At 36.4% G+C, this 144179-nt stretch overlaps 8 protein-coding genes across 17 annotated transcripts in view; 3 read left to right on the plus strand and 5 right to left on the minus strand.

Moving 5' to 3' along the window:
- Positions 1–33391: 33391 nt before the first annotated feature.
- Positions 33392–49340, minus strand: LOC113502500 (zinc finger protein 2 homolog). Its single transcript, XM_026884097.1, has 7 exons — positions 48983–49340; positions 47449–47575; positions 40895–40969; positions 40190–40240; positions 39075–39128; positions 37793–37885; positions 33392–35524 (listed from the first exon to the last, which is right to left on the minus strand). The coding sequence occupies exons 1-7, from the start codon at positions 49127–49129 to the stop codon at positions 34341–34343; spliced, it is 1731 nt and encodes a 576-aa protein (XP_026739898.1). The 5' UTR covers positions 49130–49340; the 3' UTR covers positions 33392–34340.
- A 5495-nt stretch (positions 49341–54835) lies between these two features.
- Positions 54836–75751, minus strand: LOC113502263 (codanin-1). Its single transcript, XM_026883757.1, has 16 exons — positions 75537–75751; positions 75373–75461; positions 72866–74085; positions 71652–71883; positions 71110–71269; positions 70421–70518; positions 69575–69690; positions 64994–65199; positions 63209–63721; positions 62518–62700; positions 61151–61367; positions 60075–60244; positions 59293–59455; positions 57569–57735; positions 56850–57155; positions 54836–55453 (listed from the first exon to the last, which is right to left on the minus strand). The coding sequence occupies exons 1-16, from the start codon at positions 75621–75623 to the stop codon at positions 55316–55318; spliced, it is 4065 nt and encodes a 1354-aa protein (XP_026739558.1). The 5' UTR covers positions 75624–75751; the 3' UTR covers positions 54836–55315.
- A 74-nt stretch (positions 75752–75825) lies between these two features.
- On the plus strand, positions 75826–96760 carry LOC113502265 (gastrula zinc finger protein XlCGF57.1-like). Of its 4 annotated transcripts, XR_003401341.1 has the most exons (9): positions 75826–76350; positions 77179–77320; positions 78127–78168; positions 78268–78321; positions 79222–79371; positions 80525–81762; positions 84047–84284; positions 91366–91485; positions 92423–92607. XR_003401341.1 is itself a non-coding variant. In XM_026883762.1 (7 exons), exons 1-6 carry the CDS (start codon positions 76213–76215, stop codon positions 81742–81744), a joined length of 1746 nt encoding a protein of 581 aa, XP_026739563.1. In that variant the 5' UTR covers positions 75826–76212; the 3' UTR covers positions 81745–81762; positions 96742–96760. The 4 variants fall into 4 exon arrangements, 3 of the variants coding, with proteins under 3 accessions (XP_026739563.1, XP_026739562.1, XP_026739561.1); XM_026883762.1 differs by lacking the exons at positions 84047–84284; positions 91366–91485; positions 92423–92607 and adding an exon at positions 96742–96760; XM_026883761.1 differs by lacking the exons at positions 91366–91485; positions 92423–92607 and having other exon boundaries at positions 84047–84326.
- Positions 86184–91026, plus strand: LOC113502264. Its single transcript, XM_026883758.1, has one exon. The coding sequence runs from the start codon at positions 86749–86751 to the stop codon at positions 90751–90753; it is 4005 nt and encodes a 1334-aa protein (XP_026739559.1). The 5' UTR covers positions 86184–86748; the 3' UTR covers positions 90754–91026.
- Positions 96761–97445: 685 nt separating the features above from the next.
- On the plus strand, positions 97446–113190 carry LOC113502418 (zinc finger protein OZF-like). Its single transcript, XM_026883983.1, has 4 exons — positions 97446–97774; positions 110796–110925; positions 111274–111352; positions 111713–113190. The coding sequence occupies exons 1-4, from the start codon at positions 97638–97640 to the stop codon at positions 112693–112695; spliced, it is 1329 nt and encodes a 442-aa protein (XP_026739784.1). The 5' UTR covers positions 97446–97637; the 3' UTR covers positions 112696–113190.
- Positions 99207–107076, minus strand: LOC113502419 (tetraspanin-9-like). The gene is made up of 5 exons (XM_026883984.1): positions 106957–107076; positions 102560–102748; positions 101523–101681; positions 100628–100819; positions 99207–99386 (listed from the first exon to the last, which is right to left on the minus strand). Exons 1-5 carry the CDS (start codon positions 107014–107016, stop codon positions 99321–99323), a joined length of 666 nt encoding a protein of 221 aa, XP_026739785.1. The 5' UTR covers positions 107017–107076; the 3' UTR covers positions 99207–99320.
- Positions 113191–123386: 10196 nt separating the features above from the next.
- LOC113502495 (transmembrane protein 183) lies at positions 123387–128615 on the minus strand. 3 transcript variants are annotated; one of them, XM_026884092.1, is made up of 3 exons: positions 128349–128615; positions 124881–125539; positions 123387–124482 (listed from the first exon to the last, which is right to left on the minus strand). In XM_026884092.1, exons 1-3 carry the CDS (start codon positions 128383–128385, stop codon positions 124201–124203), a joined length of 978 nt encoding a protein of 325 aa, XP_026739893.1. In that variant the 5' UTR covers positions 128386–128615; the 3' UTR covers positions 123387–124200. The 3 variants fall into 3 exon arrangements, with proteins under 3 accessions (XP_026739893.1, XP_026739890.1, XP_026739892.1); XM_026884089.1 differs by having other exon boundaries at positions 124881–125554; XM_026884091.1 differs by having other exon boundaries at positions 124881–125548; positions 128349–128614.
- Positions 128616–133574: 4959 nt separating this feature from the next.
- The window catches only part of LOC113502553 (fasciclin-3), a 157554-nt gene continuing 146949 nt past the window's right edge, over positions 133575–144179 (minus strand). The window contains exons 11-14 of one of the 5 annotated variants that reach the window (XM_026884165.1): positions 140008–140044; positions 138712–138762; positions 135287–135422; positions 133575–134873 (exon numbers count right to left, since the gene is read on the minus strand). In XM_026884165.1, coding sequence (XP_026739966.1) covers positions 134727–134873; positions 135287–135422; positions 138712–138762; positions 140008–140044 — 371 coding nt within the window. In that variant the 3' untranslated portion in view covers positions 133575–134726. Of the gene's footprint in view, positions 134874–135286; positions 135426–138711; positions 138763–140007; positions 140045–141043; positions 143995–144179 lie in introns of those variants that run through there. The other 4 variants (XM_026884164.1, XM_026884167.1, XM_026884166.1 and 1 more) reach the window with 4 other exon arrangements.

The raw sequence follows: 144179 nt of genomic DNA on the forward strand, positions 1-144179 counted from the left end.
AGGATTAGGGGGATATCTTTGCCCGAAAGTAGGAGATAGTCGTCTAGTAGCAAAAGCACTTAGGAAGCGGTGAAGGGTGGGCGAAATTGGGAGCTGTTCAATTTAATCTGACCTTCAAAAAGTGCTACTTAGTAGCCTAATTTGAAAAAAAGTCTAAGTCAAATTACTTTTCAACGACATTGACGACCCATTGAAGACCTCCGTGGTCGAGTGGCGTACACACTAGTGTCAATGTGTCGCTAGCTCTGAGGTCCCGGGTTCGATCCCCGGTCGGGTCAATGTGTAAATTCTTATTTCTACATTGTCCCGGGTCTGGGAGTTTGTGGTACCTTAGTTGTATCTGAATTCCATAACACAAGTGCTTTAGCAACTTACTTTGGGTTCAGAACAATGTATGTGATGTTGTCCGCATATTTTGTCAAAAAAATTTCTTCAGATACCTTTGAATTTTTGTATTCATTTTCTATTCGAATACGATGTTACATCTGCGTTAAGTTTACATAAAACGTATGTTTGTTCGTACTTGTCGAGTCAATAATCGACCTTTGACCTAAGCGGAGTCAGTCTGACTAATACACACCTTGTGTTTACATTGTACACTTCTTGCTAACAAGGAACGTGTAATAGGAAAAACCAGAGAATAATAAACAGTAACTTTATTGTAGACCCGAAAGATATCTGCCGGGAATAAATCCGTAATATTATAAAGGCGAAAGTTTGTAAATGTTTGTTACTCTCTCACGCCAAAACCACTGAATGAATTTGGACGAGTTTTGGTACACAGATAGTTTAGAATCTGGATTATTCTCCAAACTCCACTCAATAATAAATTATTACTAGCTGACCCAGCAAACGTTGTATTGGCGAATTTTTTTTTCTAGTTTGTTTTTTTAGTGCCACATTATAAAAAAAAAACAAAGAATTTCGTCCATATTTTTTTTTTTTGTGAGATCAACCCTTATCACTTAGGGGTATGAAAAATAGATGTTGCTCGATTCTCAGACCTATTAAATACGCATATAAAATTTCATAAAAATCGATCGAACAGTTTCGGAGGAGTACGGTAACTAACATCGTGACACGAGCATTTTATATATTAGTTGTTGCGGGGGTGTTACAAATATTCAAGTCGCATGCAAATTGCAAGTTGCAAATAGCAATTTTCAGGACAAGTATTCGTGGATCACACAAATGCTTGTTCCACGCGGATATCGTGGCATATATCATTGCCAGTCGGCTATCCGTGAAGTCAAAGTTGTTAATGAATAACAGCACAGTTATTAATGAAATATAGCCTGGTGACAGACAGACGTATACCTCAACAATAGGGTTCTATTTTTAAGGAACTTTAATCATCATTGGCCTAGCCATTTCCCAACTATGTTGGGGTCGGCTTCCAGTCTAACCGGTTTCAGCTAAGTACCAGTGTTTTACAAGGAGCGACTGCCTATCTGACCTCCTCAACCCAGTTACCTGGGCAACACGATACCCCTTAGTTAGACTGGTTGTCAGACTTTCAAGCTTCTGGCTACCTGTAACGACTGTCAAAGATGTAAGAATAACATCCGGGACCCACAATTTAACGTGCCTTCCGAGACACGGAATAACTTTAACAACGCTGGTATAATACTTCTTGTTTATAAGTAAGTTTGTTTGTAGTCGCAGCAAATAACCTTATATTATGTATGTATAGGTGTGCGATACGCTTCAACGAACGCGCTCCAAATAGGACCGAGCGATTGGTCCAATTGTTTTAGGGTACCGTAGGGCAATTTAAGAAACCATACACTCGAATAAAATTTTTTGTCAAATACAAGTCGATCTCGCTAAGGTATCGTATAGATAGGATACCGAAAAACCAGTTTGAGTAGAAATTTATGGCTGTTATAAACTTTTCTCTTTATTTTTTCTGTTAAAGTGGCAACAGAAATACGAAAATTTTGACTATCGAGCTATCATAGTTCATGAGATTCAGCTTGGTGACTGATGGGCAGACAGAGGAAGCTTAAAAGGATTTCTATTTTTACCGTTAGGTACGTAACCCCAAAAATTTACATTCACATTTGCATTTTTAGATGAATACCAAAATATGATAGCTATATTAGTATTTATAAAGAATATAAAACTTCAGATGTATGAAAATGACATTCCTTTTCGACAAGTGACGCGGCTTTGACTTGTCAGTTTAATTTCGTCAACGCTAGCGCTCGGAGTATTGAAAATTGGTTTTAAACGCCCAAGATCCCAATCCTTGTGTCGCGGGGGTTTTACAAACCTTCAAGTCGCATGCACAAAGACACCCAGACTCAGGACAAGCAAATGCTTCAAAAACAAAAATGTATGCAGAACCATTCGTTATAACACTTGGTTGTCATTAAATAATAAATAGTGGTACACGTTACGCGTGGCTATCGAGTGGACCGTTTCAAATTGATGTAACTGGAGAATATCGTCTTGTTAAGGTATTTTTATAGGCAGGCTTATAATAATGTGATATAGCACGCGTTGCGGCCTCGCGGTTCGGATTTGTACACGTAGGTGCAGGTTCGATGTCCAACGCAGTTAAGAAAATGAGATTTTCTTAAAGATATACATATGTACTTTCGTATTATCTATACTAAAATATAAAGCTGAAGAGTTTGTTTGTTTGAACGCGCTAATCTCAGCAACTACTGGTTTAAATTGAAAAAATATTTTTGTGATGAATAGACCATTCATCGAGGAAGGTTTTAGGCTATATACCATCACGCTGCGTCTAATAGGAGAAAAGATACAATGGAAAATGTGGAAAAAACAGGGAAATTTATTTATCTTCTAACCACGCGGACGAAGTCGCGGGCAACAGCTAGTTTTTACATGAAATTGACAAACGGATAAGAAAAACATGAAAAAATCCAAATATTTGAATCTGAATTCGTCCACAGTGAACTAGCGTGGTTATCGAAGCTCAAACATTCCCTATACGGGAAGAGGCCTGTGCTCAACAGAAGGAAATTTATAGGCTGGTATAACTTATTTCTTATCATTATGCACTCGTGTTTGAAGCTGAGATAGCCTAGTGGTACGGGCGCTGGACTGCCAAATGAAAGGTCACAAGTTCGAATCACACGCACCGATTTTTGGAATATTGAGTGCATTTTGGAAATAATTATCATAGCTCCCTTATTTCACTTCCCTTATTTAAAATGTGTGTCCTGCTTGTGCTCTCCGGTCGTGTCCATCGCGCTATGAGAGTGCGGGAACAGAGAGTGCAGCTGTGTTAGCACACGCGCGTCTACTATAATATGGTCTGGAGTAGGCCGGTTGTACTTGCCGTGTGTAAGGGAGTACCGGGAGTACCAAGTTTCGTAGTTTCGTATTTTGCACCTGTTTGAATACTACTAAATTTTGTGGGTTTGTGACATTGTAATCTCAGGATCTACTGAACCGACTTTGAAAATTCCCGTACCAATAGAAAGCTATGTTATTATCAACCAGAAAAATACCGTAAAGTGAAGAGGTTATCGGTCGTATAGTTTCAAATATGTCTCTAATTTACTGTCAAATATTTTTAGCAGTTTTTGCGTTGACTGATCGCTCTGTTGACCTTGGACAGTCTGAATAATTAATCATAACAACTTATAAGTTAAATCCTTTGACCCTGAACATTAATTTTGAAAGACTAATCTTTGAAGATATATTGGAAAAATCTTTATTTAGATTTTGTTATTTTTAATTCAAGGCATTGTGGTATTGCTATGGAACTTGCAAAAAGAAACCCACTAATATTATAAACGCGATAGGTTTTGAGGGATGTATGGACGTTTGTTAATCTTTCACCCCAAACTAATCGACAAATTTTGATAAAATGTAGCCCAGAGACAGATTATAATTTGGAATCATGCATATGGTACTTTAAGTGGACTTAAAAACAGGATAAAATTTTACAACGATAAAAGAAGACCATGCGGGCGGAGCCGCGTGTGATCGTTAGTTCTTATTATAAATAAGTATTACTTTTAGAAGAAAATAGAGTAATGGAAAACATTAGTAGAAACTATATTTTTTCAAGAACAATAACGAAAAATCGACTTCAAACCAAAACTCGGTTGATAAAGGTTAAAATTGTCCTATTTCCTAGGTTTTGTAAGAGCTGCAATATTACACGCGTATGAATCAATAGACATTCGCGTAAATAATTAGTAAATTGTCACACCATTGTGATAATACAATATTATGATGACATGGAGCTGATCTGATGCTGGAGCTGCAAGGTGGCAATAGAAACTCTATAAAACGACAAAAAATTATCAAGTTTGGGCTCATAAGATTTGTCTTCACGACCTTAAGCAAGGTTAAAGGCATGTTTTAAAACAGTTTGTTTTTTAATTCTTGTTTTACATAAATCCTCTTTAATTATTTTCCTTCATTAATGTTAATTATTCGAGGGATGGAAGTAATTTTCCTTTTGTTTTGTTCAGTTATTCATTAATTAACGATCTATTAACCTCAATAAGTATTTGTGGAAGTGTTCGATACAAGTTCACACGTGTTTCGGTAGGTCTCGCGGCTGAACTAATTTCGATGAAATTTTGTAATTATGATAGAGATTTTTTGGTTTTTTTAATTCGGTCCTTTTACCGTATGGCGTGTTCGAGACAGATAGATAGCTAGACAGGTCATCAAACTTATAACACTCCTCATATTTTTTAAACGACTCCCGCACCTAGCAATTTCATCCTTGTGTCGCGAGGGTTTCACAAACATTCAAGTCACATGCACAAAGACACCCAGAATCAGGACAAGCATTCGTGGATCACACAATTGCCTTATTGATCGAACACACGACACGTCGCGCTCAGTGAGTTTGGCGTGGTGACCTCAACCACTCGGCTATCCGCCGTCTTTGCTTGGGGGCTAATAAAATAGTGCCATTTAGAAAGAAAATTTGGAAGCCTTTTTATTGCATTCATTTACAACCTGGTGTCACCGGCCGCTTTTGAAACTTAGCGAGCTGGGCGTAGATCTCGTGCCGTATATAGAGAACTGTACAACGGCAATTAACTCTCTTCGGATTGTCAATAACAGATTTCAGTATTCCGAAACAATGTTACCTCACAATATTTTCCTTTACCGTTTGTTAGTGGTGTCTTAAATTAAGTTGCATTGGTAATTTGATTAACTGAGGATCAAATGAGATCATGCAAAGAACCACAAGGCCGCCGCGACTTTTCACACATTCAAACGTAAATTAATATATCTTTGTTCAGATTCATACATCTTCATCTTAACACAAAACTGCAATTTGCAATCACACAAACCGCCCATCGATTTCGCAACCCCGCCAACAGTTGCTTAACTTACAGATAGCTTATATTACAAATTTAAATTGATTACGTTAACCGTGGGAATCTCTATTGTGGTTATAATTATCAGTAACCATTGTTTTAACTGTTCGTTCACACATTACTAAGATATAGTTAGGAGGCAAGTATTTATAGTTTTTTTTTTGTGAAATAACCATAATTTGGCAATCGGAATATTAATAATTTCCTTGTTAATAGGCGAAACTGGTTTGCATGAAATTTAATTTTAAAACATAACCCTCTTTTTCGGGTATTTTACACCTATTTGTTTATAGTAACTATCGTGAGACTGATTCATTATTAAATGATGTTATTAGTTCGACTTGCGTCAGTTCATGATTAAGAACTCCAGTTGGGTCCGAAACTAGTCTGGCAATCCCGATAAATACGCGTGAGTAAACCGTTGCATCATTTAATAATAAATAGGTGTTTTCGGTTCCACGCGCTAAGCTTAAAACGGGACCGCAATTTTAGTTGTGACCTGGTGGAAAACCTCACGGACTTCTTTCGGAAAGCCACCGGAAATCTTTTCCAATCCCTATCAGAGGGCAAACGTTAACGCTTTCAAAGACAACACACAAATAGCTATCAATATCAATGCCTAAATAGGACGAAGTATTTGTGTGATCTACGAAAGCTTATCCTGAGTCTGGATGTCTTTGTCCATGTGACTTGAATGTTTGTGAAACTTTCGCGAAACAAAGATTAAATTCCTTAATACTGGAGTCTTTTTTAAGAAAAACAAGGAATTTGTACGCGCGTAGTTTTGTGCGTGCAATTGACAGCGACAGTTTATTATAGAAGCTTTAATTAGTGTGACAGTGACACACAAATGAAAGCTGTGTTAGTATACAACGTCACTGTGTATTAACAAGGGTTACCAACAGATGGCGTTGCGCTCAAAAATGAGTTGAATCAACTTGAATGAACAGAACCAAAACTGTGTTAAGTTAAAACACAGTCTCACGTCAAATGATACTTAAAACGTTGGAAAGTTTAAAATGCGATACAAATGTTTACACAAGATGTTAAAGAAAACAATGGTTGAGAATGGAGCAACCGAATTCAATCAAATCGTGTGACGGAGAACAAGGCTGCTTTTCCGTAAAATACTTAAAAGATCCGACGGTTTATAGGGGGTCTGTATAAAGTCTGATATAGTGAGGCTTTTTCATTCATTTTTTTAAACCCCTTCAATAAGGAATTTAATCATTGTGTCGCGGAGTTTTCACAAACATTCAAGTCACATTCACAAAGACACCCAGACTCAGGACAAGCATTCGTGGATCACACAAATATTAGTTCCACGCGGGTATCCAACCAGGCGGGTCGTCGCAAACAGTGCCGTGACGTGGTAACTTAAACCACTCGGCTATCCATGCCGTCGAGGGGGTAAGAGTCATGCATCAGAATAACTTTGAGGAAGTCCTTATTCAAAGTTACGAAGGGTTTTGATAGGTGTCCAACAAGGTTCTTTATTGGGTCCAATCCTATTTTTAATATTTACAAATGATATACATAAGTAGACATAGCTAGGCTTCTTATGATTTGTTAAACCTCAATGTATTACCTGCATTCTAAGCAAATAAATAAATCTATTCTATTCCATAAATTAGCAACAAAAGTTAATGCAGATTTTAAACTTAAAACATTTACCCACGCCAGATCTGTTATTAGTGAAAGTACAAAGGCTTTGCAGCACCATAAACATGGCCGAAATCATTTCAAAATGACATACCTACAAATAAGTGACTTGGAACCTGGAACCTAAGACTTGAAACTGACACATTCACACGATCACAGCTTCGTCAAACTCCAGAATAGAAGTAATATGTTAATTTAATAACAGCAGTCGCCTTGAGCGCGGACAATAAGATTGTTAAGGCACCAGTTATGTGCAGCCATTGTGAGAGCACTATTGTTCAAAATACGAGCTGTCTTGATCACCGTTGTTCAGTAAACGTTTCTGATGTACGCCAATTCTCGTTATGGGGATACTCTTGTCATGAGTGACGTTGACGACCTCCGTGGTTGAGTGTACGCACCGGTTTCAAGGTGCCGCTAGCTCTGAGGTCCCGGCTTTGATCCCCGGTCCGGTCAATTTAAAAATTCACATTTCTACATTGTCCCCGGTCTGGGTGTTTGTGGTACCTTCGTTGTATCTGAATTCCATAACACAAGTGCTTTAGCAACTTACTTTGGGTTCAGAACAATGTATGTGATGTTGTCCGCATTTATTATTTATTATGATAAATGTTTACTTGTGACAGTATATCTAGTATCAAGATTCGCAGCAGCTTGTCAAGCCAAGTTCAAACAGGCATCATTTACCTCTCACGGTCGGTGAATGAAAGATTGACACAAAAACGCGGATGACGTAGCACGCCGGTTCAGGTTTAGTCAGTAAGAGTCTGACACTAGCCATTTCCTCCCTCGAGGGAGTGGGTGTCCATGACGATTCCCCCGCCTTACCAGGTGCAGTTTAATTTAAGATTTTTTCAATAAGTGAAATTGTTTAATGTACTTATGTAATAAAAAGCAAAGAAATTGATTTTATCACTTGTTCACTTCTTTTTCTGCTAAACCTGGTGTCAGAGTGTAACCCGCCCGTAGTCCTCTGACGTGACGCAACACACCCTTGAAACATTCTCAGGTGTGTCGCGCCTCACGATGTTTTACTTCACCGTTTTTAACAAGTGATAATTATTTTGTAATAATCACATGAATTGAAAAAGACATTCATGAGGGGCTTTGAACCTGCGACCTTCGATTTGGCAGTCCAACGATCATACCACTAGGCTATCAATGTCATGATAGGCGTTTATCATGAAACTTACGACACACAGACCAAGGTTGGATCAAGAAAGCCATAGTATTATATTATACTAGCTGTAACCGCGACTTTGTCCGCGTAGAATTTCACTTTTCAATTTAATTGTTTGTAATGGCAAATAATTTATTTATTTTGGATTTTGCAAGATAACTTAATTTTTCTAAAATACAAAAGTCCCAAGTTACTCACTATTACATAAGCTACCTGCCAGTAAAAGTCCCGTCAGAATCGGTTCCGCCCTTTCAGAGAACAAACAGACAGACAGAAAGAAAGCCAAAAAATGAAAAAAAAAGCTTTTTTGTTGTACGGTATCTATATCCATTAAATCAGGCATGCAGTTAAAAACGGTTATTTCATATAGATAATATTACAGACAGACACTCCATTTTTTTTCTATATATAGACTTGTGTAGTATATAGCGTTTAAGCAACCAATTAATGATTTAACAGTTCGAGCGAGCCAATTACTATTTACGCAATAGTTATATGGCTTTTTATGACTACTACTTTGACTATAAGTACTTAACAAGTTGACCTCTTAATTTCGAAACAAGGATTTTAAAACAAATTAAAAGTCACTATCGTATAATTTCTTTCTCTTCCGCCATTTTGTTTTCCCGTCAAAACTTCCGCCATCTTGGGTTAACAGTTTTTATTGACATTATACATTCATATAAAGTTAAAAAAAAGAACTTCCCTTGACATAATAACTGTTACTTCCTTATTAAGAAAAAATAGCTTTTTATTTATAACTAGCTTTTCGCCCGCGGCTTCGCCCGCGTCGAGGTCGGTTATATCGCGTTTCCAAGAGAACTCTACAAAAGTCCGAGATAAAAACTATCGTATGTTCTTTCTCAAGGTCAACTCTATCTCTGTGCCAAAATTTCATTGAAATCAGTTCAGGGGTTTAGACGTAAAAGCGTAACAGACAGACAGAGTTACTTTCGCATTTATAATATTAGTAGGGATTCTTTCGGAAGTTATTTTGTTTATTATAACCTTTTATTGAGTTTCACCTGTCCCTTTGTCTGTAATCAAATCTTGCAAGTTAAAGACCCACTTCCCGGTTTCCGATTGAGATGACATTTTGCATGTTTATGTATATTGTGTGACAATGCAATATTATGATGACATGGAGCTGATCTGATGCTGGAAAACGAAAATTACAGTTCTGACGTGCAGTCTTACTATGTGATACTGTGTTACAGTAACATGTGTTGTGTTGTCTGATAGACAGACGCTCTGTAACATACGGGGCTCAGCTGTCGGTGAGACTGGAAGCCGACACCAACATGCCTTGGGAAAGATCACGCAGAAATTTGTAACAAACGATTCGAAATTAATTTTGAAATGTTTTAATTATTTTTCAATCAACGATGAGTCCATTGAGAAATATAATTTATTCTTTTACTAATCGTTTAATTGTTTCTCGATGACCTTGTGGTAAGAACAGCCAGTAACCATCTGACCTTATCAAAGATGTACAATCAAAAGCACAAGATATTTCGCCTCGGATCATTGAAGTATACACTTATGTAATGCATAGAAAGTATGAACCGATACGTCAAATAATAACAGTAATATGGTATACATATCGAATATTTGCCAAATACTAAACTTCTTATCGTATGGTTGATGTACAACCTGGTGTCGGAGTGTAACCCGCCCGTAGTCCTCTGACGTGACGCAACACACCCTTGAAACATTCTCAGGTGTGCCGGTATCTCCGGGATGTTTTTCTTTAAAGTTCCACTAAGGAATTTAACCCTTATGTCGCGGGAGGTATCACAAACATTCATATCACATGCACAAAAACACCCAGACCCAAAACAAGCATTCATGGATTACACAAATGCTTGCCCTACACGGGAGCGAACCCGCGACACGTCATTCGCTGTGTCGACGTGGAGTCCTCAACCACTCGTCTAACCGGACAGTTTAATAAGTATTTTAAGTTGGACAAACCTACAAACTGTTCTGTAATTCATTGTATCTTAACTTAGACGGTGAACTAGTTTTAAAATCAAAATGTAGATCACAGACAAGTTCAAGTCTAGACACTAAGTGAATACTAAATAGGGGTGTGGTGCAAGTGTTAAATATATTGACAGACTAAAAACTAAATTAAAAACCAGTTTCTATAAAGGTATGTGTCGTAAAGGACAAACATGTTTGATTTCAACAAGCTATTATTTTTAAGTAGCTGTTGCCCGCGGACTCGGCCGCTGCAAATCGAAAATTCTCCCACGGGAACATAAAATCGGTATAAAATCTATCCTATGTGTTTATCCAGGTTATAAACTATCTGTGTACCAAGTTTCGTCTAAATACGTTCAGTGGTTTTTGCTTGAAAGAGGAATAAACATCCAAACTTTCGCGTTTAAAATATTATCAATGGATTTTTTCCAAAAAACCTTTGCTAGCATAAATTTGACCTACTTCAATAATTTTTTTGTCGCGAATTGTTTTCGTAAACATACTGTATATCATGCACCCAGACTTAAAACAAGCATTAGATAGGTACTTAGATCGAGACACTATGAAAACACGCCATCTAGCGAGCGGAGTAAAAGATACAAATGTCATGGCCGTCGGGCGCCATGACAGTTTCTTTCTATATAGTAAAGTATTATAGTATGCTTTGAGTAAAGCTCAGAGCTTTAATCAAAGCAAGTTTAGATATATAATTATATAAGTACTAGCTGTTACCCGCGACTTCGACTGCGTGGTTAGGAAATAAGATATTTTCTCGTAATAAATCGTAGCCTATGTGTTAATCCAGGGTGTCAGCTAACTCCATACCAAATTTCATTCAAATCCATTCAGTAGTTTTTACGTGAAAGAGTAACAAACATCCATACATCCATACTTACAAACTTTCGCCTTTATAATAGTAGTAGGATGTTATTATAATTGCAACAAAATATATAAATATTGGAAGCAAAGTCAATAGTCATAATATAATTAGGTAACTATACTTAATTATAATCGTAGTTCATTAATTTGAAATAACAACAAATCACACATAATAATGAAATTTCAACATTTCTGTTGCCGTCATATATAAACTATTTACATACTAAACTCGATTTCTGTATCCTACTAATATTATGAACGCGAAAGTTTGTCAGAATGTGTGTGCCACTCTTTCATGCAAAAACAACTCAACCAATTCCGATGTCATTTAGCACATATATAGATCACTAGCTTTTCGCCCGCGGCTTCGCCCGCGTCGAGGTCGGTTATATCGCGTTTCCAAGACAACTTGTCAAAAGTCCGGGATAAAAACTATCCTATGTTCTTTCTCAAGGTCAACTCTATCTCTGTACCAAATTTCATTAAAATCAGTTCAGAGCTTTATACGTGAAAGAGTAACAGACAGACGGACAGACAGAGTAACTTTCACATTTATAATATTAAGTACTTAGGGATTAGAAAAACATATGGGCTACTTTTTGTTTCGTTAACAAAACAGCATAATTTATAGCGATAATCGCCATCTACGCAGGCGAATAAATGGACGACAGCTAGTTAAATTAAAAAAGCTGTTTTGGCAACCAGAACATTAAAATCAATAATTATACAAGCACCTACTTATTATAATTCATTACGAATATATAATATAAGCTGATTTTCAAGTCTTACAAAATCGATGCTAAATTAATTTTTGTCCATCTATTTACATAATATCAAAAACTAGCCGTTTCCCGCGGTTTCTTCCGTGATAAACATTATCCCTACTAATATTATAAATGCGAAAGTAACTCTGTCGGTCTGTCTGTTACGCTTTCACGTCTAAACCACTGAACTGATTTTAATGAAATTTGGTACAGAGATAGAGTTGACCTTGAGAAAGAACATAGGATAGTTTTTATCCCGGACTTCTGAAGACTTCTCTTGGAAACGCGATATAACCGACCTCGACGCGGGCGAAAAGCTAGTTGTTATATTTTCTCACCGTTTAACCTTCCCTGGACTGTTAAGAATATTTAAAGACTAAAAAAAAGCCAAATCGAATCAGCCGTTCTTGAGTTTTCATTTGCTGACAATTTTCAACCAGTTAGCGGTCTAGGTACTTGGCTTCCGTGACCAAAATATAAAAACGGAATCCTATTACACCTTACAAAGACTCCGCTATCTGTCCGTCTGACACCATGCTGCATCTTATCAGTGACAGCTAGGCAGTTGATGACACTCTATTGTCACTTTAACGAATAATAAAATCAAAATTAAAGTTTAGTAAAACGTACAATCAAAAATTTTATTTGTGGACAATTACTAATTAAAATAAGACATCAAAAAAATTGACAATTAGAAGAAATTATTAATTAATTTCAACATAATTTAAAGCGACCCTCATCGCGAGTGATACCAGCACTTGGTCGTGTTTTTACGTCGTTTAAAGTTTACCTAGAACCGCCATTTTGTGTTATAGTGAGCCTGCATGAGTGTAAGTAACCGTTAGTCACTTAGACCACGGCTAACAACTTTCTCTCAACATATTTGTTCGGCCCATCACTTTCCGATCAATATTTAGTAGTCGAACCGAGATCCTACTTTCTTTGTAATGTAAATTTAAGATTTTTTCGATTTTTTTTTATAAATCCTGTATAATTTGAGAAAAGGGGCTTTTTTCGAAAAATATACTTTTTAAAGAGAGTCAGCCTCGCATAAGAAGAATTAATTACATATCGTCATCTATGAAAACAGAAATATAGAAAAAAGAAAACTTGAAAATAAATAATTGTTAGTACGTCGGTACCAGGCTATATCTCATAAACCATGGTATCTAAAAAGTTGGTTTACTAATATTTTGAAGCTGGAGAATGACGGAAGGACCTATAGCTGTCGTCTGCTCCTATTAAAATTTAACAACTTTAGCTCAGTATATGTGACTAGCTGTTGCCCGCGACTTCGTCCCCGTGGGTAGAAGATATAAGTTATGATTTATACCTGCCCTGTTATTTTCACATTTTCCATTGTATCTTCGCTCCTATTAGTCGCAGCGTGATGGTTTGTAGCCTAAAGCCTTCCTCGATTAATGGTCTATTCAACACAAAATAATTTTTCAATTTGGACCAGTAGTTTCTGAGATTAGCGCGTTCAAACAAACAAACAAACTCTTCAGCTTTATATATTAGTATAGATATAGATTTCAAGTCAGTTGCATGTTTTGCTTGTTAAAAAAAATACTCTTAAGACCTGTTTCAACAAGCTGCATTCTTATCTATTTAAAAGCAAAGAAGGAAACACGACAATACATTTGCAAAACAAAGAACATTTTAATGAAATAATTATTAAAAAATGACTCAAACTTATTTACTATGCAAGAGACGTTGACGAAACAAGGAAGACCAAAATAATTAACAATATATCAGTGAATCATTTTGAAAATATGTTTTAATTATAAAAGCTTGGCATTAAAAAAATGTGTTTGTTTAGACGTACTTATCTCCGGAAATTCGAACTCGTAGAGTTTGTGTTTTTTAATAATAATATTCCACAACTTTCACACAACGCCATCTAGTCTCAAACTAAGCAGAGCTTGTATTAAGAGTCCTAGACAACTGATAAACATACTTATGTACTTCTAGTCTAGATAAATTACACCCAGACACAGAACAACGATCGTGCTCATCACATAAACATTTGTCCTGGGAGGGAATCGAACCAGAGCGATATAGCAGCCCATGCGTGCACATACAGACAGACAGACAAAAAAGTCCTGATTGCATGTTTGGCATCAATACCGATCATTAATCATCCTCTAATATTAATTTTGAATATAATATTATATTTAATTGACCTCCCTATAATTATATAATAAGTATAGATCTAGAATTCTAGATCTAATTCTAGAACAAAAATATAGGATGATTAACATTTTAACGTTTCCAACACTAAGAAAATAAGAATCGAGGTTAAGCAACACTTGTTGCTGCCATAAATTTACCTATTTTTCTTTTCATTCATTCTTCATTCTATTTGTACAAAACCCAGAGTCACGATTTTAACTTGTCTTTGAAGATTTTTATTTCGACCTTCGCCAAAAATCTAAACGATCCCATCTTTAACCTTCCCAAGGTCAGATTAACCTTATTTAACCATATGAACCTAAGACACTGGAAGCGTCATGCCAAGATATTTTCCTATTTAAATATTTGAAACGTGATTCACAATAGCTCAGCTATGCGTTTTGAATAATGATTAATCTAACTCGCATCATAGGTTAATTGTAACCGCCTCATAAAAAGGAAGAGATTACATACTAGGGTATTTAACAAAATCTAGTAATATTCTGTATAGTAGAGGAGCTCGTTGCTAAGCTACACCCGCAGAAGTAAAACGATCACAGGTTCAGCTATGCTTGACGCGGTTGGTCCGTAGATGGGTGACCATCTTTGTCATAAGGAGTTCCTCCGTGTTTCGGAAGGCACGTTAAATTGTGGGTCCCGGCTGTTATTTTTACATCTTTGACAGTCGTTACAGGTAGTCAGAAGCTTGAAAAGTCTGACAGCCAGTCTAACTAAGGGGTGTCGTGTTGCCCAGGTAACTGGGTTGAGGAGGTCAGATAGGCAGTCGCTCCTTGTAAAACACTGGTACTTAGTTCAAACCGGTTAGACTGGTAGCCGACCCCAACATAGTTTGGAAAAGGCTAGGCCAATGATGATTCTGTATAGTCCGTCAGACAGATTCTCAAAAAGTAATTGAAAACGTATTTTTCATTTTATCACATCGTTAAAAGTAAAGAAGTTTAAAAGCACTTAAGTTTGTTAGTGCTGGCTAAAAACATCACTTGCTAGTAAACATTGTACTGGTAAGTGAAGTCACACGATATTTTAAATCCATTTTACGAGTTATAAGAAAAAACGATGAAACGAAGACTGTTTCTTGTGAGATTACATCCAATAGAAAGGTATGGAAGAAGAAGACGTGCTGCGCCGACCCAAAATAAAATAATCGGGATAAGAGCAGGGGAATGATGATGATGCTGAAGAAAAACACGCATCAAAATTTTTTTGGAAATATGTCTGACGGACTAAACTTTTAATTTTTTGTCAAATACCCTAACGATGCCATCAATTATTTCTCTCCGCCTCTTTCGCGATTATTAAAACAAATATTTTTTTTTAGATCTCGTCGTTTCTTGTATAATTTAGTTCTTGGAATCGTCCTCTAGATGTCGTAAGTATCCATGTATGAGCTGCCGAGGCTACTGGAGGTCGGATTGCGTTACTTTACCTCGGCGACACGGCGACGTGACAGGAATGCCAATCGTGACATACGTGACTTACGTGACGTGAAAGACGTGCAACGGGAAAATACGCGACAACGTGGCTCGTGAAGGTTTTTTGTTTTGTTTTAGAGTATTTATAATTAGATTCAAATCCTGTGCAATCATACTCAAATTTGATGAACAAGCAAAAAAATACTTTTTGATTATTTTTTGCTTTGGAATCAAAGTACACGTTTAGACGTTAAGTATATTATAAAAAAACGACTCCCGCATTAAGAAATTTAATTCTAGTGTCGCAGGGGGATTCAGAAACATTCAAGTCACATGCTCAAAGACCCCCAGCACCAAGACTCAGGACAAGCTTTCGCGGATCACACAAAGTGCTTGTCGGGATGGACCCGTGCTCCGTGGGTTTTGCGTGGTGGACCGCAACTCCTCGACTATCAGACTATTCATCGCCCACTAGCGTTTTCCCAACTACGCTGGGCTAAGCTTCCAGACTAAACAGATGCAACTAAGTACCAGTATTTTGAAAAGCAACTGTCTATCTGACCTCCTCAACCCAGTTACCTGAGCAACACGATACCCTTTGGTTAGACTGGTTGTCAGACTTTCAAGCTTCTGACTACTTGTAAAGACTATCAAAGATGTCTAAATAGCAGATGGGACCCACAATTTACCGTGCCGTCTGAAACTCGAAGGAATTCCTTATGGCACGGACCTAACAGTATCAAGTGTAGTTTAACCCATAATCGATCAATCTTTACAGTTTATCCTGGCTCTTTTGGATTTGATTATTTTAAAACTCATGCATAGAAGTTTTTAAAGAAAATCAAGAAATCAAACAGCCTTGGAGACATTGGTGCGTGAGATTCTAACCTACGACCTTTGACGTGTTAGTAAAATGGCTATCAATGCAATTTCAATGTATGTAAACGACTTTGCTTATATAATAGAAAAAAAAACATAAGTAATGCTTTTATAAGAAACAGTTTTTCCAAGAAACTAAGATGGCATGCAGATAATTGGCCCATTACATCCTATTTACGACGCTATAGGAATAACAATGTTATTTTATACAAAAATCATCACGATTATAAGATAAAGTATGTTAATTGCATATTTGTATTAGATCATAATTGTTCATATAGCCAAGAACATTTTCATCGTCCTTTTCCCAACTATGTTGAAGTCGGCTTCCAGTCTAACCAGATGCAGCTTTTACAAGGAGCGACTGCCTATCTGACCTCCTCTATCCAGTTACCTGGGCAACACGTTACCTCCTTGTCAGACTTTATAGCTTCTGACTACTGTTAACGAGGGTCAAACGTATGTAAATAACAGCCGGGAACCACAATTAAACGTGCCTTACGAAATACTTAAGACCAAGTGTGGCTTAACCTGTGATCGATCATCTTATGTTAAAATATTAATTTCCATTTTTTTTTTTGTTAGCGGTAACAGAAACATAATTTGTAAAGATTGCAACTGTCTTGCTATCACAGTCCATTAAGGGTTAAAAACAACAGAGCGTTAGACATTTACTGACTAAAACACACCCAGTTGCACTTGGGGCCGCGGTGACCCTTTCGAAAAATCCCTCCGTATCCCAAGAAACTTAAAAAAAAATTGGTAAATTACCTTAGTAAAATGGGTTTTGAAGTGGGATGGTAGTGATACCACCCAGTGGTATTCACATTTAACGGCTACGCGTGTAACGTAAGTGTCAGAGACAGCGGTCCACACGCACACTTCATTATATAGTTAATCAGAGCATAACTATTGAAGCGTTTCCACTCGTTAAATACAAGTTTCTTTAGTTAATAGTTTAACCGAAGTATTGATGGCTCGTATACATCCTATTCCTGCTATAAAAATAATACATAAACATTTCAGAAATTTCACACAGCGCCATCTAGTCTTAAACTAAGCAGAGCTTGTATTATGAGTACTAGACAACTGATAAACTTACTTATATATTTCTAAATACATACATATTACAAATAAATTACACCCAGACACAGAACAAATGATCGTGCTCATCACACAAACATTTGTTCTAGGTGGGAATCGAACTCACGACCTCCGGTACAGCAGTCAGAGCCACTAACCACTAGCCCAACAGGCCAGTGTCCAGAACCCTCGGTGTATGTTTGTTTGAACGCACTTATCTCAGGAACTACCTACTGATCTGATTTGATAAATAATATCAGTGTTATATACTATTACGCTTTGATTATTAACAGCAGAGCAGTAATTAAACATGTTGAAAATTGGGAAAAGTTGCGTGCACTCAAAAACTATTATTCGAATATTTTAAAAATCTTCATAACCTGACAGACCAAATCGCACGAAATTACTAGTATGATTTAAAAAAAAATTACAAATAAAACCCGATACAAGATACATATTTCACTTGAAACCAAAAAATGGGATTCTAAAGAAACTAATTCGATCAAAAAAAGTTATGATTAAATATCGATTGGAGACTAATCAACATTTACTTAAAGATGGCCGTCCGCTAGTGATGTAAAAGCCCCAGTTACTAGTGTTGCGACACAGCGACGTAACGTGCACGTAAGCGTCACGTAACTACGTTAAAAACTTGATGCGTGTCCTCCTTAAGTTTCCTGTTTAATTTAATGGTCGTGTATGATATTGTATGACTACATACAATCTCATACAATCATGCAAGTTTTGTCAAGGTTCAGGTGAGGTGAGTATGTTTTTAAATTATTGAGAACAAGTTAAGTATTGGTTATTTTTGCATGTTTTTTGCCGATTGAATGACAAGTCAAATTATGTATTTCATTTGAGTATTTTATGTTTGAAATTTAGTAGCAATTAATACTAATATATAAAGCTGAAGAGTTTGTTTGTTTGAACGCGCTAATCTCAGGAACTACTGGTTCAATTATAGACCATTCACCAAGGAAGGTTTTAAGCTATATAACATCACGCTGCAACTAATAGGAACGAAGATACAATGGAAAATGTGTCAAAAACGGGGAAAAATATTCATCTTCGAGGGCTTTCGTCCAAAAATTACTAACTTCTATCTTTTAACCACGCGGACGAACTCGGGGGCAACAGCTAGTTATTGTTATAATTAAAAATATATATATAATTATATTTACAAATCGCTGTAAATTGCTGTTAGACGGCAATACACGTGATAAAGCTACGGCTTTGTCCATTTATTCGCTTAGTTTGTCTGACGGTCATTTGTAATCTTACATAGCTTAACTATTACTTAAAATGAATTATAAAATAAACACTACTATAATTTTTAGGATTCAATACGCCCGATCTAGGGTAAAACGACGCAGTCTATCCTGACAACAGGCTATGATATATCTCATAAATCGTGATAGTGAAGTGAAGTATCATCGCTGCCGATAAAATGAAAATCGAGGTTAAGAATCCATTAATACGGTCTGAAATTTGCTGGGTGAACAATTTTTTGCAAATTGGTATTTAATTTTAAACTAACCCAGAAATTTTTGTATTAATGTGCAAAATATGTTTCAATATCTATGCACGATTGGAGCCTAGCAATTAGTAGCCCCGACTGCTAGACAGGCGTGTGAATTGCACACCACCACACACAGCCATTTGTTCTGGTGCCACTTGCGTACGTTACTTACCTTTAAAAATTTAGAATCAAACTTGCGTCCTCGTAAATACAAATCCGTATAAGAACAGATTTGAAACTGAAATATAAAATATGGACACTTAAAGTTGGTCAGTCATGTTACGACATTACATAACCATACCGTTTTAATTCAATGTCACACTTAACTTTCATTCGACATGATTCAAAGCCGGTTCAATAAAATATAAGATACTAGCTGTTCCCCGCGGACCCGCCTGCGCCAAATCGAAAACAATCCCACGGGAACATAAAATCGGGATAAAAACTATCCTATGTGTTAATCCTGGTTATAAACTATCTGTGTACCAAGTTTCGTCTAAATCCGTTCAATGGTTTTTGCGTGAAAGAGGGACGTAAAAACCACTGAAATTGCAACGCATTGCCATACACCGACTCAAAAACGCGGATGACGTAGCACGGCGGTTCAGGTTTAGTCAGTAAGAGACTACCCATTTCCTCCCTCGAGGGAGTGGGAGTCCAAGAGGTTTCCACCACCTTAAAAAAAGGAGTTATGACAATTGGATATCCAAGTCAGAGGTCGTAGGTTCGAATCCGGATATCGTTTCAAATTCAGACAGACAGACGCGTTTGTCAGACAACCGAGTCTTAGTAATAGGCTCTTATTTTAGCCTAGGGGTGGAGAAATCTAAAACAATCTTCGTAAACTTCTATAAAGAAAATAATAATCGTTTTTTTTCTATAATAAACTTTATGATGTAATAAAATGACAAGAACTCATATTCCTTAAGACTTGTTTCTTTAAGTGTGTGCTAAAAATAGGCCTTGTTAGGCCAGTCACCCTGTGTGATCGTCCTGCAGGTCTAAATATGGATGCACAGGTAACGATATTGTCAAGCAACGCTACCTGAGGCGATAAAATGGCGCGGAGACCGTCGTGTAACGAAATTGTTGTTTTATTTTATGCTGACTAAATGTATACTTCTTTTTGGAGTATTTATATATTGAGACAGGAGAACGTATAAGTTAGATATAGAATTTTATACCTTAGTATTATTTTTTTACAATGATTTATTTAGTTTCACTTGTCCCTTTGCCTGTAATCAAATCTTGCAAGTTAAAGACCCACTTCCCGGTTTCCGATTGAGATGACATTTTGCATGTTTATGTACATTGTGTGACGATGTAATATTATGATGACATGGAGCTGATCTGATGCTAGAGCTGGAAGGCCACATGAGCTCTCAAATGCCAGGTTGTGTCATTTGAGAGCTCAGTTAGGGTCCTTTGAGTTAGGCTCTTTTTATTTGTCTTGGACTAGTACTTCAATCGCATAATCTAGCTCAAAAGTTGATTTAAAAGATGTTTAACTAATCTTTAGGCTACCTGCTTACTCTAATTAAAATTTGTTTTTAAATAAGTTTGTCGCAAGCTTAATCCTCGCATAGGACAAGCATTTGTGTGATCCACGAATGCTTGTTCCGAGTCTGGGTGTCTTTGTGCATGTGACTTGAAAGCTTATGAAACCTCGGTGAAAAAGCGCGGTAGCCGTCAATAAAAATGTACATATTGGTATGTAGTTCAATGGTAAATGATAGACAATAGAATGAGTAACGTGCTGAAGCCAAGTCAAGGTTAATCCGAGCAAAATGCTGAGAACTCTTAGTAAAAGTTTAAATGATACGATTGCACAATATAGTAAGGACATGTGACTAACGGCTAACCGTTTTTTACAATAAACTTGATTTGAATCGCAAATCTTTGCTGTGGGCATGTTTCTTAAGATCTGAGCAAGATAGCTGGATGCGAACAGCCGAATATAGATCTCGATGGCGTGCAATTGGGGAGGCCTATGTCCAGCAGTGGACGAATATGAGTTGATGATGATGTTTCGTGAACACTGTCCGTGCTTAAAATAATATTTTTAAAGGTTAATAATATTTTTTTATCAACAAAAACATACAATCGACATCAGACCAATGAGCCAAACTGTCTGAAATTATCAAATGGCAGCTAAGTTTTTCTGGTTACTAAAAGTTCGAAATAAAAAAAAGGGTTCTTGCAGTCCGAAGTTCTAAAATGAGATGGGGTATCTATCCCAGGAATCATTGAACCTCGCTATAATAAGGAACAGATGTAAAGTGTAAGAATCGATTATAAGCATCTATGTTCTTTGTACTAAATATCCTTAATATTGAGTGAATGTTGGATTGACATCGATGTCATTCTTGGCATTAGTGACGTTTTTGACAAGCTGTCACTCCAACGATTCATTCATTCGCGGATTCAGTTGTAACGGACATTATTCTTTTACCACGTGTTGAAGTGATCGGACGATTGTGAAACAAAATAAATCCAATAAGTTCAAGATAATCCTACGTTATTTCCTAGAACCTGAACTGACCCTTTTAGTTCAGAAGTGGGATAACCAAAACCCACTAATTATTTCCGCACCAAGCGCATCCTGAACAATCTATCTCGTTGAGGGTGAACTGCACCATGGACAGCGATGATGAAGGTACGCCTCGTAGACGTGACAAATCAACCCGCAAAAGACGCTATCGTCGTAAATCTCATGAAGACTCTCAAGATCGAGGCCTAAGAAAGGAATCGTTGGACAAAGGACGACGGAAGAGACGTCACAGGACCAACTCCATTTCGAGTGGAGAGGACGATGGTGAGCAAGGCAGAGAGAGTGTGGAGCTACATCGGGGACACCGGTCTGCATCGGAGCATCGAAGACATTCGGGAAAGAAGCATCGGCGCCGTTCGCACTCTAGACGTCGTCGTCGTTCGAGATCGAAGCGCCGGAGCCGTAGACCTCGCTGTTCGAGTACATCATCGGAGGAGAATCACGTGAGTCGTTCCAAGTTTAGAGATAGTACTCAATCATTATTAGCGGAATTATTTAAATCGATATCCAATAATCGACCAGAAGGCAATAAGTTCCCTATGTTAGGTAACGTTATACCAGAGTTTGACCCCATGGTTAAAGGCCAGACCATCGGTATGTGGCTTAACAAGGTTGAAGAATGTGCTCGCTTATATAAATGGGGTGAAGATCAAATAATTCATTACGCGTTACCGAAACTGAGTGGGGTGGCCAAAACATGGTATCAAGCTCTGCCGTCGATGTCGTTTTCGTGGTCAGAATGGAGGGTTAAATTAACGGAATCGTTCCCGTCAAGTGATGATTACGCAGAACTTTTAACGGAGATGTTAGCTAAGAGGGCGAAATATAACGATTCGTTAGAACTGTACTACTACCAAAAAATTAACCTATTAAATCGTTGCGAGATAAAAGGCAAACGCGCAGTGGATTGTTTGCTGTACGGCTTGGATGATCGTAGCTTGAGATTGGGCGCTAAGGCAACAAAATGTGATGAACCGGAACAGGTCTTAAAATACTTCCAGTCTATTAAACAACAATCGCGGGAGTCAGATAATAGGTTGAAAAACAATTTTGATAAAAGGACAAATGTAGGTAGTTCAGATAAACAAACATTGAACACTAAATTAAATAGATCGAATGACAGTACTAAAGCTATTACCTGCTATAATTGTAACGAGACAGGGCATTACAGTTTCAATTGTAATAAGAAAATTTTGAAATGTACTATCTGCAATAAATTAGGACACTTAACTACTGATTGTTCGAAACTACCCACTAATAATATTTCAAAATCAGAAACTAACAAGGAAAAATCGGTTATGGCACTGAATGCAATATCTAGCACAAGTAATGATAAATATTTCATTAGTTTGAATGTAAATGACCAACCTTTTCAAGGATATATTGATTTGGGTAGTCAGTGTACATTATTGCGACGTAGCGTAGCGAATATTTTAGGCATACAATGGTCGTCAGAGCAACTACCTACAATGCGCGGAATCGGTAATAATGTTGTCTTACCACTCGGAGTAGCGGTAGTCAAAATCCAAATTCAAGGCATAGAGGAATCGATTAGTTGTTATGTTGTTGAAGATAGTATCATTAAGTATGACGTGTTGATTGGTCATAGTTTTACTGAGATCCCAGGTATAACTATCACGAAAACTAGCGATTCTCTGATTTTCAGCCGCACTTTGCCTACAAAATTGAGACTTTCACTTCTCTTCGACGTTACAATTTCCCCGCGCGATACTTGCGTAATAAGAATTAGTAGTGACATAAATTTTTCGGGTACTGTATATGTTAATGGTTCATTACGGGGTTACCCGGGAGGTGAGTATTACCTAATGCCGGGTGACTATAACCTAATAAATGGAACTGGTGCTCTGCTCATACAAAATATGTCAAATAGCGTATTAAAATTAGAGCAAGGGGTATTAATTACACGTGCTATATGTACAGATATATGCTTAAACATTAATATGTTAGATTTCGATGACCCCAAAATAAGTGATACTGTAAACTATGATAAAAATTTAAGTGATAGTGAAGTTCAGCAGTTGAAAAATACATTACAGAAGTATAACGAGTGTTTCTCGAGTAATTTATCGGATTTGGGCTATACGAATGTTGACAAAATAGATATTGAGTTAATCAATACGAAACCGGTTGTTTATAGACCGTATCGGTTATCATATCCAGAAAGGGAACTAGTGAAATCAATGGTAAGGGAAATGATCGATGCCGACATTATTTGTGAATCGAACTCCGCATATGCTAGCCCCGTCCTCCTTGTTAAAAAGAAGACTGGGGATAAACGCCTTTGCGTTGACTACCGTGCGTTAAATAGTAAAACAAAAAAAGAACATTTTCCCCTTCCATTGATTGATGACCAATTGGATCGCTTAGCTGGAAATTCACTATTCATAAGTCTAGACCTAGCATCTGGGTACTATCAGTTAGCCGTAGGAGAAGGCTCCCAGGATAAAACGGCCTTTGTAACTCCTGATGGCCAATACCAATTCAAAAGAATGCCATTCGGATTGACAAATGCCCCGTCGGTGTTTCAAAGGGCGATGAACAGAATTCTAGCTAAAATTGACTATACGTTAATATTTATGGACGATATTTTAATTCCCGCGCGCACATTCGATGAGGGTCTGCAGAGATTAGATGAAGTGTTAAGAGTTTTCCGCGAGGCAAACCTTACTCTTAAACTAGAAAAATGCTTCTTCTTTTATAAACAGATAGATTTCCTGGGTTTTGAAGTTAGTGGTTCAGGTATAAGGCCAGGTTCGCGTAAAACAACTGCTGTGTCAAATTTTCCGACTCCTAAGAATGTCCATGACGTCAGGCGCTTTATCGGGTTAGCAAGTTTCTTCAGGCGTTTTGTTAAGAACTTTTCTCTGATAGCACGACCTTTGACGGATCTATTAAAAAAAGCAGTTTGTGTGGAAATGGACTGATGAACACTCACAAGCATTCGAAACGTTGAAAAGTAAATTAGTAGAGAGACCTATACTCGCGTTGTATGATGCCAAATTAGAAACGGAGTTACACACAGACGCTTCGAAACATGGAATTGCAGGCATACTTATGCAACGTGGCCTTGATGGACTCATGAGACCAGTGGCATTCTATAGTAGGAAAACCACAGCTGACGAACAAAAATTACACTCATTTGATTTAGAGACACTTGCGGTAGTGGCCTCCTTAAATAGATTTCGTATTTATCTATTAGGTTTGAAGTTTAAAATAGTAACAGATTGTAACGCACTTCGGTACACTATGACAAAAAGGGATTTAGTTCCTAGAATAGGTCGGTGGTGGGTACAATTGCAGGAGTACGACTGCGAAATAGAATACCGCGCAGGTTCAAAAATGTCACATGTTGATGCCCTCAGTCGTGCTCCTGTTGATGAGCCTACCACTTCGGATACCACACACGTTATCGACGTTCTCTCTGTAGACACGTCTGATTGGATTGCGACCGTTCAAAGCGGTGATGATGAGATCAAAAGAATTAAGGAAATATTGTCGGGCAAGGACACTGCATTCATCGTTGACGTTCATAAAAATTACCAGTTAAAAGGTAATTATGTATACAGAGTAGTTGATGATGGATTGCGATGGGTAGTTCCAAAAACCGTAAGATGGCAACTGTTAAAAATGAATCACGATGACATCGGTCACTTCGGTTATGAGAAAACATTGAAACGACTTAAAAATTCATATTGGTTCCCAAAAATGAGACGATTTACCAAAAAGTACGTAAACGCATGCTTGGAATGCGCGTATCATAAAACACCGGGAGGACCTAAAGAAGGAGTGTTGCACCCCATTCCAAAACCTGATATCCCATTCCACACGTTACATGCGGATCATCTGGGCCCGTTTGTTCGTTCGCGGAGGGGCAATATGTATCTCTTAGTAATCGTAGACGCATTTACCAAGTTTATTAGTATTAACCCTGTCCGAGATACAAAAACTGCTACTACTATCAGAGTATTCAAGAGCTATTTTAGTTATTTTGGGGCACCAACTCGATTGATAACGGACAGAGGTACGTCTTTCACGAGTACCAAATTCAAACAATTTGTAGGTGATGCCGGTATTAAACACATCTTGAACGCTGTGGCGACTCCGCGAGCGAACGGACAGGTCGAAAGATTCAATCGAACCATATCGGATGCTCTTAGTACTAAGTGTCACGATAAGAATGATAATATTTGGGATGAGTATGTAAATGATGTACAATTAGGGCTAAATACGACGGTTAACAAAACAACGGGTAAAAGTCCCTCCGAATTACTGTTTGGTTATAAGGTTAAAAGTATGTCTGAGAATATATTAAGTGATGCAATCGATAAAACCGTAGACCGAGTTAGCGGCGATAATCTAACGGATCTGAGGAATGAATCGGTTCGTAAAATTCAGCAAGAACAAGTGATAGCTAAAGATCGTTATGATAAGCATAGGAAATCGGCAACTAAGTACAATGAAGGTGATCTTATTAGGTTAGAAAGGACAACATTTGACAAGGATAGGATAGGAAAGTCTAAGAAACTCATGGCCAAATTTCATGGACCTTATAGGATTGTGAAAACATTACCCAACGATAGATTTCTAGTAGAAGACACCCCTCTTACAAGAAAAGGGAGAAATAAATATGAAAACATCGTCTCTATTGATAAAATACACGCCTGGTTAAATTTTAAGGAATTTGATAGCGAAAACGACAGCGACAAAGTAAATACGGATTGTGAAAGCGATAAATGATATTTAAAAATTGTAAGATAGGTACTTGTACGTGTATGTTATTATGATTTTGATGTTGGATCGCATATGATTTTGTATGTATGCATATCAGCATAGGTCACGAGTATCAATGCACTGAATTGACGACGCAGATCGTGACAGACTACACTGACATGAGTCATGAGCGTCAATGAAAATTGCAAAGATGACGCAGATCTTGGCAGATCAGTCTGTGTGGGTTGCGAGCGTTAGGTTCAGCACAGATGACGCAGATCGCGACAGACTGTACTGGTATGGGTTACGAGCGTCAGTGCTGCTAGCACAGATGACGCAGATCGTGACAGACTGTATCAGTATAGGTTGCGAGCGTCAGCGCTTATGCACAGATAACGCAGATTGCGACAGACTGTACTGGTATGGGTTGCGAGCGTCAGTGCTGCTTGCATAGATGACGCAGATCGTGACAGACTGTACTGGTATAGGTTGCAAGCGTTAGTGCCCCTGCACAGATGATACGACTATAATGTTAAGTCCGTTACGTGATTTGTAATGCGATCGAGAGGTTATGAAGTGTGTAGTATATATTATATACATAAATGTTTGTATCTGATTAAGAATGATTAGCAGATTACAGATAAGACTAGAAGTTATTAGACAACTAAGGTTGTTATGTGTTTTGAAATCTATTTTTGATTTTGTTCCGTTGTAAATAATTATTCACAATTGCTTGAGAATATAATATATCACACATAGGTAATCAACAGTTTAACGATTGCATCCTCTTATACAATCTATAGAATATCTTTATTATTAACTTATATAAAAAAAAAATCACATTTATAAGTGCGTTGTTACTTTGTAACCAAAATTGAATAAAAGAGATTTGAATTTAAAAATGTGATTAAGATGATATGGTGTTTGTAGTATTATGATTATTATTGTATCATTATAAGTTGCCATGTGTGAGGACCCACACTGAAAAGGATGGCCGAGCTGTAAGAATCGATTATAAGCATCTATGTTCTTTGTACTAAATATCCTTAATATTGAGTGAATGTTGGATTGACATCGATGTCATTCTTGGCATTAGTGACGTTTTTGACAAGCTGTCACTCCAACGATTCATTCATTCGCGGATTCAGTTGTAACGGACATTATTCTTTTACCACGTGTTGAAGTGATCGGACGATTGTGAAACAAAATAAATCCAATAAGTTCAAGATAATCCTACGTTATTTCCTAGAACCTGAACTGACCCTTTTAAAAGAATTCAAAATATGTAAACGCAGAACTATAGTTTTTTTTTTACCGAAAATAAAATCTGTGTCTTTAAAATTATCTAAATCTCTCTAATCGTTAAACTTACAAAATTACTCAGACTGTTCTTATCAAACTTTTGACTATTGCTTAAAATTTTGATTAAAATTATCTCTCTTCCCCCCGAAATCAGGATGTCCACCAACCGTTTGGCATTTAAAGTGAGGGTTCGTAAACTGTTACTGGAAAGTCTAGCTGAGTTGTCCCTACAACCTTCATCGTCCTAATTCTTAAATTTCAGTATGTGTATTTAATATATCTTACGTATAAGTATCATTTTCCTTAGTATGTAAATAAGTAAGTCTACATATTGCACATTATGTATGTATAATTAGGATTTTATATTTTTTTTATATTAGGACTAGCTGTTGCCCGCGACTTCGTCCCCGTGGGTAGAAGATATAAGTTATGATTTATACCTGCCCTGTTTTTTTCACATTTTCCATTGTATCTTCGCTCCTATTAGTCGCAGCGTGATGGTTTATAGCCTAAAGCCTTCCTCGATGAATGGTCTATTTAACACAAAATAATTTTTCAATTTGGATTAGTAGTTCCTGAGATTAGCGCGTTCAAACAATCAAACAAACTCTTCAGCTTTATATATTAGTATATAGAGTATATACAATATAGATATAGAAGTATAGATATAGATATAGATGATTTTCATGATTATATTATGACTTTAATTTATAGGCACCCCTACCTCTTGATATCTCTGCATCACCCTATGGTTGACTGGTAGAGAATGCCTCAGGCATTAAGCCCGCCATTGTACAAATATTGTATAAAAAGTGTTAATAAATAAATAAAAATTATGTAAAATGTGATAATTCCTCTTCGACAAGTGACGTGACTTTGACTTGTCAGTTCAATACATTTGAGGGATTCGTCAGCGTTTACGCGAGGAGAAATTGATTGAACTTTAAATGAAATTAAGTATACTTATTGAAAGTTTTACGAAATAATATGACTTTCATAAATATATATTTTTTTTTTTATTTCGAGATGGCATTTCAAATCGTTACAATAATCTAATTGCGCGTTTCCAAAATGCTATTCCTATGGGCAAAAACCGGTAAAAAATACTTTAAAAATAAGTTAAAAACCCAACCTTTTGGTTACTTTATAATTATAGGTACGAAAAGTGCATAAATTACCTACATTTTGAAACCTTGTTGGAAACTGGACTTGAATTGGCTTACGTATCACAATCCGGTTAGTAAGCTGTGTATGTGTCACCTATTACAAAATACATAATTACTTATATAATTATGGTTTTATATTCTATTTTAAGGTTATTTTTAGGGTTCAGTACTCAAAAGGCAAAAGCGGAACTAAAGCACCACTGTCTGTTCGTCTGTTACGAGGCTATATCTCATGAACTGTGAAAGCTAGATAGTTGAATCTTTTACAGATGATTTATTTCCGTTGCCGCCATAACAGCAAATAATTAAAATAAATATCGAGGTTAAGCAACCATTAATACGGTCACCAATTGGATGAGTGAACATTATTTGTTCCAAATTAATTTTGCAGTAGCCTATTTGAATGAAAACTTCCGAGTCCCGAACCTGACTTGAAATAGGCCGGTTTTACATTCATATAAAATAAAAAAAATAACCGTTATTTTGAAATAGTTTGTTGTGTAACCTCCTTTAAAATATAAACGTGTGGGTAAAACAATATTTATTTAAATATTTACGTGGGTATTATTAATAGTAAAATACAATATTTATCAACAGAATAAACCTTGTTTACGGAGACGTTAATACATTTATACAAAAAAACTAACATGTCTGCACGCATCAATAGATTTTTAATAATTATTATACGACGATCAATAGTTTTAATTAATTTATATCACTCTCCTCTTCCCTCCTATTTTTGAAAGACATGGTTTACTACATAATTGATTCTTAAGATAGATTTCAAAATTACTTAATACCTATTTGATTTTCAAGGTATTTACATGGTGAAGTACAGAAAAGCATTGAGTATGTGAATAATTTAACGTTATAACTACCAGTCACCGTCGTAACCACATCTCCTAGTTAAAAAGCATAGTTTCGAAACCATACGCAAACCGGTCGAGCGAACTTAATAATATTGTATTCACATCACACAACGTGTACACGCAAATTCCTACTCACATGAGAGACTTACCTCCTCAATCCAGCGATTTAAACAAACATTTATAATATTACTTTTATTTAAGGGTCACAATTAATAACTATGAATCGCTTTTAACACAATATCACTTGGGAATTTACAATCGGCGTACACAATTATGACAGCTGTCAATTGAACACTTGGTTTTTTTTTTCGAGAGGCAACGACACGCGTGCATTCGGTTCAGCCAAACTGCCGGACTAAACGCTGCCCACTTTCCAATCTTGCGCTGCTATGTGATACAACGTTGTTTTGCGTTTATTTAAATACTTTCTCTGTCTTAAGTGATTGTGTTAAGGTCTGTAATCGCTTGATTCTTTTTTAGTGTCCGTTTTATTATGTTGGTGTGGTTTTAATAACAAATGTTTTATGTTATTTGAAATGGAACTTTGAGATGCAAGTTTTAAGATTGTTTTTAGTTTGTGTTGATATGTAGGTGGTACATCCGCAAAGGTTTTGTACTATTATAAACATGGTCAGTTTAATGTTAAATTATGAGTATTATACAATAACTCCCTTGAGATGAGAGAAATTAACTTTCTTTGTAACTGTTTCATTAGAACAACTGTAATTGTTACTGAATGCGCAAGGTTGTGGGTTCGAATCCAATGCTTGCGTGACCTTTTCAAATTGTACATATATACGTACTCACCTACTTTCTTAATTATTCTAAGACTAGCAAACGGTGAAGGAAAACCTCGCAAGATATGAAATATTGGAAGCAGGAATCGCCCGCAGTCAGTTAGAATGACAATGCTCAATTAATATTTTATTCTGCAATGTAATTATAGTTTTTGTTGGTTGGGTTTTCTATTTTACATGTTATATTTTCTTCCATTTTTTTCTATCTTAGTGTACTTGGTGTAAGTACCGTCTTAACATAAATAAATAAATAATGAATAAATCTTCCCTATTATGGGAAGAAGGACAATATCCAATAGGCTATTCTAATAAAATAATAATTGTTTTTATTTATTTTTATGTAGATTATTTATTTAACAATAAAGGACGAACAAATAATGGTTTGCTCACGCCTATGTATAAGGACTGCCCGACTAGTCGGACCCAACCGGAGTCCTTAATCATGAGCAGACGCGGTCGTTAATCAAAAACGAATCTAGTATTTGTCCCACGTTTTTATACACTCACTTTCTTGTATGTATGTTTGTCGTCCCGGTTGGATTTTTGCAACTCAATTTTGAGACACTTCCCGATAAGCTAGCAAGCTTATATTTTCAGGGTTGCTTCAAAGCCGATGAAAATGCAGTTCACAACTATAAAAATAGCTGGACTGATTTACGTAAGACTGACTAAAATATTGATTGTCTAACAATTTTTAATTTAATTTAATTTAATTTAACACTCATCCCTCGCCGTCCCTTTAAATCCACCATCTCACAACCAATCATATTCTTTGGTGCATAAAACTTAACTCTTGAGGAAACGGATTCAAATAAAATATGATTTTTATATAAAAGGATGGTATAGCTATATGCAGTGTAGAGCCTCAACCTTCCTCGCACAGCTACCTGGCGTAGTATACTTGGAAACAGTCACATATTTTCGTAGCGTAGATTGAATAATACAATACTGCAAGTTTCATCAAAATCTGTTCAGTACTTTTTGAGATAGGGATAGATTATTTGAAGACGGTTGTACGTTTTTTATTCTTAAACAAATATTATAGCTATTGTTAAAACAGGAAAATACATCTTTACGAAACAGCGTGTGGGTCAAATGTGTAGGAAACTGGTTTCATCTCCTTACTCAAGATTGTGTAAACTTACAAATAGGTATTTTAACACAACATTGACTATTATTATCACAGAATATACACGACTCATGTTGTGACTGAGGCACAAGTGGTTCAATCACAGGTTACCCTTCTTAACGAAATAAAATAAAAATCATTTATATTCTGTAAGTAGGATCTATCATCACTTTTAAAAGTCATCTTTTTTTTGAGAACGCTGGAGTCGCTGGGTAGCCATCTTTGTCATAACGAGTTCCTCCGTGTTCGGTAGGCACGTTAAATTGTGGGTCCCGGCGGTTAATAACACATCTCTGACAGTGGTAACGGGTAGAATGAAGCTAGAAAAGGCTGACAATTAGTCAATAAGTCTATTCCGACAAATGCCCAATACAAAAAATTTCGATTGATTGATTGATAACATGAATACTAATGAGCAAACATAATGAATTGAAGTCGAATGACTTCAATAGCGTTAGTTTTTTGGTAACTTTGCCCCCGAGTTTTGGCTATGATAGCCGGGTTATAAAGGTCTCGGGTTCGATTCAATGGCACGCACAAACCTTTGTTATGTGGTGTGAGCTTTAGAAATGTACTTATATATCATAGCTTCTGTGTTTCGGAAGACACGTAACAATGTGTGCCCTGCTAGCGATCTCTCTCCGGTAGTGTCCACCGCGTTATGAGAGAGCGGGAACAGAGAGTGCAGCTGTGATAGCACACGCGTCTACTATAATATGGCCTGCAGATGGTTGGTGCCTTGCAACACTGCCGTGGCCGCCTACCGTGGCCCCGGTTTATCGGGCAAAGGAAGGAACATGGGTGGGTTCTAGTCAGTAGAAGTCTGACACTCCCTTCAGCTCAACCCAAAGCGGACGGAAGGAGTCATTTGATTGTTTACCATCCAAAAAAGATTATAGTATTGTTTTCCTTCTCCGTTTGACAGTAGCTCAGAGTAATTAAGAAACTACATGAAAAGTTGATAAGCTAAATAGATTAGCTTTGGGATCCAACGTACACCCTCTTGTTGAAATCCGGTCCGGCCAAGACCTAAAATACCGTAATAGGTTACCGTGCCTAAAAGGCGTAAAAATATTCAATTTATTTATTGATATTCCCTTTAAACTATAAGCTCGAGAGCACGGAGAAGCTCGTGGCTAAGCTATAACCGCATAAGTGAAACGATCACAGGTTAAGCTATGCTTGACGCGGTTGGTCCGTAGATGGGTGACCATCATTGTCATAACGAGTTCCTCCGTGTTTCGGAAGGCACGTAAAATTGTGGGTCCCGGCTGTTATTGCTACATCTTTGACAGTCGTTACAGGTAGTCAGAAGCTTGAAAAGTCTGACAACCAGTCTAACTAAGGGGTATCGTGCTGCCCAGGTGACTGGGTTGAGGAGGTCAGATAGGCAGTCGCTCCTTGTAAAACACGGTACTCAGCTGAAACCGGTTAGACTGGTAGCCGATCCCAACATAGTTGGGAAAAGGCTAGGCCAATGATGATTCCCTTTAAACTATACTAATATTAAAAGCTGAAGAGATTGTTAGTTTAAAGGTGCTAATCTCAGGAACTGCTGGTCCGATTTGAAAACCAGTCTTAGGAAAGTCGATCTTGGATAAAACTAGTTGTAAATATTATTTTTTGTAATAAGATTTTCAGTTTCATATCTGACTCGCAATGGACAGTATTTAAGACAATTATTTTGTTTTTTTTTTTTTAGTTTCTAAGCTAATACTATGTCCAGTGATGTAGACCAAACCTGGGCTCAGACTAACTACATAAAACTCCTCAAAAAACAATATCTAAGTGAGGATAATTCAGATTTAATGATGCAACGGTTTAATCAGCTCATGATTAAGTTCTCCGGTTGGGTCCGAAACTCGTCGAGCGATCCCGATAAATACGCGTGAGTAAACCGTTACATCATTAATAATAATATAAAGAAAACAACAAGTTTTTTAATAAATTCTTTATTGTCATTTTATAAAATTGAGTATTTTAACTGAAAAACGTACATGTTTTTTGGAAGGTGGAGTAATTCAATATTATTTAAAAAAATAATGGTATGGCGAAATCACTACACAATGGGAGCGAGCGGATGGACGATCTATTAATGCTAACCTTGGCTGGTTTCATGTGGCCCAGGACAGAGAATCGTGGAAGGATCTGGGAGAGGCTTTTGCCCAGCAGTGGGACAGAGTGGGATGGAATAAAAATGGTACGGCACCCTTTGTCCACAAGTAAGACTCGCAATAGGCCAGTTTTCCTAATAGCTAATGATTTGAATAGTTCAGAAAAATTATGAATAGATACATTTTTGTTATATGCGTTTGAAATTCTGTGAGTTGAGGAACGAAAGATGATTGTTTACTGTTTCTTATGTGATTGTTTATTGTTGTTTAATTCTTGTTTATGTGTAAATTTTATAATTTGTATACTTTTGTCCCCTTTTTTAGTGTTTAAGTTTCTGTTGTAATTGTATAATCTGACTGCCAAACGATTTGGTGTAAACTGTTATGTTGTGTATGTTATTTGATAAATAAATGCTTAACAATGAATTAGGTATTTGTGTCTTTGGTTAGACTTCCATACATTTGAGGGATTAAAAAAACTTGATAGCTTGTTAAATAAATCTTGTTATAATTATTGTAAATGGCTAACAGACCTAAATGCATTCTCAGAAAATATGAAAATATGTAATAGTTTTTTTGGGTAACGTCCACAAAAGGTTAAAACAGAACCCTATTTATGAGGCTCCAGTGTCTATCCGTCCGTCAGCAGGCTGTATCTCCAAAACTTTACGGTTTTGGAGATACAGCCTAATATACAAATATTTTTAGATTTTTTATATCTGCTAGCACTCTGAAAACGGCTGGTGTATTCTTCAAAGTTATGGGTGACCCTTTTTGCTTGCAAAAGCTTTTCAACCAGAAGTTTCCGAGCTGTCTTGATTCCTCTCAAGTTTCAAATTATGCACTTTATTCTGATGTTTTTTCAATTTATCTTTCTGTATATACTTTTTCCCGCATATTTCACAATCGAACAACCTTGAGAAATGTTTCTGTAGCTTGTGCCTATTCAAAGTACTATTATCAGGATAAGATTTATCACACAAGTCACAAGAGGACTGCCTGTTGTTATGCGACCGCATATGATTCAGAATATTCATGAACAACTTCCCACAAACCGAACATTTAGTTTTTACATTTGTATCCTTTTTCTCATTATTATGTACCCTTCTTTTATGACGAGAAACTACACTTTTCTCTGAGAAAAATTCATTGCAGATATCACAAGGGTACTTTAGACCCGCATGATTTCTCTTATGGCGATTTAAAGATTTTTGCGAAGACATAACATTATTGCAAACATCGCAAGGGTAATACCTACTGTGGCTCTGTTTTAAATGCATTGTTAAGCTCGCTTGACTTTCAAATGTCAAAGGACATTTCGAGCATTTGAATACATTATCATGTTTCAATCTATGGATTTTCAAAGAGGTACAAGTTGAATATTTTTTGTCGCACTTATCACAAAAGAATCTCTTCGATCCCGTACCGTGCTTAAATTGATGGTCTTTCAAATGCTTTTTCGCTTTGAACGTTTTTCCGCACGTATTACAAACGAACGGCCTCAATTTCAAATGAACAGAGCGAACGTGGCTTCTCAAATTCGATGAATCGTTGAAAGACCACCCGCATAAGTCGCAGAGTTTTTTTTTATTCAAACCGAGATGGAATAAAATATGTTTTCTTAAAACAGTTCTTCCTAAAAAAGTTTTATTGCAATAATCGCAGGTGAAAACCTTTTCCCTCGTGTGTGTATTAATATGATGCTTCAAGGCATGTTTGGTGGGATAAGTTTTATCACAAGTGTTACATTTAAATGACCTATTACCGTGTAGCTTCACATGACACTTGTATGAATTTACATTTTTTAGTATTTTCTTGCATATTTTGCATTCTAGAGTGTCATGGTTCGTGAATAGGTGTTGATGTATTTGTTTTTCTGTGTAATTCCCGCCACAGTCCCTGCACGAGTATTTTAAGCCGTTCTCGGACTCTGTTTCTATGATGCATGACGTGTCGATTTCATATTCTTGTGATTCTGCAATAAAAAAAAATAAGTAAATAAATAAAAAACAAAATAAAGTAAATAAGTAAAACTTTCATACAACGCCATCTAGTCTCAAACTAAGCTGAGCTTGTACTATGAGTACTAGACAAATACATACATATTATTATAGATAAATTACACCCAGACTCAGATCAAATGATCGTGCTCATCACACAAACATTTGTCCTGGGTGGGAATCGAACCCACGACCTCCAGTATAGCAGTCAGGGCCACTAACCGCTAGACCAACAGGCCAGTCAAAACATGTAAATATTAATTTTAAAACTGGATCCATATATGAAAAAAAAGGGGAAATTTTCTCATCCGTGGTATATAACTTATGTATAAGAACCAGGGACCGGCCGGATACTCATTGAAAGGGTTTTTGAAGGGGTTTTTTTAAGCGCTTCAAGAAAAAACCCTATGACATATGTTACACCTTCGAACGGATTACTGTAACCCTGTTCCGAACAGGTTACCCTTTCACTACCCTGTAACACTGTAACAGGGTAACCCACTCCAACCTAAGACAGTGTAATATGCACTCTTTATCATAGACATTAGTTTAAAACTAGTATAACCACGAGCACACGTGACATCTTACCGCCCAGCGGCGCCATTGTTGCATTTACCGAGCAACTTGTAAACATGGAATAAAAATCATTGTGGATATGATCTTACAGTTTAATTTTGCTTGTCGCACATTTCAAACGTTGTGATATATATTTTTCGTGTCTATACTTGTAGACCAGGGTCGATAATTTTTGAAACCAAAAAAAATAATAGTAGGATGAAACCTATTAGAAAAGGAGGGGAATATTATAAAAATGAAAGGAAAAATAATTTACGGGCGATCTGAGGTCGGGAAGGGGGTGGGAGTGACGTTTGAAGAGTAAAAAACGGATTTTCTCGATTTCCGGCAAAACTAAAATTCGTATCGAAAAAAGTCAAATGGCAAAGTTGTAGGAAATAAAAAGATCTAAAACTTTTGTGTTTACATTTTTTTCACATAACCTCAAAATTTATGTGAAAAATCCAAAAAACCAAGATTGTGATTTTTTATTTTTATCTTTTAAAAAATTTATTTTTGTAACGAAATTTGGTGAAAACTTACTTTTTTGTGTCCCAAATACGTTGTAATTTATTTGATTAAAAATATTTATTTTTTCACCTTATTTTGAATTAATATAAAAAAACACTCTAATTTTCAATCGAAAATTCACCCGTCAAATCTTCTCAGAAAATGCAAAACATGAAAAAAAACTTGTATTCGATTTTTTTTTCATTATTATAAATAATTTCATCTCAAAAGTTTGATCTCATTTTGTGTTCAATAGACCAATAATGAGGAAGGTTTAAGGCTAGGTATATAAAATTACGCTGCAACTAATAGGAGCGAAGATTTAATGGAAAATGTGGCAAATACGGGGAAAAATTTTAATCTTCGAGGGCATTCGTTCAAATATTCCTAACTTATATCTTCTAACCACGCGGACGAAGTCGCGGGCAACAGCTAGTTACCTATATGGCTGGTTTTCTTATCATGCTGACATGACGCGACGTTTCGCGCGTAGGTAGTTTGTCCGAGAGTCGCGAGTCACGGCGCGACGCGTCGGCGATAGAAGAAAATCAGTTGTAGTCTTAGTAAAGCAATGAGGGGCCGCTAGGGTGCAAGTATGCAGCTCAAGTTTAGTGGGTAATTCAGGGTAACACGAATAAAAGCCTTTCGTGAAGGTAACCACTTCAAAGGGTTAAGTTATTGAAGGGGTTAACCATTTCGCTGGGTTTCGAGGATGTAACTCGAACAAAAGGTAACACTGCGATATGAGTTACCCCGTGTACGGGTTACCCTGTCAAACGGCTTAACTCTAAAGTGGGGTTGTCCGGTCCCTGAATTAAGAACTAAGAAGAAATGCCAAGCATTTAACTCCAGCACTAACTAATTTTAATTATTTTATTATTCCTTATATCGCAACAGTGTCACAAACATTCAAGTCACATGCACAAAGACACCCAGACTCAGGACAAGTATTCGTGGATTAACAAAAACGCTTATCGTACGCGGGGATCGAACTCACGATAAAATTTGCGCTGTTGGTTTCGTTTGGTTAGCTTAACCACTCGGTTAGCAAAACGACTGGAACGATTTTGATAAAAATTAAATGGACATTCAAAAACGTGAGTTTTTAGATTTTTTAAATCTATTAATTATCACAGTTATAAATGATATATGTATGTATTTTAACAAGTGTAACTTACTATTTTCATTTTTCTTCACTACCGTGTTGTCTTGAGTTTCTTTGATAGTATTTTCCTGGTTTTCTAAATCAGCTGTCTGTTCATCTGTGTCATCTAAAATAAAGATATTTTTATTTAATACTCAGAAAGAGGTGTGAAACGAATAATATTTGGAATAGGGGGTAATTAACAAAAAATATGTTTAGTCCGATAGACTGATTTTCAAAAAATATTGTACACATTATTTTATCTCGTAAATAAAAAAATAACGGGGATACAGTGATTTAAAATCTCGTGTGACGTCACTTACCAGTACGCTTTTTGCTAGCAAGTGATGTCACTAGCCCCCACTACCATACATTTCATCATCTTAAGTGCTTTTTATTATTAATCTATATACTAATATATATAGCTGAAGAGTTTGTTTGTTTGAACGCGCTAATCTCAGGAACTACTGGTTCATATTGAAAAAATATTTTTGTGTTGATTAGACCATTCATCGAGGAAGGCTTTAGGCTATAAACCATCACGCTGCGACTAATAAGAGCGAAGATACAATGGAAAATGTGAAAAAAAACAGGGCAGGTATAAATCATAACTTATATCTTCTAACCACCGGGACGAAGTCGCGGGCAACAGCTAGTGATATGATAAAATGAAAAATACGTATTCTATATTTTTGGGAATACTGTCACATGGACTACATGGATTATTTTACTTAAAAATAATATTAATGACAAAAAACATATAGAAAAAAACTAAAAATCCAGATAGGACTAGAACTTGCGACTCTTAGCTAGACGTGCCAGTTGCTTTATTATACGAAGGCAACTGTACCGACCCATTTTCCCACGTTTTTATACTCTCACTTTTCTTGTCTGTTTGTCGTTCCGGTTGGATTTTGCAACTCAATTTTGAGGCACTTCCCGATAAGCTAACAGGCTGAAATTTTCAGGGTAACTTCAACTCGATGACAATGCAATTCACAACTATAAAAAAGGCTGGACCGATTTTTATAGGATTTTAATGGAGTGAAATTTATAAACATGGGTTTTTAGAAATTGAAATGAAATATGATATGAAATGAAATGAAATTATTTTATTCTGCAAATAGGATATTTTTTGAGAACGACATTTCCTAGCTGACTACCCTAAGAAGAAATGTCGAAACAAACTCAGGGGTCGCAGTCTCTTTTAAATTCCAGACAATTTTCAAATTCGAGTGTATAAACTAATGCAGAGATTTTTTTAATCTATTTTTTATCTCTTTCCTTACGAAACTCTAATTTATAGAATATCTTACCGGAAGCTTCTGGCATATCCACTTCTAAATAATAGTCGACATCCTCTTTTGGTTCTGAAAAAGATGAAAGTAAAGTTTCTTAACATCCCTTTAACGCTTTGACTTTATAATGTTTTCTGAAAGGTGTGGAAACAGAACAGACTGCTTGTGTTATAAAGTACCTATGTATGAAAATCAAAATATATTTGTTTAGCGTAGAATTACTGACAAAATATTAACCTTAATTTTGAGACATTTCACTACATAAACAAAATTCAATTTCAGGCAGTTACCTAGTTATTATTGCATGTTAAAAAATAATTGAAAGGGCAAAACTCTTCTATTTTCTTCCCAATATTTTTTTTTAAGTCTTTCATCATTTTACACGACGATCTCCGTGGTCGAGTGGCGTACGCACCGGTTTCAAGGTGTCGCTAGCTCTGAGGTCCCGGGTTCGATCCCCGGTCGGGTCAAAGTAAAAAATTCACATTTCTACATTGTCTTTGGTCTGAGTATTTGTGGTACCTTCGTTGTATCTGAATTCCATAACACAAGTGCTTTAGCAACTTACTTTGGGTTCACAACAATGTATGTGATGTTGTCCGCATTTTTTTTTCACTACAATAAAACCCCGGACAGAGTTTTTAATTCCTACCTACCTACATGTTGTACTAGTTTTAGTTGGAGGGCTCGCCTGCTACAAATCAAAAATGCCCCGGGACCATAAAATATATCCTGGGACAACTCACACACGGTCATCTGATCCCAAGCTAAGCAGAGCTTGTGTTATGGTAACCAGACAACTGATAAACTTACTTATATATTTCTAAATACATACATATTAAAGATAAATTACACCCAGACACCACAAAAAATGATCATGTTAATCACACAACATTTGTCCTGGGCGGGAATCGAACCTACGACCTCCGGTATAGCAGTCAGGGTCACTAACCACTAGACCAACTGGCCCGTCATGAAACATAAAACATAAAATCGGAATAAAAACTATGCTGTGTTTTACGTGTAGTACTATTTAAAAGGCATTAGTGTGTGCCTGAATTCAAATCTGCAATCTTTGAGGCAAAAGGTAAACCACTGTGCTATCGCAGCTACGATTACATTTCAAATCTTACCTTCTTTAAAATCTAACGTATTCTCATTGTAATTTTCCATTTGTGTGTCATCTGAAATAATGAAACGGTGATAAATAAAATGTGATATCGTGGAGATGATTCATATTTAAATAAAGGAGGTCACCACGCCAAACCCACTGAACGCGACGTGTCGCGGTTTCGATCTCCGCGTAAGACAAGCATTTGTGTGATCTACGAATGCTTGTTCTGAGTCTGGGTGTCTTTGTGCATGTGACTCGAATGTTTGTGAAACCCCCCTGCGACACAAGGATTAAATTCCTTAGCGGGGAGTTATTTTTATAAAAAGAAATAATGGAACAGCCATGTCCCGCGTCCGAAATTATTGGGACAATCCCGGATTAACATAGTATAGACTGTCATCTTAAACTGTCAGAAAATGGGTAATATTTCTGTAGCTATAACTTTCGTCCAGAGAGCGAAGCAGCGGGAAAAAGCTAGTATTGATGATGATGATGATGGCGGTGGTGGTGAAGATTTTGATGATGATGGTGATGATGAGGACGATGATGAAATCCTGTTATCCCTCGTCAGGGACATAGGACTCGCAGATTTTTCCTTTCTTTTCGTTCCTGAGCGGCAAGTTCGATGCCTTTCCAGCCTAGACCAGTTGAGGCAGCCTTCTCAACTGAACGCCTCCAAGTGGTCCTATTAAAAGCTAGTGTTAATTATACTTATTAATCTTACCATTATTATCTGTTTCTTGAATGCTTGGTTCCGATTTTATTTCGACTTTACATTCCTGATTCAGAAACTGTTCATCTGAAAATAAAAGTAATATTTTAATGGAATTATTTATTGCTGTTTATTTAATCCATACTAATATATAAAGCTGAAGAGTTTGTTTGTTTGAACGCGCTTATCTCAAGAACTACTGGTTCAAATTGACAAAATGTGGAAATAATTATTAATCTTCGAGGGCTTCCGTTCAAAAATTCTTAACTTATATCTTTTAACTACGCGGTCGAAGTCGCGGGCAAAAACTAGTTATTATATACTTGTAAATTGCTATAGTAACTATCCCACTACTGGTTAAACACCGATGAATATGATAAATAAATCGTTTTTTTTTCATACAACGCCATCTAGTCTCAAACTAAGCAAAGCTTGTATTATGAGTACTAGACAACTGATGAAAATACTTATGTACTTCTAAATACAAACATATTATAGATAAATTACACGCACACACAGAAAAAATGATCGTGCTCATCACACAAACATCCTGGGTGGGAATCGAACCGACGACCTCTGGTATAGCAGTTAGGGCCAGTAACCACCAGACCAACAGGCCATCTCTCATGGCACTAATATTATCAAATTTATTATTTATTTATATAGGTTTACCAACAGCTTCTGTGTACAGTAATGCTTATGTATATTGATAATTATGTCTAAGACTTACACTGTCCCCAATTACTGGTTAACCAGCATTCACAAAAGAAGTGATAAGTGCAAATTTACAGCTTATCAAGATTTCCTAACCAATTTTTTCTTTGTTTGAGGAGCAACAAAGAAATTTATTTATTATTAACTAGCTAGCGTGTTTCCAAGACAACTCTTAAAAAGTCCGGGATAAAAACTATCCTATGTTCTTTCTCAAGGTCAACTCTATCTCTGTACCAAATTTCATTAAAATCGGTTCAGTGGTTTAGACGTGAAAGCGTAACAGACAGACAGACCGACAGAGTTACTTTCGCATTTATAATGTTATATATATATATATATATATATATGACGGCGCGCGGATTAATTGAGAATACTTTGTTTATTTAGACGATTTTAATTGATTGTGGAAATGTGTATTAAGATAGTCCATAATTATTATTATAATGAGTAAGTGGTAAATTATAAAAGGGAGCGGGTTACCCCGAATAGAGTAGTAGGTGGCGCTAGGTGCGACGACGTTCGTTTTGCTTGTCAAGACAGTTGTCATAAAAATAGCGAGCACGTACTAACCTATTGGCTCCAAATAATATTCCATCTCAACCGTTCTATTGTATTCTACTCCATAATGTTATAAGTTCACATTATACAATCTACAAGATAACATTGACGCTTTTATTTCGAACATCCCGTCGCTCATACGCCCAAGATGGAGGCCAACCTAGACTGTTCGGAAAATGTTCCTGACGCTCCCACATCAGAAGTGGGATTACCAGCGACGCATCGTAAAAGATAAATACAGGTCAGCATGAAAATATATCCTCAGAAAATTATTGCGATTGTTGGAAATATCTTTTTGCAATGCAACTACGAAATACATTTGGTGAAGATAATATAGACCGTTTCCTGGAATAGCATGCCTGAATTGAAGACGTGTTTTGGCAACATTTGATCAATTGAAAAACCCCAGCTGCAAATTTATGGCGATTACTCAATAGAAGTCGATGATTGATATGAGTTATGAGCACCTGAATCGCACGGATGAAGTTCTTGTCAGTGGAGAAGACTGCTATTGCTTTTACATTGGCGCACGCAGCGATGATAGAACCACGATTGTACAGAATTGCATTTACCACAGATATTAAAAGTCGCAGTAGACTGCAACAAGAACTCGTCGCGCTTACTTTTAGAAAACAAAGCCTACTATGTATGAGTATACCATTTCGCCGATAGTGGCAATGAAGTCACGAGTAGAAGACGTTCCAAAGGCCTATAGTTGTGGCAAGCAGGATTACGTATCGAATGAGTGCCGCAACCATATAAAGAAAACAATCAAGTTCCTGTATAAGCTTCTAGAAGACAGAAGTGAGGTTGTTCTGAAATCGGTATCGACGATAAAGCAGTTTGTACGAGAAAAAGCAGGTTGACAGATCAAGCATTTGGAAGAAAGAGGATTGATTTGGTTTGAAATCTAGATTTGAAAATGAAAATTGGCCAACTATATACTACGTTGCTGTCTTACAATGCGTACTAAATTGAAATTCGGCAAGACGTTTAAAGGTTTGATGGTTATTGTACTAAGTTAATAAAGAAAAGCGACGCACGTAAGTGAATTTGTCTTTGCTAAATGGAATGTAGCATCATCACTTCGAGTCAATTGTATGTGGTCAAGTCAGTTGTATGTCTTGTGTTTGAAAAAAAGAAGTGAGTAAGTATAACGATTGTAGCCATTAGGCGAGGTATCGGAAGTTTAAGCAAAATGTCTTGAGTTTGATTTTTGTATGGTGCCAATATTGACAACTAATTATTGCTCTTATTACAGCTAGTCGTCTTATAATGTCGATTCAAAGAGACAGTTATTTGCGGAGGAGGAGCGACCTATGTCGACCGCTATGTCTGTACCTTAAAGTCATCGAGGGAAACTGGTGCAAAGTGCGGAGAGTGATCTGATCGTGTTGCGCTGTGTGAGCTCCAGCGAGTATCGAGTTAATTTGAACTGGGTGCTTATGGTCAAGCTTTCCTTAGGATCACTAACACAACGGTGGGTCGATTACAATTTATTTTTGATAAGGAGCGGCATATTTATCAGTATGAGTTGATGGCAGTTTCGTTAAGAAGTTGGTTATTTAAGATTTTAAAGTTATTGATTTACAAAAGGGGCTATGTATAGGACAAATAAAGTGTCAAATTGAAAGAACCAAGTTTAATGTTATTTTGATCAAGGTTTGAGAAAGTGAGGTTCTCTAGTAGTGGGTGTTGTGTTTGTAACCGGATGGAAGTTACGTGTGGTAGTGACTGGATAGAGGTTACCCGTTGTGATCGTTACCTAAGGAGGTTGCATGATCATGCCCGGAGGGAGGTCATTTTGGTTTGATGCTTATGATTGGATTAAAGTTATAAGTGTGATGATGAACATTTCCCAGGGTTAATCAAAGTTAAGCACTGATATGTTATAATAAGTTTCTTATTGTTTGAATGATAATAGGTGTTATTGCACATGTCATTGGCAGTTATGCGTTCTGAGTATAAGGCTGTTAACACTGTTGTTACCACTAGTAAAGATTTTATCCAAAGTGCCTATATCTTTAGTCCGAAAACTAAGTACCGTTCCAAATAAAGAACGAGGTCGAGAATGGTGATAGTATAGAATTTTAGGTCAATGGTCGGGATCGAAGCAGAGACCGTGTTAACTATGGCAGAGGTGGCGACTGAAGAGACTATGGTGACTCTGGCTGAGATTGGGTCTTGGAGAGGCCATGGAGTCGGGTGGACTCAGTATTCACATGGAATGCGTGCGGACTTTGTATGACTCAGATTCCTGCTTTGAGATTCGTGATTAGTTCCAGTAGTGAGTTGCTGGTGGCAACTGTAAGATTGTAGAGTTACTTGGTAGCTCTGACTTAATGAAAGGTTTCTGGTAAAGAAGATACAGATGTTAAGATAAAGTCAACTATTATAATCATGATAACGAATGACCGAGTGGTGAGTACTGCTGTGTTGTTCTTTGATGCATAATGATCTTTAATAAAGCAGACTTTAGCTGACAAGTTTCCAGGCTAACGTAATACAATGCTGTGCAATACGTAGCGATATTTTGGGTTGAGTCAACGCGGCCGTGGCCGTGCGGACTTAAATGACTTTGTCCTAAAAATTAGGATTTCATATTTTTCATAAGTAAACATAAAGAAATATTCTTGGTTGAAAACAAATGTTGAATTTTGAGCTACGAGGTTTCCGTTGGTCAAATAAGACCCAATCCACGTAAGTGTGGAGCCTGAATTTGGAACTTAACTGAGTGAATTTTTGTTCTTGGTTTCTTGTACTTTTGATAATTTGTCCCTGGGATACTTCATGAGTAGAATGTGCCGATGACGGCGCGGGTAAGTGAGTCCTACTTGTGTGGTTAGAGGAGATCACTACTTAGCAGTTGATTCAATTTATCAGTTGGACTGTGTGGCACCGATTGGACTGTGTGTTGGCCTGTGTGGCAAATAGCCTGTGTGGCAAATGGCCTGTGTGGCAAATAGCCTGTGTGGCAAATAGCCTGTGTGGCAAATAGCCTGTGTGGCAAGCCTGTGTGGCAAGTAGCCTGTGTGGCGAGCCTGTGTGGCAAGTAGCCTGTGTGGCAAGCCTGTGTGGCAAGCCTGTGTGGCAAGTAGCCTGTGTGGCGAGCCTGTGTGGCAAGTAGCCTGTGTGGCAAGCCTGTGTGGCAAGTAGCCTGTGTGGCCAGCCTGTGTGGCCAGCCTGTGTGGCCAGCCTGTGTGGCAACGATTAGCCTGTGTGGCGACGATTAGCCTGTGTGGCGACAACTATCCTGTGTGGCACAAACTAGCCTGGGTGGCGAACCTGGTTGGCATTCAAGGGCCTATGTGGCATTGGTGATCCGGTGTGTTTAATATTTGCTAATCTATAGCTATAGCTGTAGTTGGAGTATAGTTCGGAGATGGATTTTATAATTTTTAAGATAGATTTGTGGAAAATGTGTCTTATGAGAAATGATAAGTGATCAGCAGTCACCCAATTGGTCAGGAAGGCCAAGACGAGAGTGTAGTGTATCATTTTATCTAATGTTTGCAGACAACAACGATGCACATGAGACACACGAGGACGTGTGACGACGCAGGACGGCCGTGACGGCGCGCGGATTAATTGAGAATACTTTGTTTATTTAGACGATTTTAATTGATTGTGGAAATGTGTATTAAGATAGTCCATAATTATTATTATAATGAGTAAGTGGTAAATTATAAAAGGGAGCGGGTTACCCCGAATAGAGTAGTAGGTGGCGCTAGGTGCGACGACGTTCGTTTTGCTTGTCAAGACAGTTGTCATAAAAATAGCGAGCACGTACTAACCTATTGGCTCCAAATAATATTCCATCTCAACCGTCCTATTGTATTCTACTCCATAATGTTATAAGTTCACATTATACAATCTACAAGATAACATTGACGCTTTTATTTCGAACATCCCGTCGCTCATACGCCCAAGATGGAGGCCAACCTAGACTGCTCGGAAAATGTTCCTGACGCTCCCACATATATATATATATATAATATATATAATATATAATATATATATATATATATATATATATATATATATATATATATATATATATATATATATATATATATATATATTAGTAAGGTTTTAATACTTCTCATAAATATGCACAATGGAGGACTTAATGGCAGAGGCATTCTCTATCAGACTCTATCAGATGAAAAATTCACCAAAGCATTTTGAAACAGCAGTATTATTATATTTATTCAGTGCCGGCGTTAGGGGGGGGTCATGATGGGGCGATGACCCAGGGCGACAAATTCAGAGGGGCGCCAAGGTCTGAAGTTGGAGTCTCTTGCCTCTCCTGGCGCAAACCCTCAGAACTGTGCTCTACGCTAGAGGTGGAATACTTCCACCGCCAAACTTAACGCTAAAGGAAAGATGAAATTCTTAATACAATTTTACTTGGGATCAGTAAAAAAACTAACACTTGATATTGCTTCCCTCAAGTGGGCGCCACAATATTTTCGCCCGTGGTGTCAGTGGCCTTTACGCCGGCACTGTATTTATTGTAGTAAAAAAAGTTATTCCGAATTATATTATTATAAGCCTTAGTTATGCCAAGTGTGCTACCTTACCAATGACTGCACATATACCCGAGTGGTTGAGGTTTTCTTCATTAATATTTCATTAATACACGAACTGTACACTAACGATATAATATTATCAGCTCTGATTCAACAAACTTAACTATAAACATTAAAAAATACAAACAAAAAACGTGACTTTTCACCGCGCCCTATTGAGATGCGCAAGCGCATCGTAAATAGTCAATTTAATACACGAACGGTAACGAACATCTACATTTTAAAAATAATCTTTCTCTCGATACAACTGAAATTTATATCGATTATAAGAGACGTCTATTAGCCGTTCCTCCTGTAAATCTCGATCGTATTATCAATAATAATCAAACTACGACAAACCCAATATGCGCATTGTGTCGCGGTTTCGATCCCCGCGTAGGACAAGCATTTGTGTGATCCACGCAAGCTCGTTCTGAGTTAAGGTGTCTTTGTGCACGTGATTTCTATATTTGTGAAACCCCACGCAACACAAGAATTTATTTCCTCAGTGTGGGAGAAGAGGAACCCGGACGGGTCAATGTAAAAATTCAAATTTCTACATTGTCCCCGGTCTGGGTGTTTGTGGTACCTTCGTTGTATCTGAATTCCATAACACAAGTGCTTTAGCAACTTACTTTGGGTTCAGAACAATGTATGTGCTGTTGTCCGCATGTATTATTTATTTAATTCGTTTTATTTTTCTTTAAATGTGACCATACTCACTTTTACAATATTCCATAAATTTCTCTTCGCATAGTGCAACCTGTTTCTTAAAGTTTGTGGCCGCTCGTAGCTTGGTTATGCATTTTTCACATATAGTGTAACTAGCTTCTAGAGGTGGTATATATATCTGAAACATACACAATTAGGTTATTTCAATAATCTTTACTTTATTATTTTCATATCCTAAATATGAACTGCTACAAATCTGAGAATTTGTGAGATTAAAATCTATACTAATATATAAAGCTGAAGAGTTTGTGTGTGTTTTTTGAACGCGCTAATCTCAGGAACTACTGGTCCAAATTGAACAATTATTTTTGCGTTGAATAGATCATTCATCGAGGAAGGCTTTAGGCCTAGAGGTGCGGAATGGAGAAGCGTTTAAATATTTTTATTACATGTGTTTTACAGGATGTCGCACAATCGGTACATGTGCACATGTGATATCGATTTTATGGTATTTGTGTTGGGCCCGGCATCAAGATGGTTTTACACCGCCTGCGGCTCATCTCAGTCATGTCATACTAGACAACAGTCTTCTATAAATGCGAATAATAGTAAAGAAATAGGTTTTGTATAAAAATATTTGTTATTTATTTTTGTAAATCTCCCAAACTTTTCGGCATCATAGCTATCCGTAATTATATCTGTTACTTATTAACTACTATCAAACGTTGATGGCGTCAGTGTTGAGTAGGTAGACCAACTCCCATATATTTTTGCCCATTCTCCTTTGAACTTTCTAGGTCATCTGCCCTAAATGTGCCCTACAGGGTCCGTAGTGTACTATACTTATATTATGTAACACCTGTTGAACATGTGGAGTACAATAAAAATATTGAGTATTGAGTATTATAACTGGTTTAGAATTTCGATTAGTGATATAATGACCATTTTTGAAAAATATTTAAAAAAATCCTTTTACATATGTTTAATTAATTTGGAGTAAATATGTATCTCATGAGTCTCAATATATGAGCCAACATTGATATGTTTATTTGAAGTTCTTGAGTTATGTGATGGTTAAAAGTGGATCTAAATGGTTAATATTTGAAGTTCTTGAGTTATGAGAGGGTTAAAAATGGCTCTAAATGGTTAATGTAATATTCACACACGGTGCTGCTTGCTATCTATCACTTGAACTTGCCTCAACACACTACCACATGTCTAGATCAGACCAAACTTAAATCAAATAGGGATTTTGTGTTATCAGCATAGTTAGAAATTTAACGTATATCCAAATCAGGACAGGATCCAGAAATTCTCTAGTACTCGACTTGATCTCAATTGTATAGTAACCAAACTTGGTTCCATTGTGCATTGATAAGCCTACAGTGTCTAGCACGTCTTAAAATAATATTATGATGGTTGTGGAAGCGGGACAGCGCTATAGACGATGTAGAGCCCCATCTCTCTCCCACACTCGGTACAATATTACTTTAAGATGTATTGATGGCTAGGTCTTAACCATCATTTTGAGCACTACTTACTACTACAAGGATTTATTCAAAATATTTACAAGAAAAATACATACCGTTATACCTAAAGTATCTCTTAACATAGTTTCATATGTTTCCTCGGCATTTCTTTTCTTAACGAGACTTTCGAGACTCTTAAAGCTCCCGTCTGAATGGCAACAACGACACAGCGTATTTAAATTTAATATTCCTAGGTCAGCCATTATTTTATTAATAAAAAAAAAATCAATATTCCGAACAGAGAATATATTTTGACAAATGCGTAATGTGAAATTGTAAATATTGGAGAATTGACAGGAAAACAATTGTGACTAGGGATGTGCGTAGTGAACATATGTGGCAATCGACTATAACGATGACGACTATTAAATCTATTTAACAATGGACATTGATTTAATGTATTGTCAATAGCCGTCACCAAAATAGCGACCTGTGCTTTGTTTTTTTATTTTAAGGGGATAGTGTTTACGTAACTTGGCTTATAATTATAGTATTTAACGGACGACACCATATTAAGACAATAATTATTAGTATTAACTTTTATTTCTTCTTATCCACTTAATATAACAATGGATGGAATTAGCAAAACTCTAACCTTTATTTCCTGCTTTTCTGATGATAACGCAGATTTTCATTGCAGTGTCCATATAATCAAATTATAAAGTGAAGATGAAAATTGAAATTTACAAGATCGACTACTCTGAAATCGATAAAGAACACAGAATCGATTAATTCATCAATTCACATCACTAAATACTACTGACATTAGTCAAAACGGTGTTGCTATTTAACATAGAGCAACAGAATTTATAAAAAAATCAGGGTTTATTTATTCTAGCCCTTATGATTTCGATTGAAAATGGCCATAGCAGAGCGTTGTTACAAATGAGTATTTAGATCAAAGCGATTTTTTTTAAGCCTCTGCAACCGATCAGCATTTTTCTCATCAAACGAAGCTTAAAACACTATTTATTAAGTCAATTAATATTCTATTTTAGTGCGCTTTCATAGGAGTATATTTGAAGACATAAGTCTATCCTTACCAACTTAAACACGCACAACTTTTAAACGACTCAACCGACTTCTACAAAACAAGTCTTGGAACACTCGTACATAATTCACCTTTTAATTTTGATTAGATTGAGCGATTTTAATTAGGTTTGTAATACAAAACAAACCTAATTAAAATCGCAAGGGTCTAAATGCCACAGAGATTGACGGCAAACTTACAACACCTTGTTGCATCGGGGGTACAAAAATAAAACAATAATTCTTAAAATTTCTTTTTAATATAATTCATCTATTCGCAAAAGCGATGTACATACACTTGCTATATGGACTTTGATATATTTATAATTATATTTGTATCAATTAAATTACAGTAAAACATAAAACATTGTTATAACTGGGTTTACAACATTGAGAAAAATAAGTTATGTGAAAGCATTTCTCTAGAAACTAATTTACAAAATGTACTTTAACGCGTTTAATTTATTTTCAGTCGAATTATTTTATTTTAAAATTAAATTAAATTGATACTAAACTATTTAGGGATGCAGAAGATGTTAGTAGTCAATATTCAAATCATCTTTACGCGCGGCGCCATCTGTTGGTAACTCTTGTAACTATACAGTGACGTTGTGTACTAACACAGCTTTCATTTGTGTGTCACTGTCACACACATTAAAGCTTCCATAATAAACAGTCGCTGTCAATCGCACGCACACATAGCGCCGCGAGCACAGATGAATATCTGTACATATTTTTATGGATTTTTTATACAGAGGAAATCTTTAAATGGAGGTTAAATTTAAATCAATTAAATCTATATGACATAAAAATTATATTAAATACATAACGAGAGGGTAAAATACTAAACCCAAGATAACATTGAAAGAAAACTTCGGCAAATATTTGATAACGGTTTACTCTGGCGTATTTATCGGGATCGCCCGACTAGTTTCTGACGCAACCGTAGTCCTTATAGGCTGACGCGGCAGTGAGAGAGTGAGGTCGTAACTATTTGGGCCATTCCGATGGATCATCCTAGCCTTTTCCCAACTATGTTGGGGTCGGCATCCAGTCCAACCGGTTTCAGCTAAGTACCAGTGTTTTACAAGGAGCGACTGCCTATCTGACCTCCTCAACACGGTACCCCTTAGTAAGACTTTCTAGGTTCTGACTACTGGTAACGATTGTCAAAGATGTATGAATAACAGCCGGGTCCCAGAATTTAAAGTGCCTTCCGAAACACGGAGGAACTTGTGACAAAGATGGTCACCTAACTACGGGCCGACCGCGTCAAGCTAAACTGTGATCGATCAATTTATTCAGTTATAGCTTAGCCACTAACTCGATTCCGATAAATACGCGTGAGTAAACCGTTATGTATCGATTATGAATCTCACGAAAGTTATGATAACAATAAAATCGTTGAAAACTTTAAATAACAAGTCTTTTAACGTATCAGATCTTTACTTCACTGTATTTCATTTTTAAGTTTCCTAAACACATATATTTATAGAAAAAAAAACAATCCAAATGCGTGTAGATGTCAACTATACATATACAATTCCCTTGGGGCTGGTGTTGCAAGTCCATATATTTGTAAAACAATAATAACATTGAATTAACTTACAGCTTTTTGAGACGATCTAACGCCCATTTATTCTTCTTATCGTATGGTTGATGTACAACCTGGTGTCAGAGTTTAAACCGCCCGTAGACCTCTGACATAACGCAACACACCATTGTTCTGTAACTACCAACTGATCTGTATAAAGTCGGCATCAAGACCTCAAAATTAAATATGGGATGGTACACATTGCCTTAAGAGAATCCAACTGGTTGGGACAAAATAAATTTGTCCCAGAAATTATGTCAATCGAGAAATTGATAACCGTTTGACATGTTTTTAACCTTGATCTTTATTTAACCATTTCTCTTTATAACGGCAACAGAATTACAATATCTTCCTGTCTTGAGATCAAGCCAGGTGACAACATGAACAGACAGCAGTGCCTCAGCGATAGAGTTACCATAATGCCTTGATACCGACTTTAGCCAGATAAGTAGGTAGCTAGCTGCCAATTATTTATATTGAAAAATAAACAAACATTAATATTTAGATATTCTTTGTTTTTAATGTTTCACAAATCTTTTTTACATCCACACATCTTGTATATCTAATAATATATGTTATAATAAATAAAGGCAATGTGAGTGCGTTGGTGATTCAACATTTATTTTTGGAGCATAGCAACACCTTAAGTAATATTATAGAAGATGTGTAAGAGAGATGCTCTTTGCCATGTATAGCTGTCACGCTCATACAACTAAACAAATCTTATTTATAAATGAGACAAAAAATATGTGGTAATTCAGTGCTAACAAATTGTTTTGTTGCTATTAACAACTAAATATGTTGTGTACAATCATATCAGCCTGGAGTATGAATAAAATCAGAAATTCAATAGTTATAAATGGTAACACTTGAAAAATGTTTGCAGTTTCTAAAATCACCAACGCCCTCTATAATTTTATTTTTTTACAATTATTGTACTTAAGTCTTGGGATTAAAATTGTATATTATTAACAAATAAACAATATTTACATTTAATTTATTATTATTTATATCATCCTAGGTTTAGCAACGGGAGCGACATTTTCCTATATCCGTCGTGTAGTTTTTTTATGCATAATATTGGATACGTTTTTTTTTCTTCTGTACCGCAAACATAAATTGATCAAATTACAATGAATGGAACTTATGCATGACGTCACTTCTCAGTATAAATTTTGGATCATTACGTCACAAGCACACCCCTTATCTTCCAAGCAATTTATCTTTATTATTTTTTATTGTACAGATAAGGCAAAAATACGTGTCTAATATTCATCATCTGACGGAATAAATAGATTTATACATAATACATGTCGTCATTCCTTTTCCATACATTAGCCTACTTTAAAAGGTGGCATTTTGAATTTATATTTATCCACGGTCGATACAAGAAGGGTGTTATTCTTATACCCTATGAATCTGTAGCATAGTATATTTCGACTCCACAATGTATTAAGGAGAGAAGTTATTCAAAACTTCAAGAGTCGACCGCGGTGTATAAATGCTTTTATTATATTTCATTTATTCACATACTCAATTTGTAAAGATACTTAAAAAAAGGTAAACAATCTTGGTGTGCCTTTTATACAAAAACATCCTACTAATATTATAAACGCGAAAGTTTGTATGTCTGGATGTTTGTTACTCTTTCACGCAAAAACTAATGACCGGATTTAGGCAAAACTTGGTACACAAATAATTTACTAGCTGTTGCCCGCGACTTCGTCTCCGTGGGTAGAAGATATAAGTTATGATTTATACCTGCCCCGTTTTTTTCACATTTTCCATTGTATCTTCGCTCCTATTAGACGCAGCGTGATTGTTTATAGCCTAAAGCCTTCCTCGATGAATGGTCTATTCAACACAAAAATATTTTTTTCAATTTGGACCAGTAGTTCCTGAGATTAGCGCGTTTAAACAAACAAACTCTTCAGCTTTATATATTAGTATAGAGTATAGATATAGATTTGTTTTTTTTTTGTTTTTTAAGTCGCGTTTTATTTTCAAACGGTGTTTTATACCCACCAAGATGGTTTACTTTTTAATTACCTTAACGAACTGAATGTAGGTTTGTTTGGACATTATTTCGTATTACCAAAGGCATTTCAATATTGCTTCTAAAAATCTCAACTACAAATATAATTGTATAGAAGAGTTTTAGATCATAAGATATATTCGTTTATTATTACTATGTCGTTGGTATCAAAGTTTAATCGCCAGAGTGCTAACAGACTTGGGACCTTGTCTGTGTCTGTGTCTTCCTCGCGATGTTTCATCATCATCTTAGCCTTTTCCCAACTATGTTGGGGTCGGCTTCCAGTCTAACCGGATTCAGGTAAGTACCTGTGTTTTACAAGGAGCGACTGCCTTTCTGACCTCCTCAACCCAGTTACCTGGGCAACACGATACCCCTTGGTTAAACTGGTTGTCAGACTTTCAAGCTTCTGACTACCTGTAAAGACTGTCAAAGATGTAGGAATAACAGCCGGGACCCACAATTTAACGTGCCTTCCGAAACGCGGAGGAACTCGTTATGACAAAGACGGCCACCCATCTACGGACCAACCGCGTCAAGGGTCGCTTAACCTGTGATCGATTCACTTATGCGGTTATAGCTTAGCCACGAGCTCCTCACGCTTTCTCAATGGATATTTCAAAGCCTGTTCGTGGCTCAAATGACGTTCCAATATGCTATGGTTGATACTATCCACTTGACAATGAGAAGACCTTATAATAGCTAAGTGGGACATTATGCTAAGATTTTAAAACCGCTATTTTTTTCTTGAAAAAGGCATTTATTTTGTATTTTTTCTGATTTTAAATATTAAAATTTACCGCTAAGCGATAATCACCATCATATCTAAGTTTCTATCAACATCTAATTTCCATACTTACATTCCAAATTTAGACACCAAAATTGGTTATCATAAGCCTACATTCCGTCACAGCCATCTATCTAAGTTGAACACACTAATCACCGCTCCATCTAACCTGAATAATTAAACGTTACTTAACTTTTAAGTGCCAGCGAGACGATGAAACTGTTTTAACTCAAACCTGTTTCATTGATTGCGCAGGTTTCTCAAATCATTCCTTGCTTCGTTTAACAATGTTATAATATATTATGCACTAGTTTTATTTCAAATACAAGGACGTTAAAATAGTTTTACTGAACACGTATAGTTTACGACATACATGAGAGCTACTTAAAAATTAAGTCACGTTTGAAATACAGGCATCAAAACTACAAAATACGTAGCTCTAAAACATCAATTCTAACAATATATTGGTGTTATAAACATTTATTACTAATCACCACACACAGGCTAAGTACAAGCTGTATAGACGTCTTCATATTTAAGCAGCGCTCGCCGCGGTTTGCCTTTAGATGGGTGATATCTCAAAAAGCACATTTAACTAACTTTTGCAAGTCGTTAAGTCATCACAATTCCAGTTTCCATTATTAATCACAACATTGGTGAAATTATTGTCCCATCTTCAAATCCAGTCAATTCCGAAATTAGACAGTGTTATGGTATCCATAACTAAGATGGCTTGGTGATTATTTCAAACGCTTGTAATTCATCTCACCACAATATCATCTAACATCTGCGAGTACAAATGAAAGGTTATACTAATCACCAGATAGATAACCCGGTGATTTACGCAAAAGGTTCATAGTCTTCAATATCGCAACATAACATCGAACATCAAAGATCAGATTACCGTAGATTCTTCACTAATCACCACTTAGATACCTCGGTGATTACTCTAGAGGCTCATAATCCATATCGCCGCAGTACTCAGCTAGAAAATCTAGGAACAACGTGAACTTGCCAGTGGAAGACCGCGACCAACGCGCCGATACCGACTTCATGCAAGTCGATAAACTCTCCAGAACATTCTGTGGAAGATAGAGCGATTATTAATACATATAGTTCATAATCAACCTAGACTTTTTACAGCTGTGTAGGGGTCGGCATCCAGTCTAACGGGATTCAGCTAAGTACCAGTGTTTTACAAGGAGCGACTGCCTATCTGACCTCCTCAACCCAGTTACCTGGGCAATGAGAAACTTTATAAGCATATTTAGTAAGTCTGAGAATCAGCTACCATCTAAATTTCAAACCCCTAAGCGTTTGATCACTCTTAACATTTTTTTATTGGTGTGTGATATTTAAGCTACTCCAGAAAATCATAGTTTATAAATTGGGTGTCACGTTGTTTGTCCGCGATGGACTCCTAAACAACTTTACCGATTTCAATTAAAATTTGTACACCGAGTGCAAATTGATCCAACTTAAAATATAGAATAGCAATATGAAATGAAATGAAATGAAATTATTTATACTGCAAATAGGATATTTTTTATCACTTTTACATGTCTTTTTTGAGAACGATGGAGCCGACATTTCCTAGCTGACTACCCTAAGAAGAAATGTCGAAACAAACTCAGGGGTCGCAGTCTCTTTTAAAGTCCAGACAATTTTCAAATTCGAGTGTATAAACTAATGCAGAGTATTTCAATAAATTGATAAATATACCTGACTAAGGTTTATACTTACAAAAAAAATGTATAAAAAAAAATTAAAAAAATTATAACGCAAATGAGTTGCATGTTATTAAATCAAATAATAATAAATATTAACAAAAATAAATTCATGCAAAAGCACAAAAATATTACTATCTAGCTATTTTTTTATCTATTACCTAAGTAAATAAATATCACGCGGATGAAATCGCGGGTAACAGCTAGTATTCTTTATAAAAAAACGACTCCCGCATTTAGTAATTTAATCCTTTTGTCACGGGGGTTTTACAGACATTCAAGTCACAAAGACACCCAGACTCAAGACAAGCATTCGTGGATCACACAACTGCAGTCCTACGCGGGGATCGAACCCATAGATTGCGCTGTGGGTTTAACCTGACAACCTCAACCACTCGGCTATCCATGCACTGTGCATTTATCTTTACTAATATTATAAACAGGAAAGATTTGATTGTTTGTTTGACACGAATAGGCTTCGAAACTACTGGACCAATTCGAAAAAAAATTTCACTCTTGAGAAGCTACATTATTCCCGCTGAACATATGCTATAATTTATTTTGAAAAATATTAGGGTTCCCTAAGAAAATTGCGATAATGTAACCAAAGGTGTTAGAAAACCTATTTCTGCGTACGCTGCTAATACTATTGACACAGAACAAAATGATGTACTACGGGTTTGTTTACCACGCGGACGAAGTCGCGGGCAACTGCTTGTTAATAAACAAAATAACATTTTAAAACACTCACCTGAGACCAATCCTGTCTGTACACAGCTAAGCACTGCTCAGTCAAAGAATCCTCACTTAAATAATCATTAGTCAATAAAAACACTAGCACAGTAGCCATGGCTTGCCACACATCACTATTACCGACACTTAACACCATTATGTTCCTTGGGCACAAGATACGGTTGAAAAAGTCCAAGTTCACATCACTATCTTCTAATTCTATCCTCTCTGGCTTGTCATGTTGCTCCGGTTGTGAGATAACTATGTTGGTTGGAGACGGTTGCGGTTGTGTTGGTTGTTCGTCGTCAGATACTGGGGTTTTGACCTGTAATTGAGGTTAATTGTTATAATACCAGCCTATATATGGGTTTGAAGGTTTGAGCATTAATCACCATGATAGCTCACTGCGGGTGATTTTAGATTTCACGACGTTTTCCTTTACCATTCACCGCTGATGGCTTAAAATAATTAAGAAACTCCGTATAACTTTGCAAAAACCACATTGTTAGCCTGAGTTGGGATCGAACCTGCACCAAATACAAATCTTTGTATAGAACCGCAAAGCCACCACGCCTAGATTAGACTAAATTACATTATAATGAGTAGTTTTTCTTATCATTTAGTTGATGTACAATCTGATATCAAAGTTTAACCCGTCCTTAGACCTCTAACATAGCTTCACACATTCTTAAACCTTGAATTAGACCCTAACCTTATCTTAGACATATTAAACCAAACCTGTTCATCTTCATCAAAGTTCCTGAACTGTGGCGATATCTCCCGGCGTTCGGGCAACACGTCCATGACGTCGGACGTAGCACGACGTCTGTCCGGACAACAGACGCGCCAGATCGCGTCCAGCGATGAGAGGAAAGCATCCGTGACGTCCGATGGGCGACGACTCACTGATGGTATTGAAAATGAAATCAGAATATGTTTAGAAATTAGTGCATTTTTGTGTTGGTGTGTAAATAAATATATATGTAAGTGGGTTTTACATTGTCTGGCATGAGAAATCAAACGTAGTCAGTAAGGTATGCAAGAAAAACACGCTGACAAAGACAGGGTAGCATACGGAGAGACAGATACATCGGTGGACAAACTAACTCACAAACACATCAGCAGATAGACAGACAGACACGTCGACGCTCAGCTGCACAGCACACACAGAAACACAGACACACACACACACACAGACTCACCGAACACGACGCACAGGTCGACGCTCAGCTGCACAGCACACACAGACACACAGACACACACACACACACACACGGACTCACCGAACACGACGCACAGGTCGACGCTCAGCTGCACAGCACACACAGACACACAGACACACACACACACGGACTCACCGAACACGACGCACAGGTCGACGCTCAGCTGCACAGCACACACAGCCACACAGACACACACACGCACACACACAGACTCACCGAACACGACGCACAGGTCGACGCTCAGCTGCACAGCACACATAGACACACAGACACACACACACACACACGGACTCACCGAACACGACGCACAGGTCGACGCTCAGCTGCACAGCACACACAGACACACAGACACACACACACACGGACTCACCGAACACGACGCACAGGTCGACGCTCAGCTGCACAGCACACACAGACACACAGACACACACACACACGGACTCACCGAACACGACGCACAGGTCGACGCTCAGCTGCACAGCACACACAGACACACAGACACACACACACACGGACTCACCGAACACGACGCACAGGTCGACGCTCAGCTGCACAGCACACACAGACACACAGACACACACACACACGGACTCACCGAACACGACGCACAGGTCGACGCTCAGCTGCACAGCACACACAGACACACAGACACACACACACACACACGGACTCACCGAACACGACGCACAGGTCGACGCTCAGCTGCACAGCACACACAGACACACACACACACACACGGACTCACCGAACACGACGCACAGGTCGACGCTCAGCTGCACAGCACACACAGACACACAGACACACACACACACACACGGACTCACCGAACACGACGCACAGGTCGACGCTCAGCTGCACAGCACACACAGACACACAGACACACACACACACACACGGACTCACCGAACACGACGCACAGGTCGACGCTCAGCTGCACAGCACACACAGACACACAGACACACACACACACACACACGGACTCACCGAACACGACGCACAGGTCGACGCTCAGCTGCACAGCACACACAGACACACAGACACACACACACACACACACACACACACACACACACACGGACTCACCGAACACGACGCACAGGTCGACGCTCAGCTGCACAGCACACACAGCCACACAGACACACACACGCACACACACAGACTCACCGAACACGACGCACAGGTCGACGCTCAGCTGCACAGCACACACAGACACACAGACACACACACACACGGACTCACCGAACACGACGCACAGGTCGACGCTCAGCTGCAGTATGGCTCGCTGTGTCGCCCCCCTCCCGAAGACGTTCGAGGGGGAGCAGGCGACGGAACAAGCTGATAGTGTACTGAACAGCTGTTGCGAGTTGTATTCTTCAAATGATAGTAATTGACATAGCTGTTCCTGTAACAAAAAGAAGGATTAATTAGAAAAAAAACTTATAAAAAAATTTTAGGGTACTGTATCTAAAAGGATAAAAACGAAACCCAATTGGTAAGGTTGTACTTTTTGTTCGTCTGTCACCAAGTGGTATCTCATGAACCGTGATAGCTAGACAGATTAAAAAAAATCATGATGTATTTCTGTTACCGTTATAACAAACCTAATAGTATACACGATTAAGAATAAATACAGTTCAAAATTTGACTGGCGTCCATTTTTTTTTCGCATTGCTTTTCTTTTGGATAACCAGTATATCTTTTCAAATTTGGTTTTGCTTTTAGTTTTGTAAGGAACCTTCAATACCGCGAATACAACTCCCACTTAACCTGTTATTACTGATCGACATTTACAACGCCGGCCAACAATTAAAAACTGCCTTCAGACTATCTGCATATAAATCTGACAAGAAAAATCATCTCAACTAATATTATAAATGCAAAAGTAACTCTGTCTGTCTGTTACGCTTTCACGTCTGAACCACTGAACTGATTTTAATGAAATTTGGTACAGAGATAGAGTTGACCTTCAGAAAGAACATAGGATAGTTTTTATCCCGGACTTTTGAAGAGTAACCACAAACCTTTAAATTTATAATACAGGTAGCCGGACTGACATTGACCGAGTAGAATACGTGGTCGGGCGTGGTCATAGCTGTCACATCGACTGTGGTTTTCTGAGTGGTCACCGTCGCCAGCTCGCCGAGAGCCAGGAAAGTCTTCATCTCAGCTTCTATGTCCTTGCATAGCACCGCTGTTGAAAGGAATAAAAGGTAAACGATTGTTTTTACTATTGTCAAATGTCAAATGAGAATTGTTTAAAAGCGAGTCTGATTCACAAAGAGCTGTATAGGATCCATTATCAAATGATGTAACGGTTCACTCACGCGAATTTATCGGGGTAGCCCGACTAGTTTCGGACCCAACCGGAGTCCTTAATCATGAGCAGACGCGGCGGGATCGCGAGTCGAACGATAATACGCGTGAGTAAACCGTTACATCATTTAATAATGAATCATTCTCACGACAGTTACTATCAAAATGTATAGGATCCTATCACTACTAAAAATCTGAATACAATAATTCGATCTATTTTTAATTTGCCATTTAATGTCATATTGCAGGGCGAGTGTCTCCCTTCCCTTTTTTCAATAGTGTCGATCTATGGCTTATATCGGTTAAGTATTATATCCACTTTTTTTCTGCAGAAAAAAATGAATATAATACATTATTTTTTCATTGATAATTGTACATGGCATCAATCGCCAAAGGCATACATCTTATTTCGAGACGCTAGGATGGAAAGTTTTATTTTGGTGCAACTTTCTAGCACACACAACAGCAGGAGCAGATGATTAAAACCAGAAATTAATTGTTTGTATTGTATATTCAAATAACTTCTATACTGCATACGACTGGACTTCTGTTCAGTAGTATTTAATTAGTGATTTTAATCATCTGTGCAGGAAGTTGATGTAGGAAGCTTATTTGGAGAAGTGGAGAGTCTGATTGCACGGTTAGCTGAGTTTTTGTGGCAATCAGTCAAACCGTTTGAGTGCGATGTGTCGCGGGTTCGATCGGTGTGGTGACCTCAGCCACTCGGCTATCCGTGCTGTCAAAAGCCACGGGATCTTTTGATAAGTAGTGTTTAGATCCTGACCGGTAGTGTTCCAGTTGTCGGCCAGCCAGCGCTGCAGCCGGGCGCGGGCGGCGCGCTGCACCAGCGCCACGAGCGGCGGCGGCGCGCCCGCCAGCAGCGCGCGCACCGCCGCCGCGCCGCGCGCGCGCAGCGACGCCTGCCCCGCCGCCAGCCCGCGCGACTGCAGGCACGACAGCTGCGACGAGTACACGGCCTGCACGCCCGCTAGCAGCGACGGCTACGAGATAAGGAGTAGGTGTTGTATTATACCTTTTGTCTTATTTATACGTTACGCAGATAGAAGAAATTTGAATGATGTTACATTAGGGACTACAGTAGAACACCGGGGTCGATTCGGATAGACGAAGATAGAAATAAAGAAAACGGACGAGAGACGAGAGACCGCAGAGCCACCCACGAATTGGAGAGGGGTCAGCTGGGAGAAGTATACGACTTGCACAACGGCTAGGAGAGATGGCTAAGGGGAGAGCAGATAAAATATGCCTTTTGTCTCATTCATACGTAGAAGTTATTTGAATAATGTTAAGAAGTATAGTTTAATTGGGACCAAGATCGATTCGGACATAGGAATAAAGAAAACCAAGCTGTAAAACTATGAATCTTGTAGGGTGTTGGCTCTAGCTTGAGAAAATAACAGTTGAAGTATACTGCTTGCACGCCGGCTAGGAGAGACGGCTAGGGGACGACGGAACTACGCTTACACATGTACTACATGATATTACATTAGGCTGACTTGACACTAGTGTTTGTTTAGCTAAGCATTCGATGACCGTATACACAGTGCAAACGTCACGACAACGCGACGTGTGCGTTGCGTTGTCGTAACTGTCGTTAGATGGAGTTTTGTGGAATATTATTAATACACATCCTGTTCTTCTCACCTAAATCAAGGAGTCATTATAGGACCATCAAGAAATAAATTTGAATAATTACTAGGTCAAGATATAATAGCATAAATATTGGGTCATTACGTCGTCACTATTGGGTCATCGAGAGGTCACACTATAGTATCTTTATTTGGTCATTATGTCGTCAGTACTGGGTCATTGTGGGTCAATCTAGGGTCATCATGTGGTCAAACTCAGATCACACGAGTCACCATAAACTCATCTTAGAATCACTCCAGGGCCACCTAGAATAACTTTAACGTCACTAGGGTCACTATAAGGTCTCTACTGGGTCATCAGGGTGTCAATATTAGTGTCAATATGTGTCACTACTGGGTTATGATGAGGTCACTATTGGGTCATCATGGGGTCAATCTTAGATAAGACGAGTCACCATTAAATCATAATACCTTCACTCAAGGGTCACTAAAACTAACCTAAAACCAACATCATCTTTAGGGTCAGTATAGGGTTACCTACCTGGTCCAGTTGCGACGTGGCCACAAGCTTGGCAGCCAGGCTGCTAGCTCTCTGCCGATGTTCAGTAAGCAGTTGTCCACTCAACTCTCTCACACAGGCTGAGGTCACACGCTCAATAACTAATTCTAGAACTCGGCGTGTCGATGACGGCTGACTCTTAAGTAGTTCTTCTTCTAGACGTGCCTAGAAGTACGAAAATTAAGGTTTAACGGGGAGGCTAGTTTGAGTTGGTGCGTTGCAGTTGGGGGTGTTTTCCCAACTCTCGGGTAACTATGGGCTTGAATAATAAACTTTTAATAAATGTTATTTAATTCTCTTTGAGAAACACTAAAATCTTTGTTTGTAAATGACAATAAATGTTCATGTGCGTTGTGTAACATAATAAAGTTTGTTTGACAACATCTTCTTTTTCGTAGTCGGTTAAATAGTTCAATATAAAGGCACAAAAGGATAGACTGGTTGTCAGACTTTCTAGCTTCTGACTACCTGTAACGACTGCAAAAGATTTATGAATAGCAGCCGGGATCCACAATTTAACGTGCTTTCCGAAACACGGAGGAACTCGTAATGGCAAAGATGGTCACCCATCTATGGACCAACCGCGTCAAGCATAGCTTAACCTGTGATCGATTCACTTATGCGGTTAATGATTTCTTTTCATTTCGAAATAATAAAAAAGCGCTGTTCTTACCTGAATTTCTTTCTCCTTATTCTTAATCCTATCTTCTGGATTCAGAGTTAAGCTGACAGGTGTTATATGTCGATAGCTACCCATCTCTTTCTGTTCCTGCGACACCCGACATGTCGACAACAACACATTCAAATCCCTCAAATGCGGGCACAACTCTATAATCACCGACTCATCGATCAAATCGCAACTATCGATATTCGATTCAACCCCAACACTAGTGCTTAGTCGATTCTCGTAAAACGATTCGTGTGGAAAGTGAGGTAGATCAAAAAGCCAGCCTAGCATTGATTTTAAATATATAGTTGTGTTTTTCTTTAAGTTACTATTTTCTAATTTTAGTCGATTCGAGTATATATCGAATAGGATTTTTAGTAAGTTCTGGTAGTATTTGATTCGTAGTGATGTGTAGTCTAACATCGAGAGATAGTGGACTATCCACGGTATGGTTATCGATAAACGCCCCGATTCAATTGCATTGATTAATATGCTTTTTAAATCCATCGTTGGTTGACTCTGAAAAGAAATAAAAATACTATTAAAAATCCTCGAAATGTTTTAAATATTATACTAAGGGCCGATTTTTCAATCGCCAGATAACTTTTATCTGACTAATATCTTTGACGTTTTGACAGCTTTTGTATAGAAAATATGTCAAACGGCCATATTTATTCCTCAGATAGAAATTAACTGACGATTGAAAAATTGGCCCTAAAATAACTAAATCAACGATAAAGGAAAACATCGTGAGGAAACCTGGATTGTAAATATTGGATTCTGAAATATTTTGGAACGAGCTAGCATGTCAACCTTGCTTATATGGGTAGAGGTCTACGTCCAGCAGTGCAATGGTTATAGGCTGATATAATAGGGATGATGACAATTTTTTTTGCAGTGTCCGTCTAGTAGTTTTTTGTATAATAATGGATACGTATTTTTTAGTTTGTCCCGCAAACATAAATTGACCAAATTACAGTGAATGAAACTTACGCGTGACGTCACGATTGAGTATAAATTTTACTCTATCGTTACGTCACAAGCCCCCTCTCCTAAACTTTAAAGCAGTTAATCTTTGTCAATTCTAGTTTTTCTGAAAAAGGAAAAAATACGTGTCTCATACTTTTCAATTATCTAACTGAGGGACTAATGAGATTTTTTCTTTTTATACCCAGTCATCATCCCTATTATCTATACTAATATATATGGCTGAAGAGTTTGTTTGTTTGTTTGTTGTTGTAAACCATCACGCTGCGACTAATTGGAGCGAAGATACAATGCAAAATGTGAAAAAATAGGGCCGGTATAAATCACTTTTATGCCTGCATGAGATTCGAACCTGCAGTCTTGAGTTTGATAATGCCGATGGCAACATACAATCATCATTTGTCAATATTTCAACTGCTCAACTACCCAACTATTCATTAGTAAAAGCCTGGTAGCAGACGGTGATACAGCAGAATCTTATTTATTTATTTAATTATCACACTAATCTACCATTACAGGTTACTTAACCTAATGCGGTAGCTAGGATTAAACGAAGGTCTAAGTATTTATGTGAACTAGGGTTTCAAAGATTGAATTATTATGCACATAGTTGCAGGTCTAAATTCCAGCAACTGTTTTAATATGTAATTTTCTGATAATTCTGATATGCATAGGCGAAAAGTTAGCCTGATACACATGTCCATAAAATAAATAATAATACTTAGTAAAATGGGACCCTGTTTTATGCTCGAGGTGCGGAACCCCAAAAAATACAGCTATTTTACATCAAAGTCTAATACTTACATAATTCCTCAAAGCCAAATCATTTTCAAGAACCTTTTCCTTCGGCGCTGCGTAGCAATTCTCCTTATGCACTACCTTCGGTCCTTTACTACTTAGTTCTGACACTACTTGGGTGTAAGGTAGAGCGGCTAACAAACCCAGGAATTTCGATAGTAGTGCTAACTTTTTTGATAGAGTTAGATATTGCGATGTCACTTCGGCGTTGACTAGAAAAAAAGGAAATATGTTTATGTTTGTTTATAAATACAGTAAGATACAGAACAATAGTTTTATCCCAGCAGATTGGAAAACGAAAAATTAAATGGTAAGTAATTAAGTAATAAGGACTCCGGTTGGGTCCGAAACTAGTTGGGCAACCCCGGTAAGTATATATCAAGTATAATGTTACATCTTTAAGTCCGATCAGTTGGGTTCAGGTTATTTTAATAATTAATACGTCCGATCAAGTAAGAATTCTTTTATTGTCAACTAAGAACAAAAACTACTGACAACTGCGAAAAAACAACCGCTCTTCAAACATCAGAAAAATAAAACATTTTAAATTCAAACTATGACAAAGGAGGTCAATCTCATTATAAAGTTTATAATCTAACACTCCCACTTAAACTTTATAATGGAATCCAATACCTACATACTAAATTACTTCTACACACTTTATAACAGGATAAAAATATGTTGCACATAACAATATCCTAGAATCAATATCTGAGGCAAAATCAGAATCAGAATAACCCATTAACTCACTTTTACAATTATAAGCAATACAAATATCTATTGTCTTTATTAAATATCTAATTATTCTTTTGACAGCATTGACATGATTCTTATTTGGGTAATTTAAATATCTACTAACTATATTTAATGAATAAGCTAAATCAGGTCTAGACACTATTGACAAAAACATTAGGGCTCCCACTGCTTCCCTATATGGAAAGTTTGTTGCATTTTCGCCGTCGTTTTTCATCAAAATAACATTATTATCAGCAGGGGTACTACATGGAGTGGCTTCAGACATATCAAACTTTTTAATCAAGTGCTTTATATACTGCTTTTGACTTATTACAATTGAATTATTACTCTTAGTTATCTCCATACCAATAAAAGTATTTAAATTCAAAACCTTTATCTTAAAATTATTTTTAAGGTCATTAATTATATGTACTAATATTTCCTTATTTTCTGATAACAACAAGGCGTCATCAACATATAATAATAAAATAACTCTGAAATTATTGAAACATCCAACAAAAACAATTGTCTGAAGGACATACTTTAAAACCATAGTTACTCAAAAATGAAGAAAATTTTCTATTCCAACAACGAGAGGATTGCTTTAAACCATACAAAGATTTAACTAACTTACATATTTTTCCTTGCTCAGCCTGGACACCTTCAGGCACCTCCATGTAGACATCTTCCAGCAATTCACCATAAAGAAATGCCGTTTGAACATCGAACTGCTGTATTTCATAATTCTTTTGTGCTGCAAGAGATAATATAACTCTGATAGAGTCATACCTGGTCGTCGGTGAAAACGTCTCCTTGAAATCAACATCTCTTACTTGAGTAAATCCACGAGCACAAAGACGAGCTTTGTATCTACTAATATTACCTTCTGGATCTCTCTTTACACAAAATACCCATTTTGAAGTTACAGTTCTTTCATTGTTTCTATCGACTAGTTTCCAGGTTTCATTCTCTTCAATTGATTGTAATTCTTCTCTTATAGCTTCTTTCCATTTATTACTATCTTTACATTTCATAGCTTCTTCATATGTTTCAGGAACCTCATACTCACAAAAGTTTGCTTCTTCATATCTTACTCTTCTAGGTCGTAGTGTAATGTTTCTTTCTTCATCACTGGAAATTATTTGAGAAGGTTGATATGTTGGATCATTTTGGCTATTTGTGCTTTCATAACTAATATCTGATAAATTTTCATCCTCCATAGAAGTTTCTGGTAAGACTTTACTTTGTTTCTGTATGGGTAAAGACTGTTGAGGTGTTAAAATATCATTTACCCCATTCTCTTCTATGCCGCTAGTTATGTCAATTGAAGCACAATTTTTATTCAGCACTAGTGGGTTGGTTTCGTTGAAGCGTACATTTCTACTTATTGTTATTCTTCCAGTGTTAATATGGAGCATTCTGTAATTTTCGTCCTCATATCCTACTAGCATTAGTTCAATACTCTTCTTATCTAACTTCTTTCTCTTTTCATCAGGTACATGAACATATCCTTTTGAGCCAAAAACTCTTATGTGCTCAAGATAGGGCTTCTTTCCATTCCATAGCTCATATGGAGATACATCTTTTGTTTGTGAGGATGAACTCCGGTTCAATAAATATACAGAACAGTTTACTGCTTCAGCCCACAATTTTAATGGTAAGTCACGAGCATGTAACATAGATCTTGCACTTTCCATAATTGTACGCATTTCTCGTTCGGCTCTTCCATTCTGCTCTGGAGTGTATGGTGCTGTACGTTCATGAATTATTCCTTCACGATCTAAATAGTCTCTAAAATCATTGTTAATATACTCACGTCCATTGTCTGTGTGCAGTATTTGAGTACCACGACCCAATTTATTCTTCAATATTGCATTATACTTTTTAAAACAATCTAGGGAGTCGCTTTTATGTTTGATCACATATATATGCCTGAAACTGGTAGCACCATCTTTAAATAAAATGAAATATCTTGCACCCGATATGGATTCATGTTCTAAAGGCCCACATACATCACTATAAGTCAATTCTCCAGGTTCACATTGTCCTCTGTGAGACTTATGAAATGGTATGCGACTCTGCTTACCGTATTGACATGCTTCACAAGTAAAGTTGTTATCATCTGTGAAGGTCACCGGAATTGCACCATTCTTACTCATATTTAGCACTTCTTTGACATTTAGATGTCCCAAACGTTCATGCCAGACTTTTAGACTTGATTCTACTACATTACATTTTTCTTGCACAATACTTTTGATATTTATTTCATAAAGATTGTTTTCTTTTAATGTTGCAGTCATAACAACACAGTTGTTCTTCATTATTAAGGCATCTTTGTTTCTTTTGACAATGACATAACCTTTTCTAGTCACCATACCTTCTGAAAATAAATTTCTGCGTAACTCTGGTACATAGAGTACATTTCTAAAATGCTCTTCTCCCATTTTCCATTCACACATCTATTGATTAATATATTTCCATGACCTTGCACTGAGAGTATTTTCTTATTTCCCAATATCACAGTTCTATCATTATTACTCTGATCGTATTCTTGTAACTCACAAAAATAATCATGTCTGTATGACATGTGCGCAGATGCACCACTGTCAAGAATCCATACATCTGTATTAGTTTCAGATTGTAAACATTGTTCTGCACTAAATGCTAACATCTTTTGCTCTTGAGGTTTCCTCTCAGATTTCTTTGGGGCTCGACAGTCTCTTGCGAAATGTCCTCTTTTGTTGCAATTGTAACATATGAAACGATGTCTCTGTTGACCCGACCTTGTACTGTGGTTATTACCGGTACTGTTTTGTTGATTCTGAAATTCATTCTGTTTTGTAAAATTCTTTGTAGCTACTAAGGCAATCTCAGCTTCTTCTTCATTTGTCAGGCTAGCTTCCTCATCTAATAATCTTGCAGTAAGATTGTGAATTGTTTGTGATTTTGGATCTAAGGATAACCAAGCTTGACGTAATGATCTATATTTTGCAGGTAAAGTGCTTAGTATTTTAGTCATAATAGCTGTGTTACTTATTTCTTCACCACTTTCCTTCAGCTGTTTTGCTAAATTCTCCACATTAGCTACGTGTTTAGCAATGCTGTCAGTCGGCGACATCTTGTATTGGTAAAACTTTTCGTGCACCATCATTTTGTTTAGTTCAGACTTTGCTTCATAGATAGATTCCAATTTTAACATTATTTCTCTTGCCGTTTCACAGTTTTCAATAAGCGAGATTTGGCCGAGATCCATTGAGGACGTTATGATGAACATTGCCATCCCGTCATCTCTTTCCCACTGCGTATCAGCGACCTTGGGTTTTTCCTTCTTGATATCTAATCCTTTTGCTTTTAAAGCACAATTAATTTGAAATTTCCATTGTCTGAAATTGTTGCCGCAAAACTTCTCAATTTTCATGGAATTGTTAACCTCCATGATTTATTACGTTATTCGAGCCGGAACTATTATTACTTTCACGAACTAAAACGTGACTGCTCTTTACTTATCGACAAACGCGTATTCTGGGCCCATAACCTATTGGGTTCAGGTTATTTTAATAATTAATACGTCCGATCAAGTAAGAATTCTTTTATTGTCAACTAAGAACAAAAACTACTGACAACTGCGAAAAAACAACCGCTCTTCAAACATCAGAAAAATAAAACATTTTAAATTCAAACTATGACAAAGGAGGTCAATCTCATTATAAAGTTTATAATCTAACAAATATTATAATAATAAAAATAAATTTATTTTTCGTTTTTGCCCAGCAGTGAAACAATTACAGACTTCTCTTACTATACGAAAAAAAATGAAAAAAAAAAATAAGCCCAACAGTGGGCAAAACTCACAGTTCCCTCTGTCATCCGTAGCTATATGCGTGGAGTCGAGCGTCATGATCTCATTCGCTATGGAATCTCGTAAATGTGCTCTAAATGCCTCATTCTCAGCATTTATTATGAACTCTCTGTAATAAATAAAAAACTATATTTTATACCTTTAAATGGGTATTTATAATAATTATTTTAAATAGCTTTTATTATAGGAATAATACTGTAATGGCGAAACAAATATCGACAGCTTCATATATTTTTGGTCTTCTAAATTAATGAAATCATTGACAATTTTATGAATTAGCAAATAAAGTTCTATTCTATGAATTTAATTTAAAGGAAATTTGCACACCATGTGTAGTTCAATGTAATTTGTCGGATATGAAAGCTTCTAAATATCTCAATTTAGGCGTACAATAAATTTTTAATACACAGATGTAAATTTATACACGGTGATTTCTTAGTCGTCTTACAAAAGGAGCCCAGTTCACGTATCCGACGTAAAATACCCCTAGGCACGATTATTATTTTTTTATCATCAACTAAGACATTAAGTACGAAGAAAAATTAAACAAGAGACATCTGAAATATACTCTTAAAAATGATAAAAACGCCGCCGCTCGCGCCCCACACCATTGTTACAAGGCTCGGACCGCGCTCGCAACAGAACTGTGTTTCTAAAAAACTACGAATTGCATCATAATTTTGAAAAAAAATGCATTTTAAATTTATTCAAATCTCATAAATACCGATTTTTTTATTGTGAACGTGTTCTAGTCATTGGATACATGAACTGGGCTGCTTTTGTAAGACGACTAAAAATCACGGTGTATAATATTATATTATAAGTAAACTATAACTAACTTGTAAAAGGTCTCCTGATCGGTGAAGTGCGGCAGTCGATGTGACTCGGGCGCGGTGGGACACGTCAGGCGACGTTGTAACTTACTCAGCTTGGACTCCTGTGACAAATGTAGACGAAACAGTTAAAATTGTATTGTAAGACAGTTGCCCGACTGTGGGGCAACTATTTTATTATACTGTGGGCTAGATGGCAGGTAGACATCCGGAATATGTGATGTGGTGTAACATAATTGACATTAAGTGATTTAATTTGATTTGATAGCTGATTCGGAAAGTGTTGACTTTCATAGTAGTAACTTACACTACTTAAGCGCTAGCTTTCAAAAAGTGAGCATGAGTATTCAGTAACTTAGCAGTCTGGGATAGAGTGCTGTGATTTTCAAGTTGTAAATTACACTACTTGCGTGCTATCAGGCAAAAAGCGAGCCAGCATATTTGTTTTTGCAAGTCAACTCCAGCGGAACTTAATCCTTGTATCACGTGGGTTTCACAAACATTCAAGTCACAAAAACGTCTGAAAAGACACCCATACTGCTTGTTCTAGGCGGGGATCGAACCCGCGACACGTCGCGCCTACCGGGTTTGGTGTGGCGATCTCAACCACTCGGGTATCCATGCAGTCCAGTTTGTAGTAACACAGATGATTAGAATAGTGTGACATTCAAGTAGTGCATTATACGTAACACTACCTGAGCGCTAGCCGGCAGGCAGTGAGCCAGCATGTGTAGTGTGAACAGCGAAGCCAGATGTCTGTGGTTTGAGGGTGAAGTACTGCAGGCCAGTAGAGCCTTCACACGGGCGCGCAGCGAGGATCGAGAGGAACCGGAGGTCTGGCTGTCTTGGTACCATCTGGTGACAAAAAGACATTTTCCCACGTTTTTATACTCTCACTTTCTGTTTGTATGTTTGTCATTCCGGTTGGATTTTTGTAACTCAATTTTGAGGTACTTCCCGATAAGCTAGCAGGCTGAAATTTTCAGGGTAGCTTCAAACCCGGTGACAATGCAATTAACAACAATAATAACGGTTGGACTGATTTTGATAAAATTTGAATGGAGTGAAATTTAAAACCGTGGGGTGTCGGTTTTTTAATCGATTGATTATAATTATTTTTAACCATAGTCTAGTTAAAAAAATTGAATATACGGCAAAAATAAATCTCAAAACAAACTTAAAATTCAAATTCAAACTAACAAGACATTTTGATGAATAATAATATCAAAATACCAACCTCAAAATATCATAAAACATATCCCGTTGCTTTTTAAAATTCTGAAAGCTGAGCATCGAAGGGAAATTATCAGCATTGTCCGTCTCTAGGTTGAAGCAGACCACCCCGTTAGACCTGGTCTCGGTCTGGCGAGACCTGTCTTGGTTGGTCTCGGCCTCGCATCTCAGACCGTAACAGTTTAGCAAGAACTTGGCTAGGTCTGGGTAGAAACTTCTGATCTTTTTGTTTTCACCTGAAAATTTAATGGATGTTGGCAATTTATGTAAGTCTTCGGCCTATTCTTTCTTGGTGTTGTGACTCCTGACCCGACGATGACATGAACGGATATTTAACTATGGCACAAAATGGTTATTTTAATTGTTGAAATGAAACTACTTTTACGGATTTTATCGCTGTTTAATTTTAGATTTTAGTTCCCGACGTTACGACACCTTTGCAGGTATCATCATATTTTAATTCAGGGGCAGAAGAATTATAGGTAGAACGAGCAGCATCTTCTGTCGAGACGAACGTAATAAGTAATTGGGGTTAGATGGTAAGTACTTGGGGTTAGATGGTAAGTACTTGGGGTTAGATTGTAAGTACTTGGTGTTGGATGGTAAGTACTTGGGGTTGGATGGTAAGTTCTTGAGGTTGGATGGTAAGTACTTGGTGTCAGATGGTAAGTACTTGGGGTTGGATGGTAAGTACTTGGTGTTGGATGGTAAGTACCTGGTGTTGGATGGTAAATACTTGGTGTTGGATGGTAAGTACCTGGTGTTGGATGGTAAGTACTTGGGGTTGGATGGTAAGTACTTGGTGTTGGATGGTAAGTACTTGGGGTTTGATGGTAAGTACTTGGTGTTGGATGGTAAGTACCTGGTGTTGGATGGTAAATACTTGGTGTTGGATGGTAAGTACCTGGTGTTGGATGGTAAGTACTTGGGGTTGGATGGTAAGTACTTGGTGTTGGATGGTAAGTACTTGGGGTTGGATGGTAAGTATTTGGTGTTGGATGGTAAGTACCTGGTGTTGGATGGTAAGTACTTGGTGTTGGATAGTAAGTACATGTTTTTAGTTGTACCGACTGGTACTTGACCGGTATTTTTAACAATGTCGGCTTCCACTCTAACCCGATGTAAATATGGACCAATGTTTCGGTAGCAAAAGGTGAACAATACATGTGTAATCATAGGACTCTACTATAGTAGACTAGTATAAAAGAAGATCCTTACCTAAAGTTTTCAAAGCACTTTTATCCAATATAACTTCGAGAATGACCCGTTGATGCCATAACGACTTGACCGCAAAGTATGTGCTGTTATGTATAGTCTTCAACAGGAACCCCATATCAGCCGCTTTCAATTTATTATCGGCTAAAACAAAATCATCTTCAAACTGCTTCGATATCAAAATTGATATAAGAAAATATATCTCTGTATTCAGACTCATAATTAAATTGTTCCTTAATAAAGACTCATATATTTCCACAAGCAAGTCCAGTTTTTCTTTGTATTGTATCTTTGTGACGTCACTTTTGATATAATTTTGAGGTTTGATCGTCTTTTTCTGAGTTATTTTGATCTGTGGAGTAGGTATTGTTTTTTGAGGTAACGAAGTGTTTAATATATTGAACTTTTCCATTAATTTGTGACGTTCTTGCTTTAGAATGTTGCGTTCGGCTTCGAAATTGCTACTTTCTTTGAGTTGCACCCTCTGGTGTTTAAATGCAGAGTTTTCTTCAAGATGTAACGGAGATGTCTGAATCGATTCCATACTGAAACTGTTTAGAGACACACTTTTCTGGGATTTGTCTATATTAGTAGGTTTAATCCTACGTTTCTCAGACCGTAAGGAACTGGCTTTTCTAGCTCCAATTTCAGGAAACATTTCAGAATTCGTCAAATCTAATTCAACTTTACTCTCATCATTATCCGAAGATATCCGTCCCTTCTTCTTTTTGGAACTTTTTTGAGCTACAACCATATAGTCACCTAAACAGCTTTTTTCTTGAGACCTAGAATGTCTGTGACTCAGCCTAGGCGTATCACATCTTTCGTACTGATCTTTGACAAAACTCCTTGGTGTGACCGGACTAGTAAGCGGCAAATTTGGGTATTCTGATGGTTTTATACCATTTTTCATTGGGGTACTAGTCAAGGCAAGTCGATCGACTCCGATGCTTATTCGTGACTCATCTGAGGAGACTGATTGGTTGACACTCTTTTCGTCTGTGAATAGTTTTGTTTTGACTCTCCTGCCTGTTCTTTTACGGTCTTTGCTGGGTGACTCATGGCTTCGCTGGCGGTCTGACTTTACTGTGAGACTGTCCATGGTTCGATCTTCGCTGGTGGGGTCACTGATGGACCGCCTGTGTTTACGCCTAGTACTGAGTAACTTCTCCGGAGTGCTGTGCTGGAGTATTTGTACTGCATTGCTGTTTGTTTGTAGTATGCTGGAAGTAATGTGTAGATTGTTATACATAAAGTTGTTTTAAGGAAAGTGGGCCTGTGAGCTATAGAATTAAAGTGATGTGAATTTTTGTGAGCTATAAAGCACGCAAAAATTCATTTGTGGTGATGATTATTGAGATATCATTAGTGCCTTTACAGAGCTTCGTTTTCCACGAATGTTGGCATATTAGGGGTTGGGTTAGTCATTAGTAAGAAAATATGCAAATACATAACTTTATATTTTAGTAACGCATCTTAGAGGGAGATCAGGAGCGAGAGTACTGATTGATGTTTTGTTCTTCAAAATATTATTGAATGTAAAAAATGCATAAACATTTTTGTCTTTTTTGGGTTCCATACCCAAAGGTAAACCAGAAATCTATCACTAAAGCTCCACTACCAATCTTTCCACATCATGAAGCTATCTCATAAGCATGAAAATATTAATATCAATAAAATAAAATCGAAATTTTGATAAGATTATAAACTTATTGGGTGAGAAATTAATTTGTATGATGTTTAACCTGAGTCAAATAGGATTAACTTCATTTGAAAGTTTAAACAAAAATTTTGGAGACATGCAGCACAACCCTCTCTAGTTGGAATAAGGATTCATTTGAGATATTATACATTTTGGATGTAAATTAGCACAGTTATGATATAATAATATTCCACAACCGTCACACAATGCCATGTAGTCTTGAACTAGGCAAAGCTTGAAATAAGTTTATCAGTTGTCTACTACTGTTATGAGTAACCGACAACGGATAAGCATTCTTACATATTTCTAAATACATAAATAGTATAGATGAATTACACAAACAGAACAATTAATGATCATGCTCATAACACAACAACCTCCGGTATTGCAGTCAGGGCCACAAACCTCTAAAGTCTAAACTAACAGACCAGTCAACGGTTCTTCATAATTCACAAAGCATTTGAAACTGATAATTAGTGACACTCATTGCTGAATTACCTAATGAGATCTAAGAATCTCAGAACTAGCGTGTAATTATAAGTAGGTAATAAGCAATAACCCAGAGAATGATTTATGACAAAAATTTAGGACAAAACATTAAGTCTAAAAATATGGATAATTTCACAAATTTTACAAAATTTTCACTTTACTTTTAATTTCTGACACCTATATCGCAGTTTGCAGTTGAAGTACGAACTGAATTGTAATACTCAAAGCAACAGGTATGCCATTATTCTCATTTTCCATACAAATAAAATTCAAGGGTGTGTTTTATATTCATTGTTTACAATTTTTCAAAGTCACTTACCTATCGGTCTGGTTCCTTAAATAAGACAAAAAACAGGTCACAAATTCATTTCTGTTGCAGCAATTCAATATACAGTCGTCAGGTGTGTCCTAAAAATAAAAATAACTTAAAAAACCTGCAAAAATATGCGAAATATTCCACTTCGTTTTAGGTTAGAGTTTCACCTCCAAAGATTCATTGTTTAGCCACTTTAAAAGCAAAGTGGCGTCTAACTTATCAGTAAGAACATTTTCTATTATTGTGTCTGGCATTTTGGATATTTTTATCGAACTAAAATGATTTTTTAACAGTAAATCGATTTCTGGCAGCTGCGCGCTCAAACTTTGAGGGCGCCATATTTTGTATATTTAATTTGTTGCCATAGAATTAATTAGCAAACGTCAAAACAAGTGTTGTATCATAATCGACTACTGCTTAGAGAAATATTTTAAATTAAACCTATCATGCATAAAAATAGTTTGTTTCATTTAAACGCCATAATTTACCATTTCATTATTTATATAGCCTGAAGGTAGCCTGCAACGACAGGATCTATTCTCAACCACATAAATCAATAGCACATTGTGGCAATCATAACGCATCACTATGATGTCATAAATTTGTTCCTACCATGGTAAACATAAACAGTATCACTCTATATTCACTCTCCTCTCACCCTAATCTCACATAAAATTCTCGTAAGAAAAACTCGAATTCGGAAAAGTCATCGAGTGTGACGCGAGATCGTAAACAATAGTAGCATCCCCTCAGCTATTGTTATTTGTTCCGGTCTTATTGAGACGTTTACAATAAGATTTCTTTCGTAAACTAAATGAAAATGTGTTTTAAATATATTTAAAAATGTCTGTTACTTGGAATACAAGTGGTTTGTGCCGCTGTTGTCACGCTGAGGGGAATTTTAAACCCATAAATACATACGCATCTGACTCAGTCGACCAAGATTGTTTTGTTTCTTTGAAAGACACTTTTGATATAATAGTAAGTATATTTTGGCCTTAATTATATCTTATGACACCTCCAAATTCAACCTTATTTAATTTTATGGTCTAAAGATTGCAAAACTATCGTATATTTAAGAGAAATATTGTTGTTAAAACCTCTTTTTATTTGATGATGTGTTCAGTAATTATGACTCCGATACCTTCCGATGCCTTCATTACCTCGCCTACCTCGAAACCGAACAAGCCATAACACAATTATAGATAGAATAGTTATTACTAATTATCATACCACATGAGTACAATTTATAATTAATAATTTTCATTGTCATCATACTAATCATCACAAGCCTTACCCACTGGCCACTGCTAGGCCTCACTTTGTTTATGCCATTTGCCTCTGCCCCTTGTCCTTAACAATAATAAATATAAGTTAATAAATATCTCTTGTTTCTGGCCTTCATCAGTGTTGGCCAATGACAATAATTAAGTCATTTTTTTTTCTTATACAAATCTTTTAAAGGAGTGTAAAATTTGGGAAAATACAATTAAAGAAATAGATTAAAAATTTTATAGTATTCTAGACTTCGTCCCCGTGGGTATAAGATATAAGTTATGATTTATACCTGCCCTGTTTTTTTCACATTTCCCATTGTAACTTCGCTCCTATTAGTCGCTGCGTGATGGTTTATAGCCTAAAGCCTTCCTTGATGAATGATCTATTGAACACAAAAATAATTTTTCAATTTGGACCAGTAGTTCCTGAGATTAGCGCGTTCAAACAAACAAACTCAGCTTTATATATTAGTATATAGATTAGGTTGTGGAATATTACTAAGTTCTCATTGCATTATAATATCTTTTTCAGCTTAACCCTTTACCAAATGCTTCAGGCTACAGTATATGTGGTTTGTGTGAGCCAAGATTGAGAGATGCAGCCGTCTTCAAAAGACAAGTCCAACAATGTGAGGACAAACTGAAGAAATACCTGTATGACTGCGGGTATAAAGGTTATTATTAATTCCTCAATCTTAAAACTAGTTGTTCAATGTAGTGTATGGTTGTGGAGTTGGGGTGGCTGGACCGTCTGCCTTCTAAAGCCATCCACCAGAATGTGTTAATTTTTAGTCTGCTTGCGGAAAAAGAACTGCGTAACTAAGCTAATTAAACTGATAGAGATTTTTTTTTCTGCTTTTTTTTCAATTATTTTTAACAAAAAAATTGCTATCAAATCTTTGAAATTAAGTTTAACCATCTTTCTTGGTTTTGATTATGCTGGAATTTTGTATGCATATGTATTGTAAATAGGGATGATGACAATTTTTTTTTGTATTTGTCCTGCAAACATAAATTGATCAAATAACATGAATGAAACTTACGCGTGACGTCACGATTGAGTATAAATTTTACTCTATTGTTACGTCCTAAACTTTAAAGCAGTTAAAAGGAAAAAATACGTGTCTCATACTTTTCCATTATCTAACTGAGGGACTAATGAGATTTTTTATTTTTATACCCAGTCATCATCCCTATTGTGTGACAATATTATGATGACATTGAGCTAATCTAATATTGGATCTGAAAGGTGGACAGAGGAGCTCTGCGTTTTCACTTGTTTGATTTATCTTCTTGAATACTTAGACACTCGAATGTTTAGTTAAAAACATAAAATATGTATTTTGATATAAAACTTGTTTTTTTCCATCTTTGTTATCCTGTATGCTAGTTATTTATTTTAATAGGAACTAAAGATATTTGTAGTAAAAAGTATGTATGGCATAAAAAATATTCTGATCAAACTTTATTTAAATTTCAGATATTTTAGAGGGAGATGTGAAGTATGAATTAGATCAGAATGGTAAGTTAATAGATTAATAGTATTTAGTCGTCCTGAAGAAAAATGTATATTATAAGTGGAAATAATAAAATCTTAACAAAAGAAACTATTTGTTTTCAGGAATGAAAGAAGAATCAAATCAAATAGATGAACAATTGGAATTGAAATATGAAGGTAAGATCATGTAAATTCACAGAATTTGCTACAATAAGGGTAACAACCGGGTGTAAAAGGTTAACATATTTTTTTTAGTCCTTCAGATAGATGTTGAAACATATTAGACAAAAGAATTCAAAACATATTTACTATTGCCGTCTGCTGAAGATTTCATTAGAAATAACAAAAACATCATTAAAAACATCATATTTTGCAATGTTGTGTTATCAACTGTTTTTTATGTACATAAATTCTTAAATAAATAAATAATATTTTTTTAGAGGAGCTCGTGGCTAAGCTATAACCGCATAAGTGATTCGATCACAGGTTAAGCTATGCTTGACGCCGTTGGTCTGTAGATGGGTGACCATCTTTGTCATAACGAGATCCTCCGTGTTTCGGAAGGCACGTTAAATTGTAGGTCCCGGCTGTTATTCCTACATCTCTGACAGTCGTTACAGGTAGTCAGAAGCTTGAAAAAGTCTGACAGCCAGTCTTACCAAGGGGTATCGTGTTGCCCAGGTAACTGGGTTAAGGAGTTCAGATAGGCAGTCGCTCCTTGTAAAACACTGGTACTTAGCTGAAACAGGTTGGACTGGTAGCCGACCCCAACATAGTTGGGAAAAGGCTAGGCCAATGAATATTTTGTTAGCCGTTATCTAACACTAGAAACTCAGAAAGTAGAACGATCTATACTCAATCTTTTCCAGCCTGTCTCCATCCCATTACTTGAATCATATTGTTATAAAATCAAAATCAAAAGTCATTTATTCAAATTAGGCTACTAAGTAGCCCTTTTTGAAGGTCAGATTACATTGAACAGCACCCAGTTTCGCCCACCCTTCACCGCTTCCTAAGTGCTTGTGTATATGATTGCTGTAAACATATAATAACTGAAACAAATATCAATGCCTATAGATGGCCGTCTCCAAGACCTGCCAATCTTCATCCCACCTCTAGAAGATGATGACCAGCCACTATCCGTACTCAGAAGCACTAGATCTGAACAGCATCCTGAGGATACAGAACCAGACGCTGACTGGGCAGCAGCTCCTGACTTGACTGATGGTAAGGTGCCTTCGAAGTTACTGCTTTTTAGGGTTGAGTCAATTGAGTCATCATCATCTCAGCCTATAGCTGTCCACTGCTGGGCATAGGCCTCTCCATACGTTCTCATTGCCACGTGCATCCAACGAGACCCAGCGGCTGTCACCAGGTCGTCGGTCCATGTGACAGGTGTCCCACGCTGCGCTTGGGGGTATGTGGTGCACTCCAGAACTTTTCTGCCCCATCGGCCGTCCGATTTTCGCGCTATGTGGCCCGCTCATTGCCAATTCAACGAATCCATCGGCTGTCCATTACCACTTCAGCTTGCTAACTTTGTTACGTTTTAAAAAAAAATAATGTAGTATTTATATCCCTACTAATATTATAAATGCGAAAGTAACTCTGTCTGTCTGTTACGCTTTCACGTCTAAACCTCGGAACTGATTTTATTGAAATTTGGTACAGAGGTAGAGTTAAAATAAATAGTTAGTTAAAATAGTCTCTTCCGTCATCAAGTACTTACCATCCGACATCAAGTACTTACCATCCGACATCAAGTACCACAAATATTAGTTACACACGGTAATTTTTTAGTCGTCTTACAAAAGTAGCCCAGTTCATGTATCCGACATTTTTTTTTTAACATCAACAAAGATAGATAATAGGTACGAAGAAAAATTAAACAAGAGAAATCTGAAATATACTCTTAAAAGTAATAAAAACGCCGCCGTCCGCGCCCCTCACCATTGTTACTAAGCTCGAGAGCTGTGTTTCTAAAGAACTACGAATTGCATCATAATATTAAATAAAATTCGCATTTTAAATTTAATCAAATCTCATAAATACCTATTTTTTTATCATGAACGTGTTCTAGTCATTGGATACATGAACTGGGCTGCTTTTGTAAGACGACTAAAAAATCACGGTGTATAATAATAATATCAGTCTAAATTTCCCACTGCTAGGCACAGGCCTATTCTCGTATTAAAAAGGTTTGAACGTTGATCAGCACCCTGCCATCCTCACAATTTGTCAATAGTTTCTTAGAATAATTAACAAAACATATATCTTTGAAAAAGTCACATTGTGACTTTACCCGCGTTAACATCTAACCTTCTACTCATGCATACAAATCTATCCATCGACTTATAAAAACGAAATTCTTTTGTTCCAGACGAAGACGCAAAACCGAAACACCAGCGCTCAAAAAAGTACGCCTGCGATATATGCCAAAAGAAATTCTCATACAATGGTTCTCTAGAAGTTCACATGAAAGCTCACAGCGGTGAGAAAAGTTTCACTTGTCACTTATGTAGCACAACACATACAAACAACAAGGAACTTACCAAACACATAGCAATAGACCATGTCGTCAACGATAACTACCCTTGCACACTATGCGAGAAAGTTTTCGAAAAACCAAGGCTATTAAAAAAACACATTCAAACTCATTTCGACGAAAAATTCAAATGTAGCGAGTGCAGCAAAGAGTTTCAAAGGAAAAAAGGTTTGAAAGAACACATGAAGATTCATACTGGGGAGAGGAAATACTCTTGTACAGTTTGCAGCAAAGCTTTCGGTCATAATCAGACTTTAAAGTCTCATATGTACACACACACTGGGGAGAAACCATACGTCTGCGATGTTTGTGGTAGGAGATTCCAACAGCGCACGCATTTGAAACGACACATCTTCATAATACATACTGGAATCAAACCCCACGCATGCAACGTATGCAACAAGCAGTTTTCAAGCAAAAGCTATTTGGTCATCCATGAAAGACAGCATACTGGCGAAAAACCTTATTCATGCGAAGTCTGTAAAAAAGATTTTACTGCTTATACGACTTTGAAAGTCCATATGCGAGTGCATACCGGGTTCAAACCTTACACATGCAGTTTTTGTAGCCGGCAATTCGCTCAAATGGCGAGTTTTAAATTGCATCAAAGAACGCATACGGGTGAAAAGCCTTTCTCATGTAAAATATGCAAAAAACCTTTTTCAGACAATGGGTATTTAAAAATTCATATGCGCGTCCATTCTGGAGAAAAACCATTCTCATGCGACGTATGTAAACGCTGTTTTAGAGAAACTGGACAATTAAAACGTCATATGCGAGTCCACACCGGGGTAAAGCCTTACACATGCAAAATATGTAACAAGCAAATAGGCAATTTGTCGAAGCATATGCGGATTCATTCTGAGGAGAGGCCTTATAGCTGTCACGTATGCAACAAGCAGTTTTCTGTTAATGGGAACTTGAAGTTGCATATGCGAATTCACACGGGCGAAAGGCCCTTTGCATGTGAAATATGTAGCAGTCAGTTTACGCAATCGAGTGGTTTAAAAAGGCATAGGTGTACGCATAGCAAGGGCGATGTTTTAAGTGCCTAAGAAGAGGAAAAAAAATCTGTGAGTAATGATCGTTTTTTTTTCAGTAAAACTTGTTTAGGTGCGACTAGGAGGTCTAGGCGGCAATGCAACGGCAATATGGCGTCACATTTTAGTACTATCCGGGTTTAAAATATTTAAATGTGTTTTTTTTGTCAATTGATAGTTTAAACTTATCGAAAAAAAATAAAAGATTGAATTAAAGAATGATAAAAATAATTATTAAATTCTAGCTGTTTCCCGCGGTTTCACCCGCGTAGTATATTTTGTTTTTTTTTTGCTGCAATTGTCTATGATCTTCTCACAGTTTAAACCGTGCCTGGAATGGTACAAATATTTCAAGATCAAAATTATTCAAATCGGTTCAGCCATTCTCGAGTTTTAGCGAGACTAACAGCAATTCATTCGTATATATTAGAAGATTACAATAACAAAGAAGTTTTAATTCAATCGCGTATGGGGTCACGCTCTCTTTGTTTTTCTCTGTAGGATCCCACTGCTGGGCAAAGTCCATCGCCTTCTCTTCCAAATTTCTCTGGCTTCCAATTTCTGGCCACCATCGTCGCACCATCTTCTCCAAGGTCGATGATGATAATTTAAAAATGTATTTTCAGATTAACTTTTGTAAGGACGATTCATAATTAAATGATGCAACGGTTTACTCACTCGTATTTATCGGAATTTCTCATCTTTCGCCACCCCGCCGCGTCAGTTCATGATAAAGGACTCCGGTTGGGTCCGAAACTAGTCGGGCGATACCGATAAATACGCGTGAGTTAACCGTTGCATCATTTCATTGATAAAACCAGTTATTTCTGGGTATTTTTTGTAATTTCGGTCATTGTAGGTCACCAGTGACCGATACGCTAATAATACTAAGCTTTGCTTAAGCTTTTATGAAACAATTTTAGAGAAACAAGTGATAGCGGCAGTAAGTATACAATATTTTTATAACAAATCTAATTTATTTTAATTAAAAAAGACGTATTTATTAAATTATTTATAATTAGTTTTGTAAGTGCAATAAATTTTGAAAACTAAATGCGTATTTTTATTTTTAATAAGTTTAAGAGAACGAGTATTGATCACCACGCTTGTGAGCTGCCCCACGGTGGGGCGCCATTACCGAAGCTGTTAATAACACCAGCCTGTAACTGTCCCACTGCAGTCCTCTCATACAGAGAACGAGCATTGATCACCACACTTCACAGCTATAATGTTGATTATTTAAATTAATACTTAGTAATGTTTCTTCATACTCAAACCTTCATATAATGGCAACATTAGCAACCCAACAAACCAATGTATTTAGGCTGGTATTATTAATTAATATTTCTAAAGGTATTGTCACGTATAATCCACATCTCTTTTATTATAATTAGTTTTTTAAAGTCACATCTTTCAACGATCCTTATTCCCAATCGTATTTATTTCAATTACAGATGTTTTTAATTGAGCGTAAAATTCAAAATGGCCGCCCAATTTATTTGATAAAAGTTGTTTGCTATGTCACAATGCACTGTGTTATTATTCGCTTAGTGATTTTCACTTTACTTTGTACGTTGACGTTCTAATTTATTAAGTTACTTAGTTTTTGAAATAATTGCTAAAAACTTAACTATTGAAAACAATTGCTTAGTTTCGGACCAACGGGAATTCTTCTTTGAGTGAAAAAGTTAACAAACTGTCAATCTATGTCTATCCAAAATGTCAAGTTTATAACCCCACCGCTACATAAATTATAATTCGAACAGCAGATTGCCATAAAAAAATATATATATATAATTCATCTGCCAGATAGTGGCTAGTGTTGGTTCAGTGATTCTGAAACAGGCGCTAAAAGTAGGATTTCTTTGTTCAAAAACACAGATTCCTCCATTATAAGATTACTAGTTTTTCGCCCGCGTCGAGGTCATTCGATAAAGCGGTTTTCGACTGACTGCACTTTCGAATTGGCGTACCACACTAAATATTTTTCGAAATAGCGTGCGTCGCAATAACGTCATTCGAATCTTCATATCACTCCCTTACCAAATATAGGTACCGGCACGGATCTTGAGCGCTGACCTTCTCTGGGTCTCTTTTGCGGTATGAAGTGAGGCGCGGGGCGGATAAAGTGCAGTGATTTGCCCGCAGCGCATCGCCTCATAGCCGTCACTCGTGATTGGTTAAATGCACCATAAGACGACGAGTACGCAGAATTGATTGGCGTTTTATTTTACGATGCGCAAAACGATCACCAGTCTTTCGCCGAGCGCTCAAGATCCGTGCCGGTAACTATACCTATTTCAATTTCACATTCTAGTTAATACGGTATTCCAACAAATATACCCGAGACGTTCATCGAAACCGGCAACCGCTGAACAAAAGAGACGAGAAAAACGATTTATAAAAAACATATTGGTCTTCTTTGACTTCTTAAGAAGGGTTAAAGGAAGGAATGATACGTTTCTAGAAGACATATTTCTCGATAATGGCACGTTTCTAGACGAAGAGATCGTGTTAGAATGGTTTACAGAAAAGAAGTACTTGCCTAATGATACGTAAGTCACATATAGGTACATATACTCAGTGGCGTAGCTGGGGGGGGGGGGGGGGGAATTGAGAAAAGGCAGCAAAGTATCATGTACCATTTCGATGTTTCGCGTGTGAACGAGACAAACAAAGAGGTGTAACTCTACTTCGTGACAAATTGAACGAGCTTTTTTTAGATGCCTACTTTGGGCGCCAAGGTGTGAATCCCGCCCCGGGCGACGGTGACCCTAGCTACGCCACTGCATATACTGCACGGATAGCAGAGTGGTTGAGTTCATCACGCCAAATGGTTGAGACACTTCCCGATAAGCTGAAATTTTCATGGTAGCTTCAAACCCGACGACAATGCAACTTATAACTAAGAAAACGACTGGACCGATTTTGATAAAATTTGAATGGTGTGTGTTCAAGAGCAAAATGTATTATAATAGTAATTAGTTAAACCATAGCGCGATAGATGGCATTGACGTCGAATTAGATCGCGCTATGGTTTCGTTACATGAGTTGACATATACATTTTGAAACATTTTCAATATATGACTCTCTCGCAGACCAAACAGTGTTGTTTTAATTTATCAGTGCAGTTCTTCAGCTCGGTGCTTAACATTAACATTACAGCGGTGCCAGCTTTGGTCCGCATCCCAAGTACTCGCAGTGGATCGCTGCGGCAAAGTACTGGGATTATAGTTCAACGGTTGGCCACAGAGGGCGCCACCGTGATCAAGATCAGCCTCCGAGTTGAAGAAGAAACAGCTTCGTGCAGCAAGGTGGACGGAGCCAGTGATTGCGGGGAGTTCCAGTTCAAAGTGACGCCATAGAGGGCGCCACTAGCATCGACCAGTTCAATCAGTCTACGGGTTTGTGTGATTGAAGTGCAACCGTGAGTACAATTTATCGAGTAAAAAAAAAAAAAAGAAAAAAGTAGCAGTGAAAATTAAGAAGTCAAGCCAATTTGAACTTTATTTCAAAGAACATTTTCACTTTAAAATTTTGTAATTATATATAGATAGTTCAACTTAGTTTTAAGACTGTGTATATAAATAGGACTTAGAATAATTCTAAGACCTACGGGGAACCTATGCCCGATTTCTGAAAGAGTGAATTTGTAGTTCAAACACTTGTAAAATTTTTCGGATTCTTTGAGACTTCATTCGAATTCATTAATTTTAAAACACTTCATAAATTATTAAATATCAAGAACATGGAAGGCAAAATTAATATATTAAAAGACCTCCAAAATGTTATTCAAAAAGCTTTAACTAATGTTAAAAAGTGTCCGAAAGATAGACTTACTTTAGAATATATTCAAGCAAGACTTGAATTACTTGAAAATGATTGGGATTCATTTAAAAATACTAAAACTCAACTTTACGGTCATTATAAATTAGAGGATATAATAGGTCAAAAGGTTGTGGATATTTATGATTCAACCGAAGATACTTACATTACATGTAAATGTTTAATGAAGTCTATTCTTAACAAGCTCAATGTTGTTAGTGAGTCGCAAATTCCAAAGGGCGGTCCTAACAATAATACTGGTAGTTCAAAATCATCCAATTCTTTCGTAAAGTTACCGAAAATTGCAATCCCAACCTTTTCAGGCAAATACAGTGAATGGACAACCTTTCACGATTTGTTTATATCTTTAGTTCACGAAAATTCTTCATTAGACAATGTTCAAAAACTGCACTATCTGAAGAGCCACCTTACAGGTGAAGCTGAACAGTTGGTCAGGCATACACCAATTTCAGCTGCTAATTATAGCGAATGTTGGTCACAATTAGAGAGGCGTTATGCTAATAAGAAGTACCTAACTAATTGTATTCTGAAAAGATTGTTTGGCCAAAAACGTATAAATGTCGAATCAGCTTGTGGTATCTAACAATTCCTTTAACGCGCTAGTTAAAGGAATTGTTAGATACCACAAGCGACTGTTTAAGTGCGCTAACAAATCTTAATATCGATGTGAGTACATGGGACGTTATCATCATCCATATCGTAACGTTCAAATTAGATAATGAGACCAGGAAACAATGGGAGTTAAGCGTTTCTAACATTTCCAGCAACGAATTGCCAACCTTTCAGCAGTTTCAAACGTTTATGGAAAGTCGGTTTCGGGCGCTAGAATGTATCGAGCCCAGGAAAGCTGTCGGATACCAGGTCAGTAACAGTTCACACGCGCATAGCTCTAAAGTGATGATAGCCACAAAGTCATCCTATATTGTACGTTGCGAATACTGCTCGGAACCTCACAAGCTCTGTTTCTGTAAAAAATTTGCTAAACAGTGCATAGTAAGTAGGCGCGAGTTTGTAGCAAAGAATAAAATATGCTTCAATTGTTTAGGCAGCAATCATACAGTGTACGACTGTAAAAAGCAGACCTCCTGTAGAGTTTGAAAAAAGCGCCATCATTCCTTGCTGCACCCTTACGGAGAGCCAGAGAATAAAGGCCAAGATGCAGCAGCAACGCCTATGGTGGATAGCACTAGTTCTTCGACTAGTGATAATCCCATTGTGACGTGCTTGTCTACAGGTAAGGTTCCCAAGCCCAGACAAGTGTTATTAGCTACTGCGTTAATAAAAGCCGAGTCAAAGACTGGTGAATTCCAGACTGTTCGAGCCCTTCTTGATCCAGGCTCACAAGCTTGTTTTATAACAGAAGCTACTGCCCAATTTCTTAGTCTTAAGAAAATTCCAGTTCAAGGACTTGTTTCAGGTTTAGGCAATAATCAATCAATTATTGCGAAGCACATGGTACAGTTTACAATCAAATCAACAGTCCATGTTGATTTTCAACTTAAGATAAATGCCTACGTCTTGAGTAAGATCACATCATACTTACCTGAGCGATGTATTCAACCAAGTTCATTTGATTGGATTGACATCAACGGTCTGTGTTTGGCAGATCCTAAGTTCAACACACCCAATAAAATAGACATATTATTGGGTGCAGATGTTTATGGTTACATCGTCAAGGAAGGCATAATTAAGAGTCCGTCTGGTACTCTTATGGCACAGAACACCACTTTAGGGTGGGTCCTTTCCGGTGTTGTCAGTTCGGATATTGATAGGTCAAGGCATCACATTAAAAATATAACCGTTCATAATGCACAGTTCAACGAAGATCAACTCCTGAAAAAGTTTTGGGAGATAGAAGAGCAAACTAGTACAAAGAAAATCTTAAGTCCAGAAGAGCAAAAATGCGAAGAATTATATAGTAAAACTACTAAGCGAGGTGATACAGGAAGATATATAGTACACTTACCGTTCCGCGATGATAATCCTGAATGTAAGGCCGGAGGTTCTCGTGAAATAGCTGAAATAAGATTCAAATCGTTAGAAAAAAGATTAAATAAGAACACAAATTTAAAACAAAGGTATACAGAAGTAATTAATGAGTATTTACAATTAGGACATTTAAGAGCTGTAAAAAGCGACGATAATAAAATGAATGAAGCGGTTTACTTACCCCATCACGCGGTTATTAGAGAAGATAAGACCACGACGAAGGTACGTGTTGTGTTTAATGCTTCTGAAAAAAATAAAAAGGGAGTATCGCTCAACGACACTCTGATGGTTGGGCCGACACTACAAGCCGACTTGAGGCATACAATTATGCGATGGAGAGAACATGCTATTGGTATTGTGGCGGACATCGTTAAAATGTACCGTCAAATTAGGGTAACTGAGGAGGACGTCGTATATCAAAGAATACTCTGGCGTGATGATCCAAAAAAACCAATAAAGGATTATGAGCTGCTAACGGTGACTTTTGGAACAGCCTCGGCACCGTATCAGGCAGTTCGAACACTACATCAAATCGCATACGATGAAGGAGACAAGTATCCTCTGGCGGCTGCTAAAGTCTTAAATAATTTTTATATGGACGATTTAATGACTGGATGTGATAGTATAGAAGAAGGCGTAGAAATCTGTAAACAAATGATGGAATTACTGGAGAAGGGTGGCTTTACATTGCAGAAGTGGAACAGTAACAATCAAGAATTAGCTGATAAGATTACTTCAATACAGCAAACAGGTCAAATAAAAAATGAGGACAATCATAGGGATAAGGACAAAGAGAACATATTATTAAAGGAAAAAGAAATACAGACCAAGAGCATAGAAATTAAACTAGATAGTACTATAAAAATTCTGGGACTTACCTGGAACCGCTTAAATGATACCTTCCTATACTCGGTGAATCTCCCGCCGCCAACATCTACATCTGTAACAAAAAGATTTATAATATCCGACATAGCTCGCTTGTTCGATCCATTAGGTTGGTTAGCGCCTAGTATAGTCCTAGCAAAGATGTTTATTCAGAAGTTATGGCTGACAGGTGTTGGTTGGGATGAAGTTTTAAGCCCTGAATTAGTAACTGAGTGGAAGACTTACCGCGAAGAGGTGTCATTACTTACCAAAGTGCGGATACCTCGGTGGCTTGGTACAAGTTCGACTGACGATCGGGAGCTGCACGGGTTTAGTGACGCTTCCAAAGCTGCGTATTCAGCCGTAGTTTACTTGAGAATTATCGATTCTACAGGTAAAATTCAAGTTGCGTTGTTGGTTGCAAAAACTCGAGTAGCCCCCATTAAGCAAATAAGCATTCCACGCTTAGAGTTATGTGGTGCAGTACTGCTATCAAAGCTTTTGATAGAAACCGCACAAGTACTCAATATTTCAAAAGAGAAGATAACAGCATGGACCGATTCTACAGTGGTACTATCATGGCTTAACAGCCATCCTAGCAGGTGGAAAACCTTTGTAGCGAATCGGACCTCTGAAATATTGGACACAATGAGTTCATCTCAATGGTTTCACGTCTCAACCAAAGAAAACCCTGCAGACTGCGCTTCTAGGGGAATGCTACCTAATTTATTAGTTAATAATAAATTATGGTTTTCTGGACCTACATTTCTAAAAAATAATATTATTGAGTACGAAAGGCCAAAGGATTTAAATATAGACTTAGAACAAACGATAAAAGTACACACAACTGTCGGTCCAGAACAGATTATATTCAAAAACTATTCATCGCTTAGAAAGTTAGTCAGAGTAGTCGCATATTGTCGAAGATTTTTTAAAAGGAACACTTATAATAATAAATATTTAACAAGTCAGGAAATAGAAGAAGCTTTAGAAAGCTGTATAAAAAATGTACAAAAAGACATATTTACAATAGAATATACACAATTAAAAGATCATGGTTATTTAAAATTAAAATCTAGTAAATTGAAATCACTCTGCCCTTTTCTCGACAAAAATGACGTGATAAGAGTTAGGGGTAGACTTGAAAAGTCCGAGCTGACTGAAGCGATGAAGCATCCCATAGTCTTACCACATTCCAGCTATCTTACTCTCCTGATAATTGCTGATGCGCATGAGAAAACTCTGCACGGTGGACCTCAGGTGATGGCAAACTTTTTAAGGTCAGCCTATTGGATAATAGGTGCTAGAAGTCTGGTACAGCAATATGTACGTAAATGTGTCACATGTGCCAGACAGAAAGCAAACGTTAGAAACCAACTGATGGGTTCCCTCCCATCAGTCCGCTGTACTCCAGCGAGACCATTTTTACATAGCGGAGTAGACTATGCTGGGCCTATCAATATAAGGACGACAAAGGGACGTGGGCACCGTTCCTACAAAGGGTACATATGCTTGTTTGTGTGCATGTCCACTCGCGCTATTCATTTGGAAGTCGTCAGCGATATGAGCACACAAGCATTTTTAGCTGCGTTTCGTCGATTTGTTTCGAGACGAGGTCACTGCGCTAAATTATGGAGCGATAACGGCACCAATTTTGTAGGTGCATCCAGAGAGTTGCAACAGTTGGCATCTATTCAGCCGTCTATCGCAGAACACCTGGAGGCCAACCATACGGAGTGGCATTTTATCCCGCCGCATGCTCCCAATTTCGGTGGTCTTTGGGAAGCGGGGGTAAAAGCTACTAAGTTTCACCTTAAAAGGGTTATTGGCGACGCTACACTCACTTACGAGGAAATGACTACACTCCTCAATCAAGTGGAAGCCTGCTTGAATTCGCGACCGATTAGCGTTCTTAATTTTAGTGATCCTGGTGAGCCCTTGCCTTTAACCCCAGGACATTTCCTTATCGGAGAATCTATAGTGAATGTACCTGACAAAAATTATAATAGTTCAAATGTAAGTTATTTGACTAGGTGGCAATTCGTTCAAAGGATGTTACAGTCATTCTGGAAACGCTGGTCACAAGACTATTTGTCGAACCTTATGAATAGATACAAATGGTCTTCTCAAGTTCCGGAGCCCAATATAGGAGACATCGTATTAATTAAAGAAGACGACTTACCACCAAGTCGCTGGCTATTAGGTCGTGTTGTACAAAAGCACCCAGGTGATGATAATGTCACACGTGTAGTCTCAGTGCGGACTAAATTCTCGACCATCAAAAGACCAACGTCAAAGTTATGTGTTTTACCAGTTACGGTTTAATGTTACATAGTTAGTCCATTTTATTTACAATATTTTTATGTATGTTTAGACCAAAAAGGGATTTTTATTTAGCGTTAGTTGTGTTTAGTTATATTATTAATATTTAAGGTCTACATGTTAAGTTCATGTATTTTAAGTTCAAAATACCATCCCATAAGTTCATCGTCATTGTACTTAAGAAGGACATTCCGTCAATAATGTCCTTGGTGGGCGGTATGTTCAAGAGCAAAATGTATTATAATAGTAATTAGTTAAACCATAGCGCGATAGATGGCATTGACGTCGAATTAGATCGCGCTATGGTTTCGTTACATGAGTTGACATATACATTTTGAAACATTTTCAATATATGACTCTCTCGCAGACCAAACAGTGTTGTTTTAATTTATCAGTGCAGTTCTTCAGCTCGGTGCTTAACAGTGTGACATTTAAAAACGTGGGTATTTAGATTTTTTCTTCTTATAACCCTTTAATGATTTTCTCAACCAACCGATTTGTTTATGTATTTAGCCTATTTTTACGGAACCCTTAGTATCGCAAGTCGGTCTCGTATATAACCAGTTTCTTTTTACAGTTGTTTGCATTTTCATTAACCTTCATTTTATATGTTAGCCGTCGCGATATCACGGATGCACAAGCTATGATTGATGCGTTAACCAAAGGCAAAGAGGATAAACGCGAAGAGACTTTCTACGAACCTTACTGGGAAAGTGGAGAGTGGGTCTTTATGCGGTAAGTCATTTAAACTACTCCCGCGTTAAGGAATTTAATCCTTGTGATGCGAGGGTTTCACAAACATTCAAGTCACATGCACAAAGACACCCAGACTCAGGACAAGCATTCATGGATCACACAAATGCTTGTCCTATGCGGGGATTGGACCCACGACACGTCGGTTCTTTTTTCGGAAAAAAGGCCTCCTCTAAAATCTCTTTCGGGTGAGATTCCTCCACTAGAGTTCAGCTCATGTAGAATTCGACTGTTCCCCCAAGAGCCTATGAAGTTATCGCTGAGATGTGTTTTGTTATTTATTCAATTTCATAAATAATATAAAATTTACCTTCGATGGGGTGACTCACCAACTTCCGCAACGAGAACCACGCCAATGGTTGTAAAGTTTAATAATAATAATATTTATTATATTCAAGCATTTGTGTGATCCATGAACACCAGTACTAAATCTAGGTGTCTTTGTGTATGTGACTTGAATGTTAGCGAACCTCCCGCGATACAAGACATGGGAAGCGGTCTTTTTTTTCAAAATTTGAAATGAGATGACGCTTTACACCGTGTAGTATGCTCATATGCTGTCACCATTCCACCCTATCATCAGCCTAGCCTTTTCCCAATTATGTTGGGGTCGGCTTCCAGTCTAACCGGATGCAGCTAAGTACCAGTGTTTTACAAGGAGCGACTGCGTATTTGTCCTCCTCAACCCAGTTACCCGGGCAACACGATACCCCTTAGTTAGACTGGTTGTCAGACTTTCAAGCTTCTGACTACTCGAACGACTGTCAAAGATGTATGAATAACAATTTAACGTGCCTTCCGAAACTCTAAGGAACTCGTCATGACAAAGATGGTCACCCATCTACGAACTAAACGCATTAACCGATCGACTTATTATACAGTTATAGCTAAGCCTCCGTCAAAAGTAATTGTATTTCAGGACTGGGACGCCGACGACGACTATGGAACAAAAGTATTGGACAGACAGTTGGGGATACTGTAAGTCCTCTTATCTTATGGCTGACTAGCCTAAAAAGCTAAAGTATTTGTAGAGGCTCTACTTAGGTAAGTTGTAAGTATGATACAAAGCTTACAACTTTAAATAATGACATATTGTGGCCGATACGAAAATGTATTCTTACTTAACATAGCTGTTGCCCGGGACTTCGTCCGCGTGGTTAGAAGATATAAGTTAGGAATTTTTGAACGGAAGCCCTCGATGATGAATAATTATCCCTGTTTTTTCCACATTTTCCATTATATCTTCGCTCCTGTTAGTCGCAGCGTGATGGTATATAGCCTAAAACCTTCCTCGGTGAAGGGTCTATACAAAACAAAAAGAATTTTTGAATTTGAACCAGTAGTTCCTGAGATAAGCGTGTTCAAACAAACAAACTCTTCAGCTTTATATATTAGTATGGAAGTATAGATGTACAACCTGGTTGCAGAGTTCAAGCTAGAGTAGCAGAGTAGACCTCCAACGTGGTGCAACAGTAGCAAAATTCTCACCACCCCGATTTGGCTATTAGTCCAGTCAAAATAGACAAAAAATAATAGATTTAAAAATCTAGATACCCACGTTTTTTTAACTCCATTCAAATTATATCAAAATTGGTCCAGCCGTTTTTATACTTGTAAATTGCATTGTCCTCGGATTGGAAGCTACCCTGAAAATTTCAGCCTGCTAGCTGATCGGGAAATGTTTAATCTGAACGATAAACAAATTTAATAAACATACAAGCAAGAAAGTGAGTGTATGAAAACGTGGGGAATAAGACATATAAAAACCTAGCCCAAATTCGCATAGATCTGAAAATTCGCGGAGACGTAAAATAGGTACATGATCATTATGAAAGAAAAGTAAAAAATCCCCTTCGATCTTACTTCTAAAAAAAAAATATTCAAGATCAAACATTAAAAAATAAGCTTTGTTTTAAATTTTTTTTCGAAAACGGTAAGTTTTATCGTAAAAATAAAACACCGAAATTGTAGATTATACAATGCTAAACACGATATTTGTTTTGCAATCGAGTCATCTGGGCCGCTGGGCCCCGATTCTGCTATTTTACAAAGGCGGATTAAATTTGAAATTATTCCAATTTTCTTAAGCATTTTGCCAATATAAAAATTGGATGTTAATTCTATTAACCTTGAGTGTACTGTCCCGTACTGAATTTACAATTATTGTGTAGACAAATGCTTAAGAGAATACGAAAATTGTCATTTTCAGCCTAATTTCATTCATTCATCGGCCGTTGTAAATAGAAGAATTGGGGCCCCGCATTCATACTGCAATTTGCAGTTGGATTGCGGTCCTTTCGTCTAGATTCTAGACCCTAAGTCCCTGGATTAATTATTAGAATTATGGAAACTCTGTTATATTTCAGGGTATCCAATAGAAACCTCGACGGTGTTGGTAAAGAATGCTTATAGGGAATGTGATAGATCATGTTCCGTTTACTTCGAAAAGTAAGGCTATTTATTTTTTCAATCTTATTTTATTTGCGGTGTTTTTTCTGTCCAGAAAATGTCACCCCGATGATTTATACAAATACTAGCTGTTGCCCGCGACTTCATCCACGTGATTAAAAGATATAAGTTATGATTTATATCTGCCCTGTTTTTTCCAATTTTCCATTGTATCTTCGCTCCTATTAGTCGCAGCGTGATGGTATATAGCCTATAACCTTCCTTGATGAATCGGTCTATTTAACACAAAAAGATTTTTTCAATTTGGACCAGTAGTTCCTGAGATTAGCGCGTTCAAACAAACAAACTCTTCAGCTTTATATATTAGTATAGATTTTAAACACTTGCGTATAATTACTAGTCTACCCGCAATCTTATGCCCATTATAATAGTGCGATAAAGCATTCTAGCCTCGTCCGTTAAAGGTATTTTAAAAACTACACCTACTTAAATGATGCAACGGCTTCCTTCCTTCCTTGTCGTTACACTCTTGCCAGAGTGGTCGTGGTCGTCACGTCTGGGGTGGTGGCAAGCTTTACAATCCGCCGCCATTCCTCCCGCACTGCAGTTCGCCTTTTGCATTCATGTAGAGGGCCATTGAGGGCAGTTTTGATTTGGTCTGTCCAACGCATTGGTGACCTGCCTCGCGCTCTTGTGCCTTCGACTTTTCCTTGCACTACAAGTCGCTCAATAGATTCTTCTGGGCGTGTGATGTGTCCAAAGAAAGTGAGAATGCGACTTTGGACGATAGAAGAGAGATGCTGCTTGATACCGAGTTCTTTAAGAATAGAGGAATTCGCAACGGCTTACTCGCGTGTATTCCTCGGGATTTCCTGACTAGCGTCTGCCTTGGCCCCGATTCTGCTATTTACAATGGCGGATGAATGAATGGTAACTGGATTGACTGGCACGCTGGTCTAGTGGTTAGTGGCCCTGTCTGCTATACCCGAGGTCGGGGGTTCGATTCCCACCCAGGAAAAATGTTTGAGTGATGAGCACGATCATTTGTTCTGTAATGGTTGTATTTAGAAATATGTAAGTATGTTTATCAGTTGACAAGCTCTGCTTAGTTTGAGACTAGATGGTGTTGTGTGAAAGTTGTGGAATATTACATTATTATTATTATATCGGCCATTGCAAATAGCAGAATTGGGGCCCCGGTTTACAGGACTTGCAATGATGAGTGGCGAACTTTTCCGAATATTAAATATTATCACACCATCTTTGGACGACGTCGACGGCAATGTATTTTTTCCCTTTCTATTTAAGCTTGGCTGTTTTGTCCATTTTTTATCTAGCCCACTATGTCCCACTGCTGGGGACAGGCCTCCCAGAAATCCTTCCACGATTCTCCGTCCTGCCTGGGCCACATGAAACCAGCCCACGTGGTTGTGTCCATTGATGTACATTATGTAATATATTTTTTATTCTAGCTATGGCAAAGTTTGCGGCCATCGATATAACACAAAAAGCTATACCTACGAGTATCGCGACTACGAGCATATATGTGACTTAGAACAAGAAAACTGTGTTAAAAGTAAAGCTAGTAAGTTATCTGTTTAATTCAAGTATCCTTCTAATCGTATGTCCACAACCGATGAATGAAAGAAAATTGGGTAAAAATGACATTTTTTTCTGCAACATAATTGGAAATTCACGGTGCACTCAAGGTCAATACAATTAACTTCCAATTATTCATCATCATCATTATCATCAGCCTATCGCAGTCCACTGCTGGACATAGGCCTCTCCAAGTGCACTATTATTGTATTGGCAAAATGCTTAAGGGAATAGGAATGATTTCAAATTTAATCCAATTGCCGTTCATTTATCGGCCATTGTAAAATAGCAGAATCGGGGCCCTGGGGGCCGTTTACAATGGCTGATGAATGAATGGCAATTGGAAAGAAGCTATGTGACGAACTCTGTGGTCCCGGGTTCGATATACGGTCGAGCAATGTAAAAATTCACATTTCTACATTGTCTCTGGTCTGAGTGTTTGTGGCACCTTCGTTGTATCTGAATTCCATAACACAAGCGCTTTAGCAACTTACTTTGGGTTCAGAACAATGTATGTGATGTTCAGAACATTTATTTATTTATTCTCTTCCTATTCTGGTGTTGGAGTTAAAACCGTTAACGTCTGATGTGGCGCAACACTCCCTTGAATAATTCTCATCCCTGTGGAACCCATTAAGGCTGATGCCTGCCGTGGTAACGGGATTATCCGAAGCCCCAAAGGGGTTACCGTGGCCCCGGTACACGAAGGGCAAAGGATGGAATATGGATAGGTTTGAGTCTGTAGAAGTCTGACAGTTCCTTCCTCTCAACCCGAAGCGGAAGGAGTCATGATGATTTCGGAATGTTTTTATTGTATGTAAATAATTTTGCGTTTTAATCTTTTATATCTATACATTCGAAGGCTACTGGCTACTATCCGGTCTTCGTAATACAAAATTTGCTTAGTTTGAAACTAGATGGCGTTGTGTGAAAGTTTTAGTTTATTGGACTATCGATAAAATATAAACAAAAATTCTAACGACGTTTTCTTTTACAGGACCGAGTGAGTACTTAATTTTTAAGTTAATTTTAACAAATTTTGCTCCCATATTAGTCAAAAACCTCAGCCTTCATTATGGGCGCTGTTTATCGGAATATGTTTCATGATTTTATACCTTTTTTAATTTGTACTATATGATGTATTTAGACGTAATAAAAAAATGATAACATGGCCATAATTTAATAAATAATGTATGTGTAGACTCTTTAATAAACTGGATATGTTCGCAGTGTGGCAACCTCTCTATCGCGGGACGTGCGTAAAAGATTTGGTAAAAAAGTATTTTCCCTACCCAACTGTAACAGGGGACTTAATGGAACGAAAAAAGAAGTTAGATGAATACATCTACACGACAACTAAGGCTACGACCACAACAGCGGCGGGCCGGTGAGGCGGCGTACCAAGCCGACTACTTTCACGTTTATAAACAACGATTTCTTTATAATATTGTATTTACAACAAATAAAGAAAATTGTCATATGTAATGTTATTTAAAAAAATATATTTAAAAGATTTTTTTAAAGAAAACCACACTTCACTTATGTATTTGTTGCGTAGCATGACAGCTGTCAAAAAGGTCAAATTAACGCGGACACGTAGCAATACCAGACTTTATAAACGCAAAAATAAATGCCAACTATTACCGAAAAGCGTACTGTATCAAAATTATTTGTATAATTACAATTAACATCTTTCTAGTAAACATATATTTTATTCATAAATGTCAAAATGAATATAATTGAAGCTCATGAATAACAGAAAACAAAACTATGCAAACACCTTCTTTAAATAACAAAACCCGCAATTGTACCCTAACATTGTATGTATTATCAATCACTGCTCAACAAAGAATATTCTAATGTAATCTAATCTATATTATTAGTTTTTAATTTCACGTAAAACGTCTTTTAGATGTGATAAACTTTGTAGATATCTCGGCGAAATTTGGCGATTTCAAAATAATCGTCTAAATTATTAACACTAGCAACACTGATGTTTTAATGTCATTAGTATTAAAGATTTGTACCGTACAGGTACATAGAAAATAGGAATTGTTATCGTTTTTCGATAAAAAAATATTTAAGTATTGTTTGTTTTCACAATGTATCATTAAATTGTGTTAAAAATGTCTTCAATGTGCGTTAATATCAAAGTCGAACCAGTGGAATATGAAGAAGACATCGAAAAAGAAGCGACTAATATCGGTGAAAATTGTCCCGAATTTATTGACATAAAATCTGAAAATGTAACTCCAGAAATAAGGTAATTGTTTTATTTCCATTATTTTATAAAATCTCACTTTAATATTTATTATAATTGCTAGCTGCTCGTGAAAACTGTAAATGATACTTTATATTTTTCGCCGGTTTTAAAGATCATTTTACATTGCCTACTTAACCTACCTAATTTCTTTTATTTAAAATAGCCTTAAGACTTTTGGGCTGCAATATCGCCAGTTCAGTCTTTTTTTTTCATTTATTTTAGCTTACTCCATTGCAAGTTTTATCAATATTGATTTAGTGGTTCAGCCATGACAGTATAATATTTACGAATTTATGTCTAAAATTTGAATTAATTGGACGCAATGATGGCAACTATTATTATAATTTATAAATATAAAATTTACTTCCGAAAACATAATTATTGTATGAGACTTTTTGTGACACGTTATTTTTTATGTTAATTTAATTTCTCTCTATGAAAAGTGGTTGCCCAGCTGTGGGACGATGATGGTTGAATTGAATTATTTTTTTAAACAACTCTGGATTTAAGGAGTTCAATCCTTGTGTCACAAGACACCTAGTATATTTATCTGCAGATACATAAATAAATAAATGTTAAGTATATTTAGGTCTTGTGAAGTTGTGTTAATTGTTTAGATAATTCTGCTGGCCTACCATCGCCTCTAGGCAAGTTAAGGCATTAAAATTATTGCAGTTGTGAAAGGGATTTGCCACTCTATAGTACCAAGTTTTGTCTCCTATGGTCTTAAAGTGCTAGCAGTAGATCTCTTGTAGCTTCTTCTTATTGTATGGTTGATGTACAACCTGCTGTCAGAGATTCAACCTCCTGAGTTCTCCGATGTGGCTGTAAATTCTTGAAAAATTATTATAAATGCTGATTTTCCAACAAACTTTTCCGTCACCTGTTTTAGCGAGTTATAATTACTTTTTATTATCCCAACCTGTATTGGTGGTCAATGCTCAAACCTTCCCTATGAAGAGGCCAGTGCAAAAAGGGGCCATATGTAGAATATTATTTAATTATGATGTATTTTATATGATTGTGCACATAAATTGGTTCAATTTAAACCACAACTTTCACACATCACCATTTAGCCTCAAACTATCCTTGTATTACATATAAAGCTTGTATTATGAGTACTAGACAACTGATAAACATACTTATATATTTCTAAATACATACATACTGTAGATAAATTACACCCAGACACAGCAAATGATTGTGTTCATCACAAAATATTTTTTTCTGGGTGAGAATTGAACCCACAACCTCCGGTATATCAGTCAGGGCCACTAACCACTAGACCAACAGGCCAGTCAGTAGCAAGTGTAGGAAGATGTCCAGCTTCTATGACAAGTTGAATTAATTGATTTATTCATTGATACACATAAATTTGAAAATACAGATTCTCTATGGGTGGTGGTCTTCAAAAAAGATATCAAAACCAATATACATAATGATTTTTATATATTTTTTATATAATATACAATTAAATGAGAAGTCTTATTCAAATGTTAAACTAGGTATGTTATATTAATACTGTTTTTATCTTCGTTGTCACTTTCTATGCTGTGTATCGTTTCCTTCTGATTTGACAGCTCAGGAACAAGCCGGCCAACACGCAGACACACTGTAACGAAAAAACGTATTTTATTAGTACTCTTATAAAAATAACTAGCTGTTGCCTGCGACTTCGTCCGCGTGGTTAGAAGATATAAGTTAGGAATTTTTGAACTGAAGCCCTAGAAGATAAATAATTTTCTCTGTTTTTTCCATATTTTCCATTGTATCTTCGCTCCTATTAGTCGCAGCGTGATGTTATATAGCGTATAGCCTTCCTTAATAAATGGTCTATTGAACAGTAAAAGAATTTTTCAATTTGAACCAGTAGTTCCTGAGATTAGCGCGTTCAAACAAACAAACTCTTCAGCTTTATATATTAGTATCTAGATATAGATAAACTGTATTATTTTGTAGTTGTTAGATTTTAGTGTACTTTCTTAATGTCCCTAATTCAGCTCAGACACAGTAAAAGTTATAGGATATAATTAGACTCGAAAGAATTCAGTGGGTTGGATTGTAAAAAATATGCTGAAAAAAATTGGTTGTCGTGAGTCAACATTAAAAGATAGACTATTTGCTGTCCTAGAAGTGTGTCTAGTTATAGTTTTATGGTTATCATACTAAAGCAATTAAACAAAATGTGATTTAGTCTTATTTTTAGATTCGGTTCTCGATTCGGTCCTGAAATACTATTGATGCAAGTTCGAGCAGCGATCCAGTGTTATCAACGTTAGCTTTCGACCGTAGTACCAAATCTTGCCAGGGCACGGATTAGAGCTAGTGTCGGCTTTCAGAGTACCAAATATCTCAATTCAATTGAAATTTAACTCAATTCTGTCAGGCGTAAACCTTCGAATTCTGTAGCACACTACGAACTAGGCTGTGTGTGTTCAGCATTATCCTAGCCCTTTCCCAACTATGTTTCGGTCGGCTTCCAGCCTAACCGGATTCAGCAAAGTACCAGTGTTTTACAAGGAGCGACTGGCCTATCTGACGTCCTCAACCCAGTTACCTGGGCAACACGATACCCCTCAGTTGCCAGACTAGCTTCTGTTTACCTGTCACGACTGACAAAGGTGTAGGATTACTTTCATCAGTACATCATTCCTTTGGCCTTATCCCAATTATTTTTATTTGGGGTCGGCGCAACATTTTTTCCATACCTTTCTTTCTGACGTCATCTCACAAGAAACATTTTTTGCAGCCATATCGTCTCAAACATCCATCGTTTCTTTGGTCGTCCTCTCCCCCTATACCCATCCACATTCATGATTACTCTGTGTGGCTATAAAAGATGTATTAACGAACCTCGATGATGATAACGACGATCAGTACAGCGCCGATGCTCTCTCCAAACGTTTCGAAGTAGCTGGTGAGCTGGTCGATGCAGCCATCGTAGAAGTTAGCTTGGCACACGTTGTCGATGGGTGAGGCGCAGCACGACTGTGGTACCGCGCCTGGAGCGTAGGACCCGGCACCCGTAGTACCGCAGCAACGGAACTGGAATCAGGAATCGGGGGGTTAAACGCTTGATGGCAAGTTTTGGTAAAACAAATGTGAGATCGCCCGGCACAGCAAGCGAAGAAGTAAGATAATAAAACTAAAAGGTTTAAAAAATCTAAAAACCCACGTTTTTAAGTGTCACTCCATTAATTTTTTATCAAAATGGGCCTACCAGGTTTTGTAGTTCTAAATTCCATTGCCATCGAATTTAAAGCTACCCTGAAAATTTCAGTCTGCTAGCTTATCGGGAAGTGCCTCAAAATTTAGTTGCAAAAATCCAACCGGACCGACAAACAGAAAGGAAAGTGAGTGTATAAATAATATAAAACGTGGGAAAATAAAATATCCCCTACGGTACCTGTCATTCCCCACAACCTTTATCAATCGTGACTAAGAACACTTGCACAAAATTTACCTTTAATACAAAAAAAAACCAATTGAATTCACTCAATCCCTTCGGAAGGATATTGTTGAGGAGTTTTATCTTGAAATGTATGGTTGTTGGCTGGTAACATCACTTGCTAGTAAAAGGTTTACTGGTAAGTGACGTCACACCAGATTTTCGTCACAGTATCCTTTTCGTTATATATTTACAAGATAAAATAAAAAAATACGTGTCTACGTGTATTTTTTTGTCATATACCCTATTTTTATGAAATTATATTTGAATTTCAAAATGTGATATCCCTCTTAGACTTACCAGAGTCTCCAGTCCGTGGTAAGCCGGCCTCAGATCCTCATTATTGAACGCAGATATCAGCCATCTTGTGACTGTCGTTGTAGCTGTGTCCAGGAATCCAAATATCAGTACTGTTAAGTAGATCTTAATACCAGCTAAGATCGCCATGAAGAGGGCGTACTGAAATACAAAATACGATTTTTAAGAATACATTATCACAAATCCTTACGAATATTATAAATGTGAAAGTGTGGTTGTTTGTTACTCAATCACGCAAAAACGGCTAAACAGATTTGGATGAAATTTGGCATTAACATGGAAAAGAACATAAGCTATCTTTTATCACGATTTTTGAAATAGTTCCCGAGGGAAAATTTAAATGGTGTGTAAAAGCTATAAGATCACTAAGGGCATGTATTTCCATGGAAATGGGTATCACCGTCACGCAGACGGAGTCGCGGGCAACAACTAGTGTATAATAATATCCCGCAACGTCCACACAATGCCATCTAGTCTCAAAATTAGCAAACTTCTATATGAGTCTAGGCAACTGATAAACATACTTATTTTTAAACAAAATTTACTTAGTCTCGGCTTATAAAAATTTAAAATGCAAAAAGTCATTCAGACTTGAAAGAAGCATTTGTGCTTGGTTAAGTTTTTGTCCTACGAAGGGATTTTTGCTGTATTTTTTTCGCTAACCATTAGAAATTCTCATGGATTTCCTTTGCCCTGGGGAAGGCGCCGGAGTATGGCTCTAACAAGCTAAAACAACTGGAATGATTCTCCGTTTCCAGTGGTCAGGGGCCTATTGGAATCGCTCTCGCAAATTACCGCGAATTCTTGTCATAATCCGACCCACATATCTCTGCTATCAGTGCAGAAATCTTTTCAGGCCTTGGGAATCCGGGAACGATTTTAAGATTTTCTCACGCTTAAGGACTCCGGTTAGGTCCGAAACTAGTCGGGCACTCACGATAAATACGCGTGAGTAAACCGTCACATAATTTAATAATGAATCAGTCTCACGATAGTTACTATAAAAAGAGAAGACTTACAAACAGCAGCATGCATCTTGACTCCCTGATGGCTCCACAGCATGCCAGGGTAGATATCACGAAGATGATGCATCCTAATGTAATTATACTGATGGAGAGAGCGCTCAGCCCAACTGGTATCAGCTGGTAGATGTCTTTCAGGTTGACATGCACGGCTATACCTAGACCTAGGATACCCAGGCCGAGAAGCTGGAAAATGAAAGGGTTTTTGATTAGAAATGGTTTGAAAATGATCTGTGCTTGGGGCAAAATTTGCGAATATACTTGGACAAAACCGGGTAATTGGGAGTCGAATTTATTAACGATGTGTTATGTATCCTATTAATGTTATACACGCAGTGGTTTGTATATATGTATGGAGGTTAGTTCCTCTTTGAATCAAAAACAACTCGACGGATTTAGACGAAATTTGGTAGGCAGATATCTATAGATGATCTAAAAAAGATCGTTGTAGGAGACTTGGTTTCCTTAATGGTTTTTTTTACTTTATTGCAGCATAAATATTTGTAGTCACTTTGATCGTGGTTTGAGAAAGAGGAGAGCTTTAATAATGGGCATAAGTGGCTTGCTGTCCCAACAAAGAATAACTATCACGGTTCTCTAGATTCAACCTGGAGCTAATAGACGGAACGACAGCGTATTCCGTTTTTATGGAGTTTCAATTATTACTTACTAGCGGTCGCCCGCGGCTCCGCTCGCTTGGGTTATCGGTTTTTACGTTTTGAGCATAGTCCTGTATTTTTAAGTTGATTTAAACAAACGCTATGTTACTTCTAAACTCTCCAAAAAAATGTGTGCAAAGTTTCATGACGATGGTTTAGTAGTTTTCGCGGGAAAGAGTACATTCACATTTATAATATTAGTAGGGATTTAGTGCGAAGTTATGAATACCATTGTTTTAGCGTAAGTTGATACCGTAACAAGTTTTATTAAAACTGAAAAAGCGTAACAAGTGTACAGTTACTTTGACATTCAACGTATTTGTACAGACACTTTACCAACAGTTGTTACGGTCATGAATATGGGTGACCAAATTTTGCATTTTCTTTTTATCTTATTCGAACGGACCCTTTAATGTCGCGAGTTTGACTTGCACATGACTAGTTTTTTAAGAATCAAGAATATTTGTTTCTTAATATGTGTTGGTCATATAAATTCTAAAAAAAAATCGATTGTATATTCGTAATTATATTTTTTATAAAGATTATACATTATATGTATTATACATTGAATAATATAGCATTGTAATCATCACTACATAAATTATAAAACAGAAGCTTTTGATGCGGTTTTCTTTAATAGATAAAATGATTCATGAGGAAGGTTTTTAAGTATAATCTATGCATATTTTCGCACAGGAAAATAGTCAATTTTAGCGATTTCAAATGTATTTACTATTTTTTTACGCTTTCATTGCAAACGCTGGCTTAAACGCAAGAGATACTTCAAAAATAATGTTGTGCAATATTGTACACCGTAAAGAGATCTACAAAAAAGTCCGCAAGGGCATATCTCTATCTCTTAAGGTCCGCTCTCAATAACCACTTTTTTTTTAATAATATTATTGAGATTTTGTTAAGATGGTAATCCTTATCAAAATCAAAATAAATACGACGACTATTCAATTTTTCAAATTTCAAACGTTTATTCCAAAGATTTTTCATTACGATGCAGCGACGATGGTATGAATCCTTATCAAAATAAAGAACGTTAAAGAAATTCTGTGGCGTATATTGGCACTGCTCCCGTGCGAAGCCGGGGCGGGTCGCTAGTCTAATATATAAAATTCCCGTGTCACGATGTTATTTACCGTACTCCTCCGAAAGGGTTCGGGCCATTTTTATGAAATTTTGTATACATATTGGGTAGGTCTGAGAATAGAACAACATCTATTTTTCATACCCGTAAGTGATAAGGGTTGCTCCCTTAAAAAAAAATACTTAATTTTTTGGACGAATTTTTTTGTTTCTATTTTTTGTGGTATTAAAAAATAAATACAACTAGAATTAATTTATTAGGTAAAACAACGTTTGCTGGGTCAGCTAGTCAATTCTAAAAATATATCGATTGTATATTGGTAATTATGTTTTCTTAAAAAGATTATACATATCTGTATTAAACATTGAAAGATATAGCATTGTAATCATTTGATAATATAATAATATCTTTTTGATTCTAAAGTATATAATGCCTAATTACTGACTATATGTAAATGTAACATATTTATAAACAATTAATATGTTTATTATACATAAACAATTATTATATTTTCTAAGTCAAGATACAAATTGCCTATGTTACCTCTTATATCTCTAAAAATATGTGTACAAAGTTTCATGATGATCGGTTGAGTAGTTTTCGCGTGAAAGTGTAACATACGAACAAACTTTCACATTTATATATGAAGTAGGGATTTTAGTAAGTCAGTCACGCTTGCTTGCCTAAACCGCTGAACCGATTTCGATGAAATTTAGCACGGAATACGGATGTTATAACGGTAAACGTAACTGTTTGTTACGCTTTCTCCGCCAACCGCTGGGCCGGTTTTGATGTAATTTTAAACGGAGTTTCTTGAACTCTGCTGCGGGATGTAGACTACCTAGTCATATTAACAACTTTTATTAACAACATAAATAAGGATATTCTCGTTGTATCAGCATAATTTTATGTAATTCCGTGGTAATACCCGTGGGTAGAAGTTATAAATTATGATTTATACCTGCACTGTTTTTTCACATTTTCGATTGTACCTATCTTCGCTCCTATTAGTCGCAGCGTGATGGTTTAGCCTAAAGCATTCCTCGATGAATGGTCTATTCAACACAAAAGAATTTTTCAATTTGGACCAGTAGTTCCTGAGATTAGCGCGTTCAAACAAACAAACAAACTCTTCAGCTTTATATATTAGTATAGAAGTATAGGATATAGATATCACTTTAGAACCTATTACAGGATCAACCGATTTTTTATCCTTTTTTAATTAACTTCATGTCATGCTGTTATTAAAATTTGATCTCATAAAACGTTCATCAAGTTTGGCTTAGTTGTTTTTTAAGTCGTAAGGTTTTTGTTGTTAATACGATTAATTTATTGTAATTTCCTATCTGCTATTTCACAAGTTAGATATTAAATTTTAGAATCAAAAATCGCAAATCCATATTTGTCTGTCCATTCCCACTCCCATCCCAGTCATATCATATAAATGGCTGAACCGATTATGACGTAACTATATGGTTTTATAATGACATACGCATTGTCATGTTATAATATACCCCAATTAGTTAGATATATTAAATTCGATGAACGGTCATTTCAATTCTTTTATATTTTAAAAATCTTAATGATGTAAAATCTATTTATCTATCTACATATAAAATTAAACTCGCTAAAAAAACTCGAAAACGCCTAAACCGATTTAGTTTATTTTAGTCTTAAAATATTCGTGGAAGTCCATAGAAGGTCCAAACGGTGTAAAAAATTGGATTATTGTCATCGACCGTTAGGCGGTAAGTACTTTGGTCGCCGGAACAGCTAGTGAAGCTAATTTAAAAAGCGGGAAATTTTCTTTCATTTAAAGAAATCCGAACTAGTCCACTGTAAATTTAAAATTCCACAAACGGACCCAAAGGGTGGTTAAACTCATAACACTCTGTTTATTAGCGTTGGGTTTGATACCAAAAGTTGTTAGTAAAAACTTCATACCAATAATTGATCCAATTAGATGTTTACTTAATAAATCTCTTGAATATGTTTCGGAAGCCGGGATTCAACATCATCCTAGCCATTTCCCAACTATGATGGGGTCGTCTTCCAGTCTAACCGAATTCAGCTTAGTACCAGTGTTTTAAAAAGCGACTGCCTATCTGACCCCAACCCAGTTACCTGGACAACACGATACCCCTTAGTTAGACTGGTTGTCAGACTATCTAGCTTCTAAACCCGTTACGACTGTCAAAATTGTATAAATATAAACCGGGATCAAACATTTTACGTACTGTCAAACACGGTAGAATACGTCATAACATAAATGGTGACCCATCCACGCATTGGCCTTAACAAACGTCGTTTAATCTGTGGTCGAACAACTTGTGCAGTTACAGCTTAGCCACAATCCTTTCAAGATCTGATCACAGACAGGACAGGTCATTAAAATAATAATTTGAAGTACTCACAGCAAATGATGTAACGGTTTACTCACGCGTATTTATCGGGGTAGCCTGACTAATTTTTAGAACTCGAACTCGAGTTCGACTCGCGATCCCGCCGCGTCTGCCCATGATTAAGGACTCCGGTTGGGTCCGAAACTAGTCGGGCTACCCCGATAAATACGCGTGAGTAAACCGTTACATCATTTAATAATGAATCAGTCTCACGATAGTTATTATAAAAATACTCACAGCAAAAATAATATTCCCAATAATAAGCACATATTTCACAATGAACTCTAAACAGCACATTTTTGTATATTTTTCCTCTTTTTTTCTGTAAAGCGTCTATGAAGGTTTTCAGTTGAATGCTATGTTTTCAGGAAGATATCACATATATCCGGATTGGTTGACTACTATCTTTATATCACTTTATCAATAGATTAGAATGACTCAACCTGATAAGGAATACAAATAAAGTCTTGCTTTTAATGTAGGTACATATTGTATTTGAAATGACAATCAATTTTCGAGTTGCAGTTATATTTTTTTTAAATAAATGTGGTCAACATCACATACATTATTCTGAACCCAAAGTAAGTTGCTAAAGCACTTGTGTTATAGAATTCAGAACGAAGGTACCACAAACACCCAGACACGAGACAATGCAAAAATGTGAATTTTTACATTGACCCGACCGGGGATTGAACCCGGGACCTCAGAGCTGGCACACAACTGTTTGCGGTTTTTGAGTGACCTATAGTGGCCATAGGTATAGTCGATTTTCACACGTTTTTATACACTCACTTTTCTTGTTTGTTTTTCGTTCGGGTTGGATTTTTGCAACTCAATTTTGAGGCACTTCCCGATAAGCTAGCAGGCTGAAATTTTCAGGGTACCTTCAAACCCGACGACAATGCAATTTGCAACTGGCGACAAAAACGGCTGGTCCAATTTTTAATTAAATTTGAATGTAGTGACATTTAAAAATGGGGGTTTTTTTATTTTTTAATCGATTAATTTTATTTAACAATGAATTTTACAAATAAAAATATATTTTCATGAGTGCACGCGTACTAGATTCCTATACACATTGAATCTCTTCTACATATCCCATAACCATTCGTAAACAATGAAATACCTATCGTAAAAAATAAATGACTATCTCAATGATACAAAGATAAGGATATACAACGATAATACTGAAATCTGAAAGTTAAGCAGGGAGCGAGATGGCGCTCTGCGTGGTGTATCGCCGTCTTCCTCACACAATGTTAGTCAAATTTAAAGGTTTCGTGGTTCAACTTTTTTAAACGTTTTTTTGTTTTTCTATATGAATGTATAAGGAAAAGATTAGGATGCCGATAACTTATACAATCTTTACTTAAATTATCTGATTTCGAGATACGCTAAATAAGTGGAATTATATATGTTTTATAATCGAAATAATCTTCGATTTGTACAATGGCAAAACCGCTACGAGTTTTCTGAATGTTTTGTCATTTATAATGCAGGAAAAGTTTTATAATTTAATATAATAATGTCGTCTAAATTGGTAGCTCCGTCCCATAGCAGATCCGCCATTTTTAATTTTAAGGTTAGTGTACACTAGAGCATTTTCCCGTCCGACTCCTACTGGTCTTGTGACCAACCCTTTCATGAAAAGGACGCCGATACGGGATACTATTTATGTTAATTTTTAACCGACTTCAGAAAGAAAGAGGTTCATAATTCGACTGTAATTGTTTTTTTTTGTTACCTCAGAAGTTTGGACTGGATGAACAGATTATGTTGATCCTGTATTCATTTTAAGTAAAATAGCAGTCACTTGGTCCCATAAAAAAAATGAGTATGGCTCAATATCTTAAAATAATAATAACTGTTTTTATTTGAAGGCGGTTGTATGATTTTGTCCTTTTTTAAAAATACGGCTCTCACAAAAACAAGAATAAACATTCAAAATCATTCAGTTTAAACTCTTACACTAAGTTGTACGTCAACCATACGAAGATAAACAGTACCCATCTAGTCTGTAGTCATCCTTAGATAATAGTAATAATTTATACACGGTACTAACTATTGCTTGCTCATTTGATATGATATCGTACATCCGGTCTTTAAGATATTATTTAAATCCGTTTGCCTGATTCATCAAGCTTTAAAAAGAGCGTCAGAAGATATCAAACCATAGTCTATTGAACGAATTGAAATGAGGGTCTACCACCAAGTCTTAAAGTAATATTCTGATGGTTGTGGAAGCGTGACAGCAATACTCGGGGTAGAGTGCCATCTCTTTTCTACACCCGCTATTATATGTATTACTTTCACGACTTGGCGTTTCTCCGAGGAGCTCATGACTAAGCTATAACTTCATAAGTGAATCGATCACAGATCTACGCTTAACGCGGTTGGTCCGTAGATGGGTGACCATATTTGTCATAAAGAGTTCCTCCGTGTTTCGGAAGGCACGTTAAATTGTAGGTCCCAGCTGTTATTCCTACATCTTTGACAGTCGTTACAAGTAGTCAGAAGCTTGAAGTCTGACAACCACCTAACCAAGTGGTATCGTGTTGCCCAGGTAACTGGGTTGAGGAGGTCGGTTAGACTGAAAGCCGACCCCTAGTTGGGAAAAAGCTAGCATGATGATGACCGGTATATCCGTGTCTAGCCAGCAGCTATTAAAGATATAGGTACTGTTGTAGTTGTGCAAACGAAACTTTTCACATGTGCAATTTTCTTCTCATTTTCCTTTTAAAATAAACGTAATGATGAAAAAATCCTTCCATGCGCGAATTTCACTTGCGAATGAAGGGTTCCTTACTATAAAACAAACTATACAATCGGCAAAAAATCACGCTTGTTTGTTGTATGAAATCTCCTTCAAATATGTATTTCATAGTATTTTTTGTTGTGTCTATTACTCAAGCGGCAACAGAAATACTATCCTATGTGAACAGTCGCAACTAGCTATTACTTCATGTACAACAGCCTAGACACAGACGAAAAGCGGAATCTTGGTAATAAGCTCCCTTTTTACCCTTGGCTACGGAACCCGAATAATTACCGATAGCGATGCGTGTTAACAAAATAAAAGCCATAATCTAGTTAAATAAATATCTGATATTCTGCGGTTGAGGAAAAATAGTTGCCAAGCGAAAAATGCTTTGAGGAAAATGTTCTGTGGTTTTTTGTTTTGAAGTTATGCAATTGCAAATTAGGCTTGATAAGGATCCGTGTTATATCTTGTTGCTGGCTGTTTAATAAAGCACTACGTCCGAAAAAAAGTTTTAAAATAGAGCGTAATAATGTAGAGAAAATTCGGAAAAACAAAAGTTTAATTATATTTCTTCCATACGTTGACGTTGGCTTACCGTGTAATCGGATGCAGTCAAGTACCAGTGCCTTACAGAGCGACTGTATTTTCTAAATTGTATATTAGTCATAAACATTCAAAGAATTGCTATTCACACTCAAGCATCTACCTATCACAATTTTCCTACTCATATTAACTACGTCTGATTAATGTTTTACCCAGTTTCCGTGACCCATGGTACCAATTTTGCCGAAGTCGCGCAGAGCGTGTGTGAACGATCCCGTTGACTCTGGCTTAGGCAAATGTGGGGGTCTGGGGTGTTTTATGTCGGCGAGAGAAGCAATGATAATCAAGATTGGCTGGCTTACCTCAATTATAAAATCCTCACACATGTAGTTATCGTCCTAGCCTCTTCTCAACTATGTTGTGGTCGGCTTCCAGTCCAACCAGATTCAAGTTGAGGAGGTCAGATAGGCAGTCGCTCCTTGAGTTTACTTTCCAACCCAGTTACCTTAACAACACGATACTTTATTCAGACTAGTTGTCGGACTGTCTAGCTTCTGGCTACCTGTCCCTACCGGGGCCTACAAATTAGCGTGCCTTCCGAAACATGGAGGAACTCGTTATGACAAAGATCACCCATTCATATGTGATCGCTTAGCTTAGCTAATATCTCCCCACGCATCTATTCTGCAAACCAATTTAAAACTTCAGTAACAGACTTTAGGTTTAAAGTTCCGTTTGATAAAAGTTATAATGTGTGTATGTTTTGTTCCAGTTTTAAAGCAGAGCCTGTCGATGATGATGCTCCAGCAGCAGACAGCGGCATCTGGATGCAGAACGAGGCTGAGTCTCGGGATGCTAACCAGTTCGTGGAAGTCGAGATCAATATGGAAAATGAAAGTGAGGTAGGTAGACCAATGACAGTAATGGAACGTTGCCAGATGAATATTTGACCAATATTTATTACGACTCTCGATAAGGTATTTAATTCTTGTGTCGCGGGGGTTTCGCAAACATTTAAGTCAGATGCCCGATAAGACTGGGGTCTGGGTACTGTGGTCTGGGTGTCTCTTTTTATGTAACTACAAGCTACTTTTGTTTTACGCGGGTATCGAATCCGCGATACTTCGCGCAGAGTCGGTTTTGCGTGGTGACCTCAACCACTCGGCTATATATATACAATTAGTTAGACAATAGCAAAACATTTATGCCTGTGTCAGTCATCTACTATAAATTGTTTTAATGTGTTTCAGTGTGACCCTATGCCGGCTGACCCGATGGAGATGTATGGACAGCCAACGTCTACTTCATCAGCGAATCTTCAAGAACTCGGTAAGTCTCGGGATAATTAGAAATGTGGGTTTCTTGGACGGATTGATGAAAATAAATCCCCTTTTTGAAATGCTTTTTTTATCCTTTTATTAGTAACATGACCATTGTATCGATGTCTTAGCCAATAGAAATAATAAACTTATTACCATCCTTAATAAACAGTGCTTCGCAATTAGCTTCCTTCAATGGTATACCATTGGGGGTTTAAAATAGAGGTTATCTGGCATAACAGGCATAGTTCTAACATAACTTTACCCAAGTAATTAGCAAGACTAGCTTCATATATTTCTAAACATAGCACTTGTGACTCTGAAATCAGAAAACAGGCATACAACTTATAAAATTAATCTTGTCTTCCAGATAAATATTCAACCACATCATCAGGCCGTTTCTGTTGTTCCATCTGTAACAAGACCTTCGCGAACGCTGGCAACGTCCAACGTCATATGCTGATACACGAGAAACAAAAATACAAGTGCGATCGATGCGACTCACTATTCACAAGCAAAATAAAACTGGACAAGCACCTATTTAATAAACACACCGTGCCGAACGAACGCAGTTTCCCATGCGATGACTGCGAAAAGAGATTTAAGTCCTCATCAAATTTGATGCAGCATCGTAAGGTCCACTTAGCCGAAAAGCCCTACCAATGCCCTTTATGCTCAAAGAGCTTCTCATTCAAGTCCAATTTGCAGAAGCATCAGGGCAAGAGCAGGTGTAGGCGGCCCCCAGGCGAACCCATCCAGTGCCACGTATGCCAGAAAATATTCAAAAAGGAATTTCTCCTTAAAAGTCATCTACGGCGGCATGATACCGAGAGACCGTTTTCTTGTGAGCAATGCGATATGAAGTTCAAATATAAGAGTACTTTGATCCGTCACCTGCAAATACACAACGGGGAGAGACCGTTTCCTTGCCCCAACTGTGATAAGAGCTTCACTCATCTGGGGCTACTGAAGCCACATTTGAGGATCCATACCGGGGAAAAGCCTTACGAATGTGAGATTTGTCAGAAGTCGTTTGCTCACAAACATAATATGCAACGTCACAAGTTGAGGCATGATAAGGTCAAGCATTTGGTTTGCGACGTCTGTCACAAACAGTTCCCCAAAGAGAGTCGCCTTAAATACCATCTTAAGACGCATTTGAATGAGAAACATTTCGCTTGTTTCGTTTGCCCGAAAAGGTTTTCCCATCGGCAGAATGTTTTGAGGCACTACAGTCGAAAGCATCCCGGCGTTGAGTACAATTGTACCGATACGGATGCCTCTGTAGCTCTCAAGATCTGGGACACGTATAAGAGTAGGTATTTTTGTGAAGCTGAAGAAATTTTGGGTTGAAAAGCAGATTTTTGTATTTCTAGGAATGTTAGGTAATGCTTATAGAGCCAGTGTCGCGACAAAACAATTGAAAGACTATCTTGCAACTGTGTTCCGACTAAAAAGTTTCATTAAAGTTGGAAAACAGTTGCCAGACTGTTCTACAATTATTTTGTTGCCAGATCACTGTCTTTTAGTAATGCTTGAAATGAATTTTGAAATCAACGTCCACACAACCCCTAGACCCCTCACACCCCTCGCCCGATGTCTGTCACCACATCACCCTCACAACTCTCACACAGGTCGCTCGTCACTCGTCACTCAACTATTTCTAATTAGTTTCGTCCAGTACCGTGAGGAAACACTGCCGCGTTAACGTTGACCTTGAGAGCTCCAATCAGAATGCAGTACCCCGCCTCGTCCACCTCAGATGGTTGACAGAATAGGGATGATGACATTTTTTTTTCAGTGTCCGTCTTGTATTATAATGGATACGTATTTTTTAATTTGTCATAAATTGACCACATTACAGTGAATGAAACTTACGCGTAACGTCACGATTGAGTATAAATTTTACCATATCGTTACGTCACAAGCCCCCTCTCCTAAACTCTAAAGCAGTTATTCTTTGTTAATTTTAGTTTTTCTGAAAAAGGAAAACATACATGTCTCATTCTTTTCAATTATCTAACTGAGGGACTAATTAGATTTTTTTTTAGAAGTCACACTGAGTATAAGGTGTCTATGGGTTGTATAGTCATTGTCTATACCTTATTCTGCAGCTAACTAAAACATGATCTCATTTCAAAATAGTACCATAGAGTAGTGAAAAAGGTAAACGAGATGATATCATAGAGAAACCGGTCAAGTGCGAGTCGCATTAGCGACACATAGTGTCTGTATGTTCTGGGTCTGCTTGTATCTCATGAACCGCGTTAGCTAAACAGTTGAAATTTTCACAGATGATGTATGTCTGTTGCTGCTATAATGGGGATGATGACTATTACAATTTTCTTTATCTGTCTTAGAGTTTAATGCATAATAATGGATACATTTTTTTTGTATTGTACCCGCAAACATCAGTTATCCATATTACAGTGAATGAAACATACGCATGACGTCACGATTGTGTATAAATTTTACGAAATCATTACGTCACACACAAACCTCTTCTCTTAAAATTTGAAGCATTTTTTTTTATATTTGCCTATTTTCGGTGTTGAGAAAAAGGCAAAAATACACATCTAATACTTTTTTATTATATTACTGAGGGCTAAAAATAGATATTTACTTTTATACCCATGCATCATCCCTATTTAAATTAAGACAGTATATGTGTCAATGATGCGGTTAGTCAGACTCGCACTTGACCGAAATAGTACGGAACCTTAAGTACGTGTGTCCGACTCGCACTTGACCAGTTTTTTCAAAGATTCTTGTTATAGTTCTGTTTGTTAATATTTTCATCTTAACCCGTTTACCTTATCATTAATATATTATTTATAACAAGTCATTCATATTGTTAACATGTCCTAAAAATTTAGAGTACAGATTATATGAAACAAGATTGTTTTTACTGTTAATGGCAAGTTCAGAATAATGTTACTATTTTTTTTTCACATCGTATGGTTGATGTACACCCTGGTGTCAGAGTGTAACCCGCCATAGTCCTCTGACGTGGCGCAACACACACTTGAAAATTTTACTATTATTTTAATTCTACGAAGTTAATTACGTTATGTACGAAATCCAGATTTTAAATAATAATTATACTAGCCTTTTTTTTCTCTCTAGCCCACTATGTCCCAATGCTGGGCAAAGGCCTCCCCCGAATCCTTCCACAATTCTCCATTCTGGGCTGCATGGAACCAGCGTAAGAAATATATTTATCAAAATATTATTTCGATATTACACTTCTTAAAAATATAGGTCGTGGTGGCCTTGCGGTTCTATGCATGGATTTGTATCCATGAGGTGCAGGTTCGATCCCAACGCAAAGTACAAATATGACCTTTCAAAGTACCTTCTTAATTATTCTAAGACACCACTGACAAACAGTTATCGTTAGGAAACCTGGACTTCAAATATTGGAATCTGAAATCGTCCGCAGTGAGCTAGCGTAGTGATCAATGAATCAAACCTTTCCTATATGGAATGCTTTGCCCAACAGTGGGCTATCAACAGGCTGGTAGTATTATTAAATTTGTTTTCCTTTATCCATAGTTTATGAAACTTTAAGTTTTCACTTCTGTATAAATTTGTTCGCCCTACTCTATAATATGTATGTAGGTACTTAAATTTTACAAAAAATTGCATAGGATTTTTATCATCTTATATATAAAAATGAATTGCTGTTCGTTAGTCTCACTAAAACTCGAGAATGGCTGAACCGATTTGGCTAATTTTAGTCTTTAAATATTCGTATCAGTCCAGGGAAGGTTTAAACGGTGAGAAAATATGAAAAAAAATCGTCAAAAAAAAAGAAAAATACTACACGGGTGAAATCGCGGGAAACAGCTAGTGTAATATAAAATTATAGTAGTCATATGTATATATTAAAACATAATAATCCCCGCTAATTGCTATTAGACTTAACAGACGTTTTGATTATATAAATTGCCAGTACAATTTTTGTATAATAAAACCCTTTTTAATGCTGTTTCCAAAGGTCCCGTACGCAAATAGTGCAAACGGATATGTATAAAAAATATTCGTGTCCGTCTGTCTGTCACCAGGATGTATGTCATGAACCTTGAAAGCAAGGCGGTTGATATTTTTACAGATGATGGATTCCTGTTTCTGCTTTTAATGAAAATAAAGTTCGTGGTTAAGTAACTTTGTTACGGTTATAGATCTGATGGTGATCTATTTTGTTTGTAAATTATTACGTCGACCTGACGTTTCCTTTTATTACTACAAGGTTCTAGTTTATTAGCAATCTGCGAGGGCTATTGTTGTCTGTTATTTATTTTTAGTCTAAGTAACAAGTTTTGTCTCAACCTAACAATAAAAGATGTCTTAGCTTGGAATCTGTGTTTTATTTTCAACTTCAATAAAATACCAGAATAACCTACACGCAACACTTTTGTGTCCGACGTGACACTTAAATGACACTCGTGTCACATATGACACATGTCACACTCGACATCACACGTGTCACATATGTAACCACGTCACTCTCGACATCACATATGTCACATATGTAACACACGTCACCCTCGGCTTCACACATGTCACACTCGACATCACACATGTCAACCTCGACATCATACATGTCACATATGTAATACACGTCACTCTCGACATCACACATGTCACATATGTAACACACGTCACCCTCGGCTTCACACATGTCACACTCGACATCACACATGTCAACCTCGACATCATACATGTCACATATGTAACACACGTCACCCTCGACATCACACATGTCACTTATGTAACACACGTCACCCTCAGCATCACACATGTCACACTCGACATCACACATGTCAACCTCGACATCATACATGTCACATATGTAACAAACGTCACCCTCGACATCACACATGTCACACTCGACATCACACATGTCAGCCTCGACATCACACATGTCACTTATGTAACACACGTCACCCTCGGCATCACACATGTCACACTCGACATCACACATGTCAACCTCGACATCATACATGTCACATATGTAACAAACGTCACCCTCGACATCACACATGTCACACTCGACATCACACATGTCAGCCTCGACATCACACATGTCACATATGTAATACACGTCACTCTCGACATCACACATGTCACATATGTAACACACGTCACTCTCAACATCACACATGTCACACTCGACTACCACACATGTCACATATGACACACACGTCACCCTCGACATCACACATATCACCCTCGACATCACTCATGTCACACTCGACATCACACATGTCAGCCTCGACATCACACATGTCACATATGTAATACACGTCACTCTCGACATCACACATGTCACATATGTAACACACGTCACTCTCAACATCACACATGTCACACTCGACTACCACACATGTCACATATGACACACACGTCACCCTCGACATCACACATATCACCCTCGACATCACTCATGTCAACCTGGACATCACACATCCAACGTCGACATCACACATGTCACATATATAACATACGTCACCCTCGACATCACACATGTCACATATGTAACACACGTCACTCTCGACATCATACATGTCACATATGTAACACACGTCACCCTCGGCATCACACATGTCAACCTCGACATCACACATGTCAGCCTCGACATCACACATGTCACATATGACAGACGTGTCACCCTCGACATCACACATGTCACATATGACACACATGTCACCCTCGGCATCATACATGTCACATATGTAACACACGTCACCCTCGACATAACACATGTCACATATGTAACACACGTCACTCTCAACATCACACATGTCACACTCGACTACCACACATGTCACATATGACACTCACGTCACCCTCGACATCACACATATCACCCTCGACATCACTCATGTCAACCTGGACATCACACATGCCAACGTCGACATCACACATGTCAACCTCGACATCATACATGTCACATATGTAACAAACGTCACCCTCGACATCACACATGTCACACTCGACATCACACATGTCAGCCTCGACATCACACATGTCACATATGTAATACACGTCACTCTCGACATCACACATGTCACATATGTAACACACGTCACTCTCAACATCACACATGTCACACTCGACTACCACACATGTCACATACGACACACACGTCACCCTCGACATCACACATATCACCCTCGACATCACTCATGTCAACCTGGACATCACACATCCAACGTCGACATCACACATGTCACATATATAACATACGTCACCCTCGACATCACACATGTCACATATGTAACACACGTCACTCTCGACATCACACATGTCACATATGTAACACACGTCACGCTCGGCATCACACATGTCAGCCTCGAAATCACACATGTCACATATGACAGACGTGTCACCCTCGACATCACACATGTCACATATGACACACATGTCGCCCTCGGCATCATACATGTCACATATGTAACACACGTCACCCTCGGCATCACACATGTCAACCTCGACATCACACATGTCAGCCTCGACATCACACATGTCACATATGACAGACGTGTCACCCTCGACATCACACATGTCACATATGACACACATGTCACCCTCGGCATCATACATGTCACATATGTAACACACGTCACCCTCGACATCACACATGTCACTTATGTAACACACGTCACCCTCGGCATCACACATGTAACACTCGACATCACACATGTCAACCTCGACATCATACATGTCACATATGTAACACACGTCACCCTCGACATCAGACATGTCACATATGACACATGTCACCCTCGGCATCACACATGTCACACTCGACACCACACATGTCACATATGTAACACACGTCACTCTCAACATCACACATGTCACACTCGACTACCACACATGTCACATATGACACACACGTCACCCTCGACATCACACATATCACCCTCGACATCACTCATGTCAACCTGGACATCACACATGCCAACGTCGGCATCACACATGTCACTCTCGACTACCACACATGTCACATATGTAACACATGTCGCTCTCGGGTACCACACATGTCACATATGACACACATGTCACCCTCGACATCACACATGTCGCACTCGACAATCACACGCGTCACGTATATCCCTCACATATGTAACACACGTCACCCTCGACATTACACATGTCAGCCTCGACATCACACATGTCACATATGACAGACGTGTCACCCTCGACATCACACATGTCACATATGACACACATGTCACCCTCGGCATCATACATGTCACATATGTAACACACGTCACCCTCGACATCACACATGTCACTTATGTAACACACGTCACCCTCGGCATCACACATGTAACACTCGACATCACACATGTCAACCTCGACATCATACATGTCACATATGTAACACACGTCACCCTCGACATCAGACATGTCACATATGACACATGTCACCCTCGGCATCACACATGTCACACTCGACACCACACATGTCACATATGTAACACACGTCACCCTCGACATCACACATGTCACACTCGACATCACACATGTCACATATGTAACACGTCACCCTCGGCATCACACATGTCAACCTCGACATCACACATGTCACATATGTAACACATGTCACCCTCGGCATCACGCATATTCTGTGTTATGCCATGAATACCATGTATATTCACAAGGCCAACCTTGAGAATATACATGGTTGGTTTGTCCACCCGTAACTTACCGACGTAAAAGCGAATTACCATACCAATACCAAATCGTACCGGTATCCAAGTAACTCTGGAAATAGCGGTACATTACGTTACTTTTAATGTGAATTAGTAACGTTTTCAAGCCCTGCTCACATGTCACATACAAAAATGTCACCAAGTTTCGCAGTCGGGTTGTTCCGTTACTTCAATAATTATTCTTCCGCCCTAATGACGCAGTCATTTTGTCTAAGGAGCATTGTCATGTAACAGACACATTACATGACAAATTCTAATAATGCACTAAAGTACCGCGATTATAGTACACGATGACTCACTAACACTTTTGATATCAACTTAATTATTCAATTAATTAAAGATAAGTTTTATCTTCAATAGTGTGATTCATTTAATAGTTTGATAATACCCCGTTAATCATGAGTAGTTCACTAGCAACAAATTACGTTACAATAAATATAACATTTATCAGACAACGCCATCTAGTCTCAAACTAAGCGAAGCTTGTATTATAGGTACCTACTAGACAACTGATAAACATATTTATACATTTCTAGTTGTCTCTTTACTAAAAAAAGACTCCCGCAGTAAAGAATTAAATCCTTATGTCGTGGGGGGTCACTCAGAACAAGCGATCGTGATCACAAAAATGCTTGTCCAACGCGGGGATCGAATCTACCACAATGGCATGATTTTGTGAATTTTATGTTAATAGAATATGTGGGTGACTGTGCTGTTGGTGTGCTTAATAATATAATAAATAAATGACAAAACACCACGCGTTTAAATGTGCAATCTAAACATCTAAATCTAAAGCAAACAATAAAAAACACATTAAAAACCATATTTTATTTATAACATTCTTATCCGACCTTCTAATCACAACTTAATCCTTATATATTGCCATTCAACACTCAAAAATCCTTTGTTCCAACATTTTCTTTAAGTCTGTGTTTCTCTATAACTTTCCATAAAACTATGAGGTGCTTTCACTACTTAAATAAAGCCTTTTATACACAGGGCAATGCAAGCCTTCGATACTGTTAAATTTTAGTCTCCAAACGTCGGTCAAAACCTCTGGAAGTTATGTTGCCTCATGTAAAGAAGTCTTTATTAAAAACATTTATTTTTTCTGTATTTTCCCACGTTTTTATACACTCACTTTCTTGTTTGTTTGTTGTTCCGGTTGGATTTTTGCAACTCTATTTTGAGGCACTTCCCGATAAGCTAGCTGAAATTTTCATGGTAGCTTCAAACCCGTTGACAATGCAATTTACAACTATAAAACGGTTGGAAAGATTATGATAAAATTTGAATAAAGTGACATTTAAAAACGTGGGTTTTAGATGTTTTAAATTATTACATTTTTTCTACTGACACAGTTGAGTAATTTGAATATACTAAACACTATTTTATTAGATTAGTCCAGCTTCCAGTCTCACCGACAGCTGAGCCCCGTATGTTACAGAGCGACTGTCTATCTGACAACACAACACATGTTACTGGGTAACACGTTACAACTCCTGCAAATTACTAAGAACCTGAACATTGCAACATCTTAAAAAAGGTTGCAATAGATAATAATGTACCGTCGTACATTTTCAACATGGCGACCAAATCTCTTAGCAATTGGCGGAAAATTTATGACTACCTTATTTATCGACAATAAGTTATGAATACAAAAAAGTGCATGATTTACTAACATCAAGATATTTCTACAAATTCTTATCTGTACACGTTTTGAAAGATCCACTGATTTTTCAAACTGATTAGCACAAGAATTTCTTGGTCGTCTATCAAATGTCTCGTTTCGTTTTAATGTAAGTCTTCTAGACAACCATAGTCGTGAATATTTCATTTAACAATAGAGCCTGTGGACAAATTATATATCTCCTCGCTAACGCTGACGAATCACTCAAATGTATTGAACTGACAAGTCCAAGTCACGTCACTTGTCGAAGAGGAATGTTATTCACATACATTTGAAGTTTTCTATTCTAATGCGATGTAACATTGTCTTTTAGATTCAATTAATCAGCTGAAAAACCAGGGTTTTTGAATAGCCATGGAAACTTATCTATTAGACTTTGAAAGAATCTACATTTAAACTGTGTTCAAATATTTTGGACTTCGAAATAACAACAATGACTTAATATTAACACTCTTATAATATATTAACAAATAAAACAATATTTACATAAACAAAGTATACATAGATATTATATCTAAACGGAACTTCTAGAAAAGTGACATTTTCAAAAACTTTAAAATTCAAAAATCTCAGAAAGTGACAGAAGTGACATAACAAAATGTCATTTTCATATAGTTTATAGAGGATTCTTTCATCTTTTCAAATTGTGAACTTTTTACCCGGACCGGATTTTGAACCCGAAACTACGTGCGTCACAGCGGCCTTAGCAACAATTAGACCCAAGCCACAATCCTTGTATGGCCTTATATTCAATTACAATTTTATTGAGCATAATATAGCAACTTTACAAATAAATTAGTTAAGACTAAAAAACAGAGTATCAGGAGCACCATTTAAAATAAATTTTAATATTTAATATTAAAACGACATTTTTGAATCACATTCAGTTAAAACTACGTTTTACAATGGTTTTACATCTTAAATTATACTTTAAATACAGTCTCCATCCAACGAAATAATACAACTTTACTCATTAAAATTAATAAAAAAGTTAAGCAACGATAGCTAGCAGTAAAAAAATGATGGGCCGAAATTTATTTTGCCATGATTCCGACTCGCACTTGACACTTTTTTACCCTCGAAAAATGTTATTAATTACTCTGCAAAAATACAGCATTTAAAACAACTTGAATTTATTTAACAATCTACTTAAATTCTTTAAAACAAAGTATTAACCGCACTAGAATACTTTAATCCCTGCGTCACGAGTTTCACAAACATTCAAGTCACATACACAAGACACCCTGACTCAGAACAAGCATTCGTGGATCACACAAATGCTTGTCCCACGCGGATACAAATGAAGCTTCACGACTATTTACCATTGGCATAAAGACCTATTCCTCTTAGGATCTCTATTCATCACACAGAATATTTTCAGGATTCCGTATCGAAAAGTTAAAAACGGAATCCTATTACCGCTATATTTCTAGGCTCAAGATAGCCTTAGACACTCACAAATAACGTAGCTTTCTTAGGTTAAAGGTATTCAAAATCGGTTCAGTAGTTCCTGAGATTAGGGCCTACAACATCACAATTTTTACCTCTTTATAATATTAGGATAGAAATAGGGTCATATAACCAATATACATACATATACATATATCTTTGCCAAACGCGCATTTTTAACTGATTATTGATTATACTATTTAAAATAAATACTTTTTTATATAAATCTTAATATTCCACAACATTCACACAACGCCATCTAGTCTCAAACTATACAAAGCTTGTATTATGAGTACCAGACAATAATTGATACATATACTTAGGTACATTTTTTTAAACAATTCATAGCATAGATAATCTACACCCAGACATTTTAACAAATGATCATATTCTTCAATCAGACATTTGTCCTAGATGTGAATCGAACCCACAAACTTCGGTATAGCAGTCAGGATTCAGGACCACTGACCACTAGTCCAAACACAGGACAGCCATCAGAATATATATTTTCAATACTTTGATTTTTTTTTAACTCAATTAAAATATACTTATAGAATTTAGTAAAAGGTTGTCGACAACCCATTGTGGCAAAATGTAACTATTTTTAATTATCAAATCCTCTATAAATGACTTGTGCAATAATTTTCTATCTAATGATCTGTCTATGTAACTTTCATATACATAACTTGGTTTAAACTTGATAACTACGAAAGGTACCATAAAATTATATTTTTTTTTTAGATAAGTTACATTTAAGCAAACACTTGACACATAAAACCCAATTTTAAATAAGGCTCTTTGTACACGATGGTAAACTCAATGCAAAAAACAGTAGATAGGAATTTGAGTTTAGTTATACTTGTGTTTTAATTTAAACAATAGGGATGACGACAATTTTTTTTGCAGTGTCCGTCTTGTAGATTTTTGTATAATAATGGATACGTATTTTTTTATTTGTCCCGCAACCAAAAATGACCAAATTACAGTGAATGAAACTTACGCGTGACGTCACGATTGTGTATAAATTTTACCATATCGTTACGTCACAAGCCCCCTCTCTTAAACTTCAAAGCAGTTAATCTTTGTCAATTCTAGTTTTTCTGAAAAAGGAAAAAATATGTGTCTCATACTTTTCAATTATCTAACTGAGGGACTAATTAGATTTTTTCCTTTTATACCCAGTCGTCATCCCTATACTACAATATTTTTTTTTTTGAAGTATTAGAAAAAGGTAAACAATGTTAATTTAATAACCAAGATTGTTGTACTATTTTTAAGTGCCTAAACGAAAGGAGTGTGTAAGTGTGTCATTGAAGCAGAAACAGCAACTCTCTGAAATTGATTGTATCTATATAGTTTTGATAATCAGTTTGTGTTAAACGAATTCTGTTGCTAGAACGCACAGGCATGGATGCTACAATCTTCAAGTATTGGAGATCTTCAAAAACTTCAACTCAACTTTGCAACTTGGTTGCACATATAATAACACTTGAAGGGGTCGTGTTAAGGCGGTCTCTAGATGATCAATTATTTTGTGCAATGTTACAAATTGTGCAGTTTTATTAAATTGAAACTTACGTAATAATTGACCAAACGTGGGCAAGTTGGGGTAGTCCTCTGTCCAGCAGTGGACCAAAATAGTCTGAGTTTATTGAGTGATATTTTTTTTGCTGTATGTAGTGTTAACATGGCGCCATCTATTCAATTCTTTATTGCATACCATAATGTTACATAGGTGGTCAATTATTACGTGAGATTTGAGCTCATTATGGATCCTTTCGGGCACAGCTAAAGAGTTCAGTAGCACGGTGCACTAGGAATAATTAATACTTTTCTTTGATAGAACACGGTCACATTGCACAATCCGTAATTTGAACAATATAATTGTTGTTGTACAATTAAGTCTAGGCCCTAATCCTCCCCTTCATATTTACATTCTAATAAGCGTGTTTTTAAAATTAAAGGATCGGTACTAACAATAAGCGAAAAACATCAAGTATCGAAGAAGTTCTTTCTCAAAAGGGGCGGATCCTGTCTTGGGATGACAGTCCCACTGTGGGGGTACTGTGGGTGCCACCAGTCGCAGACCAGAGCCCCAACAACAGCATCGAGTACCACGGAACATTCTGGTACCACGCCTTTGACAGGGTACCGGGAGCTGTTGAAGCCGAGGTGGAGGCGGTGGTGGCGGTAACCCTGGGAGAGGAGCATACTCACTGAGGATAGGGTCATGCCCATGAGGGGGGGGACCTCGTGGAAACTCTTGCAGGTGACCTGGAAAGTAAAGAATGAAGATATTAGTTGGTTAATGGTTAACTTCTAGTATTATTTTTATATTAAAAAAGGCATACAACGAGTTTTTAAGCCTCCTAGAAATAAAAACAATTTATTAATATATCGAATTTCGAATCGAAAGTCGACCACTGTACTAAACTCTATTAATTAAGCTTGTATAAGATCTAACTGCTAGGCAAAGGCCTTCCTTAGTCCCCCAAACCTCTCCATCTTTCACGATTATCGCATTCGCGCCCAACATATCGGCCTAAGTTATCACACCAAGGACGACGTTTTTACCCGACAGGTGACGATCTTTGCCTATTAGTCAGGCATCTCCCAGCCTACTCCTAGCCTAAAGTGTAACTACCAAAAAAGAACTTCATATGAACACATACCAGTAAAACTTGTGTATCTTCTTCAGAGTTAGCATCAATCCTGTCCATTTCTTCTAGAAAATCTCTCTCCGTTTCCAACGGAGCATACTGGGGTTTCTTCAGCTTGAAGTAAACGTTCCAATAAGTTAAACCTTTACAATACCATACGTTAACACAGGACCGGTTGACTAGATCATTTGGCTTTGTGTCTTGACGTACAATTCTCTTGATAAATATATCATAAGTGTGGTATAGAGCTCTGATAACGGTTTGCCGAAGACCGTAAGCTTTCAAACTGTCTGCCTTCAGCTTTTCAGGGAGTTTCGGGTGGTTTTCACAGTACCGTTTGTATAGTAACGTCCAGAATGATCTGTTTCTTGTGACTGCGTAACAAGCTTTGTTGATTCTTGCAAACCGTGCAACGTCTTCTGGTTTAATGTATTTTGATATTAAATAGAATATGATTTCTGGGTATTCGTTGCCCGGTCGCTCGTCTACAGGTGTGTGTTGTAGTTTCTTCTTTTTGTAAGTTAGTTTCTTGGACCCGTCTTCGTTGGTCTCTTCGGTTATTGTTGAGTCAGCGTCTATATCTTCCCAAGTTTCTTCGGGTGTTTCCGCTGATGATTTCTTGAGGGCTCGGACAGGTTTCGATGCGTTAGCTGAGTCATTTATTGTGAAGTCTGTAAAGGCTGATACTATAGTATAAATAGATGTTTCAAAACAAAATATAATGGAAATAAAACCTGTGTGAAAAAAAAAAACAAGATAACTTAAAACTAAATAAATAACTAAGCTTGAGAATGAATACCAATGCATGCAAGAAAGATATAGGCTTAGAGGCTCACTATCAGTAAGTATAAGCTGACTGACCGTTGACTACAGTCAACTTTGCCCATCGCTGGGCAAAAAAATCTTCCAATCAAAGTTATGCCAAAATAAAACAGCAGTAATAATAAAAATATATTTATAGTTCTACCCACAGTTGGGTAGAGCTAATATAAATCTTTCGTTTCTTTTCTTTTAAAAAAAACGAACCCCGCACTAAAGATTTGAATCCTTGTGTTCCAATCACATGCACAAAGACACCCAGACTCAGAACAAGCATAGGTGGATCACACAAATGATTGTCCTACGCGGGGATCGAACCCGCGACACGTCGAGCACAGAGGGTTTGGTTATCCGTGCAGTCTCAAATATAAACATAAAAAAAATCCTTTATCACATGATGCAGAACAAAAGCCTCTGACAGACTAAAACAGATTAAAAGTAAAATAACTGTAAGCATGCATTATTTAAGAATGGTTTGTACATAATATTTAAAAGACCTGATAGATTTGATATTAAGAATAATATAATTGCTAAGTGTGTTTAGAAAAAAATGCTTGTGCAGATAGATAATTTAAATAAAAAACACAACTTTTGAGCTGAAAATAATATAAAATTTTCAATAAATATAATATAAAAATATTTTTAAGTATTACCTACATAACAGATAATAATATTTATTCAAATCTAAAATGATATATTGTCTACTTTGGATTGTTTAGGTCACTTTTTCTACAGAATAAGGCTGGATAATCAGATGATCAGATACTTGACAGATCATTCTTATATATATAAAAATGAATATCTGTTCATTAGTCTCGCTAAAACTCGACAATGGCTTAACCGATTTGGCTAATTTTAGTCTTGAATTATTCGTACCAGTTCAGGGATTTGGGTGTCTACTCATTTAACAAGGAGACAAATAACAGTGTAGGGATTTACAACCCCTACAGCGGACTTATCGCTACTAGCGATATCTTCCAGACAACCTTGTCTGAACAGGAAAATCTATGAATATACAGATGTAGTTACTTTTATATAAATTACTAGCTGTTTCCCGCGGTTTCACCCGCGTCGTATTTTTTTTCTTTGCCGCATTTTCCATGCGGCATGCGGGTTTAAACGGTGAGAAAGTATGGAAAAATGCGGCAAAGAAAAAAAATACGACGCGGGTGAAACCGCGGGAAACAGCTAGTAATTTATATAAAAGTAACTACATCTGTATATTCATAGATTTTCCTGTTCAGACAAGGTTGTCTGGAAGATATCGCTAGTAGCGATAAGTCCGCTGTAGGGGTTGTAAATCCCTACACTGTTATTTGTCTCCTTGTTAAATGAGTAGACACCCAATACCCGCGACAACTTTATTTCTACTAAATCTATATCTATACTAATTTATAAAGCTAAAGAGTTTGTTTGTTTGTTTGAACACGCTAATCTTAGGAGCTGCTGGTCCAAATTGAAAAAATCTTTTTGTGTTGAATAGACCATTCATCAAGGAAGGCTTTATTCTATAAACCATCACGCTGCCACTAACAGGAGCTAAGATACAATGGAAAATGTGAAAAAAACCGGGCAGGTATAAATCATAACTTATATCTTCTACCCACGGGGACGAAATCGCGGGCAACAGCTAGTTAATAATGTTTTGCAAATGCTGATTACAGTATAATTAAGTATTGCAACATTCACATGTGTGACGGAAATACCAAAAGATCAATGCATGGCGAAGCTCGTACAACCGCTATTGTACCTTGACACTGAATGTTCTAAGAATCACTGCTGCAATTCTATGGTGTACCATAAAGAATATTCTAATCTAATCTACTTTTCACCTTCCCGCTTTATGAACACCCTTAAAAAGGATCAGTTTTCATCTCTTGAAGTTGTCCAAGGAAAGAAAAGAGATATAAAAGAGAAGAGATAGCAATAATAGTACTCCTACTTAAATTTTATCAGCAAAGTTGCAGCTGTTGCATTTTGCTTGAAATTTTTAATAAGAAATTTCTTTATCTATACTCTATACTAATATATAAAGCTGAAGAGTTTGTTTGTTTGTTTGTTTGAACGCGCTAATCTCGGGAACCACTGGTTCGATTTGAAAAATTCTTTTTGTGTTGAATAGACCATTTATCGAGGAAGGCTATAGGCTATATAACATCACGCTGCGACTAATAGGAGCGAAGATACAATGGAAAATTCTAACTATAATATCTAAATATAATTTTGATATATTCTAGGCATGTTTAAATACAAAAAGGTTGCTATTGTTGTTTGTGTTTAGGTCAATACGAAATATTATTTATATTAATTTAAATTTTGCTTTTTCTCGTTATATTCAACTCAAAATAATCTTGAATTATAACATCCATGTAAATATAAGCTTCCCTCCAAAAAAAATGGTGAAATTATACATCTTTTAACGTAATTAAATGCAGAATAGCTAGATTTCGGCAAAAAGTTTTTGGATTCAAATAATTGAAAGGTTATAGTTAACTTAGTAGGGTTATCTACCGATAAAATGTAAATATGTATTGAATATCATCCTACCAAGTAAAGATTTTTCATTTGGTTTGTGATGGCGCGATAATGCATTTATTGACGTAAGTACAGCGTATAATCGGGAAAATAAGGTTTCAAAAAGAAGTTAAGGTGTATATTTACCTTGTATTACGCTCTTCTTGGCTTTTTTCTTCGACATATTGGTGATTTTATCTCGACAAACATGCAAGTTTTTATTTCGTTTTTTATCTACTTCATGTTGGATTTTGATTATTTTTTTGGACTAAACTTGTCAATTTAACATAGTAGTACCGTTGTCTAAGGTTTTCTGATCGAATATAAAACCAAATTTTCAATTGAAAGGCGAAATAATAAAATATTTACCAATTTCACAAGTATTGCAATAGGCACTGTCAGAATATCTAAATGTCAAAATCCGGTGTTGCCGTAACTAAAATAAATACAGAAAATTCAACTTGTGCAGTATTTATCGATCGTGATATCTATAATTAAAGCGAATTGAATTATAATTGTTTTCCTTTAGTAAAAGTTAAAATATGTCTTTATGGCACAACCTTTATCAGCAGGAAAGGTAAATTCGTTTTTTAGTCTATATACTATATTTTTTTGCCTAAATCTGTAAACTTTGTGACAAAAAACTAATATATTAACACATTTAGGCTATCTAAATCGAAATCGAATACTAACTGATTATCGAATTACTGTCGAAAGACTTGTTACTTTCGAGTTTCGCTCTTACTATAGAGGTTCTTTAGACCACGGGCCGTTAGTAAAGAGCTCATAATATCACTAACAAAAGCTTTATGCACACTCTGAAGCAAGTGCGAGGATGCAAACATCGCTTAACTAACGGACTGACCAGTACTGGGGACCTTTAAGTGTACGATATATATATTCTGGTCATTTAAGGTTGTGCTCATCAGTGGACTAGCAAAAATTAGACTTAGACGAGCCACACACACATTAACCATTAATACGATTTTGTGGGACTTAGTTTATAAGTTTATTTACCAACATGTATAAGAATAAATAAATATAAATAAATAATATTAAAATAAGTATTTTATTTTTTGAAGCATTCAAATCCATATTCAGAATACTTGCATAGTTTTTTTGTAAAAAATGTAAACACAAGGATAAACAATACAAATAAAACAATGTTTAAAAATGACACATTTTTTTTATTTAAAAATACAAGATAAAAGGAGTAAGTACATTCGAAAAGCTTTTTAAATATAGTTGCCGTAATAGTAAACAGTGATGTAGACATAGCTGAGTGCGAGCACCGATGCGGTATATTACAAAAGAGGTTATTTTTGACTCTTTAACTGCGTTCAATCAATATTATAAAAATATAACGATAACTTCAAGAACTGTTTATTATACGGAAAAATGCCTTTGGATTCCATTCCGTTAGAAAGGTTACGCTACGATTTTTTCGATTATACGGACGAAATATTATAAAAATATCAACGATAAGTACAAGAACTGTTTATTATACGGAAAAATGTCTTTGGATTAAAAACAGTGAGTTTCGCAAGAAAGGTTATGCTACGATTTTTTCGATATACGGACGAAATCAAGGTTTGCGTACTTAAAATAATTAATTTCACCACTAATTCAGTTAATATATCGGTTAAGATAATATATTTTAGATATTTACTAATTTTCATATTGAATTTTAAATTTACGATTATTAAAAGAAGTTTTGGCGCCATTTTTAATAATGACAGTTGAAGTTTCATGGACTTTGAGGATGTAAATAAATTGAAGTCATCGGAAATCGGAGACTTGTAAAGCCTCATTCACGAATATACTTTATAATATTAAATAAATAAGTTGTCATACGCAGTTAAAGATCCAAATATAACATTAAACAATCCTAAACTAATGGAATAAAAAAATGATTTCTGCTTGACAAAGCACCTCTATATAGCACTGCAAAACTTAAAAAGTTACAAATATAAAACATAGTTTTCTAAAATATAAGTGGACGGATTGTAAATATAATTTTAGCTAGGTGAAAATGTTTAAATGTCAGTGAACAATCTTAAAAAAAAGTTGATGGAAAAGGTAGACATTTTGAAATATAGCTTCTGTTTTTAAAATAAAGTTTTTTTAAAGACCTTTTAAAGTTTTTTTAAAGAGTTTTTTTTAAGTTCTTGTCAACGATAATTATCCTCACCTGATCAAAATTAGTACGATTGGCTATTTTCTTTGAAGAATAGTTATTTCATCCTAGGGACATTTTCACCTACACTATCTATTTTACAGATATATGACTTCGTAAACATAATTACTCAATATAAATCCTTTTGTACCTTAAATTACTGATAAGCTGCCATTTGTCTTAAAAATAAAACACTTTTTATGTAAAAAATAAATTTAAATAAAATCTAGCCAAATGGAACTTTATAAATGTCGTAGTGACTTTATTTTAATACAATGGCTTACTAACATTAATATCATTATAGTTATAAATAATAAAGTTTGTGACAAAACCCACATAATATACCTGATTGAAAAATACACATTTTAACCCCAATAGAGGTGCAGTAAGTAAAGAAACGTCATTACAAAAAGTCCACACAATAAAGCAATGGATTAAACATAAAAAAATAAAATTCTGTTCTTTATAGTACCTATGCATACCTAAAATAACACGAAACAGCACTCAAATACACCGCTGCTACTAATAGCGCCATCTAGCGTCACTAAATAGAACCATAGCTTCTACATTTTGCTAATAGATGGCGTTAGCTGTTATGGAAGTTTCATCATATTTGTGTAGTCTGGCAGTGTAAAAGTTTATAAGAGCGCATTTGTGTTTAAAACTCTGTGCAACCGACATGAAATAATATCATTTATGTATGTACTATAACTATAATATTTTGTACGTAAAAAAATCTGCAAAAAGGCAGTATACAAGCTCTTGGTTTACAAATTGGCGGTAAAAAACTTTATAATAGTTGAATTTTATATTTCCCGCCAATTTATAAATACACAAATATACAAAAAATAATAATATCATTAAGCACACACGTTACATCTAAATATAGATTTTTTATTTAAATAGGTTTGCGAGATTACTCAAACACGTAAGAATTAATTTAGTATTTGACAATACTATTTAAAGTGCAGGTTAAACGACGGTACAAAAACTGTTGCTACTGTCCGACCTAAGAAGGATCTTTTGACAACTCATTAAATTATAGTAACATGGAAATTCGAAGAGAAATTCTAAGCTAAAATCGTATTTCACTGCTTTTCGAAACTGCAAAGTGTTGCTTGTTAAATAACGGCCATTTTTACAAGCTGTCAAATCCATTTGAAAACAGTAACTGTCAGTGTTTTAATTAAAACATTTTGTCAAATCGTAAATTAACTCAAACGAAAATCTTACATCCAAACTTAAAACTAATTACAATTAAAAGTAATAAAATTTTCTTATTGAGAAAAGAAATAAATACAAATTAAAAAAAAATGGTCGGTGGACGATTTCCAATACTAATTAAAAATATCAAATTATGTGATGTGATTCTCCGTCAAGTATTATACGAAATAGCCATTCGCACGTCAGAAAGTTATTCTTGAAACGGACAAAGTTTAAGAGGTTATAATGCTTTCTTTAACTTTAAGGCAGGGACCGGACAACCCCACTTTAGAGTTAAGCCGTTTGACAGGGTAACCCGTACACGGGGTAACTCATATCGCAGTGTTACCTTTTGTTCGAGTTACAGCCTCGAAACCCAGCGAAATGGTTAACACCTTCATTATGGTAACCACGTGAAGGGGTTAACCCCTTCAATAACTTAACCCTTTGAAGTGGTTACCTTCACGAAAGGCTTTTATTCGTGTTACCCTGAATTACCCACTAAACTTGAGCTGCATACTTGCACCCTAGCGGCCCCTCATTGCTTTACTAAGACTACAGCTGATTTACTTCTATCGCCGACGCGTCGCGCCTCTCGGACAAACTACCTACGCGCGAAACGTCATATAGGTAACTAGCTGTTGCCCGCGACTTCGTCCGCGTGGTTAGAAGATATAAGTTAGGAATTTTTGAACGAAAGCCCTCGAAGATTAATATTTTTCCCCGTATTTGCCACATTTTCCATTAAATCTTCGCTCCTATTAGTTGCAGCGTAATTTTATATACCTAGCCTAAAACCTTCCTCGATTATTGGTCTATTGACAACAAAATGAGATCAAATTTTTTAGATGAAATTATTTATAATGATTTAAAAAAAAATCGAATACAAGTTTTTTTCACTTTTTGCATTTTCTGAGAAGATTTGACGGGTGAATTTTCGATTGAAAATTAGAGTGTTTTTTTATATTAATTCAAAATAAGGTGAAAAAATAAATATTTTTTATCAAATAAATTACAGCGTATTTGGGACACAAAAAAGTAAGTTTTCACCAAATTTCGTTACAAAAATAAATTTTTGTAAAAGATAAAAATAAAAAACCACAATCTTGGTTTTTTAGATTTTTCACATAAATTTTGAGGTTATGTGAAAAAAATGTAAACACAAAAGTTTTAGATCTTTTTCTTTTAGAACTTTGCCATTTGACTTTTTTCGATACGAATTTTAGTTTTGCCGGAAATTGATAAAAACCGTTTTTTACTCTTCAAACGTCACTCCCACCCCCTTCCCGACCTCAGATCACCCGTAAATTATTTTTCCTTTCATTTTTATAATATTCCCCTCCTTTTCTAATGGGTTTCATCCTACTATTTTTTAATTTGGTTTTAAAAATTATCGACCCTGGTCTACAAGTATAGACACGAAAAATATATATCACAACGTTTGAAAAGTGCGACAAGCAAAATTAAACTGTAAGATCATATCCACAATGATTTTTATTCCATGTTTACAAGTCGCTCGGTAAATGCAACAATGGCGCCGCTGGGCGGTAAGATGTCACGTGCGCTCGTGGTTATACTATTTTCAAACTAATGTCTATGATAAAGAGTGCATATTGCATTGCCTTAGGTTGGAGTGGGTTACCCTGTTACAGTGTTACAGGGTAGTAAAGGGTAACCTGTTCGGAACAGGGTTCCAGTAATCCGTTCGAAGGTGTAACATATGTCATAGGGTTTTTTCTTGAAGCGCTTAAAAAAACCCCTTCAAAAACCCTTTCAATGAGTATCCGGCCGGTCCCTGCTTTAAGGTAACTTCAAATGTTTTTTGGCTATTTCGTTCAATAATGTTTTTTAAATAGTTTTTGAATTTATGATTGAAAGCGTTTTTGGAAATTTCTACAAGATTTGATTGCAAGCAATGATAGGAACAGCTCAAATGTATTGAAAGCCTTGCTTAGTGGTATGACATTTGGACAACTAAGTTAAAAGTCGTAGGTTAGAATCCCGGCATCCATCTTTATTGAAAAGTATCACTATTTAATTATCACTTGCCGAAAGCGATGAAAGAAAACACCGTGAGAATATACACCTGATATTTTTCAAGGGTGTGTAAAATCGAATCGGAATTACAACAGGACTTTGCTTCAATTTTGTTTATTCCATACATTTGAGCTATACAACACTTGCTAAATATTATTTGTTGCTGTAGATTTAAAGATTTATCGCTTTATACTTATTTTTCTCTATCTTGGTAAACCATTTGTTTTTTGACAGGTGTCAAAGGTTGCTCTGGCAACCATTTATTAGAAGTTATAAAAAAGTGAACTTTGTAAATAGCTTTTTTACAATGATATGAATCGTAATTCGAATTATTTGTTATAACTTACTTAACCAGAGTTTAAGTTACAATATAGCTGTTTTATAGCTGCCTTTGTATAGTTGGTTGTCCTAACCTATTTTATAATGTATTTTATTCGAAGTTTTTGGTTGCTGTAACCAAACATGTTTTAACAGCTGGTTAACGTAACCAGTATTTAAAAAAACATTGGCGCGCATTCTGGTTTTAATTAATTAGAGAGATATAAACCTTTTCAATGTGTATGCTATAGAAAATGGCCTCTAACACAATCATACATTTTTAACTTGAAAATTGTTATTTTTTATTGAAACCGTATGAACTTTCGTCGTTTAGTAACTTGCTGCATTCTGCACTGGTTTGATGTTTCGTTTAAAGAACAATACTGACTAACAAACAAGAATAGTTTGAGACAACCATGTTTGATCAGTCAGGACCTTTACAAAAACTGAGGCACAAGACTTACATTGTTTAGAATAGTATGCGTAAGTCGCTAGAATCGAGTTCTCTTTCATTCGAATTGAGATCGAGTTGGTATTCTGGTTGGTATTCACGACACTAGCGCTAATTCTTGTAGTGGTACGAATTGGAACTACGCTCGATTTACGACGTTGATAACACTGGATCACTACTCGATGTTAATTATTTTGGTTGATAGTACTAATTCAGGAACGAATCGAATTAAAAAAAAAACTGAATAAAATCAGTTTCGAGAGTCACATCTTATACTTTTAAAATATCAGAATAGGCGCCAATCTGTCGTATTTGCCGTTGGTTGTCAGGTTGTCGCAACCTAGTTGGTTTCCTTATTGTCTTTCGGTTGGTCTGTGTATACGATCTCGGCGTATTCGGTTGACGGAGGGAGTGGTTTCTCCGTTGAGGTTTGCTCTCCGAGCGCCAGTTCGGCGTATACCACGCCCTTTTTATCTTCCGAGAGAGGCTGCGGGTTAAAAAAAGGTGTTGTTAAGAATAGTTTTTTATTGGTTTATTCTTTGATTAAAGATTATTTTTATGATTTTTGAACACTTCACTGTAAAATATCTTTTTATTAAAATAAAAAACCAAAAGTTATAAGATTTGAAAATAAATTAGATTTTACTGTAACTCATTATCTTTTGTTCGACTCCCACGTTTAAGTATTCAACACTTATGTCGCGGGGTGTTCCACAAACATTCAAGTCATCAGACACCCAGACTCATTACAAGCATTCGTGGATGTCACAAACGTTTGTCTTTTAGGATCGAAACCACGAAAAAAGTTTGAATGAAGCGATTAACTGGGTATGTTAAAACTAGCTGGCATCAAGGCATGATGGCAAGGCAACCTTAAATAAACAATAATGATTATAATACCTTCTCCTCGGTATCAGCAACCTGTGCCTCGGTTGCCTGAACCTTGTCCTTGGCTCGCGGCAGCACGGCCCTCATGCGAGCCCCGAGTCCCGCCAAACGTGACTTCTCCCGCCCTCCAACCGCACTCTCTGTGTCGCTACTAACGAATAAGATAAGTTAGTTCATGGCAACCAGTTATAGAAGTTGGTTGCCGGGAAAAAATGTGAACAAAATATTGTGATTGAATGGTATTTTGCTATCTATGGCGTTGGTCAATTGAAAGATATAATTGAGAAGTATTTAGCGGCAACCAAGGTGAAAATGGATGGTTGCCTAAAAAAATATCAGCATAAATCAAAATTTTAGCTGACATCAACCACTCAAATAATTGGTTGCTCAGCAAAAGTTACATAAATAAAATGAAAAAACATGCATTAAATTAATGATAAGTACTTATACTATGGTAAATATAAACAGTAGTAAATCAGTTAATTCACCAAAACCCATTATTTACGAATAAGCACTGATATTATAACCCTTTTACATAAAAGCATGAAAATAAAAAAAAAACTTCTAGAAAAGAGTCATCGAAATCTCATTTATGGTTTCCAACAAACTGATCATAACCAGGTCATTTTTAGACAGTACTGCATTTTTATGTAAAAAAAATTGCTCTAAGGTGTAAATAACTTAAAAAAAACCCAGCTAAGTGCGAATCGGACTCGCGCACGAAGAATTTCGTATCATTATCAACAAAATCATGTATTTTTCTAGGTCCCTTATGTATTGACGGGCCTGTTGGTCTAGTGGTTAGCGACCCTGACTGCTATACCGGAGGTCGTGGGTTCGATTCCCGCCCAGGACAAATGTTTGTGTGATGAGCATGATCATTTGTTCTGGTGTCTGGGTGTAATTTATCTATAATATGTATGTATTTAGGAATATATAAGTAAGTTTATCAGTTGTCTGGTTACCATAACACAAGCTCTGCTTAGCTTGGGATCAGATAACCGTGTGTGAGTTGTCCCAGGATATATAGGATATATTCATTTTATTCCGCATGTTTTTGTTATTTTTCAAACAGCGGTAGCAGTGATCATCATCTGTGAAAATGTCTACCATCTTACTATTTCGGTTCATGAGATACAGCTGGTGACAGACGGATACATACAGCGATTTTTTAATAATAGAGCCCCATTTAACTTATGGGTACGGAGCCAAAATAAAAGGCATTTTGGCTTAACGAAATGCTGTCATTAATTTTCGAGTCACGCGTTTGAAATACAAATGCCACAGTTTTACGGGAAAATATTTGTCATTCTGTAATTTAATATTCTTTTCATGTATCACCTTACAAATTACAAATGACCTTATTCATTCAAGTTTTGAGGTTAAACGTATTACTGGGGTCTTATGAACGTCTATTTTTGTAATATTACTAGCTGTTGCCCGCAACTTCGTCCGCGTGGTTAGAAGAAATTGCGACTATAACTTAAGATTTAAACTATCCTATCTCTCAAGTTGGATCGAACTGCACATGGTGTGCGAATTTTATTATAATCGGTTAAGCGGTTTAGGAGTCCATTGAGGACAAACATTGTGACACGAGATTTATATAATATTAAGATTTCAGTTGTGATATTTCCAAGGGTGGTACTCAACAACAAGTTCTAAAATAGAATAAAATGTAATCTATATAAAGCTGAAGAGTTCGTTTGGTTGTTTGAACGCGTTAATCTCAGGAACTGCTGGTTCGAATTGATTTTTATTTCTGTTTTAGAAAGCCTGTTAATGGGTGAAGGCTATACGATATAATAATATGTATAACATAATGCTATGATAATTCAAAGCAGTGCAGTAATGAAATATTATCCCAAAACAGGGAGGATTTTTTTGTAGTGTCTATCTTGTAGTTTTTTGTATAATAATGGATACGTATTTTTTAATTTGTCCCGCAAACATAAATTGACCAAATTACAGTGAATGAAACTTGACGTCACGCGTGACGTCACGATTGAGTATAAATTTTACCATATCGTTACGTCACTAGCCTCCTCTCTTAAACTTTAAAGCAGTTAATCTTTGTCAATTCTAGTTTTTCTGAAAAATAAAAAAATACGTATCTCATACTTTTCCATTATCTAACTGAGGGACTAATGAGATTTTTTATTTTTTTACCCTGTCATCATCCCTATTGCGTGCAAACTATTGAGGAATTTAAATTATAATAAAATCAGTTTATAAATGTCTCTCTGCTGGTTCCAGACCTCTTCCCCTATAGAGAAGGTTTGAGCATTGATCACCACGCTAGCTCACTGCGGACGATTTCAGATTCCAATATTTGGAATCTAGTGAAACTTTCCTTTATCGTGTGTCAGTCGTGTATTAGAATAATAGATTTAGAACGTCTAAAAACCCACGTTTTTAAATGTCATTCCATTAAAATTTTATCAAAACCGGTCCAGACGTTTTTATACTTGTAAATTTCATTGTCATCGGGTTTGAAGCTACCCTGAAAATTGCAGCCTGCTAGCTTATCGGGAAGTGCCTCAAAATTGACTTGCAAAAATCCAACTGGAACGACAAACTAACAAAAAAAGTGAGTGTATAAAAACGTGGGAACTTTGTAAAGTCACATTGGTTCATGATCGGCGTTGGAATCAAACCTACCCTTCCTGCGTACAGATGCATACTTGTATTTTTCGATTACTCTTTTCAAGCAAGTTTTATGTTAAGAAGTTTGCCATAAGTTCAATCGTTTTTAAATATTATTTAAATAAATAAAGATATAGTGTAGTTATATTGAGTCAGTAGGTATCTATACAAGTTAGATAAAACATTTAAAAAGAAGTTAGTATTCCAATTAAAATTAGTCCCATTAGCTATTAAAATAAAATAATATTAAATTTAATACATAAGGCAAAGCAAGACGAAATAAATATTTAAAAAAAAAATCAGTGTCAATTTGTATCTTGTATGTATTTTAAATTGATTCTCATAATAAATAAATGGTCTGTCCAAAAAAAAAGGCGATTTAAGTTAAACTTTTCAAAAATGTTTGATCGATTTATATTAAAACTATCCTTTGGAAAAAAAACAGACGCCATATTGCCGTAACCGTAATACCTTCTAGTCGTCGCTAAAGAAGTTTTCCTTCAAAAATGAAAGTAAAGATTTATTACAAAATTTTTGTCAGCTACTGAATTTAATTATTAAAACATTAAAACTAACTTCTTGTAGTTAAGTAGCGTCGTGCAATTCAGATAACATGACTATACCACTTAATTTGACCTAAATTAGCCTGATCAAATATTTTTGTATTTTACGTCAATAAGTATTATTATTTATTATAATCAGTAGAAGTCAGGTTGTTTTTTTATTGATATATTTAATTTCGTCTTGCCTTACATAATAAAGCGAAAGCTAGTCACAATTGTTAGACGTACGTTCTAGGAAGCGTGTTGCCAGACTCTAAAAGCACATCCCCGGCCGGCGTCCTTGCGAAAAAAAATATTTTTGTATATGGTAACACTTTTAGAAAAACACCCCCAAATACATATTTTTATGAGTGACCACTGTAAAAAATATGTTTTAAGAGGTTGCCAATGTAAGATTATTTATATTTATAATTTTATATGTACAGAAATATTATAGATATCTAACATTTAATTGTATAAAAATAAAAAGATATGAAAGGAAATGAATTTAGATAACCCTCATTATTTACATAAATACTTAAGCGTAACTAAAATATTGGCATATTTTATTTCTTGGCTAAAAAGCACAGTATGGATTGGATTGGTTAATAAAGAATTTAATTTAAAAGAACTTCGAAAAAACATGATTTATATAAAAACGGTTTACTCACGCGTATTTATCGCGATAGTCGGGAATCTTTAATCATTGTTACAAAGAGCGGGAGTAAACCGTTAAAAAAAAAAATATGAATACTTATTAAAGTTATTGCAATACAAAATCAAATTGTACTCTCAACAACATTGGATGTTATAGGATATTTAAAAGTTTTGAAAAGAACCACTTGAAATAAGGTTAATTTGTACTAACACTTGAAAAATTAAGAAGTTATTCATTCAGTTGGTAAGAGATTTCTACTTTTGTATGCTATTTTGGTCACGCTTAGTATTTTTTTTTTGAAATAAAAATGTTAAATTAAGGTTTACAACAAATCAATAATTTTACTATCAATATTGATAGAAGATAATAAAATCCCCAAATTGATAACACACAGGAACCTTGTCCAAGCCAAACTTGTCTAAGTTTTTGAGACCAAATGACAGCTATTTTACTATAAATGAAAAAAAAACAACAAAATAGGTTTATCCGGTTCATAGTTCTGAGGTAAAAGAATAAAAAAAATATAGACGAATTGATTTCCTTCTTTTTTAAATTGGATGAAAAGCATATTACGTTTTTCTAGTGTCATGACGTGGCTTTACGAAAACGGCTTGCAGTAGAACGGTACATAATAACATTTTACATCATTAAGGGCTGATTTCTCAATCGCCAGATAACTTTTATTCGATGAATATATTTGACGTTTTGACAGCTTTTGTATAGAAAATATGCCAAACGGTCATATTTATTCCTCAGATAAAATTTATCTGATGATTGAAAAATCGGCCCTTAGATGGCCGCTAGGTGTGTTACCAATTTGGGAGATTTTTATGCGAAAAATTATGAATTTATAATTCCAAAAAGTTCCATATTAAACGAATACTTACGATTCTCCTGAACTCTTAGTGTTGTCTCGTCTTCGCCCTGAAAAGTATGTATATGGTCTAAATTATTTCGGTGGACGGCCATTTTGGATATAGCGACATCTGTGAGTTAGTTTTGGAAACTAAAGTTGGAAAAAAGTATATAAGTTGAGATTTAAAAAATCATACTTTAATTTTCTTTTGAAATTCAAAGTTGGAAAAAATCAAACTGACATCTCAAGAATTAATTCGTTAAATTCGCTTTGAGGTTGGCACTATTTTTTATTTAACTGTAACTAGCACTTAATGCTAACACTAATTTTTTTTTATTTTCTTTAGAAGTTTATTAATTTTACTTTCAACAACCCTCGTTTGTGGATGGGTGATCATAATGTCATAGATTTCCTTCTGTTTCAAAAGGCACGTTAAATTGTGGTTCCGGGCTGTTATTTATACATCTTTGAAAGTCATTACGGGTTGTCAGAAGTTAGAAAGTCTGACAACCAATCTTACTGAGATATCGTGTTGCCCAGATAGCCATTTTGGACATTAATATTTTTCATAAAAAAGGTTTACTGTACGCGATATGCAGTACAACAAACTCATACATTCTATAATAGAGATGATGACTGGGTATAAAAAGAAAAAATCTCATTAGTCCCTCAGTTAGATAATTGAAAAGTTTGAGACACGTATTTTTTCCTTTTTCAGAAAAACTACAATTGACAAAGATTAACTGCTTTAAAGTTTAGGAGAGGGGGCTTGTGATGTAACGGTAGAGTAAAATTTATACTCAATCGTGACGTCACGCGTAAGTTTCATTCACTGTAATTTGGTCAATTTATGTTTGCGGGACAAATTAAAAAATACGTGTCCATTATTATACAAAAAACTACAAAACGGACACGGCAAAAAAAAATTGTCATCATCCCTATAGTAGAATTGTCATACCTTAAAAAGTTATAAAATTTGTTAGAAAAGAACGGCTTCTTTAAAAAATGGCTCGGAACTTAAGGCTTTTTAAATCAGTTGGTTATTTAAAATAAATAAAACATCAGACTCTTATTTAATAAATACTTTATATTCAATAATATTTCGTCATAACCATTTAATTACAGACATTGATAGTGAGGAGAGAAAAACTATTTATTTAAAAAAACATTGACACAGTGATGTGACAAAAAAAATCATGACATTTTTTTTTACTTACGATTATTTTTTTAACATGTTTCTTAAGAATGTTTGGCCGACATAAAAAGTTGTATAAGCTTAAAAATAATTTGAGCTTATTGATAGCAAAGTTTTGGCAAAAGTGCAAAATGGCAGTGTCTTTAGTATGTATACTAATTGACCCTCTGTAAGTCGCTAATTAACACTAAAAACTAAATTGGTACAAAAATAAATTCATAATTATATTAATTACAAATACTTAAAAATCACAATCGTAGTGAGATAAACTAAACTTAAATAACCTTCTTTTTTAAGTCGGTTAAAAAGGGAAATTGTATTGTAATGATTGTACAATTTGCAAGCGAAATTTATTTTAGAGCAAAAAAACTTTTATGTTACCGATTACATAGCTTATGATAAGTGAATTAAAACTTATTTTTAAAAACTTGATTTATTTTATTTTTACTACGTAATATATACAAAAATATTATATGATGGTACGAACACATTTATAACTTAATTAGCAGGTTAAGTTACTGATTATAGGTCGAAGTAAAATTGCATATTTTGCATATCTGATTACATTGATGATTGCATATTAAGAAAAAACAGATAGATCCTTGTTTTTTTTATAACTGCCACAATAATTAGTCACTCAACCTGTCCTAAAACTAATTGAAATCATTCGAAAGTAAAAAAAAATGAATACAGTAAAAATTGCAAATTATAATAATATAATTTTCAAAAAGTCTCAAACGTTTTCGAATAATTTTACAAAAAAAAATGTGCTCCAAATATTTTTTTACTATTTTTATTAAAAATCTTAAATTACGCGTTGGGATTTCGTTGTTACACAAGTATATTGCGAAGAAACATTTTTGAGATTCTTATGCTTTTACATACTAATAACCGTGTACTCAACCGTCACTCAACTTTGAGTAGCCTCAACATCTCAAAGTTGATATTAGTTTTAGTATCAGGTTTTTTTTGACAAACAGCAATCGAGTTTCTTTTACTTTAAGTCTTGATTTAAATTATTCAGTAAACATTTAATTTTAATATCTTCTCTATCTAAGTTAAGTTTTGCAAAAAAAGCTCGATAGCAATCGTCAAGTTTATCTAGCAAATATAATTTTAACGTTGAATGTCATAAGTACAACAAAATTGATATATTCGAAATGGTTTTTTTTTTGTTGGCTTTTGTTTCTTCACACTGAGAATTAACAAACTCTAGGTGGCCGTAAAAAATAAAATAAAATGAGTTATATTTTTTAATTTTTTGAACTTGGACCTGTTGAAATTATATTTGCTAGATTAAAAACATCAAGAGAGACATATACTTTGTAACTAGGTAAACATTTCGCCAAACATTTCTATATTAATTATTCTAAGATTAAACGTTCAGAAATTACATAAAACCGTATCAAATCGGTCAATTTTCGTCTTTTAAATCTAACTGAAAAAGCAATTTCTGAACGCCGATATATTTTTAATCTCTTTCCCAAAAATTTTATTTACGATTTTAGAATTTTTATTTTTTTTAAATTGCGTACATTTTTATTAATTTATTAATATTAATATAAGTAACAATGTTAAACAGGTCTGGCACTATAAGATATTAAACAATTATATGTGAAGTTCGAATTTATGAAAACTGTCACTCCTGTCAAAATTTAGTTTTTTTTTTTGGTGCCGGTGAAACTCAGATGCTTTGAAAGACTGGTATTAATTTAAATAGGATTATTAAACTGTAGCCCGTTAAATTAAAAAATCTTTTTTTTTTGTATCATTGTTTATAACTTGTGAATGTTTAAATAAAAGTTAATTTCCAAAGTATGTTTGCACCCACGTTTATAATGAGTAAAAAGATAAAAAAGAGTGAATTTATGATTTTGTTATTTTTTGCCAACCATATCATGGTTACCCAGCAAAAGTCAGCTTAAAATATATTTTAACAAAAGTATTTAGATTTTCCGGGCTTCAGTGAAGTACACACCATAGATACATTTCTTATTAACTAAGATTTAAGTAGATAACAATTACAATATGAGAGAATTATTCCTGACAACACTAAGATATAACCACAAAATTATTTTTGCGGGTGGCGAATTTTAGAACTCACGTTCATAAGTCTATTATTCAGACCTTTTGAAGCAATACGTTCAGTTGCGGAAAAGAGAAGGCACACAAAACGTAGAGCGGCATCTCGTTTTCTCAACTGTAAGTTTTCGAGATGTCAGTTTTACAGAGAAATCTGTAAAAAATGTCAGTTTGTGTGTCGTTACTAGTGGCGCCATCACCAGCAAAGATAATTTTGTAACTACATCTTGTTTCGTTTTATAATGATAACTGTTTGTTTAGACAATTTCGAAATTGTATAATCATTGCAAATTGCTAATACAGCCGCCATTTTGTTTTCAAATAGACAGTACATCAATATTGAAAGGTGTTACAAAATGCAGTTTTTTTGCATCGGGTTTTTTTCTTTTAGCAATTTGCAGGGATTATACCGTCAAAGTAATTTGAACTTACTACATATTGACAGTGTAAACTCAGTACACTTAAATTAAAAAAAAAAACAATCTGTCAAACGTCAAAACAACCTGTCAATTTGATTAGAAAATAAAAAATGTCAATACCGGCTTCGACACCTGAGTTTCAAAGCAACGACTTACGTTTAAACAGCCGTGTCTGGTTTTTTTTCGGGGTGCTTGGTGTCTCCATTTGTTATGTAGTCGCCGTGATCGTGCGAGGGGTTCTCCGAGCCCTTGATGTCATCGTGGGGGGGCAAGGGGGCTTCGGAGTCGGCCCCGTCAGGGATATCCGTGCGATGAGATCGTCCTGCCGTACAATATTTAGCAATCAAGAACGTTTTCCGATGTTTTTGTTAGAAGCGTGTGTGACAGCTGTGCGTGTTGTTAGGGTTTTGGGCCGGCTTGTGTTATTTACTTATAACTTGGCATTTTTTTATTAGTATTAAATTTAATGTTTTTTTGACAATTTTGAGAGGCTAAACAAGTTATATT

Source organism: Trichoplusia ni, chromosome 17 (genome assembly GCF_003590095.1).
Source record: "Trichoplusia ni isolate ovarian cell line Hi5 chromosome 17, tn1, whole genome shotgun sequence".
Taxonomy (NCBI): domain Eukaryota; kingdom Metazoa; phylum Arthropoda; class Insecta; order Lepidoptera; family Noctuidae; genus Trichoplusia; species Trichoplusia ni.

Coding starts and splice junctions, on each gene's coding strand:
- LOC113502263 (XM_026883757.1), bottom strand. CDS start 75,623: ATGCCAGACACAATAATAGAAAATGTTCTTACTGATAAGTTAGACGCC. Junction 74,086..75,372: donor TTAAGGAACCAGACCGATAG/GTAAGTGACTTT, acceptor CATTACTTCCAG/CATACTACAAACAAACAGCA. Junction 65,200..69,574: donor TACGGATGACAGAGGGAACT/GTGAGTTTTGCC, acceptor CTTTTTTTCTAG/TCAACGCCGAAGTGACATCG.
- LOC113502500 (XM_026884097.1), bottom strand. CDS start 49,129: ATGGCTGACCTAGGAATATTAAATTTAAATACGCTGTGTCGTTGTTGC. Junction 47,576..48,982: donor GAGATACTTTAGGTATAACG/GTATGTATTTTT, acceptor TGTATGTTTCAG/ATATATATACCACCTCTAGA. Junction 39,129..40,189: donor TACGTTAGATTTTAAAGAAG/GTAAGATTTGAA, acceptor CATCTTTTTCAG/AACCAAAAGAGGATGTCGAC.
- LOC113502265 (XM_026883762.1), top strand. CDS start 76,213: ATGTCTGTTACTTGGAATACAAGTGGTTTGTGCCGCTGTTGTCACGCT. Junction 76,351..77,178: donor AAGACACTTTTGATATAATA/GTAAGTATATTT, acceptor TATCTTTTTCAG/CTTAACCCTTTACCAAATGC. Junction 79,372..80,524: donor AGCTCCTGACTTGACTGATG/GTAAGGTGCCTT, acceptor CTTTTGTTCCAG/ACGAAGACGCAAAACCGAAA.
- LOC113502419 (XM_026883984.1), bottom strand. CDS start 107,016: ATGTGCTGTTTAGAGTTCATTGTGAAATATGTGCTTATTATTGGGAAT. Junction 101,682..102,559: donor CAAGATGCATGCTGCTGTTT/GTAAGTCTTCTC, acceptor TTTGTATTTCAG/TACGCCCTCTTCATGGCGAT. Junction 99,387..100,627: donor TCGTCGTTATCATCATCGAG/GTTCGTTAATAC, acceptor TTTTCGTTACAG/TGTGTCTGCGTGTTGGCCGG.
- LOC113502264 (XM_026883758.1), top strand. CDS start 86,749: ATGGTGGATAGCACTAGTTCTTCGACTAGTGATAATCCCATTGTGACG.
- LOC113502418 (XM_026883983.1), top strand. CDS start 97,638: ATGTCTTCAATGTGCGTTAATATCAAAGTCGAACCAGTGGAATATGAA. Junction 110,926..111,273: donor ATATGGAAAATGAAAGTGAG/GTAGGTAGACCA, acceptor AATGTGTTTCAG/TGTGACCCTATGCCGGCTGA. Junction 111,353..111,712: donor AGCGAATCTTCAAGAACTCG/GTAAGTCTCGGG, acceptor CTTGTCTTCCAG/ATAAATATTCAACCACATCA.
- LOC113502495 (XM_026884089.1), bottom strand. CDS start 128,385: ATGTCGAAGAAAAAAGCCAAGAAGAGCGTAATACAAG. Junction 125,555..128,348: donor CAAGAAGAGCGTAATACAAG/GTAAATATACAC, acceptor TTTATACTATAG/TATCAGCCTTTACAGACTTC. Junction 124,483..124,880: donor AAGATACACAAGTTTTACTG/GTATGTGTTCAT, acceptor TTTACTTTCCAG/GTCACCTGCAAGAGTTTCCA.